The following is a 139,083-nucleotide window of genomic DNA, read 5'->3' as shown; positions in this document are numbered from 1 at the left end:
ACCACTGAGTCCGCGATGAAGCTGCAGCCCACGATCTCCATGCTGTCCACGATGTTGCTGATGGGTTTGCACTGGGCCACCTCTGCCGTCAGCTGCCGGGCACAGGCGAGACATAAAAGGTGTAAATAATGTAGTACGTCACACGGCGGTAATTCTGCGGCATGGCTGACGAGGTTTTGGGGAGAAAGACAAGTCAATACGCACAGAGTTGTGAACCCAGTCCGTGTACTGTTTGAAGTAGCCCACCAAGCCCTGGACGTAGTTTTTGGTCTCCTGGATACACACAAGAAAGCAAAACAAATGAGTTACATTTTCCATTCCATTTGCAGTTGATCTATCCATCTATCTATCTATCTATCTATCTATCTATCTATCTATCTATCTATCTATCTATCTATCTATCTATCTATCTATCTATCTATCTATCTATCTATCTATCTATCTATCTATCTATCTATCTATCTATCTATCTATCTATCTATCTATCTATCTATATTCATCCATCTCATATTAATTGCAGTTGATCTATCTCTCTATTGAAGAACTTTTAAGCATTGGTATTGGCCTCCCATTCCTTCTTCCTGCCTTCCTTCCTTCCTTCCTTCCTCCATCCATTTTTTCCAGATTCATTCATTTTCATTTACCTTCCGTTCTGCCTGTCCTCGTTTCAAAATTTTGAAACAAATATTGTTATCGTGAGCGTCTTTTGCAATCACACAAAATAGTCAATCGGCCTTATGATAAAGATCCATCCAATCAATTTCTTTGCCGCTTATCCTCACGAGGGTCGCGAGGGAGTGCTGGAGCCTATCCCAGGCGTCAGCAGGCACCCTGAACTGGTTGCCACTCAATCACAGGGTACATAGAGACAAACAGCCCCACCTAGGGGCAATTTAGAGTGTCCAATTAATGTCGCTTGTTTTTGGAATGTGGGGGGGGGGAACCAGAGTGCCCGGAGAAAAGCCACGCAGGCACGGGGAGAACATGCAAACTCCGGGATTGAACCCGGGACCTCAGAACTGCGAGGCCAACGCTTTACCAGCTGATCCTCCGTGCCGCCGAGTTACATTTGTATGTTCTTAAAATAGTAACGTGACAATATTTTCCCAAAAATCTGACACCAAAAAAAATAACTTGATTGCTTTTTAAAAAAAAATTAATTAACTGATGGGGTTTTTTTTGTTATTTTTTTTTTTACAAATTCTAATAAGCTGGCAGGCACATATCACGTTTCTGCTTGGAGAGAAAAATTCACTCCCAATCAAAAGATGGGGTCAAAATCACATGCCTGTTTTGCTTTTTTTTTTTTTTTTTTTTTCTTCAATCAAACACATTTTAATCATACCAAACAAATAAAAATCATACACTTGTTATGATATTCACATTTTTCATACCTGCTGCACCAGATGTGAGGCGTTGTTACTGATGAGGTACTCCGCCGCGTCGATGGCGCTCAGGATGTTTGTCACCTTCACCTAATGACCATTCCAATTAAAAAATAATAATAAAGTGTGCTAAAAATAAAAGCAAAATTAAAATAAGGTAAATAAATAAAACAAAATGAAAATGAACTGCCGAAAATAAAATACAAATTTAAATAATCACAAGTAAAAAAGTGGAGCACCAAAAAGTTATAAACAAAAAAAAAAAAAAAAACAGTGAGGTAAATTTAAAATATAATGTAAATTATAATTGTTAATACCCATCATTTTATTCAAAATAAAAAAGAAACACATTTGAAATAGTACACGGAAAATGTATTGTAAAATGAAAATAGAATATAAATCTGAAAAAAAAAGGAACGTAAAATTCAAAAGACACAACAAACATAAATAAAAAGGTATTAAAAAATGAAAACCCAATAGTAAAATTAAATAAATAATGAAATCGATTTTGTGGTTGTGTCTCACCGGGAGGTCACTGGAGGTTTTCTGCAGCTGCTTTATACTTTGACTCATGGTGCTCTGCGCAATAACACAAAAACGGCGTTTATACAAACGTAACAAATAGTTCATCAACGTTCGCGAACGAGTCCACGGGCCACACGCCACGTCGCCATGGCGCCGCTACAACAACAAATAAACACAACAACCACTTCCACGACAGCAGCTTACCCTGGCGCGGACATATTTCTGTCGCCGTGAATGAGAGAGGAGAGAGGAAGCGGAAAATGTACTTCTCGCACAATACCGGTAATAAATACGCGCGTGTTGTATGGGTGCGGGTTGCAGGGACTACCATGGCCTGCTCCATGGGGACCACCAGTTCTCTGTGAATCTGCCGGATGCTGCTGGCGTGACCTTTCAGCGCGTTCTCCAGGGCGCCGCGTGGCTGCAAACACGCACAAATAAATACGGACGAAAGTCAAACAACCGGGAGCCGAGGAGGTAACAAAAACTTGACGAGTTTAGAGGAGCTGACGAGAAAAAAGAAAAAAAGACCGGCAATAATTAAATAATATAAAATATAAATATATATATAAATAAATATAAACAGGATGCATAAATAATAATAAATACTTATTAAGCTAAAAAAGCAGGAACCAAATCCCGATCATTTGCAAGAACGGTGCTAAACCACTACCGCAATATTTTTTTTTGACCACTCCATCTGTTTGTGGCAGTGCAATCTACCGGGGTCAAACTCAAGGCCCAGGGGCCAAATCTGGCCCGCAGAATCATTTTATGTGGCCCGTGAAAGCAAATAATTTGTGCCAAGTTCCATGATTCTTGCTGAGTCATTGGACAGTATTTACACTTTGTCGCTGTGTCAACTCACAAGCTGATCGGCCTGCCCCTCCAGGTCGGTAGAGAAAGTCAGAAGGTCCACAAGGGTGACTCCCTTATTCACCTTGAAAATACAAACCATATTTTTATCTTTTTTATTCATCACAACAAAAACAGCGGAACTGCTCAAGTTGATATGTCATCGAATAAACTTAACGAGAAGCTGAAAGGCTGACTAATAGATGAACTATTATGTTTCAAAATATTTCTTTCATCCTCTAGTGCTAAAAATGCAACACAAAACCTGTGATTTATCAGACAAATTTATTTTATAATTATTTTTACAAAGTACTGATTTTTCTTTTGTGTTCTAAATTGTGCAGCAAAAAAAGGAAGTATTGCTGCCCCAAATAAATCGATGAAAAAAAATTTACTTATGAGCTGAAACAAATGGTAATTTAAATAAACTTCCAAGAATTAAAAAAACCCTGAAAAATTATTTTATATTATATATATATATATATATATATATATATATAAATCTATGACACCAAAGAATCAAAAAATATAGTAAAAAAATACATTTTTTTAAATCTTTGGACTCACCATAAGTAACTGACTGACAAACAAAAGGACCAATCTGCTCACTAAATGACTGACATAACTGAGCAACCAATCGACTGACTGACATTAACCGACTAACCAATCAATCGACTAACTAGTAACTAATGGACTTACTTAATGACAAACTGACCAACGGATTGAGTGACCTGCTGACCAACGATCGTAATTCTTGGCCTCCAGAGCGCACCCGGTTATAAGCCTCGGTACGCAGAAAGAGCCAGGCTAGCGTTAGCGTAGCGAGAGCGTTAAACTCTTTCTGTGTACCGAGGCTTATAACCAGGTGCGCTAACACTAGCGCCGCATAACCGCATAAACCGCAGGGTTGACAGCATGAGAAAAAAGTTGCGGCTTGTAGGCCGGAAATTATGGTAATTAATTCACGAACTAAATGAAAGGCCAACTAAGACTAATTGACGAACTGACCGATCGACTAAATGACAACATAACTGATCGACTGACGGTTGCCTTTGGAAACGTCTTAAATCGCTGACCTAACGTACTTTTTTTTTTTTATTCACTCGATAACGTGACCGCAAACTGTATACAAAAAAAAGTTTCGCCACCTCCGCCAAATACGCTTCGTAGTCAATGATCCCGATGCCCGCGTTGGCGAAGTTGATGAGGTTGTCCCTGCCCGCGTGCTCCAGCAGCGTGACGTCCTGCAGGTCCACCTGCACGCTCTCGAATACTTTGGCCAGGTCCTTATTGTACTGATGACGCACAAAACGTAGAGTTACGGTTAGAGAACACGTTTTGTGGTCGAGTCCCATTTTGCCGCGGGAACACTTGCCACCGTCCTGTTGAGGAAAGAGTTGATGTTGAACATGGTCTCGAGCTGCAGGGCGTGATACAGGCCGTTGTTGTCGTAGCACTCCCTTTTTAATAAAAAAAAAAAAACATCAAGATGACAACCGCAAGTAGATAACAAAATATATATTTTTTCTTTCTTTCTTTACCTGTACATGCTTCCCAGTGTTAAGTCAATGTTTGGGTTCTGAAACAGCATCCCGGGAAGGAAGTTCTTCTTGGCCGGATGGACAAGGAAAGGCGTGTCTATGATCTAAATACAAACATTTATACTTAAAGGTCCACTGTCATTAAATGCCCGATTTTTAGTTATGATGTTCTAAATGAAAAAAAAAAATAAAGGCAGCCGGAATGGACCCATCCGTTTTTTTTCCACCACACAACGTGATTTTGATGTATACGACTTTTTGTCAGTCCCGTCATGAAAATCCTCTCGAGGGATTTGTGTTTTCGAGAAGAAGCAGGAAGTGACGTTTGTTGCAGACGCCCACTCAGGTGGTCTCGTCTGTTTCTACCAGTTTTACCTGCTGCAATGTAGCTCTTTGTTCCTTCCCGTTAGCCGAAATGTCGGCTCGTTGTACAGCTGGACGATTGTTTGAACACTCGGGAAGATGGATTCGCTCTTCATACTTTTCAAAAAGACCCGGTTCGTCGTGAAAAAAATGGATGCAAAGGACGAGACCTTGGTGGGTTCCAAAATGACAGATAGGTGTGTATACAGCTACTAAAAAATTGCCTCAGAATGTAACAAAAGATCCAATTTCGTAAGTCAGGGGTGCTAAATGTCTCGATGTACCTGTCGGCGCCGAGCTTCATACATACTGTCTGGGAGACTGTTGTTAGTTAGAATTGAGCCGCATATCATCTAAACACGGCTCGAAACGATAGGGTAATATTGGCCCGGTCACTTCACTCAATTGTGAGATGTTCTCTTGAGACAAACACTCACAATCACACCTAGGGGCAATTTAGAGTGTCCGATTAATGTACGTGAAATGCATTTTTTGTTACAATATCTATTTTAGAAAGTTTATAGCCATGACACTTGACCTTTGATGACAGTTAAACAATGTATATTACGTTCATCGACTCTCGCCGCACGAAGGAACCAATGAACGGCGACACGCCCGGACGGGGGAGCGCTCGCGGCCTTGCACCTGGAACAGCTGCCGGCTGGCCAGCGGCTCGCACAGCATCTTCTCCACGTTGCCGCCGACGACGAACAGCGCGGTGACGATGGCCATCAGCACCCAGGCGAAGATGAAGGAGAAGCCCACCCCGCTGTCATGGACCCAAAGACACAGAGAAAGTCACGTACTACAAGTTTCAAACCAAGTCCCAAAATACGGTGGCGAAAACCAAACGAGCCAGGCTGGTCCAGTCAAGTCGTGACTCGGTCTTAGCAAGTTCCAAAGTCATGCGATCCATTCTGCTTCAGTCGCAACTTTGGACTCAATATCTGGACTTGCCTCAGTTGACGACGGCAGTTTTTACAACGGTTCCAGATCAAGTCTTCGGACTGCCCATTTCTTGAAGACATTCCGTATGGAATGAAGCTCGGTTTCTGTTAAACCTCCAACCAGACTCAATTGTGACGTCGAAGTAGCTCACCTGGCTTTGTGGGTTTTTGGACTCTAGATGTACTGGTCGACTAACCCCTTCGCGCGGTCCTACTGTCAACAATTAGCTTCCGATCGGGGACTCTGCGTCGCCCTCCCCACTCCCGATGTGGTTCTGATCGGAAAACTCATTCGCCATCGCTCAAGAACGGGCAAAACCCGCATGCAGTTTGTCATCTACTGTATGTTGAAAAACTGTTGCGGCAAACCCAGTAAATGTCCGCTTTCTTCATACGTACGCCATCAGCAGGTTCCCGCCCGTGTTGGACAGGCAGCCGCGGGTCGTCGGCGTGGCCTGCCTGTCGTAGCCGCACGTGCCGCACAACAGGCCCAGGATGTTGAAGGACAGGATGAGGACCACCATGCAAAGCACCGCCACACATCCAATCCACCTGCAGAAAAATGACAAATTGCCAAAATTTGGCGTTAACGGGGTAGACTAGTCCAGATCAGGGCGATAAAACGGACTGCGGCCCCGGATCGAAACCCACCCTTGGGACATCAAAATGGCCGCGTCTCCCGAAATGTCACCCGGGTTACCTGTAGAAGTCGATCTGGTCAATCTGGCCGTAGTAGGACTCGATGTTTTTCTGCCCCTGGCTGAGGAAGACGGTGAAGTTGGCCAGCGACGCCTCCACCGGAAACATCTTGGCAAAGCTGTTGATCTCCGAGCCGATTTTATCCAGCATTCCTTTCACTCCTAAACACACCAAAACCATGCAAAACGCATGCAAATAATACGCAAAAACAAGCAACACTCGTGTTTTTTTTTTAGGAACACTCACGTGGTAACGCTGCATTGCGGTCGTCCCAAATGAAGATAAAAGAAAACAAATGTGAGAAACGTGACAAATATTCATATTTGCGAACACTCAGTTTATCGCAGATTTTTCATGAGTTTTGTACAGTGCAACACTTGTGGGTGTTGTTGTGGTGCAATTCGCATCAAGAAGAAGAGACAGAGAAGGTCCCCAACTAAACTCCAGTAACACTCCTTCGCACAAACCATAGAGAAGATGCAAATGATGTGTCATAAATTATAATATATACCGTAATTTTTTCCACACGCTTTCAACCCTGCGGTTTATGCGGCGATGCGGCTAATTTGTGGATTTTTGCTTTTTTCGCAAGGGGGCACACGAGCGGAAAAGGTAAGAGTGAGACCGGTGGAATGTATGTGCCGAGGAAGCGACGTGTTACTGCCATGTCTCAGTGATTTTTACCGGTATGTTTTTAACCGGACATGTTATCGCGGCGCTATCGTTAGCGCCGCAGTGCTAGCGTTAGCGTGGCGGCGCTAGCGTTAAACTCCGTGTACCGTCTTTCTTTGTAAATAATTCGTATTTCAATGTGGCCACTTGGCGGCTTTTACACGGCTGCGGCCCATGTATGTACCAAATGGTATTTCCTTTACAAATGTACTGGCTGAGGCTTAGAACCAGTTGCGCTCTGTAGCCCGGGATTTACGCTACATAAGAAGTTCGCAACAAGTTAGAGGACTTTCATTTCGTGAAATTATATGGTTTGGTTGTGTTTAAAGTGTGTGGGAGAGGTACGACAATTTAAAAATGTTGTTTTATTTTTCCATAAGACTAATTTTCCACAATTTTGAGAGGGTCTACTTCGATGCATCCCCAGCAATAAGCTGGGGTTTGCTGTGGACACAAACACACACGTTCGTGTACCTGCCGCAATGTTTTTGGTTTGTTCTTTGACCAGCTTCGGCGTGTCATTGAAGGACAAGTAGCCCTGAAAATGGAGAGAGGAAAAAAAATAGCGTGAAAAACAAAGAAAGGGTAGACAAAGTTCACTGAACACTAAATGAATCAGTAAATCGTGTCCTGAGATTGACTGGCAACCACAGCTGGGATGGGCTCCGGCGCTCCCGCGACCCCCGTGAGGATAAGCGGCTCGGAAAATTGACAACCAAATCGTTTTTGATGCTTACTGACAATACAGTATTCATTTTGAATTGAATTGTTAGGATTTGATTTTTCAAAGACAGCTGCATCGGGGTCTGAAAATGATTTTGTTTATCTACGTTTTACATAATCTCATATTAGGTTTATTGACTACTCAAAATCTGCATCTGATTGTCAAAATAACACAAAATTGGGTGGACCAAAGGCTCAAAATTATGTTTGCTATTTACAAAAAAAACCTGAAAACTTGAACTCGTCTTCTATGTACGTATACATAAAACTATGTTAGGTTTCCCGTAGACATGGAAAAAAAATGCACATGTTCGGTGAGTTGAAGGCTCTAAATCGCAGGTGTCAAACTCAAGGCCCGGGGGCCAGATCCGGCCCGCCACGTGATTTTATGTGGCCGGCGAAGCCAAATCTCGAGTCTCCATGATTCTTGTAAAAATCTGTACCAAAATTTCAAGTCGTCATATATCATAAATGATCAAGTTGAGATATTACAAGCATTTTTGTCTTACCAAACATGAATCGTTGAAAAAATTTTTACCCTTGATTTCTGATTCCGGTCATGAATTATGTAAACATGATAAGACGATTAAACATTTTTTATCGTTTCACAGTCACAAAACGTCCCTCTGAGGGAAACACGGACTACAACGTGGCCCGCAAGAGAAATGAGTTCAGTTCTAAATTGACTTTCAAAAAATATGTATGCTACGTCTTTTAAATACTCCAAATAGTGCTCGATGTCGAGGAAAACACCGAGCTATGCGGCTAAAACTTTGGCCTGCGGTTTAAATATTTAACCGCCGCAAAACCAGCGGCAGACCGCTCGGCCACCCGACACTAAATTGTCACAAACCTTCTGTATAATGTTGCTGAGGTCCGTCTTCAGGACAGTCTGGACGTTCTCCAAGGCATAATCCACATCTGGCAGCTGCAACCCACAACAACAACAACAACAACAAAATATTCATCCACTGACGGCGCCTTTGTTTATTTTCAAAACGTTGCTCCGGGGGCAACCTTTGAGAAGTCGGCGTTGATGCCCAGCTGGAAGAGCGTGGAGCGAATGGCGTTGCAGCTGGCCGACACGGCGCCGTTGGTGCAGGCCGGGTCCGACAAAGTGTTGGACAGCGACGCTCGCTCCGTCGACAGACTTTCCCTGAGCTTGTTCGTGCCCTCTTGGAGGACCTGCAGCGAAGAGCTGACGTTCTCCAGGGCCTCTTTAGTCTCGCGCATGGCTGCAAATCAACACATTTTCATCTGAGAAACAACATTTTATACACCCCCCGCCCCCACAAAAATTAACACAAAACAGATTAAAATTGATTGAAACAACCACAAGGAGCACAAAGGTGACATGGATAATACGGTACTAGACGCACAGACACCAAAGAACCGGTCGCTAACACTTCCACTGACACTTTGTGTCACACGCACAAAATGCAGAACGTTGCTCTTTACCTTTGATTGCGTTCTCAACTTTAACTTTAGAGGAAAGAACATGTGAGGTGAAAAATAGATTAAAAAAAGCAGGAGTATGATCAGGTTTGAGTGACAGAATAAAGCAGGGGTTCTGAAAATGTGGTCCGATATTCTACACAGTACCTGATCAAATCGTATCATTGGTTGAGGTGAACAGTTAGTTACTACATATCGGAACGTTTCTGGAAATTTTGTTTGAGGAAGCATAGTGGCGGCACAGTGGCTCAGCTGGTAAAGCATTGGCCTCACAGTTCCGAGGTGCCGGGTTCGATCCCGGACCCGCCAGTGTGGACTTTGGATGTTCTTCCCCTGCCTGCGTGGGTTTTCTCCGGGCACTCCGGTTTCCTCCCACGTCCCAAAAACATGCAACATTAACTGGACACTCTAAATTGCCCCCAGGTCTGATTGCGAGCGCGATTGTTTGTCTCGATTGGGCCGGCGAACAGTTCAGGGTGTGCCCCGCCTCCTGCCCGTAGACAGCTGGGATGGGCCTCCAGCGCTCCCCGCGACCCTTGTGAGGATAAGCGGCTGAGAAAATGGATGGATGCATATTTCTGGAAAATGAGTTGCAGCAAGCATACTAGAATTCAGTAAGTTAAAATTTTGTATTATGTAACGTATGTATGTAGTACATACAGTAATTTGCCGTGTTGTGTTGCATCATATCATAGCAGGGCAGCTCATAATACACTAAATTGCGTAATAACATTGGATCAAATGATATTGTATCGTATCATTCTGGAATTAATTAGAGACTCTAAATTGCCCGTAGGTGCGCTTGTCAGGGCGACTGGTCGTTCGGTTCTACGTGCCCCGTGATTGGCTGGCAACCAGTTCGGGGCGTGCCCCGCCTCCTTCCCGAAGATAGCTGGGATAGGCGCCAGCACTCCCGCGACCCTTGTGAGCATAAGCGGATGACATGACTGGAATGCAATGTATTTGAGGTATCAAAAAGGAAGCATCGTATCCAATTAAATGTCACATTGCAATGCATCGGCAAATCAACTCAAACGAGATGACATCAAATCCGATTGTTTTGCGCCGTACTTGCGCGTACGCAATCTCTGAGCGGCACGATATCCTTCAAACGAAAGCCAAATTTGAAAAGAGGATTACGTTACCTCCCGCCATGCGGAGGGCCGTGTCCAGGGACGGAACCACCTCCTTCTCCAGCTGACTGTGAATCCTCCCGCCCAGCAAAGGTCCGATGTCTATGACAGTTAATACAGTTAAGGGTACGTTTGCGGAATATTTAATAACTGCACAGTAAACGGACTTACTGTCAAGTTCGGACAGGACTTTATTCTTGGCTGTTGTGTATTGTGCTGTCATGTATTCGATTTGCTGCAAAAAAAAGAAAAAAAAAGTTCATTTCGGCTTTTATTTTGGTTTGTTTGTAGTAAAGAAGGGAGCGAATAAATGCTCACCGCGGGCGTGTTGTTGGCGAAGGTCTTCAAGTCTCGGATGTTGGTGTTGATGAACCGCCGGGTGCTCTTGATGTGAGAGCTCATGTTGTGGTTCGCCGCGTAAGCCACGATCACCCCCAAGCTGAATTTATTTCAATAAAAAGATAATGACAGCAAACACGGAGATGTTAAGTTAAGTCATGTTCCGGTGTTACTATTAATGACATTTCAATGTAAAAATGAAATTAACTCCACGTGGTGGGGCAGTTATGATTGAGCCCCATGAATTGTCGCTGGCCGATCAGGATGATGCCCTTTAAATTCTGCCTAGCAACAAGCATCTGAACACGTATCATTGAGTTCATTCATTCGCTGTCAGGCGTCCATCTTTTAATTCTGCCCAACAAAAACAGGAAAGGACAGTTCTAAACGAGACTCGGAAATTCCACCAATCGACAAGCGGCGGTGCAGATATTGTCGAGTCCTCCGGATTCCGCCAAGCAACAAATGGTGGCGGAATCACAATTGCACCTCATGAATGTTGCCAGGCAACAACCATCCAAAAAGTTATAATAGAGCAAGGGTGTCAAATTTATTTTTTTGGCAGGCCACATTGTCAAGTCAGAGGGGCGTTCAAAACTTGAATCGCCGCAGCATATTTATGAACTGTTTTTGCAATCAGAAATCACGGGTTGTTATATCGTAGTTATCATTTATGACATATGACGATTTGATATTTTGGTACAGATTTTCACAAGAATCACGGAAGGTGGCACACACGATTCGCCTTCGCGGGCCACATAAAACCATGTGGCGGGCCGGATTTGGCCCCCCCGCCCTTGTGTTTCACACCAGTGTAATAGAGCCCTTATAAATTCAGCCTGCCAACGTGTAACGGGGCAGTTACAATTGCGCCCCACGAACTGTTCCCGGGAACAAGCCAAGCTAATCATGACGACGATAAATATATATATATATATTTTTTTTTTAATTTTTTTTTTTTTTTTAAATCTAGTGCCCGTTACTCTGAGTTATCCGGCTCAAACCGGGTCCCGGGTCCCTCACACAATGAAAACGGTGGTGGCGATGAGCGTGGCAGTGAAGAAGCCCCGTCGGCAGTCGGCGTTCTTCCTCTGCCTCTGGTGCATCTCCCCGCCGCAGTTCTCGCAGCAACGACAGATGCAGAAGCACAGGCCCAGCACGGGGACCAGAACCACGAACAGGACGCCGATGGCCGCGCACACCAGGAAGCCCAGCTCATAGTAGAACGCCTGCCGAGGGGGTGGAGAAATTTAAAAGGAAAAAAAAAAAAAAAAAAAACATCCATCAGTCAAACTTGTCAAACAATTGGGTTTCCTGACCCTAAAGTTACGAGGGGGCTTACCTCGAGCAGCAGGACGACGTTGTCTGGCTGCGTCACGAGACGTACGAAAATATAAGCAATAACTAAAAAAGTGTGACATGATCTCGCGCATCTCCACAAAACGAAAGCGAGGACAAACCTTTCTCCATTCTTCAAGTATGATCCCTCCCATATTTTGCTGGATTACTTTAACAATCAGATCTGAAAACAAACCAAAAATGATTCGGGGTGATTTTTCGAACTTGCAGTACGTCACTGTATCCACTAGATGGCGTTGCCATTTACGGTCCACCTCAAATTTTCTATTAGATGCAGATTATTGTTTTGTTTGTTAAAAAAAAAAAAAAAAAAAAAGTTTTCATAATTTGGCGGCTTTTAACAATGTCAAATTTGGCACAGTGGGTCAGCTGGTAAAGCCTTGGCCCAACAGTTCTGAGGTCCCGGGTTCAATCCCAGACCTGCCTGTGTGGAGTTCGCATGTTCACCCCGTGCCTGCGTGGGGTACTCCGGTTCCCTCCCACATCCCAAAAACATGCAACATTAATTGGAGACTGTAAATTGCCCCTAGGTGTGATTGTGGGTGCGGCTGTTTGTCCCGTTGTGACCTGCGATTGGGTGCCAACCAGTTCAGGGTGTACCCCACCTCCTGCCCAATGACAGCTGGGATAGGCTCTAGCACTCCCGTGACCTTGTGAGGATAAGCGGCTAAGAAAATGGATGGATGGATGGCACCGGAAGCTGACTGGTTAGAAGATCTCCCTCACAGTTCTTCCAAGCTAACATGCTAACTGAAAACTCTAAATTGACCATAAGTGTGAACAGAAGCGTGAATGTGTAATAAACTAGTTATACACATTCCTTAGTACCTAAGAAATATTATCATTTTGTGACCTTAGTGTGGCTGAGCGGCAAAGAGAATGGATGGATGGATGTTTTCATAATTTTTCAGGTGTGGATATGACTTCCCTAGCTGCAGAAGAATCTTGCTTGAATGAGCATGACAATAATATGTCATTTTTTTTCTAGATTTCGTACTTGAGGCACAAATGAATCCACCGTATGAAGTCTGCTTAGCAAAACTGGAATATGTCTTGGACTTGGGGGCGCAGTTGAACTGGTCCCACAAACTCTCCCTAGCAACGGGTTGAAAACGGCTTGGGCCCAGTGAATTTTGCAGAGCAGCAAGCGTCGGACTCGGGAGGACGACTGAACGAGGGCCTGTAAAATCTGTCGAACAAATGTCAAAAAGTCATCCGTGGGGGCACAACTGGACCGACGCCAGAAATTCTGCCTAGCAACAAGTGGAAAACGTGTCTGCTCAGCAACAAGTGGAAAACATGTTCGACCTGGAGAGACATCTGATTGTGACCCGCAAATTTTCCTGAGAAACGAGTGGAAAACGTGCTGGACCTCGGGGCACAATTGAATGTGCCCCATGAACTCCGCCTAGCAACCAATAGAAAATGTGTCAGAGTTCAAGCCACAATTGGACAAACCCCACAAAGTTCACCTAACAAATGGCGTCATTGAACACAACCCACAAACTCTGCCAAGCAACTCGTGAAACACACGCACAGACACATACAAGTCAAAATAATACAAATAACTTTTTGAATTTAATCATTTAAGGTGATGGTGTAGCGGTACACACGCCTGACTTTGGTCTCCCTGCAACTGACTGGCCACCACTTCACGGTGTAGCCTGCCCGGGCTCCGGCTCTCCCGTGAGTGACCCTTGTGAGGATAAGCGGCTCGGATAATAAATGGATGGAGAACAAGGATGTTGTTCCAGTCCAGCTGTTAGCATGCTTATGTAGGTCACCAAAGTGTTAAGCTTACCTGCGTTGGGACTCTACCCCTCCCAGTAGGTAAACGCACACATACTAGTATAAAGACTCACTGGTTACTTTATAATTTCACTGATATTCACCCAAAAATTCAACTGACAGCAATAATAATCCTTGTTTTTGTGTATTATTAGTGGGATAAGATTCCACCCGCAGTGTATTCATTTAAAAATATACCAATTATCGTGGTTATAGTGTCCAGTGGTACCTTGCCAACAATTTAGGTTACAGGTTGTATGCTTATTGCATTTTTAAATCGTTTGATAGCGGCACAGATATTAAACAGTAGAAAATCACATGCAGTACGGCGGACGACTCAATGAGCAAATCCACCTCACAGTCAGAAGGTTGTGGGTTCAAATACAGTGGTACCTCTACGTATGAAGTTAATCCGTTCTGGAAGCAATTTTGTAACTTGAATTTTTCTTCAGTAAAACCGCATTTTATATGTAAATAGCCTAATCCGTTCCAAGCCCCCCGCCAAAACTAAGCATTCAAAGTAGTCTTCTTTCCTTTTTGGATGATTGAGACATTTTGGTGCATTGTTTTGTGCATTGTGTTATGATAGGAATGGCCACCCAATTCATGTTTCTATGTAAAATTAGTCTTTGTGGGGTAATTTTTTTGTCACTTTCCAGGCCCCCTTTTTTTTCATGGAATTCATCCTGCATCCAAATGGCTGCTTTTAAACGTGCAATTCTCAGGAATTTGGTTGTAAGAGAAATCCGCAGGTTCATCGCAAGTGAATCGCGTTGGTACCATCTGCTTTTTTTTTTTTTTTTTTGTCTTCACAGCTTCTTAGTTAGCATTAGCCGCACAGGGCAGCTAAGCTTAGACAGCTTAGTTCAGTGACCCAGTAGGGGGGGAGATACGGTAAACGAAAGGAGCGAGGGGGTGGGGGGTGAGAGGGATAAACAAAAGCATCGCAATTAGCGTGCACAAGTGCAAAATTAAAGTTGCAAGGCTGAAATTACAATTATGCAGATAATTAAATGTGAAAAAGCCATTCGCAATTTTGACTTTTTTTTTTTCTTTCAAAATGCAGAAACATGATAACGTAAAGAAACTGATCAGTGGGTCAAAAAATGTTAAGAATTTTTTTTAATTGTAATTGATGAGGAATTAATGAATATTATTATATTCAAGATATTTACATATTTTCCCAATAGTTTTAACATTATTGGCCAAAAAAACCTTTAGTGGGAGATAAAAGTTAAAAAAAAACAAAACCTAAGGTTATTTGTGTGTGTATTTTATATATATATATATATATATATATATATATATATATTATATATATATATATATATATATATATATATATATATATATATATATATATTATATATATATATATATATAAAGAGAGCAACAGAGGTGTGTTTATAATTTTAATAATTGATGAATTACAATTTTTAAAATTAATTTAAAATGTGGCTGAGTGTCAAAAATCTAATGACAGTTGAAATAAAAGGGTCAATTTCTATTTTTAATCTCAAATGAAGTGTAAAATTGTGCATGTAATAAATATGCATAAATAAAGTATAAAGAATCAGGGAGGCCAGCTGAGAATGTGAAACGTTCCCCAAAATTTTCCATTTTAAATATTTACCATGTTGGTCATACAATTATTGCTTTCTGGCAATTAACCTGTCCAAACGTATCAAAGAGTCTGCCGAAACGTTTTAGCGTGTGACTTCCTGTTCCTGCCAAACGTCCCCGTCCTCCCAGCAAAGCAACACGTCTCCTCACGATTAACGTCAATAAAAGGTCTTCCCCAGTGTCTTCCGGTCACGGGTAAATATAGCCTGGCACAATCCTCTGCGCTGACCCGCTCGGACAGATTAGCCAAAGACGCAGAGCGGCCCTTCTTTCAAGCCGCCGTTGAATCTTTGTGACCTCACATCCACCTCATCTTGAAAGGAGGCGACAAATTCGCAATGTTCATATTTCTGCTATCCAATTGAAATTAATATTTAAAGAAAAAACAAATAGTTTGCAATTGTCCACCAAGGAAATGTAGTCGCCCATCCGGAGTGTAGAAATTGTTGGACTTGTTACTTGTTATTATTTTCCTCATGAAGGGAAAGAAGGCACCTTATTTGTTCAGTTTTGTCCAATGATTGAGGCCTTTCATCCATTAAAGTTTTAATTTTTTTCTACGCAAATAAAATAATGCAAACTTTTTTACGTGTTGTTGTGAGTTTTATACAATATAATATAATAATATATAATACAAAACTGTGCCAAACAAATATGCGTTCATCTAAGATGACACGCTGCGGCAACTGCTAACAGGACAAGCCTAAAGGAAAAGAATAATATAATATAATATAATATAATATAATATAATAAATGTCAGTTTTTCTGTACATTATTTTCCCTTCTAAAATATATGCACTTCATATTATAATTATTGTAAAAGTATAGTATGTATGGGGCCATTATTTAGATACATTTATACAACAGAGAATATTGCAGATGAATAATCTATTATTGTATTAATATAGTATCATAACTTCAAAGTATTTATAGACTGAGGTTTAAGACTTGATCCCTTTTTTTTCCTCTTTTCTTTCCTCTTACCAATTTTGAAAATGCAAACTGACCCAAATGATGCCCGTGATTTATTTTTATAATTTTTATTTATTTCAGTTTTCATATGTCCAAAATTATTTTTTCTGTTTAAAAAAAAAATCAGAAAAATGTCCCTCATTTCATTTATGTTTGTTCAAAAATAACAATAAAACTAACAAGTTTTAGACAGAAAATAAATATTTTATCTTCTAAAAAGAAATATGAAACATGCGAATTTTCCCATTTTGTTTATTTTTCTCAACATGTTATTTTTTTCATTTTTGGATTTTTTTTCAAGTAAAAAATACCATCCATTTTTTTACAAGTACGACCTCTCCATGGTGACAACATGAAAATAAAATGGTGTAGTCCTGAAAATAAGCAATGGCAGCAATTTGCTTTGCAATAATCACAAATACATATTGCTCACTTTTCAGATTAAATGCAGAAATCATTTGTCCTAAAAAGGTAAATACAACTGAACGGTAACAAGGCTGTGATTCTTTGGCCTACCACTAGAGGAAGCCCCCGTACCACCAGTGGCACGACCAGTGGCACACTTCATTAATCACTCTTCGAAAATATATATGTATAAAATGCATAAAAATTTGGACTTGACGTTTTCAAATCATCACAGTCATGAAGTCGAATGAGAAAATAACAAGTGTGACCCACTTTGGCACGAGTGTGCGAGACGACGCCATCTGGACGGGTCGCCGTTTCAGCAGGTTAGCATTAGCTCAGTTTATGCTAATCCTCTAATCTATCCTGTGTGTGTGTGTGTGTGTTTATTAGTGGGATAAGATTCCACCCGCAAGCCTTAAAGAGCCCAAAATGCGTTTTCACTGCGAACCTAACGTTCCCACGGATTTAGAGGGAGGGGGTGATCTGACGGGCCGGAATACAGTGGCGCCTTGACATTTTGAGGTGAATTCCTTCCATGACCACACTCGTATCTCAAATCGGCTTTCCCCTTTGAGCGCTGGTGCCTATCCCGGGTATCTTCGGGCAGGAGGCGGGGGGTGGACCCTGAACTGGTGCCCAGCCAATCGCAGGGCACATCTACCGCTCACATCCGCACCTATGGGCAATTTAGAGTCTCCAATAATGGGAGGAAACCGGAATTCCCGGAGGAAACCCACGTAGGCACGGGGAGAACATGCAAACTCCACACAGGCGGGGCCGAGATTTGAACCCCGGTCGTCAGAACTGTGGGACGGAAGCTCTAACCAGTCGCCCACAAGACTAAAACGATAACCCTTTCTTCAAATTATGACTCCATTTTTATGATCCGTTTGGGGCCGCCGTTTTTGTCCTCGTCGTCCTTGGGCTTCCGGGTGAGCTCGACTTTGGGGGATGGGAATCGGTTGCCAACCAATCGCGGAGCACATCCTGTATAGTACAGACAAAATATTCTCGCTCATATCCAGAACTATGGTGCCCTGCGATAGGCTGGCAACCAGTTCGGGCTGCCTGTTGACAGCAGGGATGGGCTCTAGCAAGCTCCGCGACCCTTGTGAGGATAAGCGGCAAAGAAAAAAAGGACGGATGGATTCAGAACTATGCACAATGTAGACCAGGAGTGTAAAATAAGTTTTTGTCGCAGGCCACGTTGTAGTTACGGTTTCCCTTAGAAGGCCGTTACGACTGAAACCATAAAAATATTGAATTACCTCGTCGTATTTGCATTAATTTATGAACAACTTTTGGAATCAGAAAAATGCTTGTAATATCTCGCCGTTATCATTTACGGTGAATGACTTTGAAATTTACAGAGTTTCACAAGATTCATGGAAGTCGACACGCACATAAAAATCACATGGCGAGCTGGATCTGGACCCCCGGGCCTTGAGTTGGACACCAGTGATGTAGCCGTTTCAAATAAGCGAACGGGTGTTTTTGGAAGGCGGGAGCAAGATGGAGTACCAGGAGAAAACCCACACAAGCACTGATATTGATGACTGATCAATACCCGCGCCTGTACAGATACATTTGGATTGATCTTCCCAACTAACCCATCGGCGCGGACCGCCTGCGACGCCCTCCGAGCGACGCCGTCCCGGCCGCGGCAGCATATGGTTCTGCCGGATTAAGGTCTTACGAAGTGATGCAGGTGACTTGAGAAAGCCTCCCCTTAATCGCTGATCTGTTAATTGATTAGCCAGCCCCTCGGGCCTGGACCCCCCCTGCACCAAAAACGGCAGCGACTTAAAGGCCTCCAATCCTATTGCGCTGCGTCAACACGCCAACGTGACCAACCGCGCGGACACTAGCGCACGCGCGGGTGAGGGATTTGAACGAGGCGTCGCTAAGGTTTCATCTACGGGGGGGGGGGGGGGGGGGGGGGATTCTGCCTCGGGAGCCCGTTGTTGACTTTACGCCAGTCACGTGACAAAACAACAAGCGCAGGATTGATGGCCATTGATCTGCTGCTCGCATTAATCTCATCATAACATTGGTTTATGCCACAGCTGTCAAACTCAAGCCCCGGGGGCCGGATCTGGCCCGCCGCGTGATTTCATGCAAATCATGTGTATCAACTTCGGAGATTTTTTTTTTCAAATCTGTACCAAAATTTCAATTCGTCCTATCATAAATGATGACGTTGAGAAATTACAAGCATTTTTGTGTTACCAAACAAGATTAGTTGGTGAAACCCATTACCTTTGATTTCTGATTCCAAAACTAGTTCATGAATTTCATGTGTAACTATGATGAGGCGGCGGCACGTTGGCCTCATAGTTCTGAGATCCCGGGTTCAATCCTTGACTTGCGTGCGTGGAGTTTGCATGTTCTCCTCGTGCTTGTGTGGGTTTTCACCGGGCACTCCGGTTTCCTCCCACATCCCCAAAACATGCAACATTATTTGGACACTCTAAATTGCCCATAGGTGTGATTGCGAGTGCGGCTGTTTATCTCCATGTGCCCAGCGATTGGCTGGCAACAAATTCAGGGTGTACAACGCCTTCTGCCCGTTGACAGCTTGGATAGGCTCCAGCACTCCTTCGCGACCCTTGTGAGGATAAGCGGCCAAGAAAATGGATGGATATGATGAGACGGTGAAAGATTTTTTTTATGGTTTCACAGCCATAACGGCCCTCTGAGCGAAACCGCAAGTACAATGTGGGCCGCGACAAAAATGAGTTTGACACCCCTCCTTTATGGGATCATCATCACAAAAGCGCACAATTGTTACAACACTCATTCAGCAGAAACCCCCGGAAAGCCGGAATAAGCGCTCAGCGACCGACACCGGCTTCACCGATTAACAGGAAATTGGGTGGACACGTCGCTAGTGAGGATAAGCGGTACAGAAAATGGAGTATGAAAAAGTCACAAAGAAAGTGGAAATTGGGCAGGAAGTCAGACATTTTGCTTTGAAGCAGACATTTTGTGGGTGAATTTAATGAGCTAATTTCATTGCTGCCTTCATATTTATTTATTATCCATTGTCCAAAAACTCTCTGGGAATTGAAAGTATGTACTGTCGGGCCCGATTTTAATATATATACAATCATCTTAGTTCTACAACTGCACCCAGTGACATATTTTAAGATAATGTGCCATTAAAATGAAGCTAACGACTAGGACGCCAAGCATGTTATCGGCTTTTAGTCAAACGGTGTGCAAATAGCAGCAGCGTGTGTAAATACTAAATGGCGGACGCTCTTTGATGGCGCACATTTGGACTTTGTTGTTTAGCTAGCGACATGGGCCGCTTGAACTGAGTGCTAAGTCGTCCCCCCCCCCTCCAAAATGGCTACTACTACCGCTATTTATCGATTAAATAACAATTCAATCAAACAAAAACAAATATTAAAAAAATATTTTGACAAATCAACCACAGTCAATCGCCAAATGACTTGTTCAAAAGGCCCAAGACTGTATTATCAATAATGGTAAAGGATTTAGCATTGAGTTACGGTACTGTTTGTATTTCTATAACAACAACTCATATTGTAAATTATTGATGGACACACAAAAAAACATTAATTAATAGCACTTGTGGGCAAAAAACATCTCTGACCCCGATTGATGACTCGAGAAATTTATTGATGACCCCCCCCCCCCCAAAAAAACAAAAAATAATTACTTGAGAGCAATTTTAAGTTTTAACCCCAAATTCAGTGTTGGGAAAAAAAAGGCAAACCTTAACTTGCACATGAAGAGGAAAAAAAAAATTATATTCCATCCCACTTCTTAATTTAAAAAATATATTAAATTCAATAGTATGATATAATATTAAATGTAATTGTTTTAATTTTAAATTTCTTTTACATCAATTTTCACATTTGTGATCTTTTAAAGATGTACAATTCTATATATTATGAAGACATTTTAAAAAATGTGACCTTCGCGACAGGAATTGGACTTGATGACTGATCAATGAAATGGATTGACAAACCAATAAAAATTGACTTGGGAGTCACTTCGGGCCACAACCCGTAGTTTGGAGAACCCACGTTTAGCTTACATGCAATGTGGAAAAATGTAAAAAAAAAGAAAAGAATCACCATTTTTTTGTCTTTGTTTTAATTGGTTTTATATAAATAATCCATTTATAGATCAAAATAAATACAATTAAAAGGCGTATCATAAAACAAACACAATTTCTGAGAAGGAAAAGCATGTGAACGTTGAATGGAGATGCAGTGGCATCAATTGAAATTTAAAAAACTGAATTATATCAGTAATAAAGGAACTTTTTGTTGAAAAATTGTGAGTTTTAGTCTAGAGAAAATGTCATTTTAGGAATATTGGAATTCTTGGAATCTTTGAAACAGTTACAGGGATTTTCAAGGATGAGCTGAACATTTTCAATTTGAAAATTGGGATGATGGAGATTTTTTATTTTTTGTATGCCCAGTTTATTATGGGGCCTTACCTGTCTTGAATGTTTTGGAATCTCGGGAATTTTGAATGATTTGAAATGTGGAAGTAGTTGAAAGCTATACAAGAGGAGATAAATATTTTAATTTATCTGACCTTTGGGGAAGGAGTTGGGCTGGACCACGTAGAGAAAAGCGTGGACCATGTGGAAGAGTAGCCCCATCGTCCCGGGCTCGTAGTAGGCGTGGGTGTCGTACACCGCCGCCGGGACGAACCCAAAATCCAGCGGCTCCACCGGCGGTGCCGAGCGCTGCCGGTGGGGGTCCGCTCTCGAGTCGCCCTGGTTGGGTTGCTGATACTGGCCGCTCGCGGACCCCCACCAGCACAGGAGCAACGCGAGCCACCGTGTCCACAACATGGCTCCGGCGGGCGGTAAAAGAAAACAAAACAAAACAAAAAAAAATAATCCGTGAAGTTAGACGACCTGGAGTTCGAAAAAGATAAGACCGCTGCGGTCCGAGCTCCGGGACCACCTCACACGGTCACACCTGACCGGCGTACAACCAAAGCAGGCGAGGGGTGACTTTTTCCCCCACACTCTCCTTAGATCCAGCCAGCTCCGTGGGGACTCTCCACACGCATCTTCCCCGGGGTAGGTCGCTTCTCGGACGGGGTGGAATGAGCAGAAGAGGACGCGGGGGCTCACCGGTCGCCCAGCTGAGCTCTAAATCCCCGCTGGACAGAGGCGAGAGACCGTCAACAAACTCATGTGCACGAATACGACTGCGTAAAAATCGAACTAAAATCGATGTGAAACAAACGTGTATAAAATGGACTAAAGTGTCTCTCAAAGGTTTGTGGTACATTATATTAATAGCGACACGATGAGTAGAACGATATATATTTTGGGACGCCTCGAGACATTTGTGGACGGTGCCTTTGAATTTTTAGTGCACCTGAAAAATAAATTAAACATATTCCGAGTTTCCTCCCACGTCCAAAAATAAAAAACAAACAAACAAACAAAAAACACATATGGTAGGTTAATTTAAGACAAAATTGGTCGTTTGTGTCAATATGAGTGAGAATAGTCGTTTGCTTTTATTTGTCCTGCGATTGGCTGGCGACCAGTTAAGGGCGTGGCCAGCGCCCACGCGAACCCTCGTGAAGGTGGGCGGTATGGAAAATGAATGGATCGATTTTAATTCATACAGCATTCCAAATAAATAAAATGTTAGATCATGTCTCTTCTTGAAAAGCTGGACAGACTCATAATTAATTGTTCTCTAGGAATTGACTACTATATAAAAATGAGTTAATTTTTTTCCCCCCAAGCAATTTGTTTTACCACTCCAAAATTATTAGAATATAATGCAGAGAACTTGCACATCATTTTACCTAAAATACAATCACATGACTAAACACATTATACTCCTCGGACTGGGTCGACGGAACATAAACACAATTCTGTTTGTCGAGTCCATTAAGAAGCAACACCGCCAGAATGGATTACAAAACAAAATATTTTATTCTTCCGGGAAAATGGCATATCTCTTTCTCACACACACAAATTGAGAAAATGAAGAGGATGAAATTAAATCGAGGCCCAGTGGACATCAAAAGTCTACGTACACATCCCTGCTCTAAAACCAGGATTTTGTAATACTGTGTTGAAAAATGAGACCAAAAAAAGGTCATTTTAATTATTTAAAATTTTTTACACCATTAATTGTACTTTATAATCTGTACCACACAATTGAAAAAATACTTTGATTTTTGAAACTTAAAAGAAAAACCTACTACAGTTGTACATCAGAACTTTATTTGGGTTCATCAGAGGCACTTTAAACCGTGGCAGGTGTGTGCTGAGTCTTATTTAACATTTTTTAAACGTGACTGGATTATTCATAGCCACTAGTTATGAAATGGTGTCAACTGCACACTTTTGCAAAAAAAATTTTCAGATGTCATGCAATCCAGGGGTCGCATTAATGATGGATTTTTTTTTTTTAATGATTTATCTTAGTCTTGTTTTTTTACATCTCAAAAACCTGCCATTTGAACAGAGGTGTGTAGACTTTTTATACCCACTGCGGATAATATCAAACAAGTGTGGGTGAACGTCAGTCATTTCCTATTCAAAAATGTCACTTGGAATTCAATTCAGTTGCAATTAAAATATAGATGACAGTGGCATTTATGTATGCTCTCATCTTATTATTATCTAAGTCAGTATAAAACAATATAAGTGTGACGTCCTGCCTGTCAATGTCAGCAAACCTGTGGAAAAATATTTAATACCTGACATGTAACACATGGCGAAAGAATATTTCATGTATTACACGTAGAATGAGAGTTGGTATATTATCACGGCCAAGAAAAACACCAACAACTTATTTCAGTCAATTTACCAGCAAAAAGGTTGTTCTTGATTTACTGTTCTGAGATTGGTGAAAACATGTTCATGCACACGGAGCAAAAAGAGATTGAATTTGGTCATTTAAAAACAATTTTGGGCAGTCTTGGTAAAATTCACGCTGCCACTATAATGTCAAAAGATTTCCCAAAAAATCTTTTGGTCTTGTATTCAAAGAAAAGGGGTGGGCAATCTGTGGCCTGCAGACCATAATGTGGCCCTAAAAACCTGACAAGAACCTGTATAAAAAGCCTGGCAAAATGCTTAGAAAATATATAACATTTGATCGCATTATGTTTTTACATCATTTATGATGGCTCCTCGGAGGACTTTAAAATAACTTCCTTAGATAGGAAAAATGGTTCCCCGTGCCTGGTGTAAAATTGTTCAGCTATTGTTATGTCATTAGCCTCTTTCACGCACGCACACACGCACGCACGCACGCACACACACACACACACCACACACACACACACACACACCACACACACACACACGCGCGCGCACACACACACGTGCGCGCACACACACGCGCACACACACACACACACACAAAAACAAAACAGAAATCTGCCGCTAAAGAGTAATTGCATTTCCCACTGCAACACAACAGGGTGGGAAAAGTTAGTGTCAGCTGTTAAATGATAAATATGTAAAAATAACTTTTTTTTAATCCACTAGCATGAGCCCCACACAAGGATCCGCTCCACAAATTTGGTCTAAACTGGAATCTTGGTGATGAAATATTGCTTACTGCCTTTGCCTGGGGACAACGCAGTTGTCGAGGTGGTGGGTGGTCTGCCTTCGCCGACAAGTGCCCAAGTGTGATTTGGCAGCTCGGCGATGAAATGCTGCTTCCACCAATTAAACATAACACATTTTTATGTTCATATATCGTAACTGTGATATTACTAACTCTGGTGTCGTCGTCAGTCTTCATGAGAATGAAACTTGTTCTGTGCCTTGGTTCCGGGGCACAAGAGTGTGGGGTGAACAGTGGCTTGTGTAATTCTTTATCCGCTGTGTATTTTGACCAAATAACTGTGCTGGTCTTGCGTCCCTACACGAACCACTGCACCTCAACGCACCCAGCTGTCAAAGTCCTGAAGTTTTCAGACACCACAGTCATCGGCCGCATCACAGACAGCGATAAGTCTGCGTATTGACAGGAATGTCAGCGGCTGGAGCTGAACAGGCTTAAGGCTTTAGAAATTATTGTGGACATCCATCACCACATCCTCCCCTCACGCTCTCAAGCTGCCGTGTCAACCCTTGAGACTTCAAGTTCCTGGGAATTACGGTCTCTCAGGACCTGAAATGGGAGACAAACATCAATTCCATCCTCAAAAGGCCCAGCAGAGGATGTACTTCCTGTGGCTTCTGTGGAACCACCGTCTGTCACAAGAGCTGATGAGGCAGTTCTACACAGCAGTACTTGAATCAGTCCTGTGTTCATCCATCACAGTCCGGTTTGGTGCTGCCACCAAAAAGGACAAAGTCCGACTGCAACGGACAAAAAACTGCCGGTCCCTCCCTCCCTATTCTAGAGAACTTGCACGACGCCAGAAGTAAAACAATCCTTTTGGACCTGCCACATCCTCGTAACCACTCAACTAGGGAGTGTCAAACAATGCTAATTAAAACTAGCTAACATTGGAACAGCTGCTTCCCCTCGTCATGAACTTTTTAAACACTTATTCGCATACCTGTTGTTGACCAATACTGGTGCTTGAGAGGTATCGGCACCATTTGCACAATTGACACTGTTCCAGATTATTGCACTACTAGTCCCTTTTAACTGCTTACATTTCTTGTAGTATTCACAAATGCTCTATGAGTCATTTCAAATTGCTGGAGGATTCTGGATTATTTTCCAATTGTCCTCCCCGCAAAATGTATCAACATTACCAAATTCCTTGTGTGTGTTTTGACATACTTGCCAAATAAAGATGATTCTGATTCTAATAATGTTATCAACACACTTGCATACGGTTTTAAAATGTGTAAAAGATGCATAATGTGAAAACTTTAAAATGAGTAAAAACAATCATTATTTATAAGTGCCTTTTGAGGGGGAGAGGGTTGATGATGAGCAACCGCGGGGTACGTTTGTCTTGACTGGGGAGGGGTCAGATGTGAAGGACTTCAAGCTAAATAAATTCATATGTGACTGTATATGATTCTTTGCATAAGCCCTGTGATTGGCCGGCGACCGGTCATGAGTCTGCACCGCTTCTCTCGGCCAAAGTTAATCACGTGCAAACGTCTTGAGGCTATTGAAAATGTCTCCTTGAAACTTCGCACCCCTTATCCCGCATATTCATGGGTCACTATTTCCTGCTTTTCCAGGCAGTCTGAAACGGGTTAATGACTCAGAAACACGTTACAAAAATCAACAAAACGCCTCAAGATTCCAGCTTGTTACTGCGAGTCTGCCGCTGCAGATAAAAACATAAAATTTTCCACTCAAAGTTTAAAAAAAAAAAAAAAAAAAAGTTTCTTCCTAAAGTAACAACCGACTGCGGATTGTGCTTTTGAGAGAGAAAAAAAAAAAAAAACACAGTTCAGTTGTCACCATCACAGCAACTTTCACATCTCCCATTTCTATGTGACTCCTGTGTCCACGCCGTCCTGGGCAGGTCACGCAGCAACCGGGAGGGGGTCCGGTGAGTCCCAGTGAACTCCTCGCGCCGGCGCGTAGTAACAGCTTAAAGCCTCTGCTGGTTTGTGTCAGTAATAAATTAATAAATACTCATCGGTTGCTGCCGCCGTCGTGGCGTTCAGTCGATGCGGTTGCCACAGATAGTGAAGCGGTCGATCTCCAGCAGGTCTTTCTTGGGGGTCCGGCGCACCAGGACCTCTTCGTCTAGGCCCGTCTCTGTGTTGATGATCTGAATGACGTCATCCTCCTCATCGGGCGTGGTGAGGAAGGCATCCGAGTCGGTCTTTGGGAGCGCGTCAGCGGGGAGGGCCGCGCTCTCGGGCGTGCAGGCAGGCTGTGGGCTGATCGATGTCAAAGGTATTCCGTCATGGTCCGTCGTCGGATCTGTGGGAAGAATTATTGGGTTTCGGAACAACGGCTGTGATTAGAATGACTTAACATCTACTGTATCAGCAATTGACGCAGCCTCTGTACACAAACGTGTCCCGGTAGTGACTGTTGTTTTTCTTTTTAATCGAGGACCACCGTATGAACCCCCAATCATGGCTCCAAAGAAGGGAAGTTGCTTGTTTAAAGTTATTTTGCACTTTTGTTCATAAAAAAAGTTTACAAGGCTGGGGGCCGAGTCGCTACAGATACGGCAATGCACTCCCAGCCTAGCGTACTCTACTAATAAAGCAGACATTTTAAGCAAAAAATAAATATATTTCTTAAATTATTTTATTGTGTAAAGTATTTAAACTATACATGTATTTCTACTATGCAGTTTATTTTCAGGAAAAGCTGAAAAAAATGCTTTAATTTTTAATTTGAGGACTATTAAACCCCAATCATGGCTCCAAAGAAGTGACACTTGATGAGTTCTTTGGGAAAAGAACTTCCGGGTGTTTAAGTCACCCCCACCGAAGAGATTTGATACAGTTGTGAACTTTCATAATGCTCTGTTCCATTAGAATTTCCGCATTTTTGTTTTGTTTCCAAGATTTTGTTTACTCGAGTTGCGAGTTTATGTTTTTGTATGTTACTTTTTGTAAAAAATTTTTTTTTTTGCTTTTTTTCTCTCGTTATTGCTGTTTAAAGTTATTCTGCACGTTGGTTAATTAAAAAAAAAGTTTATAAGGCTGGGGGCCGAGTCACTACAGATACGCAACGCACTCCCAGCCTAACCTACTCTAATACTAAAGTGTATATTTTAAGCAAAAAATAAATATATTTCTTAAATTATTTTATTATATAAAGTATTTAAACTATACATGTATTTCTACTGTGCAGGTTATTATCAGGAAAAACTTTTAAAAATGCCTTTAAAAGCCTAATTTTTTCAAGACTTGGAACGCATTATTTCTTTTTCCATTCATTGTAATGGGAAACATCGATTCGGTTTTCGAACAAATCACTTCTCGAACCGTTTTCTGGAACGGATTGTGGTCGAGAACCGAGGCATCACTGTACCAAACATAATGCATGAGTTTATATACAAGGCCCACTAAATGCAGATGATGCATCGCGCTCACCTGGCTGCGTCGCGGCAGCGTGGGGCGGCTTGGCGCGGTGAGCCCGGGAGTTGATGCGGCTGGAGACGGCCGAGGGCGGCGGGTCAAAGAGCTTCTCCTCCATGTTTGCGTCCTTTACGAACGCGCACGACGTGCCCAGCAGGATGATGCTGTTGAGCACCTTCAGCGTGATCAACCTGCTCACAAACAAAAGACATACTAGTGAACGTGGCCATTCTTGGACTACAAAACAAAAAAAGGAGCACAATGGTGGACTATTACCCAAAATAGAAGAGCAGCACACACATAAAGGAGAGCGAGCCTTGGATCTTAACTGAGCTGCTCACTACGCGGATGAGCTGGGTAAATAAAGGGATACATTGAAACATACACCGTACAGGACAAGAATTACACTTGTATGCGTCAGGCGACTGACCAGCAATGCGAGAGGAAGAGGAATGAAACCCATTCTTCTGGAAACAGAGTCGCTGTAGTCTGTGTAAGCCTACACACACACACACACACACACACAACTCGCGTTATCAACCAACAACCAGCTTCTTTATCAGTCACTCACATTTGAAAAATATGCGGGTGTGGTCAGTCATGCCCGCGGATATAATGTCGCGGGTGTGATTAGGGATGGAATCGCAAGACCTTAAAATAACTGGTATGTACTTGTTACCTAATACCATAATCATAATTTATTGACACTGCACAGACTGAGACAGACATTTTTAAAGCGGTCAATAAGACATTCAATTTCAAAACCAAATATTCATATAATCAAATCATTTGATTTCATCATGATGTATTGTTATAACTTAGCGTAATTTACGGTGCTATCCATTGTCAATCCATTGACGAAAGCTAGCAGCAGATGAATTATATCTTCCAAAAGCATGGAGGGGGGAAATTTTTTCAATTTCATGATAATACGCTACCACGGACGTTTATGAAATAAACCCGTAAATGAATGTCAAGACCAACGTTCCCTCTAATTTTTGACGTGTCTGAGCAAACACACTACGCCCGTGAGCGCCCCCTTTGACCAATGTGAGCATCATCAGACATATGCACTGTGGTCAGATCAGTGTTACATGGCTCATTCAAAGATTTCCTCGCATTGAAGTCCATAGTTGGGATCCACGGGGAGGGCAAAGCAAGAATTTCATTGTACAGGGGGAACATGTTTCTCTACATTTTTCATGATAAACACTTTCAATCTTGAATCATGAAGAATACTTACTAGTTAAACACGCACACACGCAGACACAAAACAATATGTTGCGATATCTCACGTTTTTCTGTCGACTGCTGACCAGGTCGAAAGCGAGACTGGCCCGGTACTCCCCGTAAACCTGTGCCGCAAGTATAACAAGGACAAAATATCAAAGGAGTGCTTTGCCCCCAGCCCAAGATGAAAACGGCATGTGAAACAATGAGAACATCATACAGTATAATGTAATACAGTCGTGCCTTGCCACACAAAACACTTCCCAAGTGATGTTTTCCAGTTATGAATGGAAATGCCGTTAATTAACTTGCGTTATGCGTATTTTGATTTAAAAAACCAGCACTTCATAATATTGAAGATCATAAAAACATAGCACTATTGAAAATGGGCAGCTGGATCATACCTTATTGCATCGGAGTAGCTACACAATTGACCAAGAACACATTAAATTGAAAATGGCACGTATGACTATTCCATTTGTATATTCCAGTTCCTGCTCTCTATTTACAAATGTAGGGTAATTTCCGGCCTATAAGCCGCGACTCTTTTCACACGCTTTCAACCCTGCGGTTTATGCGCTGACGTGGTTAATTTGTGCATTTTTTCCTAGCGGCCGCAAGGAGGCACTCGAGCGGAAAAGGTAAGAGTGAGACCGGTGGAATATATGCGTCGAGGAAGTGACTTTTACCCGGTCCAGCCCTGTTAGCACTGCGCTAGCGTGTTACTGCCGCGCCTCGGTGATTTTTACCAGTATGTTTTTTTTTTCCCAACCGGCCCTGTTAGCGTGGGGGCGCTAGCGTTAGTATTAGTGTGGAAGTGCTAGTGTTAAACTCTGTGTACCGTGTTTGTAAATATCTCATGTTTCAATGTGGGCACTTGCGGCTTTCACATAGCTGCGGAGTATGTATGTACCAAATGGTATTTCCTTTACAAATGTACTGGCTGAGGCTTATAACCAGGTGCGCTCTCCAGGCCGGGAATGACGGTAATTTTTTTCTGTCCATGATGATAGTTGGAACTTCAAGGTGTATTTTCTACATTTTTGGTCAACTCCAAATTGTGCAACAGTAAAATTAAACCAAAAACCTTCTTCGTCGCTGGACTGACTGAGAACAGATTTCATTGTGAGGGAGTGACTACAGGTTTTATAGTCAGGGAGATTTTAGTGATTAGCTTTGACAGTGTCGGAAAGGGGCTAATCGCTTCCTGAGTCAACGGCTCCCAGTGCATACCTGCCATCCCTCAAACATGCAGAAAGAGTGAAAGGAGTTGTCGGTATCGGCACTTCTCCCGCCCTGCTGTGCTCACAACAATTGTCTGACAACTATTTCATACGGCACAACTATTGCACGTGGGACAACAGACACTGATGATGTGATAACATCCATCCATCCATCCATTTTCTTAGCCGCTTATCCTCACAAGGGTCGCGAGGAGTACTGGAGCATTATCCCAGCTGTCAACGAGCAGGAGGCGGGTTACACCCTGAACTGGTTGCCAGGCAATCGCAGGGCACATGGAGACAGACAACAGTTACACCTAGGGGCAATTTAGAGTGTCCAATTAATGTTGCGTGCTTTTGGGATGTGGGAGGGAGAAAACCCACGCAGGCACGGGCAGAACATGCAAAATCCACACAGGCGGGGCCGGGATCGAACCCGGGTCCTCAGAACTGCGAGGCCAACGCTTTACCAGTTGACCCACCGTGCCGCATGTGATAACACTTATCACAAAATGTTTGCCTTGGTTGGGTTTCACGAATAGCGAAGTCGGAGAGGGACTCACGTCGGCACTGATGTCGTTGAATTTGGTGATGAAAGCGTGCTTGACCACGTCCACCGCCACCTCGGAGGCAATCACCATGGCCACGTCGGGCAACAGCACCCACAAGTGGTCTGGGGGAGAAAAAAGACAGTTGTGAATCACAAATGTATTATTAATTAAGGATAAATAAGACTTTAATTTTGAAAAATCTACTTTCAAGAAACTCCAGGTAAATGGCAAAATTGGGTGTTGGTCTCTATTTTGTCCATAAAGTGTACGTTCCCATGACGTTTTTATGATCCAAAAGGGCAGAAAACTATTTGACTTCATGACACTTTCAGCACCTTCAGACGTTACATTCCACAGATTAGGGATAATATTTTCCATTCGTTGTATATTTATGCATGGGGTTACCGGGGTTCCAGGAGAACTGTTCCATGTTTCTCAGACAGACAATGAGCAGGAGGATGTAGTTGGTGAACCTCTCTTTTATGTCTATGGGCAACAAACAAAATCAATCCTGGATTAACCTACATTGCGCACACTGCGTCTGCGGGCTGCAACTCCTCGGTTTCATATTTAAATTCAATCATCGTGTGCATTGATCCACTTACCGCTGTTTGACATCTGGAAAAGGTTATTCTTCTCAAACTTCTTAAACACGCTTCCTTTGATTTCCACAAACTGCGAGCAGAGAAAAATGGATGAGTATTTGCTTTATAATCACTGGCCAAAAAAGTCGGATCAGATTTTTAAAAAAATTGCCGATAAAAAAATTATCCGAAAGTCCGCGCCATCGGACTCGCAAATCTGCACAGTCGAGCGCAAAAGTTGGTAAAATTTGTTATGAGTAGAAATACATAGATATTGAAAGACGTCGCTTATTTTGAGTAGTCTTGACCAATGTTCCGCCTAAGCTGCGCCACTGTGCAATTGTGCACTTGTCGCACACTCAATGTACGTGAAAACCGATCCAGCGCAGTGAACCACAGCCTGGCGTCTTTTTTTTTTTTTTTCAACACGGAAGCACACGGTGTCTGACAATTGCTCCTGCTCAGCCTACTTCTACTTTCTACTTCACCTGACACCGGCCCCCTCCACTCTTAAAGGGGTACATCCCTAATTACAAACAGAACAAACACCCACAACTTTATATCTACAGGCATGACTGACCACACCCGTACATTTTTCAAATGTGAGTGACTGCAATGCCAACTTAACTTGGGAATGATCCACTGTAATGAGTATTTTGCAATACGAGCCATCGCCTGGGTGATATTTATGTCTTGAGTTTTGAGAGAAAATGTGAGTTAAAAGTGCAAAATAGTAGCGGTGACCTTCACAACAAGCATCAGTTTGGAAGACGGCGTACAATTCTTCAAAAAAAAGAGGCTAAATACTTGCTGTTTATTGTCCCTCCCACTTCAGGCTTTACTGGAAAACTATCCATCCATCCATTTTCTTAGCCGCTTATCCTCACAAGAGTCAGGAAGTGATGGAGCCTATCCCAGCTGTCAACAGGCAGGAAGCGGGGTACATCCTGAACTGGTTGCCAGCCAATCGCAGGACACGTCGAGACAAACAGCCGCACTCACAATCACACCTAGGGGCAATTTAGAGTGTCCAATTAATGTTGCATGTTTTTGGGATGTGGGGAGGAAACCGGAGTGACCGGCGGAAACCTACGCAAGCACGGCGAGAACAAATTGGAAATTGGGCCTGATCACATGATATTTAGGTATTGTTAGCATCTGGAAATGTCCACGCTTCAACCTCCATGCACAATATTGGACAGACGTGACATGTTGTTGGATTATGACCCGTCTCCATAGGCGGATTTCTCTGATTTAAACTATTTGAGTTTCATCGGGCCAAAGAATCCGACTATGACGACATTTTGAGTATTGTACTGCAGACAATCAAATGCCATCGTCTATTAATTAAAGCTGAAAGTAAGTTTCAGTTCAAATCCATAACAAGAGTGTTTAAGGGGGGGGGGGGGAGACAACCACTAAAGTGAACTGATACGTGGTACTACTCACATTGTTGGACATCATGATGGTAAGCAGTGACTTGTTGTGCGAGTTGAAGGCGACGTTGAGCGTGGTGGCCTGGACCATGATGAGGATGGCGTGGAGAACTGTGATCAAGCACGTCGAGGAGGAAATAGAGTACACTTTTAGAGACAGTATGCATTTCTTTCGGCTTGTCCCGTTAGGGGTCGCCACAGCGCGCCATCTCAGATGAACCCTCGCATTTGTTTGGCACAGTTTTTACGCCGGATGCCCTTCCTGACGCAAGCCCTCTGCATTTTTGCAGGGAGAGGGAGCTGGAGCCTATCCCAGCTAACTTCAGGTGAAGGCAGACTACACTCCACTACACCATCGACGAGAGGGAATCGATCCCACGCTGCCTGCGCCAAAGGCAGGGGTGTGTACTACTACACCATCAGTGACTCACACTATTGGAGACAGTAATGGACCTAAATGTTAGACATGTATAATAAATGACAATAATGTAATAAATCCCCCAAATTCTAATTTTACAGCGATTATGAACACTGTGATATGTTGGCAGATAAGACTCATAATCATCTTTATTTGCCAAATATGTCATAAACACAAGAAATTTGTCTCTAGTAGTAGTTGTTGCCACTGTAGTACGAAAACAGATTGGAACTGTGAAAAAATTTTGTTTTGGAACATAAAAAAAAAAAAAGACACAATCGCAATGAACGGTTACCAATAATGTGATCATGCTGATAGGATTGTGAATAATAATCATAGTATTCTGTCCAGGAGAGCCTATACGGTCAAGGAGGCGTATGGCAAAGGATACAGACGTAGAGCACCGCCATGAGGAAGTGAGGGATGACGCCGATGTGCGCCCGCTTCTTCTCTTTGGGCTCCGTGGCCGTCCAGTACAGCGCGTCCAGGATGTCCTGGCCGAACGACGAGAAGAGGCGGTCAGCCACCTGTCCAAAAAAAAAAAAAAAAAAAAACAGCGGGACGGAGACAATGAGAGGAGGCTAGCCGCCACCAAAATCCTCATCCTCAACGTTCAGAGCACCTCCAGCATGTTGTAGATGATGTAGAGCTTGATGACGGACTGGCCTCGGATGAGGTGGTACATCATGGCGTAGTCCACGTAGCTTATCATGCAGTAGCACAGGACCATGATGAAGCCTTTCAGGACATCACACACCTGAGCCGGTTGCAGGAGGTGCCCACCGCTATTAGAACAAGATGATTTATTACATTACAAGATTACTTACTGCCCTCTAGAGGCAAATAAATATAATGCGTTGCATGTGATGATGTGGCGATGTCCACGCTTTTCAGTTGTTTACTGGCCAAAATTGATGTCTGCGCTTCTATGTTATCAGTAATTTATTATCACCTGTGCTGATAATCTGGTACAGTCTTGAAAAAAAATTGGAATTTTTGATTCATTCATGCATGAGTAGTGAAGGATTAAGGGAGTGTTATGACAGTCTGCCACCCTGAAACTGAAATTGGGAGCTTTCTCCTTAATAATTCAACACTGCCTAAATTATCCAAAAGATAAAAAAAAAAATTCCACCCAGATTTTCTAGACTCTGTTTTTGTTTTTAGAGGTTTATTTGATATACGATGGCTACCGTTGTGGCAATATGCGTTTGAAAACTAAGGCTAGAGTGCACGATTCGTATGGGTGGAATATACAAATTTGAACGCTAGATTGGAGATAAGTGCTGAAAACATAACTATGGCGCACTCAGTGATGGCAATATGGCATTAAAGCTCTTTTTTAATCATTTCAATTTTCCGGCTGGAAGAATGTGTAGACATAAGAAATATGTGTACTATTTGAAAGACATTTTATAGTTCACTGGTGCGTATTTACAATGGAATCAGTGGATATGGCAAACTATTGATTAATTTTTAAAACTGACAAAGATGGGCTAGTCCATTTACAAATGAGATAAGAAGAAAAAAAAGTTGACATTTCATTAGCAAATCTATATTTAAAATGTGCAAAATTTTTTATTTTAGTAGTATAAATTCATTTTTTGTATTTGTTTGAACATTAAATTAATGATCATTGATTAAACTATCTTAACCCATTCATGGGCGGCGTCCGATTTTTGGGACATCATGATTTTCATCCATTATATCCTTCAGTATATCGAAATATTTAAGTGTTTTAATCTGATTCTGGTTCAGCGTCCCATTTTTGGGACGAGATTATAAATTGGTAAAGTTATCATATAGCTTAACCATAAACGAAAAAGAAGTGTTATTTCCTTGATTGTGGCCTGTTAGGAGACTTTTATCTCAATAAGGCAAAAAATTGCCACCCTGCCTGTGAATAGGTAAAAATGTGAAAATGTGTTTATTTTGGTAATATACATTCATTTTTTTGATTTGTTTTCAGTATCATTAAATTAATGATTAATTAAACTATCTTAAGTATTGGTTCATGTATTTTTCATTTACTTGTATTTAGTATTTTAGATTTGCAATAAAGCAATTAACCAATTCAGAGATGAATGAATATGATTGAAATGCTAAACAACAAAGTCATGGATCCATTTTTTTTTTTCCTTACCCGAGACCGCAACACGGCAGTGTGAGAAGCTGCACGAGGGCCAGCAGCACTCTGAGGGGCAACAGCGTGAAGACGTAGAGGAAGGCATCCAGGCACAGGAAGAAGCCAAATGTCATCAACTGAATAAAAAGAGACAAAGCGCAACAATCATAAACGTGGAACAAACTCCAACGGTCCGGTGCCAGACCACAGAGGCTGGCTCACAACACTGTCACACTGCCAGTCTGAAGAAGCCCCAAGTGGTCTTCATGAAGGTGCACTTAATGGGCAGGCCTAAAATTCCCCCTGATGTTGCCATGCTACGAGAATCAAATATAAACGTCCCCGCCCCCCCCCCCTTTTTTTTTTTTTTAGCTGCTGCTCGTCTCCTCATTATAACCAAAGCCAATGAAGCAGTGACAAATCCATATTGCTGAATTGTGGCCTAATTTATGTCCAAACCAGCGGAAAAAAGGCGGCAGCCTACTTCGGGTTCAGTCGCTTAGCAACGCCCTTGCGCCATGCTACCGTTGTCCCTGCGGCGTCCTGCACGCGACGCAGCAACGATCGCCGCGCAAAGCGAGTGCAGCGTGTAAGCGCCTTAAAACTGAATAATATTTACAATCCCACAACACAATTTGTTTGCGACTCTGTGGTGGTCGAGTGACATTAAACTTTACTCCGCGTCACGACCGTGTACGATATATTTGAACCCAAAAGCTAGTTTATAGTCAGATTTTTGATGTACTGTAAATTTCTGGCAGCCAATAAAGTTATAAAAGGGGGGGGGTACATGTAAGGCCTGGAACAGAGAGAAAATGGGTCTTTCGTGACTTGCACTATGACAAACTACTGAAATTAAAGGCAGGGATATCATTGTGGATTTAAAAAAAATGAAATAAATTTGGAAGCGGCCTTTCAAATTTGTAGTTCATTGTTTTTAGTTGACTTAGCTTGGTTAGTAATATTTTTTGTGTTAAAAGAACATAAGTTTGTTGACATTTTCAATTTAAGTTTGTGAAAACACAAATAAAATTGTTCTTAAAAGCGTTGTGATGGAATGTAAATGCTGTCATCTTGATTCTTATTAATAAGCCATGTAACTTCAATGGATGACCCAGACCGGACAGACCACGTTGCACATGTCTGATGTTGCTCGCATTGGACAAAAGAAGCGCTCAGGTGCTTAATGTGTCAAAAAATTACAGGGAACTGGTCACCAGCATGATTGAAATTAGTTAATGAGGAACCCCTTTTTATGTTAAAAATCGGTAATGTAATACTTGTTGCAGAATAGAGTGGTCAGCCACAAAGCTTAGTAAGGCTGTGTGCAATTTATTACCACTTTGTACACAGGTTAAAAATCCGCTATTACACCGTTATTACACCAGCCATGGCTCTAACAACTTTAACAGTTTTGCAGAAGATGATTTGGCGGCACGCTGGCTCAGCTGGTAAAGCATCCGCCTCGCCTATGTGGAGTTTACATGTTCTCCCAGTGCCTATGTGGGTTTCCTCCCACATCCCAAAAACATGCAACATTAATTGGACACTCTAATTTGCCCATAGGTGTGATTGTGAGTGCGGCCATTTGTCTCAGCGTGCCCTGCGATTGGCCGGCGACCAGTTCAGGGTGTACCCCGCCTCCTGCCCGGTGACAGCCAGGATGGGCTCCAGCACTCCCCGCGACCCTCGTGAGGATAAGCGGCAAAGAAAAAAGATGGATTTAACAAATGTTTGTGAAGCACTGAAACCTTGTCAACCTTGTAGGAAAACTTGTTATTTTGGAGATGTGAGGATTCCACCCAACAGCCATCATATGAACAAATGAATATGTCCACTAGTACTTTACACAAGCTGTATAAAACACTAATCGCATTTTTTTTTAAATGCCACAATAAAAATATACAAATTAGCACATGCAGAGATGTTGCGTCAGTAAGGGCATCCGGCGTAAAACTGCGCCAAACAAATATGCATTCATCTGAGATGACACGCTGTGGCGACCCCTAACGGGACAAACCGAAAGGAAAAGAAGAAGAAGCTGGGGATGCGAGCTTCCCGGAGAGCTTTGGGCGCTCGCTTACCTTCTCCAGCTCCTTGGGGATGCGGAGGCAGGTGTAGACCTTCTCCCTGCCCTCGGCGTACTTGGCCTCGTTGTGCTCCAGGAAGTAGCCCCTGGTGAGCTCAGTGGTTACAAACCTGACCAGGGACAGATCTTCACAGAAACAACATGCACCATGGAAGCAATTCAATTTCAAGGGTTACACTTTTGGGGGGGTGGTTACACTTTTTTTTTTTTTTTTTTTGGGCACAACGAGCTAGCGAGAACACTGCTAACTACAACTACCGCAATGAACCATCGGTAAATCAATAGAGTACAGTGTCCAAAATGTCATGCAGTTGACGGTCATGGTCGCCGCATATCTTAACCGGACGGGAAGCTAACGTGACGTTTGAAGAATTATGTCCGCATTTCAAAAAGGACGTTCCCTGCTAAGCGTGTACAACCGTGTCATTGACACCCCGGGATAACCACCTCATCGTCCGCGACAGTAACAGTTTGCTATCGCTGTCAAACTAAGGAGGCACCGTTTGTATCTCCACTAGTAGCCACTAGCCGGGGCTTGTTGACCCACCTGACAGGTTGCGCTTCTTCCGCTTCCCGCTGCCATTTTTGTCGCTAAACCGCAGACTCTCCGTTCCGCCGTCCTTGCCCTTGGCCGTGGCCGTCCTCGACGTCCGCCCGCCGCTCTCCCTGTCCTCCTTCTCGGCATCGTCCGCCAACCCCGTCGACTGCGAGTCCGCCATCTTTTCAGCGACACTCAGCGCTGCTTGGGAGACTGGCGTGGCGCGTCGCGCCGTGACGTCACGCGTACGTGGGGTACGGACTGCGGTCACCCGGAAGTTCTGTACCGTGTACACCGTACACTGTACAATATCGTATGCACAATTAGTGAACTTTGATGACTTTATTTTTTAATATTGTAACCCAGCCCCAAGTGTGAATGTTTTCAAATCCAGGTTGAAAACTCTTCTTTTTTCTCATGCTTTTTAGAATATATCCACTTTTTGATCATATTACTTGTACTGTGTGGGGTTTTAATTGTCTTTTATTTCATGTTTTGTTTGTAATTTTTATTGGTTTTATCCCGTTTTAAATGTTTTGTCTGTTTGTTTTTCAAATGCCTTTAATTATGTAAAGCACATTGAGTTACCTCGTGTATGAAATGGGCTATACAAATAAATTTGCTTTGCTTTGCTTCCCCCCCCCATTGATATTGTAGTTCTTTAAGAACTTTATGAAATTACATGTCTACGAATAATAATCATCAGCATGATAATAAGGACGGTTTGTTTTTTATTTGATTGCTAAAGACGCTAACGATAACGATCTTTGTTTTAAAATTTTGAAGTGAGGACAAGCAGAACGGAAGATGAATGAAAATGAATGAATCTGAAAAAATAGACGGAAGGAAGGAAGAATGGGAAGACCAATACCAATGCTTTAAGTTCTTCGATAGATAGATAGATAGATAGATAGATAGATAGATAGATAGATAGATAGATAGATAGATAGATAGATAGATAGATAGATAGATAGAGATAGATAGATAGATGATAGATAGATAGATAGATAGATAGATAGTAAAATAGTTTTTTTTAATCTGAAGACACAATGCTAAATAATGCAAATGAAAAATTTAATGGGGCCGCCATACTTTGCGTATTCGTGTTACTGTAAAAACAATCTTATAAATCAGGGGTCTCAAACTCGCGGTCCGTGGGTCATTTGCAGCCCCCCAAGATTATATTTTGTGGCCCCCACCTTACTACGAAAGTTAAAGGATAGTGCGGCGCTGAAATTTTATACAAATGGCGTTTTATACAGTATTGTATGCCGAGCTGAAGAATCTACCAATCACGGTGTGGTTGTGGCTCTCGGGGGCGTGTCAGCGACCAGGCTTGATGCAGGCAGAGAAACATTTTTTTCATTGAGTGAAAGTTACAGTCGTGTTGCCATGGAGAGTTTCATGAATAGTTTTGCACACATCTTGTTTACACCAGCTTCATTGCTTATCTTATTTTGTGCTAAAAAAAAAAAAAAAAACATTTTAAAAAGACAGTTTTTTAAATTTCTCAATTAAATTGCGTGCATGTGAACCGAGGCTCCGGTCTCAGCTAGAATGGCCCCCGAAGTGAATTGAGTTTAAGACCACTGTTATAAATGGAGGCGGGGGGGCATTATAGAGTTGTAACCTTTGCTATTGAAGTGCACGCAATTAACCACGCGTGTGTGATTTTTATCCGGGCGCCAAGCCTAAAGGTCACCAATTGGACGCCTCCCGAAGGCAATTTGGTATTTATCGCAGCGGCCGGGGCCGGCAGGATAGAATTTCCCCCAGTAAAGGATCCCTTTGACCGCCATAGATTCGGTTTCTCCCTCCCTTAGTTACGAGCGCCGTGTCAACGCCTCTCATTGCTTCTGCGAATTAAGACTGCTGGCGATTACGCCGATGGTGGTGGCCGAGGCCGTACGGCTGCGGTCGCTGCCCGGCGTGGTGTTCGCTCTCCCGGGGCGACATGCAGGGCCGGTCGCCGTAGGATGCCTTCGCTGTGGAAGCGCGTAAGCTACTCGCTGGCCTCGGCGCTGTGCGCGGGATCCGTGGCCCTCCTGCTGGTGGCCCTGTCCACAGAGCGCTGGGTCACCGGGCGCATCCTTTGCAAAACCGGCGTGGAGCTCGTCAACGCCTCCCACCCGGAGCTGGACCTGTTCACCGGACAAGTCTACTACGGTCTGTTCCGCGGAGGGAAGACCAAGAAGTGCGGGCTTGGGACCAGGCGCTCCAAAATCCACAGTAGGCATCTTTAAAAATTATAAATTAAAACAGGCAGCATGTTTGTTCTCTTCGTATGTGTGTGTGTGTGTGTGTGTCTGCGCAGTCTTCCCAAAACTGGTCCGGACATTGAACGGTGGTCTCCACGTGATGGTGATCCTCTTCCTGCTGACGGCCGTGTCCTTTGCGCTGGTCAGCCTCTCCTTCAGCATTTATAATGCACGTAAAGTCCCCTACCAGAGCATCAAGGGTCACAAGGGACTCTACCTGTGGAATCTCATCGCCGGTACGTGGCGCTCGCGTACGGTTTTCCTAGTCACGTGACAGCAGTTTTGCGTGCTCATTTATTGGCAAGTCGAATTTTTAAAGCACAATCATACAGACAGGAACGAGGGCCACCATACTTACAGTTTGTTTTCTGCATCTGTCCATTGTCCATTTACGGTTCGCATAAATGTTGGGAATTTGCTTAGACAAAAGCCTTATCTCATAAAAATAAAATAGTTTGGGCTGGTGCCAGGTTGAAGTGAGTTGAGGAGCGTAGTGAGTGATATTTTGCTGCCATTTTGGGGTTCTTTTTTGATGAAAGCTCATATGTGTTTGGGACAGTTTTACGCCGGATGCCCTTCCTGACGCAACCCAGGCTTGGGACCGGCCTACAGATTGCACTAGCTTGTGCTCCCCATAGGGCGGGAGATAGTCGAATAAAGACAATCAAATAAACAAAGTCAACACACAAAGTACACAATTCACATACTACCTATGCTAAATTAAATTAAGGGTCCGAACCCATGTGAAGATAGAAGAAAACGAGAGATAAAACAGATTCAAACCACCCGGCAGGAGTGGAACAAGTTCGAAGTTGAGGGTTGTGTCCATTTGTCCAGCGTCCTCAAAATCCTCACGGTCATCGTTGTAGTCTTCTTCTTTGTGGTCCAATGTAGACTTTGCGAGCGTTAGCTCGTCGCTAGCATTAGCTCGTTGCTACAGTTAGCTCGCGACAGGGTATTTATGGCCATTTATTTACAATTTTGTTGGAAGGTATCAGTAACTGATTTTCTAAATCCTCACGGTCATCTTTGTAGTCTTCTTCTTTGTGGTCCAATGGAGGCCTCGCTAGCGTTAGCTCGTCGCTAGGGGTATTTATCTATCATGTTGTTGGAAGGTATCAGTGACTGATTTTCACTATTTGCGGGCAAGACTCATCCGTTTACATCTTGACCTACTGCTGTTTATTCATGTAATGTGTGTCTAATATTTTTAAAATCGATTTGTTGAATGATTGAGTAATAATCAACCTCTCACCCCCACTACCATTTTGTTCTTTTTACTACAAACATGTAATTTATTGTCATTTATGAGGGATGGTCTTTGATCTTACACTGCATATGTCAGTACTGAGTGTATGATACAAATTTGTCTTCCAGAAATGGATCCGGCAAAATGCTAACTATAAAAACGTTAGCATCAGGGCGCTACCAATTATCATTTGACAAAAAATTCTAAACTACTATTCAGCTCATTCATCGTCATATGTACAGTACAGTACATTACACATCGAAGAGTATTTTTTAAAATAACTTTTAGATGCTCCTCTGTCATTTTTGGCAAAGTGTATCAGTGCCCCAACATTGCGTCCGTCTCCAATAAATATCCGGCGCAAACATGGTTCCAGGTGGAACTGAGTTTTTCTTTTTTTGGTGCCTCTAGAACTTTGAGGCAGAAATGATGCGTTGACTTATTTTTTAAGTTCAGTTACCAGAGATATTTGATGTTTATCCCCCTTCAACCCTAGAATGAACAGATAAGGTGAAAAAAATAAGAATGTGTCATGAAAAGCATCTGTATTTTTAATAGCGCATATAAAAAAACAAAAAAAATCCTCCTCCTCTGCACTTACGCCTCCAGCTATGTTCGGCACACTGGCAGCACTCTGCTTCGTGGCAGCCGTGAGGCGTCACGGCCTCACCGAGCGCGTGGTCAACTACCGGGAGAGCCTCTTCGCTCTGGTGGTCCTGGAGGACTCGCTGGACTGGTCCTTCTGGCTGAGCGTGGCCAGCGTGGCCACCCACTTGGCCGTGTGCGGAGTGGTCGCCGTGAGCCGCGTCAAGCTGCCCAAAGCAGAAGTTAAGATCCCCGAGGAGCCCACCGTGTCCTCTCTGGACTTGCTCTACTGACAGTGATATTAAATATTTTGCCAGTGATTGTGTGCATTATGGAAAGATGCCAAGTAGATGTGACGTTTTGTAATGTAGTTTTGTTGAGATGGACTTGCACTCACAATCCGAAGACTGCAACATGAACATAACGGCCAATATTAATGTTGATGATGACAGAAATACCATGGAGAATAGAACATATGAAAGAATTTGTTGTCTTATTTTGCATATTGTTCGTAGATTGATGTTCGTAATTGCCCGCGTGTATCAGATGAAAGAAATACTGCATGTCCATTGTTTTTTTTTTTTTTTTTTTTTTTTTGTGGATAGATAACCATCTGTTGTGACTTAAGATGTTGTTTGAATAATTCATAGATTTCTAGATTTTCTTTTATCATGTTCTGTGTCATAATTGAACTGGCACTACATTGTGAGTGTTTTGCACATCTGCCACGAGTTTCTGAGCTTTGGCGTGCGCATTTTAGGCCGAGTCTTTTTAAATGTTCTCCCCATGCTTACACAGTTTTTCTACCGATTCTCTTGACTTTCTCCCACATTACAAAAATATGCAAATTAGGATAATGGGAGATTCTAAACTGTCCATATGTGTGAATGGTTTGATGAGAATCATATGTGCCAAAGTCAGCTGTGATTTTTTTCAGCTCACCTGTGATCCTAATGTGCTTAAGCGTTAAATAAAAAGTGTTTCACGTTTTAATCATTTTGTGAATGTTTTTTTATTATTACTATTATTATTATTATTATCATCATTATTATTATTACATGAAGGTTAAGTAACTGTTACAGCTTCTCCCATTAAGGGTGCAATATTTATATTATTTGCCTGAGTTTTTACAATTATGCCCTTGCAAACCTCATCCATCCATTTTTAAAAATTTCTTCTCGCGTGGAGAAAAATTTTAATATTGAAATAAAAAAGAAAAACACAGACTTACCCCAGCATGTAAAGCCAAGTCATTTAAATTAAAATCAGATAATAATTTATATTTTAACTTAAAATGATTTCGTAGATGAAATATCAAACAAAATATTAAATTTATAATTTTGTTTTAATAAATACATTATTCGTGGGGGGTATTTTATTTTTGATACTTTTACTTTGATAGCGTCGCTCGTTGATGACGTCACAAAAAGCGCCTTCTTTCTGGTATCTTTCCAGCTCGTGCGACCTTTATAACTTTGTACTTTGCCCACACATGATTGCGAGATATCGAAAATGTTCCTTATGAGGAGAACTACCGTTCTGGCACTCTCGCGTACCAACTTCTGTCGGACATTTTGTTCCTCGCAAAGACTCCAAATGGAAAGAAAAGTGAGAGACCGGAGGAGTCCCGACAGGCTCAGAATTACATTCAATCAATTAATTCTTAATGTTTCCCCCCCCCTCCCTCTGTGTCCCAAATTTAAACGTAAGCTTTGAATCAGTTTTACTGACTTTTTCTTTTTTTTTTCCCCCCACTGCAGGGTTTGGTGCTGGGCGTGTTCGAGCGGAAAGAAAAGGAGGGCATCTTTCGTTTGACAGATGCAGCAGAAGGTTTTGATCGCAAAGTATCCGGCAAGCTCTCCGAACTGCTGAAAATGTAAAAAAAAATTTCCCCCACACACTCGATAAATCACAATATTAGTTAAATATTCTTTTGTAACACTGCCCGGTCATACTTTCTCTTTGCATGTTAATATTGAAACATTTGTGGTACATAAGTGATTCAAAAATGTCTATGTTGTTTGATTTCTTTCCTCGATTAACATCGATTAATTTGATTTGACAAAGTTTTGTCTGCGCCAAATGGTTAGCACATCTGCCTCACAGTTTCCTAGTCACGGGTTTGAACCCTGCTCTCCTTTTTGGAGTTTGTACATTTTCCGCGTGCACCTGTGAGTTTTCGCCAGGTACTCAAACTTTCTCCCACATTAAGGCTCCCATATTTATTCCCTAATTTAATATTGGAGATTCACAGATACCGGTACTGATCCTGTTACTGCACCGTAAAGAACTTGGTACTGTACATCTAAAAATTCTTTGCAAGTACTCATCAATACTTTTAAGGACCTGCAAATTATTCTCTGTAAAGTGGAGGATTGAGTGGTGACTGCTGCAGTAACACAATTATTATCACAATTCCGAGACATAATTACATCAAAGTATGGGATCTTTATATCGCCGATTACACCAATGTAAGAACGTCCTTAGTCTGGGGTAAAAAAAAAAGTGCTATCGGCGCCACTAAATGGGTTTCTTGCTTCTATATGTGAATACTCCAACCACACAATGTGTCTTTGCAGTTCTGGAGTTCTCAAGAAGGGCAAAAGCAGAGTGTTTTATGGGGTCCACAAGGTGGGGAATTGCACGTTTGTAGAGGAAAAACAGGCATATAATAGCAACAAGAGTAATCACTTGTCGAGTAATTTCCCCCCCCCCCCCACCCCCAACCACCCCCCAGGACTTCCCGTGCGTAGCGGTGGTCGGTCTGGATGACGTCACGGCGGGCGTGTGCCGGGCGGAGAACTGGGACGCTGCCAAGGAGAACATCCGACAGGCTGTGTCGGCCGGCTGCAGGGTTCTTCAGGACCTGGAGGTCAACCTCGTGGAGGTGGATGGCTGCGGTGACCCTCAAGCGGCAGCAGAGGGCGCCTTGCTGGGCCTGTTCCAGTACGACCAGCTGAAATCCAAGAAAAAGCCCAAAGTGACCGTGCAGCCTCATGCCAGGTGTGACCAGACACGGACGAGTATTATTTATTCAGTACTACTCTATTTACTCATATTCATAATAAACGTCGGTCTTTATATGCTCATGTACCGTAATTCCTGGCCGACAAAGAACACCTGGTTCTAAGGCTCACGTAGTACATTTGTAAAGGAAATACCATTTGGTACATACATACGCTGAAGCTGTGTAAAAGTTGCAAGTGCCCACATTAAAACCCACGTTGAAACACGAGGCATAGTATTTACAAAGAAAGACGGTACACAGTTTAACGCTAGCACTGCTGCGTTAATGCTAACGCTAACGTTGCCGCGCTAACAAGGCCGGTAAAAAAAAAAAAAAACATACCGATAAAAATCACTGCCATACAGCGGTAACACGATAGCGTGGCGCTAACAGGGCCAGACTGGTAAAAGTCACTTCCTCGGGACATATGACATATATACGGTTAAAATAAAACTTGCACGCCACTAACACAGCTGCAACATGCTAGCACAGCGCTAAGGCTAGCGCCGCACGAACAGGGCCAGTAAAAGTCACTTCCTCGGCACATATATTCCATCAGTCTCACTATTACCTTTTCCGCCCGAGTGCCCCCTTGCGACCGTTAGAAAAAGTGCACAAATTAGCTGCATCACCGCATAAACCGCAGGGTTGAAAACGTGTGGGAAAAAAGTCGCGGCTTATAGGCCAGAAATTACGGTACATCATTTTTTTTATGTGTGTATTCGGGGTAATCTTCCACTGTATTTTCCTCATAGAGTGGCTCAACTGCAGAGGATACAGGCACTTGTATTAAATGCACGTGTGTGTACATGGTTGCGTTTAGTGCCGAAGCGACTGCATGGGAGAAAGGAGTCCTGTACGCTGATGGCCAAAACCTGGCCCGACTCCTCATGGAAGCCCCGGCCAATCACATCACTCCCACCGCTTTCGCCGAGACCGTTGAAGAGAGGCTGGCGCAGTACGGCGACCGGGTTGTTGTACATAAGAGGTAGATTTTGTTATTAGTAGTAGTTGTGTACGTGAGTAATTTTAGATGAAAAATAGCAAAATGCAGTAATTGTTGGTGATATGGGGGGAAAAAATGGAAGCAATCGACGGTGATGCAAAAAGTTTTATAATTCCGCATCGTTGCCACCAGATGGTGCCAAAATACTACTTTTCAACTTGCATTTCTGAAGTCCACGAGCTTAATGCTAACACACAAGGCAAAACACCACAGACGGGCTAAAAATATATTAATCAATGTTGCGGTCGTTTAAGCGCTGTATATTTGAACAGAAGTGGAGCAGAAGCACACGTAGACTGACGATATAAAAATAACAGCGAAAATTACTTATTACTTCTATATGATAGATGATACGATATAATGATATTACTATATTACTTCAGCTGACTCATCGGCTGTGACTATCTTGACATATTTATTATGCATGCATGTATGTTACTAATAAGTGGTGGCCAAGGCGCACATAGGAGGAGGACCCGCACAATGAATGCATGTGATCATGATGCAGAAATGAATTTTATTTTTTATTTTATTTTTTAATTTTATAATTTCATCCCAGTTCATAAGGGGAAGATGATTTGAGATGGAAGTGTTTTGAAGTATGAGCATGGTCCCAGAATGAATTCAACTTTCAAATCATGTCTGGAATATCTGTTTGTCGGACCACTCGTTGCTAGGCAGAATTCCCAGATTGGTTTCTCTCCACTCAGATCGCAGGCGTGGATCGAGGAGCAAGGGATGGGCGCGTTTCTCAGCGTGTCCAAAGGCTCAGAGGAGCCCCCCGTCTTCCTGGAGCTGCACTACAACGGCGCGCCCGACGGCGCCCAGGACCCGCTGCTTTTGGTCGGGAAGGGCGTCACCTTCGACAGGTAGACCGCGACAAACGCACCCGGATGCCCGCGTGCATTTTGCGTATGATTTCGTCTCCTTTTCCCAAGCGGCGGCATCTCTCTGAAGCCGTCCGCCTCCATGGATATGATGCGAGCCGACATGGGCGGGGCCGCCACAGTGTGCGCCGCGGTCGTCACGGCGGCGGCCCTCAACCTGCCCATCAACATCATCGGTGAGCCTCTCTCGCTCTCACACACGTTTGAGGAATACCGTCATTCCCGGCCTACACAGCGCACCTGGTTACAGCCTCAGCGAGTACATTTGTCAAGGAAATACCATTTGGTACATACATACACCGCAGCTGTGTAAAAGCCGCAAGTGCCCACATTGAAGCCCGCATTCAAATACGAGATATTTGCAAAGAAAGATGGTACGCAGAAAAAGTTTAACGCTAGCGCTGCGCTAAAGCTAACACTAACGCTAGCACTACGGTAGTGCTAACGCTAACTGGGCCGGTTAAAATAAAACTTACACAGCAGCAACACGCTAGCACAGCACTAACGCCAGCGCCGCACGAACAAGGGGGGTAAAAGTCCCTTCCTCGGCAAACGTATTCCACCGGCGTCACTCTCACCTTTTCCGCTCGAGTGCCCCCTTGCGGCCGTTAGGAAAAATGTACAAATTAGCCGCATCGCTGCATAAATCCCAGGGTCGGAAGCGTGTGGGGGGGAAAAAAGTCACGGTTTGCAGGCCGGAAATTACAGTAATTCATATTTTTACAATGTTAAACAGTTCCCAGATGTTTTTAAAAAAAAATACCAAAAGTTGCCAGAAATTAATCGTTGCATTATTTATTAGGGTGTGACCAGATAAAGGGCTGTCAAATTAAAAAAAAAAAAAAAAAAAAATATATATATATATATATATATATAATATATATATATATATATATTTGTTAATCACAATACATTTCAGGATTAGACAAAGGTAATGCATTTTGAATAAACATTTGATTTTTTGGGGGTATGAAAATTCCCCAAAAATGGGCATTTCCTTTCCTTTAATTTATTTTTATTTTGTTTTGGTTTTTGGGGGCTAATATCAAGCGTTCTGCCTGTGATTCGTATATTTACTGTTTCAAGCCTCACAGGATCAAAAATGAAGTTGTTTTTGCCATTACATATTTTTTTATCAATCATCCCATACGTCGGTGATCAGAATTTTGTTCAACCGAATATCAAAATCGTCCCCAAAAAAAGTCCATATCCAGTGGACAGTTATGCATTTGTTTGTTTTTAACAGTATACCATTGAAAAAATGTAAAATATCAATAAGTGATACTTTTAAGAGGTACAGGCATTGTATTTTTTTAAAACCTGAAGTGTGGACAGACTTTATCTATATATAGTTTATTTTCCGTAATAAGCCTCCTTTTATTGTTATTCTGAAATTGTTGTTATGACGATATAAATGTTATTATCCAGGCCTGGCTCCACTGTGTGAGAACATGCCCAGCGGCAAGGCCACCAAACCGGGCGATGTTGTCACGGCAAAGAACGGGAAAACCATCCAGGTCAGGTGACCGTTGAAACGTACAGGAAGTGGGTTCATAAATGTTCATTTTGTGAAAGGCTTTCATATTTCTTTGTGCGCACAGGTGGACAACACGGACGCAGAAGGGAGGCTAATCCTCGCCGATGCGCTCTGTTATGCTCACACCTTCAACCCCAGGGCTGTCGTCAACGTCGCAACGCTAACAGGTGGGATTTGAAATGGCCCCCGACGCAATCGGTCTGAAAAAAAAATGTGCTTTAGTGGTGGACTCGAGTAATATCGTTCACAAAAATGAGTTATTTTAGCGCTACAAGGATTGCAACCTGACAAACGCTACACCCCCCCGTTGACCACACGTTTGTGTGTTTTCTAAGGCGCCATGGACGTCGCGCTGGGCTCGGCGGCGACCGGAGTCTTCACCAACTCTGATTGGCTGTGGGAGCGGCTGCACAAGGTCCGTGCGTTGCGTTACACCAGGGGTGCTCAATGCGTCGATCGCGGGACGGCGTGCCCAAAAAAAAAATAAGAAAAATGTCAGCCAATGTTCCCTCGAAACTACGTGCGTCCGTTTAAAAAAAAAAAAAAAAAAAAAGTATAACATCCAGCTATTCAGTTTGTGGCATTTTGCAATATGATTCAACGAGTGAGGAATGACTGCATGTTACAGCCAATGGCACAATTTACATACATACTGTAAAAAATCGAAAAGAAGAAGCCACTGTTTTCTTTTAGGCAGCGCGCGGAATTTTCTCTAACAACGACCGCTGCTCCGCCACACACTCCTTTTCTTAGTTTACCTTATCCCAATCAAATGTTGCAGTACTTACGCGTGTTTTATAATGACTGTTAGTTAGCAACACATTCTGGGCAACGTAGAGCAAAGACAAACTAGACTTGCTGCTTGTGTTTATTTTTTAGTATTAATGGAGAACGTTAAAAAAGAAATGTTGTTTTAAGATGCAATGATTGTCGGAGTATGTGAATAATCGAAGAAAAAGTAGTTAAACTGGATGAGATTTTCTCTTTTGCGAGTGGGAAAGGTCTGGTCTGAAGCTAACGTAGAAAGTGCAGGATGAGACGGTGTGTAAATTTTTAAAATTCCACCTTGGTACATCATCTGATCCATAATGAAAGCACAGACAATACAGTGCACAAAAAGCTAATTCTGTATTTTAGATATAGGAGGCAACATAACATTAACCTTAAAACGTCGTCGGTAGCTCGCGAGAGCCTGGCTGCTTGAGAAGTAGATCTTGGGGTAAAAAAAAAAAAAAGGATGGGCACCCCTGCTTTACACACTCTCACACGCATATCTCGAAGCTGGGATATTGACATAAAATGGGTGTGCAGGCCGGTACGGTGACAGGCGACCGAGTTTGGCGCATGCCTCTGTTCCAGCACTACACCAGACAGGTGACGGACAGCCAGCTGGCCGACCTCAACAACGTCGGCAAGTACAGCCGGTACGTATCTCGACGAGCTGCTAACCCCCCCGAAAAAAAGGAACCTCAGGTCCTCAAAACGGCGCCCGCTTTAACTTCCCGCTAGGTCGGGCGGCGCTTGCACGGCGGCGGCGTTCCTGAAGGAGTTCGTCACCTCGCCGCGCTGGGCTCACCTGGACATCGCGGGAGTGATGAGCAACAAGGACGAAATTCCGTACTTGAGGAAGGGCATGTCGGGGAGGCCCACGCGCACCCTGGTGGAGTTCGCGGCCGCGCTGGCACGCGACGAATAAACGGCTTTGCAAATGCGCCGCTGACTTGATGTAGGGGTTCAATTTGTCCCGTCAGCACGCTTGGAGCTCAAATCGCTTGACTCGGAAGTCATCGTTGCTCTTTGAAATGAATGGAAATGACCATCCATTCCAACCGCTGCAAAAAATAACCAAACACTTTTTTTACAATGTTTTTTAGTGGAAAAAAAATACGATACAATTGTACTCTATGATAATGTAATGTCACGTCGTTATCCAAGCCGCTTATCCTCACAAGGGTTGTGGGAAAGCAGGCGTCTATTCCAGCTAGCTTCAGGCGAAAGGCGGGCTACATCCTGAACTGGTCGCAGGGCAGAGATCGATCCCACGCTGCCAGCACTAAAGGCAGGCGTGTGTGCCACTACACCATCGGTGACACATACAGTAATGGTGTAAAAAAAATGGAAATAGCTTCTGTCACATTTTGGATCCATTGTTGCTGCCCATTTCGGCCGCCTGGGGACAGTATAAAACGAACAGGTGGACGTTATGACAGGACAGTTGAATGTCTCGATGTGTTGCTGCACCATTTGTGTTGAAATGGTTTCAGACTATGTCTTAGCATTAGCATTCAGCTAGAGGCTAAGCTACGGAGTTATTTTATCTACACGTAATTCTCGTTCTTTTTGATGGCAAAAACTGCTACTTATTGTGAAGTGAGTTGAGTTAACTCCCACCGTAGGGCGCTCACGTCTCAGGTTTACGCTCTCATGTCATAACAATAAAAAAATTAAATAGCCCAAATGGTTGCTCATGACTCCATGTGTCAAGATTCAGTGCAAATGTTAACACAATTATGTCATGAAAATTGTCAGTATATAATATTCTAGTACTATGCATAGTATTTCATTTTTTGAACTACCTAACTAAATTAACCTTCAGACTATTCTAATTGATCCATCCATTTTCTTAGCCGCTTATCCTCACGAGGGTCACGGGGAGTGCCGGAGCCTTTCGCAGCTGTCATCGGGCAGGAGGCGGGGTACACCCTGAACTGGTCGCCGGCCAATCGCAGGGCACGTAGAGACAAATAGCCTACGGGCAATTTAGGGTCTCCAATAAATTCCTCATTTTGGGATGTGGGAGGAAACCCACGTCGGCACGGGGAGATCACGCAAACGCAACACAGGCGAGGCCGGGATCGAACCCGGGACCTCAGAATTGTGAGGCCAACGCTTTCCAGCTGAGCCCACCGTGCCGCCTATTCTTAATTCATGCACAAAATCTAACAAAACGTCCCCAAAGCACAGATGATGACAACACAAACATGGTTTTATTGTTGAATCAGTTGCATTCTTGTACTGTCCTGTCTACACGTCCGTTTCCAACAACGATACATTCATCAATTCTTCCACGCGTGTGCAATATGATATACAATATTTTGCGTCCATCCAATTTCGTGTCAAGCAATGTGAAAATGGAACAAAACGAGCTTTCACGGTTCCTTACTGAGCGACGCACCGACAAAGGAATGGCTTTGGGTTTGCCCGTTAAATGTTACAAAACACACATCAACATTTTTCGCTATACTTGAGTCGATAAATACAGTCCAATATATATGTATATAAATATTATTAATAAGAATTAAAAACAAATCCTGTGCTCAAAGCCAAGCTGTTGCTGTAACCATTCATGATGACGATAATAGTGCTTTTAATTTTTTTCATGTATTTATTTTTACTTTAGTGTTTTACCCTTCACCGCTGGTCCCGTTATTATTAAATTGAATTTTATGTGCGTGTCTGCAGCTTTCATTGATTACAGGGATGGTTGCTGTCTTTACCAATCACAAGAAACAAAACGACACATCCAAAACATAAATAAAAATGAGAATTGCTCTGCCTTAGTGTGTGTAGGATATTAAAACACGAAGGGACAACGGAAAAAGGGGTGAAAGACGTGCCGAGCCGGCGTTGGGTGCTCGGGCGCCGCCGTCTTCGTTTAGAAGTTGAGCGTCTCCGACATCATCTTCCACCAGTCCATGAGCTCCTCCCTCTCCTCCTCCTTGCGCTCCACGAGGGACTCCAGCTCAAAGTCCACCTGCGCACACACACACACACACACACAAATGTCATTGCATCGTTATTATATTTTTTAAATACATATCGACATGAATTGGACACTCTAAATTGTCCGTAGGTGTGATTGTGAGTGCGGCAGTTTGTCCCGATGCGCCCTGCGATTGGCTGGCGACCGGTTCAGGGTGTACCCCCGCCTCCTGCCCGATGACAGCCCGGAAAGGCACTGGCACTCCCCGCGACCCTCGTGAGGATAAGCGGCAAAGAAAACGGATGGATGGATAAAAAGTATAATTACACTGGAACAAAATAATTGGATTAAAGTTTTTCCTAAACTAAGAAAATTACATTTAAAAAAAAAAAATGCATTGAAAATAAAAAATATTTGACTTAATTGAATTAAAGAAAACAAAAGTACAAAAAAATAACACAATTATGTTGTGAAAATTGTCAGTATATAATATTCTAGTACTATGTGTAGTATTTCAGTTTTTCAACGACCAAACTGAATTGAGCTTTGGACTATTCTAATTCATCCATCCATTTTCTCAGCCGCTTATCCTCACGAGGGTCGCGGGGAGCGCTGGAGGCCTATCCCAGCTGTCTACGGGCAGGAGGCGGGGCACACCCTGAACTGTTCGCCGGCCAATCGCAGGGCACATCGAGACAAACAGCCGCACTCACAGCCACACCTACGGCCAATTTAGAGTGTCCAATTAATGTTGCGTGTTTTTGGGATGTGGGAAGAAACCGGAGTGCCCGAAGAAAACCCGCGCAGGCACAGGGAGAACATGCAAACTCCACACAGGCGGGGTCCGGGATCGAACCCGGGGGTCCTCAGAACTGTGAGGCCAATGCTTTACCAGCTGTTTCACCACGGTGCCTGTATAATTTAATATTGAGGCAAAAAAAAAAAATTAAAACTTGTACACTACATTAGTTAAGTAAAATTCAACCGTATTTCACTTTTCAAAGCCTTTTGATTTATTATTTTTATATTTTTCCCAATTATTTATTTCATATTTATTTATTTATTTGCGGAGGTGATGTTTTGCTTTTCCGACTGTTCGTACCCTGGTGGCGGGGCTGTGCGCGACTGCCACCTTCTTGATGACGCTCAAGTATCCCGGAGCCGACGCTGCCACCTTGTAGTTGCCAGCAGTCAACAGGCGCCAGTAGTCGCCATCTTTCGCTGGGGGGGGTGGACGATAAAAAACATTTGCATCATAAAAATTATCAAATGTAATTTAAGAATACCAAATATGTCCACAAGAAGGTCAACAATGGTTAGCATGAAGCATGTTGGCGGGCATCGAACGTGACGCCTTGTGGGCACAGGCCGCAAATTTTAACCGCTTTTCTGAAGCCGAACAAGCGAGATGTGGATACGGAATAGAAAAATGTTAAAATATTTGTCTTTAATCGTGATATATGTTCACTAAAGCACATTTATTTTTAAATGTCGATATTCCTCTTAGGAGTTTGGTGTTCGTTCCGCGTACACTTTCTAAAAATGAGAATAGATTGGCTTGTGTCATTTATTTATTCATTTTTTGTTGTTTTTTTTTTTTTTTGCACCTGTGGTGATGTCGTGCTCGATGCCCTCCACAGAGATGGTGGCGTTGCTAATGGCGTTGCCCTGCAGGTCTCGCACGAAGCCCTTCACGCCACGGTGCACCTATACGCACACGTACGGAAAAAAAACACAAATTAAAAATGAAATGTAAAAAAAAAATCACACCGCGTCATTTTGTGACCGCGACGTGGCATTTAGCAGAAGTCCGCCCGCCCACCTGCTGGATGTAGCTGACCAGCGAGTCGCGGTTCTGCTCCCAGTAGCTCTTGAGCGAGTCCTCGGGGGGGAATTTGTCACAGCTCAGCTCCAGCGTGATCTCGAAGCAGTTGCTGCTCAGGTAGTTGAAGTCCTGCATCCCTGCAGCACAACGACGCTCTCAGCAGACATCTTAAGCCAGCCACCGTGCTAACGCTAACCTTGTTTCGATAGATAAAGCGTTGGCCTCACAGTTCTGAGGACCCGGGTTCGATCCCGGACCCGCCTGCGTGGAGTTTGCGTGTTCTCCCCGTGCTTGCGTGGGTTTTCTCCGGGCACTCCCGTATCCTCCCGCATCCCAAAAACACGCAACATTAATTGGACCCTCGAAATTGCCCGTAGGTGTGATTGCGAGTGCAGCTGTTTGTCTCTGTGTGCCCTGCGATTGGCTGGCGACCAGTTAAGGGTGTACACCGCCTCCTGCTCGTTGACGGCTGAGATAGGCGCCAGCATTCCCCGCGACCCTCGTGAGGTTAAGCGGCAGAGAAAATGGATGGATAAAAAGTATAATTACACTAGAGCAAAAATAATTGGATTAAAAGTTTTTTTAAAAAGTTTTTACTCAACTGAAAAATTTCATTTTTTAATTAAATTTAAATAGAAAAATTTTTATTGAAAAAATATTTTATTTAATTGAATTCAAGAAAAAAATTATTCATCAATGACAAAATATTTACATTTTTAATTAAATCTTCATTAAAAATACATTGAAACACATTTTAAATTAAATAAAAATAAATCTAAATATTATATTGTAATTATTATTTTTTTAATATGAAGAACATTTACAGTGGACGCCCACTATTTATGGAAGTTCTGGACTATGGGAGGAAACGAAAATACCCGAAGAAAAGCCACACAGCCACGGGGACAACATGCAAACTCCACACAGGAAGGTCAGATTCGAACCTACGACCTCACACGTGTGAGGCGGATGTCATCTGCCATGACGCCACGCAAAGAACGATTATATCAAATGAAACTGAAATACCAAAAACACACAAAATTCTGGTATTAGATTCGGATAATTATTGCGATTTCACAGTAACATATTATTTATATATTATATACATATGTTTCATATTAACATCTCTTAAATGTGTACTTGTGAAATCTTGGGTGAATTTTTAAAAAAACATCAGTTTCATTGACTGTTCACAGTAACGTTGAGCAGGGGTGAGACATGTCAATTCGACCACCCCCTCCAAAAAAAACAAACAAACAACAACAACAACAAACTTTGATGGGTTTTGTGTAAGCGATTCTTAAAAACGCGGCCGACCATCGAACCGAGAACCGCCGCTCGTGTTTCTTACCCCCCGGCACGTTGTACCAGGCCCCCCCGTTGGTGATCCCGTCCTTGAAGCTGGAGTCGTCGTCGTTCTTGCGGCAGGGCTCGCGCAGCGGGTCGGACATGACGGGGTTTTTGGCGGAGTAGGCCTTGGCCAGCGACTTGAAGATCGGGTCGTCGGGGCTGGCGCTGTACTCGTGGGTCGAGCCTGCGGCGACAAACGGACATTATCGGCCATGAAAAGGGAAAAATATAGAATATTTATTTACCACTGCGGGTTTCGTCGTAGGGATAGTTGGCCACCACGTCGCCGCCATGCAGGTTAGCAGACAGGACGAAGGGGATGTCCATGATCCAGTGGATCACCGCCTTGGTCTCCGGAGCCAACTACAAATACAGACCGACAAACTACTCCGGTTTCCTCTCAATCAGCGGTACGGCAAACGCTCGGTTCTCGAACGTCCCCGTTCTCCGACAAATCAGTTTTTCGGACGGAGATTTCGAGATTTTTTTTTTTTTTTTGCTTCCGTTTTCAAACGAAAATCGGGACTCGAACGCCCCCCGACAAAACCCGACCAGCTTTGTTATTGTGTGTAACGCAGCCTCTGTACGCAAACGTGTCCCAGTAGCTCCATTTACCGACTGTTAACCCCCAATCGGTGACACGCGATAAGTCCTTTGGGAAACGAAAAAAAAAAAACCTTCCAGGGTGGGGGGGGTCGAGTCACCCCCACCGAAGAGATTTGATAGTTGATAGTTTTGCATTGCTTTTTTTCTTGTAACTTGAATAATGCTCTGCATTTTTGTTTTGTTTCAAAGATTTCGTTCACTCGGGTTACGAGTTAATGTTTTTATATTTTTACTTTTTGTGAAAAAAATTGTTTTTGTCCCCCCCCCTCCCACCCCTCATTAATGTTGTTTAAAATTATTCTGCGCTTTTGTTAATAAAAAAAAAATACGGATACGGCAATGCATTCCCAGCTGAGCCGTCTTTACTTCTAAAGTGTACATTTTAAGCAAAAAATAAATATATTTCTTAAATAATTTTATTGTATAAAGTATTCAAACTATTCATGTATTTTTACTGTGCAGTTTATTTTCAGGAAAAGCTTTAAAAAATGCCTTTAAAAGCCTCGTTTTTTTAAGACTTGGAACACATTATTTTGTTTTCCATTAATTGTAATGGGAAATATCGATTTGGTTTTCGAACAAATCACTTCTCGAACCGTTTTCTGGAACGGGTTGTGGTCGAGAACCGAGGTTGTACTCTATCTATACTCTGTGTTGGTGAGTACTCAAGAATGAATACTCGTGGGTGTGACAAAAGGTCCCTTGTTTGCATCAAGGAGAGGATGAAAGTACTTAAACCCACCTTCGTATTTTCATCCACAGACTTTTTCATGTTTTGCAGAAGATGGCCGTTGGCTCCTCCCTCCCGCTCGTTGAGATAGATGATTCTGTCCAGGTCGGGGAAGTTGCGGTTCAAGTCCACCCCCTGAGCGTTGGTGCGGCCCACGAACCAGTCCTTGATCTCTCCGGACTGAACACAAGACGGCGGCTTAGCACGCTGTCGCGCCGTCGCTCGTGGGCACCGTCGGCCCGGCCGAGGTCACCTGTGAGGCGGCCTTCTCGAACCCGTCCGGGTTCATGGAGGGCATGAGGTGTATGCGCGTGCTGTGGATCAGGTCCACGATGGTCTCGTCGCCCAGCTGGTACTGGTTGCACAGGTACTGCGCCAGGTAGACCAGAAGTTCCCGGCCCACCGCCTCGTTGCCGTGCATGTTGGCGACGTACTTGAACTCGGGCTCGCCTGCGTGCACAAAACTTGCCGTCAGTCGCATCTCTAACACGCGTTCTGTCACAAATCCAGAACTTGAAATTTTTTTTTAACATTTGATTGTGGAAAAAAAAAAAAGGATGAACTCCGAAAAACACAAAAAGGTCAGGCAAAAGGTTTCGTTTGTCACGTTATTTAGTCAGTTAGTCACTCCATCAGTTGCTTGGTTGCTTAGATTAGTCAGTCAGTTAAATCAGATCGACCCTTATGAGGATAAGCAGCTCAGAAAATGGACGGATGGATGTTTGGTTTGCTAGTGATTAGTTCAGCCAGTTGATTGGTAGACAAGTTAGTAAGTTGGTTAGTCAGGAAATCAATCAGTTAGGCAATGAGTAGAACGGTTGGTTAGATGGTTAGTTTCATAATTACCGTAATTTACGGCCTACAAGGCACGACTTTTTTCACACGCTTTCAACCCTGCGGTTTATGCGGCGATGCAGGGCTAGCGTTACAGCGGCGCTATCATTACCGTGGTGCTAGCGTTGGCACAGCTCTAGCGTTACCACGGCGCTAGCGTTAGCGTGGTGCTTGTGTTAGCACGGCGCTAGCGTTAGCGTAGTGCTAGCGTTAGCGCCCATGGTTATAAGCTTCGGTACACAGAATGAGTTTAACGCTAGCGTGGTGCTAGGTACGCAGAAAGAGTTAAATGCTAGCGCAGCGCTAACGCTTGCACCACGCTAGCGTTAACATCTTTCTGTGTACCGAGGCTTATAAACAGGTGCGCTCTGTAGGTCGGGAATTACGGTAGTGAGTTAGTCGGTCATCAGTCAGTCGATCGGTCAGGTCGTCAGTCAATTTGTTGGGTCCTTAGTTTCCCTATTAGTTGTTTGGTTATTTCGTTGGTTATTTGCTCGGTCAGTCAGTCGGTTAGTTCGCAAGATTACACAAATAACACGCGGCCCAAAGGACAAACCGACACGTTTCCGACGCAAAATGAATAAATGAGGATCGTCGCAACGGAAGATGAATGAACAAACGTTGCGTCGTCCATCAGGGAACCGCAGAAGGTCCCGTACACGCACAAACGGGCTGGACGCTCGGCGGCAGTGACCCAGTGACTAATCGCCAGAAAAGGTCAAATGAGGGTTGAGCGCTGCAGACCGGAAATCCGTTGGGAAAGTCGGGATCTCACACACAGAGATCAGGAGACTGGACTTGTGGACGTGGAGAAATACAATTTCCGCTTTCCGTGTGAGTGTTTGAGAGTGAAGGGAAGCCCATTTCACGCCGTGAAGAAAAGATGGCACCGGAAAGAAATGGGGGGGGGAGGAATCCAACCGGGTGATTGCAGCCGACCGAGGCCCCTTTGACGATGCCCGTTCAGGTTTTCGTCAATTAAACAGAACAGCGACTCGGAAGGGACGTGTGGAAATATTGTACCGTCTTTTTCAGGCGGCGTGAAAGGGGCCCTCCGTTGACTGCGTTTTCTGAGTTTGCATCAGAAAGAGAGAAGTCTGGGGTGTGAAGTCCAACACACGGTAATAATGCGACAACGTTACAATCTCTTTGTAAAAAAAAAAAAAAAAAAAAAAAAAAAGGCAGACAGCCCCTTTCACGCGTCCTGGAAAAATGGCAGTTTGGCACAACTTGGAACTGAAGTGGACCCAGTGATGCAGTATTTTGCTTTCAGAAATATCATCAGAGGTGTAACGGAGCCCCCTTATAGAGGCCTGTAACATTCTTACCATTTATATACAAAAAAGGAAAAAGTTAGAATAGTTCTGGATTTTCCAGACAACATAAAAGGGGCTTCTGTTGCGGGTTCTGCTTTCTGAGGTACTTTGAAAGATGCAACAGAAGCTTGACAAGGTGTCATTTTGGCACATTTTCACCTTCTATGTTACCATTTTGTAAGAATGACTTTTCCCCCTCAGAAGTTCCATCAGAGCTTTAGCCGAAGCCCCTTTCACACTGTAAGATGGTATTTGTTCCGTCTTTTTCCCCCCCCTGTGTCTGCGTTATTCAGACGTCACACTGACACAGAAAACAAAAGACTATCAGACAACTATTTGACACCTCACGCCACAGGCTGAGGATTGTGATGGTGGGATGCAGTGTTGCTGTGTGAAAGGCAAAGACGGATAAATGCTGGACCTTCCCTTACAGGTTTTCTGCGTCAACGAGGCCAACGAGAGCTGTGCTGGTTTTGGTCTTTTCACAGCTAATAAGTACGTAAGTCCCAGCGGCTTCTTGGGTGAGTAACACACGCATCCACCCCCCCCCCCTCCATCCCCCTTTACACACACACAGAGCACATCTGGTACTCGGGTTATTTTTAAAGCCTTCAATCTGGCTTTCCGTTTGACTCGTTACTAATGATTTCAAGGCTGCAGTTAACTCTCGTCTAATGTCCTTGTGTGGGTTGAATGGTTTAAACAGGCTTCGGAGGGCCTAAAATAGAGTGTTTTTTAATAAGTCTACACACCCTTGTTGAAATGCCAAGGTTTTATTAAAAAAAAAAAAAAACGGAGTTGTGGTTGCACAAGTGTACACACCCTCTTAATAAAGGATGTAGCTGTTTGTAGAATTTGCCAATCACATTCAAACTCGTGTGAAATTAGCGGCAGCACGCACTGACCACCATTTATTGCACCTCCGATAAACCCCAAAAGAAGTTCAGCCGTTGAAATGTTTTTCAAGTCGTGGTGATAGAACAGACCTCGTAACCTGCTAGCGCACACCCACTGTGGCTCAGGACTTAGTCATCGAGGTTCTGACTCTAAAGTATCTCTTTACAGATAATTTTAGCTTTTAATAGCTCGCTAGCATTTTATAGAAAGTATAAAAGGGGGTTTATTTTCAGCTCTAAACGTACCTCTGAAGATGGAAATTTTGTTCTGTCCTTTAGCAAATTCCCCGATATAATAATGATAATGTATGTGTATAAGGTATGAAACTATAATACATGTATTGTTTACTAGATGTCTCGTATACAGTTGAGTCACCTCTTTACCGATGTGTCATTTTGCACACGGCACCTCGGCATTATGGTTTCCGACGCGACCCCATAATGACGTCGCCGGGGAGGGTAAGAACAGGGTGGCTGCGCAAAGTCGCCGTGGCAACCGTGAATGGGCAGAGAGCGTCGTTAGGCGCCCGAGCGACCGTTAGCATACGCAAACACAAACACATTTCCTGCAGTCGTATTGGAACTGTAATAAAAGCCCCTCTCACGCGGCTTTTAAGATGGAATTTTCCCACCGCTCTTTAGAAACGGCACGGGCGGGAAATGGGGCGGACAAAGTCGAGCTGTTAATTTTACACCTTAGCGGTAGTACCAGATTTATGATATCATCCCCTTACACACTATTTTTTTTTTTCAGAATAGAGATGCTTTTGCCTGTTTCGGAAGCTTCCGCGGCGACGATGTAGACGCTGCAATTTTCCGTCTTCAGAGGTAGTATCACAGCCCCGACAAAAGGATTTTTCACGCCGACGATATTTTTCCTACTGTTGTTTATAAACGGCAGTGATAAAACTCTCAATTTGACACCTTCTGATAAAGAATGGACCAGGCAATTAAAGGCAATTTTCCATGTTTGGAGGTCGTGTGAGAACCATAACAGAAGCCCCTTTAACACGGAAGATGGTATTTTCCTTTTCTTCATTTTTTTTTTTTTTTTAGAAACCCCTTCCACCACTGCCTGTAAAAAATCTGTTCTGTCCAAATATCACTGACGCGGAAAGAAGAGGAAAAAGCTGACAACGAGTCCATTTTCCGCTCTCAGAGGTAGTACCATGGCGAAAATATAATCTCCTTCCATTCTACCTGTAAAATGGTACGTTCCTGCTTTTTTCCCCCCACCTTTCTTTGTCAATTTCCGTGACACCAAACAGGAGACGAAAACAGATCCTGGACTTTTCCACCACGGTAGGAAGTATCCGCCCCATAAGGGGAGGTCTTTTCACACTGCTTGGAAAAGCGGGACGGTACCATCTAATGATCTGATAGCGGGGTACCACGTGCGCTGTGAAACTGCACAAGGTCAAACCGTGCCTCGGGTGAGTTGCGCGTAAAAGGCAAAGGCTACCGTTCCGGTTACGATGCAGGAACTGTGCGAGATCCTTACGTGAAAGCGACTCCGACTTGGAGCGAAGGCCGATGCGTACGGCCGTGCATGAATAATTAATAAGTGCTGCCTACCCGCTTGTCATCTTTCATCCTCTCCCTTATTAGAAGGCGCTTTTGTAATTTATGACTATGATTTCCCACATGTCATTTGATACCAACCGATTGCACATCTGCGTTTATGCTCATATTTAGTTTGCGTTCTTATGTCGGCCATTGTTTAAAAAGCTCAGTCCAGTCACAAGGGAGACCCTCTCATAGACCACAACGAATCCGATCTGACATCTTCTGGTAATGTAGTAAATTATTGGAGTATACAATGTGATTATTATTAATTATTGTTATTAATCTACCCCAGGTGGATCAGCTGGTAAAGCGTTGGCCTCACAGTTCTGAGGTCCCGGGTTCCATTCCGGACCCGCCTGCGTGGAGTTCACCTGTTCTCCCCATGCCTGGTTGGGATAGGTTTCGGCGCTCCCTGCGACCCTCGTGGGGATAAGCAGCTAAGAAAATGGATGGATGGATGATCCACCTCAATTAATCAATGGTGGAATTGATGTCAAATTTCCTGAATGCCACTTTTACTTGGCGACATGACATTTTGTTGCCATGGGTATCATTAAAAGACCTCCCAAAAAAGACAGGAAGTTGGCCATTTTGCTTCCGGGTGATGATTTTAGGCTCATTTGCTGCGACCGTCGTGAGGATAAGCAGTGAAGAAAACGGATGGATGTTTTTGGGATGTGGGAGGAAACCGGAATGCCCGGCGAAAACCCACACAGGTATGGGGGAGAACATGCAAACTCCAAACAGGCGGGGCCAGAATCAAACCCGGGACCTCAGAAATGTGAGGCCAACGCTTTACCAGCGTGCCGCCGCAGTCTACTTCAGTAAGGTCGAAACTGCCACATTGGTTCAAAACGGCCATTTTGAAGTCATTTCGGACATTTCATGATGATTTCAAAATGAAGCCTTCGAAAACTGTTTTCAGCGAGTCGATCACGAATACCACCAACCAAAAAAAAAGTCTCACGAGGCACCTGAAAAGAAATGAATTATGGCTATTTTAGTATTTATATTAATACGACCTATTTTTAGAGACGCTTCCAAGACAGATTTTATGACTGCGACCAAAACTATGGCCACATACACGAAGCCGATATTCGGAAGCAGTGAGCCATTCGTCACTACTTGTCACACGCGACGGTCCAGCAGAAACATCCCGGCCAGGACCACATTCCGTCGGGTTGTCACGTAACCGAACGCAGATGAAACCGCCGACAGATGGCGGCTTACTAACCGATGCAGTAACGGGTGGATGACAAGGGGAGGGAGGGGGGCGCAGAGATTCCGTTCTCTCCCGAGACGGCCCCGGGCTCACCGCGAGCCTGACGGTCGGCACGGTGCAGCTAAGCCGATCTGTTGCCATGACAACCGCTATTTCCGCCCCGCCTTAAGAACGGCGCTAGGCAAGGCGCCCTGGGGGGAGCTTCAAAAAATATGGCTTCACATTTTTCCTTTTTTTTTTTTGCAGCCTTGTTAGGGGAAAGTCATCTGGTAGCGGGGGGAGGGGGGGGGGTGTGTGCTTATTTGTACACAAGCATGTGCAAATGCACACACTAGACACAAACTCTATGTGTGTACATGCGAAAGTCATATTTTAGTTTGATTTTTTGCTCTTTTCTTGTATTTTTTAGCGGCATTCTGCAGCTATCGGGGGTCATTCGTGCATTGCAAAACTGCTATTCCGATGACTTTGCAACAACTTTGTTAAAATGTTTTTTTTTAAAGCTACAATTTTTTTAAATACAAATTTACAAATGGTCGGATTGAATATTATTTTAATTGATTGATAAATGTTTTTTTAAAGATGTTACTCGATAATAGCAACAAAAATAATAATATGTATAATATCATATCTATTGGAGTGATTGCCTGGTTAATACTATATTACTGTATTAGTCAAGCATACTTTAAATATTAATTTAAAATATAGAAATTACAATTTAAAGAGCAAAATAATCGTTTTACAAGATTCAAAGATGGATGGAGTCATTATTATGAGTATTATTGGAACAAAATGAGTTGTCTAATTTGTATGACCCCCCCCCCCAAAAAAAAAAAAAAAAAAAAAACAAAAAACAAAACGGCAGTTTTGCCCCTTTTTGTGGGGCAAAAGCCTGTTAAAGAACATTTCAGCGCGATTGTCGTCTTGGCAATGGCTGCAGCTTGTTTGAACTGCACGATCACGACCGCGGATCAGCATCGAACTGCAAAATGGCGTCTGAATGGTTCTGCTCCCTCCCCATTTTTTTTTTTGGGGGGGGGGGTTATGGTGGTGCTGGTACCTTGGGTAAAAATGCGTTTTTTTTTTTTTTTTTAATTATTATTATTTTACGGCACGGTTCCAAGAACGCGCAACACCTGCAGAGCGACGTCGCTAAAACGACACCCGATCGTTCAGAAATATAAATCACAGGCAGAAACTATTAAAGAAGCTGAAACGGATGGAATGGACCGACCCGGTTCGTGGGCGCCGGGGTTGTCGGACATCTCCAGGACGAAGAGCTCGCGGCCCTCGAAGCTCTCCCCGACGGTGTAGATGCGCGCGATGGCGGGACACTGCAGCCACACCGACACCAGCGCCTTCCGCAGCTCGTCGTAGCGGTGGTACTCGAACGAGATCTCGGCGTCCGCACACAGCGCGCACGACGTCGCGCCCACGAGCAACAGGAGCAGCGGCTTCGTGATGGCCATCATGGTGACGGCTGCGTCCCTCCCCAGGAACAACAACAAAAAAGATGCTGGGGTTCCCTTCGGCTGACTGGATGGATGGACGGACGGGAAACAACCGCGCAGGCTTCCTCGCTCTCCTCTTTTGGCCCCGACGAGGATGCGTACCTGAGTAAGAAAGCGGCAAGTCAAGCCAAGCCGAGGGAGGAGTCGCACTTCCTTTGTCTGCCTTCAAAATAAAAGACAGAGCCCCACATCCCGCTATAGCGTTCCATCGGCTCAACTGAATTGCCTTACCCGGATAAATAAATGGGAGGAACAGTGGGTCAGCAGGCCTCAGAGTTCTGAGGGTCCGGGTTCAATCCCAGAGCCGCCTGTGTGGAGTTTCCATTTTCTCCCCGTGCCTGCGTGGCTTTTCTCCGGGCACTCCGGTTTCCTCCCACATCCCCCAAAACACGCAACATTATTTGGACACTCTAAATTGCCCCTAGGTGTGATTGTTTGTCTCGATGTGCCCTGCGATTGGCTGGCGACCAGCTCAGGGTCTACCCCACCTCCTGCCGGTTGACAGCTGGAATTGTCTCCAGCACTCCCCGCGACCCTTGTGAGGATAAGTGGCTAAGAAAATGGATGGATATTTTTTTGGATGTTTTATATATTTTTCTGTAAATCCTTTTAATACCAACACGACACAACTTATTTATATCATAACCTGTGCATTTGAACACTTCAAAAGTTTAGATTTTTTTTACAATTGGAGAAAAGAAATGTAACATTTCCATATCCAGCACTCCCAACGATCCTTGTGCGGATAAGTGGTTAGGAAAGTCTGAAAAATCCACAAAAACTTCCCAATATATTATAAATATTATAATATTTCATTATTCGAGATTATCATCATCCCAGCTATTGAACTATTAAAAAAATAGGGTGCGATTATTAAAGGGGTTCCGACCAGATAACCAAGTTTTGTTTCTTAAAACGTTAAATATGTTTGAAGCGGGCAGCACGGTGGACGATTGGTTAGAGCATTAGCCTCACAGTTCTGAGTACCGAAGTTCAAATCCCGGCCCCGCCTATGTGGCGTTTGCACGTTCTCCCCGTGCCTGCGTGGGTTTTCTCCGGACACTCGTGTTTCCTCCCACATCACCCCCAAAAAAACATATTAATTGGAGACTGTAAATTGCCCGTAGATGTGATTGTGAGTGCAAATGGTTGTTTGTTTCTACGTGCCCTGCGATTGGCTGACGACCAGTTCAGGGTGTACCCCGCCTCCTGCCCGTTGACAGCTGGGATAGCCTCAAGCACTCCCGTGACCTTGTGAGGATAAGCGGCTAAGAAAATAGATGGATGGATGGCAACGGAAGCTGACTGGTTAGAAGATCTCCCTCACAGTTCTTCCAAGCTAACGCGCTAACTGAAAACACTAAACTGACCATAAGTGTGAACAGAAGCGTGAATGTGTAATAAACTAGTTATACATATTCCTTAGTCCCTAAGAAATACTTTTTCAGCCGCAAATAGGCTGAGTTCTGGTCTATATTGTCCAAATGAGTTCCCGTAGCGTTGGTAACATTGAGAACTGTAATAGTATCCGTCGGCTCATTTGTCATTATTATTATTATATTCTTAGTTGTTATTATAATTGCACATGTACTTTTCAAAATAAAAGGGAGTCAGCTCATCCTCACTTCCTGTCTGATAGCTGCTGCCGCACGCTGACCTGATGCAGCGGCGAGTTTATCCGCTGCGTGTGTGTCGGATGTGGCTGCAGGGGTGTGTCCTCAGTGCAGCAGTGGGCTTATGGAGCGTAACCTATAATATATACACATGCGGGGAGGGGGAAGAGAACATCGTCAGACGCGCTCATATTTTTATTCCAATACGAACATAAAAATATTCCAGGGCTTCTTTGTGGGATAGGTATAAAAAATATAACGTGGGTTACTGTTTAACGTACAATTACAAGCGCTCGGTCGAGACGGAAACGCCTCGAAAACGGCGTTTTCTCAAATAGCGGACACCCCGCTAGTTATGACTAATAAACATTTGCCTCAAATACATGCCTGCCTTTATACATCTCACACAAACAAATAAATCTGGAGGTATGTTTAAAAAAAAAAAAGACAATTTTTGACACGCTGAGGTGTTAACTTTGGAGCTCACTTTGATGCTGTTGCTAAAAAAAACAGCTGCACCGATCGAGGGACACATAAGTCGATCTAACGTGTTCCACCATGTTTTTTTTTTCTTTATACAAATATTTCACTTACATATTTCCATCTCAGTATTTTGCACATTCTCTGATTGTTGGGGCAAACCTTTTCTCACACACACACCGTATAAAAGTACAAACACTGTGGCACTCAGGTGGCAAATTGGTGCCCGGGAACTATGTTGACGTCGGGGGAGGAGTTTCATTTACTCTGATTATCGCTTTGCCAACACATTAATTATGTCACGGATCCGTTTGTATTAACAAGTGCATATTTTCAACCACAGTGCCTGGCCCGTATGCAGTTGAGTCGACAAACGGTGCTATCATATTTAAAAACCAAACAACACAAAACAAGAGAATATTGATGGTTGTATTTCTGCACCAACCGAAAACCACTTTAGGCACAAACCCGCCAATCCGGATTCAATCCAGGTCAGATTCCAGACATTGTGCCGTTTTTCTTTTCTTTTTTTTCGTTTACTGCGCCTTCTTGTCGCTCCCTTGTTTGTGCATGTAATTGTTGTACTGGCTGTCGGTGCTGAACAGCTTGTCCCACCAGGTGAAGGTGGAGGAGTAGTTGCCGACGAAGTTCATGTGGTGGAAGTCGTGGAAGCGGGCGCCGGCGTAGAACGGCAGCAGGTGCAGAGGGTTGGCCGGGATGTCGTACCCGCTGGGGACGGTAAAACAATTTGAATGTGGTACAACGTTAAAAAAAAAAACAAAACAAAAAAACTACCGTTTCTGGGGTTAAAACATCCATCCATCTTCCTTTGCCGCTTATCCTCACAAGTGTCACGGGGAGTGCCGGAGTCTATCCCAGGCGTCAAACGGGCCGGAGGCGGGGTACACCCCGAAGCGGTTGCCAGCTAATCGCAGGGCACATAGAGACCAACCAGTCGCCCTCACAATCACACCTTGGGGCAATTTAGAGTGTCCAATTAATGTGTTTTTTTGGGATGTGGGAGGAAACTGGAGTGCCAAGAGGAAACCCACACAGGTACGGGGGAGAACACGCAAATTCCAAACAGGCGGGGCCAGGATCGAACCCGGGTCCTCAGAACTGCGAGGCCAACATTTTACCAGCTGAACAACTGTGTCACCAGGTTATAACATCACATTTCATTCAGTCTTGTGTTCTCTGCTGCCCCCTGGCTGGTTAACGCTACTCACTCCACAGCATGCTGGGGCCTGGGACCCCCCCCCCCCCCCATAAAAAAAAAAACAGGACATACATACACATTCTGTCCTCAGAGTCCACTGTAGTTTATTTCAGACATTGTGATTAATACAAAAATACTGAGATTTTTTTTTTTTTATAACAAAACTTTCAAGCACCTTAATTATGTAATTACTGTCAGGGTAACAGTTTTTTTTTTTTTTTTTTAATATTCAACTTCACTATTAGGCGACTGGTAAAGCAGAGTTCACAGACTCACAGTTTTAAGGATCTGGGTTCGATCCCAGCCCCACCTGTGTGGAGTTTGCATGTTCTCCCCGTACCTGCGTGGGTTTTCTCCAGGTGGGCACTCCGGTTTCCTCCCACATCCCAAAAAACACGCGACATTGTTTGGACACTCTAAATTGCCCGTAGGTGTGATTGTGAGTGCGGCTGTTTGTCTCTATGTGCCCTGCGATTGGCTGGCAACCGCTTCAGGGTGTACACCCCCTCCTGCCCGTTGACGGCTGGGATAGGCTCCAGCACTCCCCGCGACCCTCGTGAGGATCAGCGGCAAAGAAAACGAATGGCTGGAACTTCACTATTAATGCATTTTTCGAAAGTTGCCTCACTGTACAAAATTGTTTCATAATATGGGAAAATACGATGGCTCACCTGTGCACGTCGATGGTCTCCAGCAGCCGCACGGCCACCCAGGCCCACAGGAAGAAGACGTGGTTGCAGAAGATCATGATGCCGATGAAAAAGCCGGCCCCCAGGATGATGGTCTCGGCGGGGTGGGCGTACTCGGCCTGCATGCCGAACGGCGCCTGACCAGGTGGGAAAAAAGAACCGTCAGCACGGGTGTCAAACTCAAGGCCCCGGGGCCAGATCCGGCCCGCTACATGGTTTTATGTGGCCCTCGAATGGCGACTCACATGTGTCAACTCCCAAGATTTTTGTTGAAATTTGTACAAAAATTTCAAATTGTCATATCATAAATGATAACACGGAGATATTGCAAGCATTTTTGGCTGAACAAAGTAGTAGTACTAGTTCATAAATTTCACGTGTAAATATGATGAGGCGATTAAAGGTTTTTATGGTTTGAGTGATGATGACCCTCTGAGGGAAACCGTAACTACTGTAATTTCCGGCCTACCTGGAAAGAGTTTTCAGAGTTTTAATACCTTAGCTTAGCTTAACATAGCAACAACACGGTAGAACGAACAGGGCTGGTTAAAAAAAACATTATCGGCCGGAAATTACGGTAAAACGTGGCCCGTGACAAAAATGAGTTTTATACTGTACATTTTACAGTATATGTTTTTGTCTGCCAAGGGTAGGGGTGTCAAACTCATTTTTGTCGTTGTCCACATTGTAGTTACGGTTTCCTTCAGAGGGTCTTTAATCACCTCATCATATTTACACATGAAATTTCTGAACTTGTTTTGGTATCAGAAATCAAGGCTAACGGGTGTTGCCAATACTGTGGCCTTTTGGGAACTAAACATTATCATTCATGATATGAGAATTTGAAAGTTTGGTACAGATTTGAACAAAAAACATGGACGTTGACAAACGTGATTGACCTCCGTGGGCCACATACAATCCCGTGGCGGGCCTGATCTGGCCCCCGGGCCTCGACTTTGACACCTGTGGCTTAGTACGATTGTAAGACTCACCGTGAACTCGTGGTGGACTTTGTGGATGTACTTATAGATCCTGCGGTGGTGGAGAAGCCGGTGGAGGAAGTAGTGCCACGCGTCTTCCACCACGGCGCAGCCGAAGCACTGAGCCAGGATGCGCGGCCTGCAGTCCGCGTAATGTAAATATTAGTACCGTAATAACATAAACCGTAATCTGTCCACTGACCATCGCGGCATGGAGTCCCAGTCGTAGGGGATGTTGAAGAACTCGGTGAAGTAGTACGTGCCGCAGATGAGGGGCAGCTGAATGAAGAAGTGGTTGAACAGCAGCATCTTGAAGCAGCGCCACTGCTTCTCCCAAGTCTCCGGTTTATCCTGCACGCATGCACACCGTCATTTCCGGCCTACAAGACGTGACTTTTTTCGCACGCTTCCAACCCTGCGCCTTATGCGGTGATGCAGCTAATTTGGGCATTTTTTTTTTCTAACGGCCGCCAGGGGGCACTCAAGCAGAAAAGGTAAGACGAAAACCGGTGGAATATATGTGCCGAGGAAGTGACTTTTACCGGTATGTTGTTGTTTTTAACCGGCCCTGTTAGCGCCTTGCTAGCGTTTTGCTGCTGTGTTACTGCCACGTCTCAGTGACTTTTAGCAGTATGTTTTTTTTTTTAACAGCCCGTTAGCGCTGTGCTAGCGTGTTGCTGCTGTGTTACTGCCACATCTGAGTGATTTTTACCTGAATGTTTCTTTTTAACTGGCCCTGTAAGTGCTAGCGCTGGCATGTTACTGCCGTGTTTCAGTGATTTAAGTATGTTTTTTTTCCTTTTAACCGTCTCTGTTAGTGCTGTGCTACCGTGCTGCTACTGTGTAGCTGCCGTGGCTGTTAATTTTTTTACCGGTATTTTATTTTATTTTTTAAACCAGCCCTGTTCGTGCTACCGTGTTGTTGCTATGTTAAACTAAGATAAGGTATTAAAACTTTGAAAACCCTTTTTGTGTACTGTCTTTCTTTGTAAATATCTCGTGTTTCAATGTGGGCATTTGCAGCTTTTACACAGGTGCGGCTTGTGTCTGTACGAAATAGTATTTCCTTTACAAATCTACTGGGTGAGGTTTATAATCCGGTGCGCTCTGTAGGCCAGAAATTACGGGATATTAATCTGTGATGTCATCGCACTTCACAATTTGTAAATACACCTATTTGTCCCCTAGGAAAAAAAATGATTTGCCGCCATCTTGTGGCATGTGTGATGCACATCAGTTTATGATAATATGTCATTTAAGATAATATATCAATCATACTGAACCTCATATGAAGGGAGTTTGTGTTGAATAATTTAACTACTGCATATACTTGTTTATGCAACATGAATTCACGATTGTGTACATGCTTTAAGAGCGTTTTTGTTTCACGTCCTTTTTTGTAGTCAATTTGTGGCATCTATAGTGTATACTACAGGTGTCAAAGTCAAGGCCCGGGGGCCAGATCTGGCTCGCAACATGATTTTATGTGGCCCGTGAAGGCAAATCACGTGTCAACTCCCGTGACAAAAATTTCAAATTGTCATATCATAAATGATAACATTGAGATATTGCAACTGTTTTTGACTTACCAAACATCAACAGTAGTTGAAAAACACATTAACCTTGACTTCTGATTCCAAAACTATCCATCCATCCATCCATTTTCTTTGCCGCTTATCCTCACGAGGGTCACGGGGCGTGCCGGAGCCAAACCCAGCTGTCAACGGGCAGGAGGCGGGGTACACCCTGAACTGGTTGCCTGCCAATCGCAGGGCACAACGAGACAAACAGCCGCACTCACAATCACACCTAGGGGCAATTTAGAGTGTCCAATGAATGTTGCATGTTTTTGGTGATGTGGGAGGAAACCGCAGCGCCTACCCGGAGAAAACCGACGCAGGCACGGGGAAAACATGCAAACGCCACACAGGCGGGTTCGGGATTGAACCCGGGACCTCAGAACTGTGAGGCCAACGCTTCACCGGCTGCCCCACCGTGCCGCCGATTCTAAAACGAGCTCATAAATTTTATGTGTAAATATGATGAGGGGATTACAGATTTTTATGGTTTCGGTCATAAGCTTAATTTCTCATTGATTTTTGCTATTCATGGGAGGGTTCAATTCCTGCCCCCCTGTGACTAGTATGAGCCTTGCACGAGAAAGAGAAGAAACTCCCATCCACTCACTGACCTGCTGGATCTTGTACTTCTGCATGAAGGGCAGGAACTGGAAGAGGAAACCGGGCAGGCAGAAGAGGAAGTAGATGAATTCGTGCACGATGAGCGAGCCCCAGGTGGCGATCTGGAACTTGGTGTAGTTGTCCAGCATGTAGCCCCACGCGTGCTTGAGCGGGGGCTGCAAGGGGTTCCGGGGCAAGACCGCGTCCACGTACTCCGCCGCCAGGTAGGCCGAGCTCAAGATGGTCGCCGTGCTGTTGAGCTCCATGATGGACGACGGGGATGACTGCGTTGCAGACAGACAGGCTACATTATTTAAAATGGTACGATCCAGGGTCCACGAGCTGTAGTTTGGGGATACGCAAAAAAAAAAAAAAAATCTGCAAAAGATGATGATGTTGCATCATTTTAAAAAGTGCAGAAACATGCAAAAGGGTATCAATAACACACAAAGTCAATGAATGACAACGAATCAAAACTATTTTCACATTAACTGAATGCAGCATACAGTACACAAAATGATCACGACAAGTATTCTAAAAAACAATTCAGCACAATACTGTACAGTGTACATACATACTACATCTTAGTATGACTATATAGCATGTCCACAAAGTTGATCAGTTGAACAAATAGCGAAAGCAAATGAATAATAAGGAAAAATAAAAACGAAATGATTTAAAAAATTTTTTTTTCGTTTACATTGCAATGTTTTAATATCAAAACAAAATGCTAATGTGAGAAGACAAACATTGTTTTAAAATAGGAGAAAAAAAATCTTTCTGAAAACGAAGTCAATGACGTCACATTATGCTCTGACAAAATTTTACTGTTTCGTCAAATAAATAACAATTGTAATAATGAAATGTACATTTATGTCACAGACGTATAATGAACCGTTTCATTTTAACATCTACCATAAACTGAACGTCTCTTCTTTTAGGCTTGTCAACACTTGTAAACGACCAGTTTGACATTTTTTTCAAATCGCTTATATTTAACTTTTAATGACAAATTAGGGCTAGAATGGGTGCCTTGCAGTTCAACGAACCGGGTTCGTATTACTGTACATTTGTTCCCAACGTTGCCAATTCACGAGTTCAACCTTCGCTTTAGTCTTTAAAAAACAAATAAATGTTTAAAAGTTAAGCTAACTGTCTGCTTGTTAGCATTATTAGCACTCACCTTAACAAGGACTTGAGTAGTGTGTGTACCTGGTAGCCTCGCGCGTCAAGTACTCAAGAGGACGACCTTCTCATTGGACGGCAGGAAAAGCAGACTGACGTCACGGGGCCGAGCGGCTTTTCTGATTGGCCGGCTACATGGAGCGATGATAGTGAGACTGAAGGTCTCCGTGGCGACAGCCAATCAGAATTATAGCATGGCTTTCATAAGGTTTTCATAAATGGGGATGTTCCGCCTTAATAAATACGAGGATAGAAGTTCTGATATAGGTATACCTGTTTAAAAAAAATGAAGATGAAAATATCGATGAAAACGTCTTGTTTGCTTGTATCCACAGGAAAAATAATGACTTTCATTACAGACATGGCAAAAAATATTTTGTTTAAAGTCCTTTTTGTTTCAACTTACTTTGTCATACATTAAAAAAAATATTATTTTTTTTTCCAAGAAAAATACTACTTTTCAGTGGTATTTAAAAAAAAGGCTTTGTAAGAAAAAAAACAGGCTTAGTTTTTATCCTAAATTTTTGGGTAAATATTTCGTCAGGAAGATTAGTTTTTTTTGGGGGAGGGTTAATTATTGTGGGTGAAAAAGTTATCTTACAAAAATTACAGAGAAAAAATATTGTGCTAAACAGATATACATTATTGTTTTAAGGAAATAAATCACTTTGAGAACAAAATATATTTTTGTAAACAAAACTGAGCATATTTTGTAGTAAAAAACTAATTCTTGGGAAGAAAGGAAATCCCTTTAATTTTACTTTTATTTATAATTTTCTTGGAAAAAATATTTTAGAGGAAAAAAAGTGCCCAATTTATATATATATAAAAAAATTGCAATAGTTTTCAGAGAAAAAGTAATACAGTATTTTCTATTGGGTATGCCCAAACATATTCCTCTTTAGGAAAAAAACACATTTCAATGTTTTGTCACTGTGTCCATGAACAGTCCTGTCATTCAGTTACTCTCAAACGCTCTTAAATATCAGGAGCAAAGTCAGCTTTTTAAAAGAAGCAAACTTTTTTTTTTTTTTTTTTTAGATTTTCTTCAATTGAGTTGTACAGGTTATAGACCTCTTCCTTCGTGGAAAAAAAAATCTAAAAAAATGGTCATAGTTTTTTTCCTATTACACCAAACTGAATTTGAAAAGGCGTCTGGCAGTGTTTTACAGAAATTAAAAAAAAAAAAAAAAAAAAAGAAGTATAAGACAATCCATTTAAATAAGTTTACTGATTTGGCAAAATTTTTAAAAACAGATCACTGTATGTCATTTCACAGCTTTTTTTTGTTTTTTAAATACAAGCATATGTTTTATTAATAATGCTCTACAAAACATGTAGTGTGAAACATATCCAAAGTCATTAAGCCTACGTGACAATCCTCGATATACAGCTGACGAAACGTATGCGGCGAAAGCGGTTACGAGAAAGGGAGGAAGGGGGGGGGGGTATCCCAAGAGTTTGGTCACTTTTTGGAATGAAAGAAGATGCTGTAAAATTGGCACATTCAGAACACGTCAGTTTATAGGGTTAGTCCGGTCATGCAGGGGGGGCAAACTTGGCAACAGTAAAGTATGTGCGATACTGTACGACCGCTCGGAGGACCTACCACCCACTTTCAGGCTGGCATGCGTTTGGCGATGCTCTTCACTAAGGCTTCTCTTCTCCATATTTTCTCCAGAATTTTTTTTTTTTTTTTTTATAAAAAAAAATAAAAATTATTTAGTGTAAGTTTGAGGAAAAAAGCCAACTAAAAAAGAAACATGGAATATATATACTGTATATTTTTTTAAACGTCACAATTGGAGAAAATGCAACAAAAATGTTTAAAAACAAAGTTAGATTTATGGTATTTTTTTTCTCTCATTAAAAGGGTTGCATTTTTAGACAATTTTGGGGGTGAGAAAATTCAATTTTTTCTCCTTTTCATATTGTTTCTAGATTTTTAAAAAAAATATTTTGAGTAAGTTTGAGGAGGAAAAAAAGCCAATTAAAAAAAAACACACAGAATATATGTACTGTATTTTTTTTTAACATCACATTCAGAGAAAATGCAAATTTTTAGATTTTAAACAAAAATGTTTAAATACAAAGTTAGATTTATGGGATTTTTTTTCTCAGTAAAAGCGTTGCATTTTTAAGACGGATTTGGGGAAGAGAAAATTCAATTTAGGAGATATTTTTTGAGTGAAAAAAAATTGTTATAGAAAAGTCAAATTTTCAAGAAAAAGGTCATACTTCAATTTGCCACAACAAAAAATGTCTTAAAAAAAAAGTTTTTTCAAGAAAAGGTCAGCGTTAAAGAAGAACATTTTATTTTTCAAGAAAAACTCTTCTGGGGGAAAACAAATGAAGGAAAAAGTGTCATTTCCTGTCAGGTACAGCTAACCTAAAATTGTTCCTCTTTATCCACTGTTATGTTTCGTCGCTGTGTCCACGGAGGACGCTAAAGGCATCATGAAGAGGAAGAATTGGGGGGAGGAAGGAAGGAGGAAGTGGCCAGCCGTTTAACATTCGGGCGCTCTTGGACGCTCTAAAAAGGATCAGAGGCCAAGCGCAGTGCATCCATGCGGCGGTCGACTCAAAATGCACACACACATACGCACAGGCTCACAAGCAATGGAGAACCCTTGAAGGCAAGCGCATAAATACATACACGCAGACACAACTCCAGCGATGAGAAGATTTTCATAGTCCCACTTCTAGAGCAGCAGCCTCCCCTCTAGCAAATGTTAGCACGTTTAGTAGCTTCATGTCAGTAGTCATTGGGGAGCAACGCCTGGCTGCCCCACCCTACCACACCTTGACGACGGCCAGGCCGGGATTGCCTCTCCACCCGCCCGTGACGAGATTAAAACCGGTTCAAACCCTCCCTTACGCTCACGTTAAGTGCAAAAAAAAAAACCAAAAAAATCTTCACGATGGCCAACATCATCACCTTCGTCGTCGTCGTCGCCGCCGTCTTGGCACTCGTCGACATCGGTGACCAACGTGCAAACGTCGCGTTAAGACGACGACAGATACCGCCCGGGAGAATTCAGCAGGAAACTGCAACTTCCACTTCTAATCAGCGTCGGGGCTCGCCGGCAGTCATAAGGGCTTGTCGATCACGGTCACACCTACCAACAAATTAAAAAAAAAAAAAAAAAATGTAAGAAGTCATATTTTGGGCCACGCTAAAGCTAGCACTAACACTAGCACCGCGCTAACACTAACGGGGCCGGTTAAAATGAAACTGACCGGTAAATATCACTGAGACACGCCAGTAACACAGCAGCAACACGCTAGCACAGCGTGAACGCCAGCGCAGCGCTCACAGGGCCGGTAAAAGTCACTTCCACGGCACATATATTCCAACGGTCTCATTTTTGCCTTTTCCGCTTGAGTGCACAAATTAGCTAAAAAAAAAAAAAAGGCATTTTATTTACCCCACCAAAAAATGTCTTTGTGACAGTCTTTCCTTGTTTGTGACAAAGTGTTTCCTCCTTTTTTTGTCTGAGATTTTTTCCTTTTAATTTCAAGTAATAAATTTTATTGAAAAAACATAATGATTGAGCCTTTTCCACGAAATAACTTTCTTCGGGATTGGCTAAAACGCCTTAGGGTCAGAATCCGCCATATAAAGAATGTCTTTAATCCTGCTGTAAAAATTCTTATTTATTTTGTCCAACGTACCCGCGTAACTGCGTCCCGTGCTCATGCAGCTGGGCAGCACCGTCCACTTGTCCGAGTTGGGGTTGTAGAACTCCACCGACGCCAAATTACAGCTGCCGTCGTCGCCGCCCACCACGTACAGCAGGTTGTTCACGGCGCACACGCCTGCGACACACCACACATCATGCGGCCGCCGTGCGAGACTCCGTCTTATCAGCGTGTTATGGAAAGATGTTTGAGAATCGATTATTTACTTCACATCCGTGCATTATTACGTACCCTCTTTGTCCTCACTAGTCAGACAACTTAGCACTAATAGAATGACTCCTACTTTTAACACAACATCCACGCCAGTGGTGCCTCTACTTACAAAATTAATCTGTTCCGGAAGTCATTTCGTAACATGAAACGTCCGTAAATAGAAACACATTTCACATGCAAATAGCCTAATCCGTTCCGTTGTACTTTGACAATTCTGAGCACCAGCAGAACGACAAGGCCCATTGGTAGAGCAAGGACATGTGACTAGTGAGGCAAAACTGAGTACTAGTACACAACTGTGTGTTACTAGTAAGACTAGTGACATTTTAAAATTAAACGAATTAAGCTCTAGGGCAGGGGTGCCCACGGTGGATCAGCTAGCCTCACAGTTCTGAGGTGCGGGGTTCAATCCCGGAGCCGCCTGTGTGGAGTTTGCATGTTCTCCCAGTGCCTGCGTGGGTTCCCTCCGGGCACTCCGGTTTCCTCCCACATTCCAAAAACATGCAACATTAATTGGACACTTTAAATTGCCCCTGGGTGTGATTGTGAGTGCGACTGTTGTCTCAATGTGCCCTGCGATTGGCCGGCAACCAGTTCAGGGTGTACCTCGCCTCCTGCTTGTTGACAGCAGGGATAGGCTCCAGCACTCCCTGCGACCTTTGTGAGGATAAGCGGTGAAGAAAATAGATGGATGGATGGCAGGGGTGTCAAACTCATTTATGTCGCGGGCCAGATTTTAGTAATGGTTTCTCTCAGAGGGCCACTATGACTATGAAACCATAAAATGGTTTAATCCCCTCATCATATTTAGACATGAAATTTATTAACTAGTTTTGGAATCAGAAAGTTTTTCAAATACTGGTTATATTTTTTGTGTTAAAAGAATTTGAAATTTTGTACAGATTTAGCATAAATCAGGGAAGACGACACACATGATTTGCCTTCGCGGACCACATATAATCATGCGGCGGTTTGTCACGTGACGTTCCGCATACAGTGGATTTGTCTTACTACTGAGGACAAAGAGTGGACTGGTACGCAGACCTAAAGCTGGATATCAAGGGACCGTTTGAAAGGTCTTGCCATTGAGGGGGCGCTCCCTCCCCAGCCGGCCTCACCTGCATTACGGCGACACATGTTCATGTCGGCTACCTGCCGCCAGCTGTTGGAGGCCGGGTCGTACACCTCGCAGCTCTTCCTCACCAAGGGGCCGTCATGGCCGCCCACGGCGTAGAGCAAACCCTTCAATACGCCCACGCCTAGCACAGAAAAAAAAAAATTATAAAAAAGAATTTTAGAAGAAGGTGAAGAAGAAAAAGATCACCTGCACCGCTGCGTCGCGTGCCCATCTCGGCGATGTAGCTCCACGCGTTGCTTTTGGGGTTGTAGGCTTCCACGGTGCTCAGACATTGCCTGGTGGCGCCGTCGTAACCACCGACGGCGTACAGGATCCCTGACAAATGCACGAAAGGACTCGATTTATAGATTAAATCCCTTCGGTGACAACGATTTGAACGTAAAACATCTGTCACAAATCACCTTTCCCCATTAAAATGAACGGAAATACCTTTAATCTTTTCCAGCATTCCGTACAAACAATTCTTTTTGTAACGTTCATTGATAAGAAAAATATCAATTTACACTTATTTCATTTAAAAAAAAAAAAAACCTTCAGTAATAACGATTAAATAGAACACGGGCGCCCAAACTTCTTCTTCTATTAAGCAGCCAACCTTCCGCGATCTACCTTTTTTGTGGCGTGTGGCGGTGACGACCGTGTCTCCAGTTTGGGAGTGCAGAGAACTACCATCATCTTCACGTGGGAAAAGGCTGACCAACATAAATAAGTGCAGCTAAATAATTCAGTCAATAATGTAGTACATTTCCTCACATTGGGGGGAACTTTAGCTCTGTGAATACGTTCCAAAACTGCGGTGAGAAAAACTCACAATCTCTGATATCCTTTCACATGAAATCATCAGCCATGGCTTCACAGTGCTGTGTAACTGTAATTCTCGACAGCTGGAGAGCTTTGATTGAAGATCATATTTTTAAAAATGCGTCAGCTGCTTCACCGATTGTCCCTTTTACCATCTCTGCGTGTTGGAAGGACTTCTCGTTCTTAACAATGACGTGGCTCGACCGCCAACGACGCTTTGGAAGTATGTTGTGTGAAAAGTAACTGCTGTCCGGACAACTGGGATTTCAGTTCCTTCACCTTTCTCTCTCTCAGCTCCCTTTTTGGCAGGAAGCCAGCGACGTATTTTCCGTGTAGGGTCCTAAAGTGCCGCTCGACATTTCCCTTCTTTGGTAATGCGATGACAGACTGGAAGAGGAGGCATACGCATTTCGAAAAAGGTTATCGGGAAAAAATATTCCTCCCATTCTGTATGAAAGTGCTAAGTTTTTATCTTCTTATTTGGTCCAGATCCCCCACTCATTTTTATACCCTTTCTTAAGTCTAAGAGAAAACGTCGAGAGATGAAAATTGGAGGTAATTACTGACTAGCTTGTTAGGTCTGACATACTTAGTGCATGTACATGACCCAAGTGTCAGAAAAATTGAGTTGTCATCGATTATTTATCTATATCTATCAAGCTGCAGGATGGATGAGAGGCTGACAATTTCTTTTTCGTCAGGCGATGTGCCGTGATTTACCAATAGTACCTATCGATCGCGATCGATGCAAGGAGCACCCCTGAAATAGAATGTAAAAATGAAAGCTTGTGCGTCATGAGTTCAAGCTTCAATATCAATTGCTCCTTCTGACTTGGGCACTTGGGAGCAATATTTATCATCATTTATGCAATAAACCCTTGATGACATCATCCATCTCTTGTAACTATTTTTGTATTTTTTTTGCTTGCAAGTCAAAGCAAAAATAAATAATAGTTGAGGCGGCACGGTGGAGAAGCTGGTAAAGCGTTGGCTTCACAGTTCCGAGAACCCGGGTTCGATCCCGGCCACGCCTGTATGGAGTTTGCATGTTCTCCCCGTGCCTGCGTGGGTTTCCTCCCACATCCCAAAAACACGCAACATTAATACGACACTCTAAATTGCCCCTCGGTGTGATTGTGAGTGCGGCTGTTTGTCTCTATGCGCCCCATGATTGGCTGGCAACCAGTTCAGGATATGCCCCGCCTCCTGCCCGTTGACAGCTGGGCTAGGCTCCAGCATTGCTCGCGACTCTTGTGAGGATAAGTGGCAAAGAAAATGGATGGATGGATATTGTTCTGTTCACGGGTTGGATGTGGAGGAGGAGCTGGAGTCAGGTCAGCCGCGTTAGTTTGCGTGAGTGTCTACGTTTGACATGTGGCCCACAACAGCTTCTTGCGTGTGTTCTAATTTTGTATTTATGTTTTTGTACTAATTTAAAAAGAGCTGAAAGCATTTGCACTACTTGACCACATGCAAGGACATTACCTGCACTTCAAATGCTAAACTTTCCATTGAAAAAGTCAAAACTCGTCCACATCTCAAATTATGACTTGAAACACAAAACAAAAAATAAATAGGAAAAAAAATGTTGGGGCACTGGCAAGTGAGCACTCACCATTGACAACACCGACTCCCACGCTGCTACGCCGCGTGCTCATGGGCAAGACGTGGAACCACTCGTCTGTCTTGGCGTTGTACGCCTCGACGGTGGACAGACCTACCGAGATGCACGGCGACAAGTTTGAACAACAGAAGCCGCTGCCAAAGCTAACGATAGCGGGAGATTGCGCTATCCAGCTACATTATTGATGCTTCATGCTTGACTAGCTATATTTCCCTAGATACGACATAATATGGCAAGATGCTAAGAACTCATATGTTTTAATTTAATATTGTTTTAAGTTGAGTAAGTGCAACGGTTTTCAAACTGGGGCTGTCGCGACCCCACGAGCTGCTACCTGTGCTTCCGTCAAAGCCGCCCACAGCGTACAAGAGCCCGTTGAGCACGGCGGCCCCGAGTGTCGATCGGCGGTCTTGCATGCTGCTGACGCTGGTCCAGCGGTCCATCGTGGGGTCGTAGCAGTCCACCGTACGCACGCGCAGGGAACCGTTGAAGCCCCCGACGGCATACACGCAGGTGCCCACGTACACGACGCCTGAACGCAACACGGCAAATACAAATATTCCTTTAAACATCAAACAACTAAAATATTGTTTTCAATACATTTCATATTGAACACAGATCATTATATTTTTTAATAAGCAGCATATGTGCGCTATAAATACTGCCTTGCAACAAGGGACCATGCAATTGTGCCTGATCTAAAAAAGGGAAACCAGGTATCATAATAAATTATTTGCTTTGAATCAAAACTTATGAAGCACGCAACCTTTGGATCCCTTGTCATCAGTAAGCAAGCTATTATTAATATTTATTAGCTCATTACCTGCTCTACACCTGCGGGTGGGCAGCTCGGCCACCTGGTACCAGCGCTGCTCCTCAAAGTCGTAACATTCCACACTGCGGATGGCCTTGGGCGCCTGGCCGCCGACCACCACCATGACCTGAACCCAAGCGGCAGGCGGAGTGAGGATGTTTTACTTTCCCCAAATATGACGATTATTAACGTGGTACGATCGATACCTTAGGGCAGCAGGCAGGGGTCCGCATGCGCGTGCGCGCCGTCTTCATGAGCGCTCGCTGGTCGGCGGGCAGCAGGTGGTACTTCATAGCCTCGATCAAGTAGTCCTTACACGCGCTGCTGTTCTTGATGAGGGACTCCTCCTCCACGCGCTGACGCCATAAATAGAGTGTCCAATCAGATGATAGAATGTATTTTCAGGAGTTGATCAATTTCAGTATTGTTGATTTATGCGCCAACGTTTTTTTTTTTTTTTTAAAGCTTTGTGTCACAAAGCTCTTTAGTTCTGACTGGATAATCATAAAAAATTGGATTGAGCGAACAGGACTCTTATCATAATTTTTATTTTTTTGGCCAAATTATGCTACAAATTTCATGAAATAGCCAAAAACTCACACGGAGCAGCACCAACTCTCTGTGGTACGTTTCTTAAAGGCATACATCTAATACAAAATTGTACATTACGTATGGTCAGTACACTTAATGAAACCAATTTATTATTTTAAATTGTCCTTTATTATATATTATTTTTTATAGACTACATTACTATTTCAAATTACCAAACTAACAGGCCACTTAAAATATGGTGGTGTTTTTTGTTTTTTTTTTGGGGGGGGATGGGACAGATTTATGGTATTCATATAAATTTCAACATGGAAAATTGCTTTGATACACGACGAATAAACTGAGCTTTTGTGCGAGCACACAAACACACACAACACACAAAAACGTAAACACTTCCACAGAAGAATAAACATATTCAGACGCCAAAAGAAAAAAAAAAGTTCCACAAAATCACACGGAAAAAAAAAGTGCAAAAATAAAGCACAAATACAAAAACAGTATTTAGCACTCTTGACTGTTATACTAGTGTCATAAGTTATTAATGCTTTTAGTGCACTATAAAAGCAATCACTTCATATATTTTTCATGGTGCAGAAATATAAAAAGAAGTAGTATGTAATATCTGTAAATATGTAAAAAAAAAAAAAAGACTGTGGTTGTCTTTTTCATTGGAATAAGGGCTGCAAAAAGCCTTTGAAAAAGATAACCCGAGTTAATCCTTATACGATGGTTGAATAGAGGTCTCGTGGCAGTTTTTTGCCAAATAGCATCTTGACGTCACAGTTGAAAACCGTTCATAACAAACAACTTTAATCACGCAGGCGAAATATCGCAAGTTGTTTGCCAAGTGGAAAAACAAACAAAAGAAAGAAATAGTTCAAAACTGTGTAGCTACCTGGACCAGGTATTCTCTGGTGAGCAGGGGCAGGCGCACGTGCTCCATGAGGTGGGCCAAGTGCTCCTGGCGCACGTCTTTGTCATGGTTGACCCAGGCGATGACCGATTCAAAGACCTACACGTTCACAGCAACATCAGGTGTGTTCACGTTGCCACATGCGTTGCGCGTGCGTACCTTCTCCTCTGTGGGGATGGCCAGTTTGTCGCTGGCGATGAGGCTGGAAACCTGCTCCATGCCCAAATTGAGGAACTCTTCGCTGCCGACCACCTCGGTGAAGTGTTGCTCTAGTGCGACGACAATAACCTTTCATTACACACCACGTGCGGCAAATTAAAAAAAAAAAAAAAATTCTGCCAAAAATAGATGCCCCTTTTCTCCCGTACGCCAAAAAATGAGTACCCGTAATTTCCGGCCAATAAGCCGCGACTTTTTTCCACACCCATTCTACCCTGCGGCTTATGCTGTGATGCGGCTAATTTGTGCATTTTTGTGCAAGGGGGCAATCAGCGGAAAAGGTAGAAGTGAAACCGATGGAATACATGTGCCGAGGAAGTGACTTAGTCCTGCGCTACCGTTAGCGCTGTGCTGCTGCTATAGCTCAGTGATTTTTACCGGTATGTTGTTCTTTAACCAGCCCTGTTAGCGCTGTGCTAATGTTAGCGCTGCGCTTGCGTTAGCACTGTGCTAGTGTGTTGCTGCTATGTCTCAGTGATTTTTACTGGTATATTTTTTCTTTAACCGGCCCTGTTGCGCTGCACTAGCGTTAGCACTGTGCTAGTGTGTTGCTGCTATGTCTCAGTGATTTTTACTGGTATCTTTTTTCTTTAACCGGCCCTGCTAGCGCCATGCTAGCGTTAGCGCTGCGCTAGCATGTTGCTGCTGTGTTACTGCCGCGTCTCAGTGATTTTTACCGGTAATGTTTTTTTAACTGGCCGTATTAGTGCTGTGCTACCGTGTTGCTAGTGTGTGGCTGTTTTTTTTTTTTTTTTTAACAGTATGTTTTTTTTTTTTTTTTTTTACCAGGCCTGTTCGTGCTACCGTGTCGTTGCTATGTTAAGCTAAGCTAAAGTATTAAAACTTTGAAAACTCTTTCAGAGCATCGTCTTTGTAAATATCTCGTGTTTCAATGTGGGCACTTGCGGCTTTTACAAAAGTGCGGCTATTGTATGTACCAAATGGTATTTCCTTTACAAATGTATTGTGTGAGGCTTATAATGAGGTGCACTCTGTAGGCCGGAATTTACGGTACGTGTAAACATCTCACGTCATAGACGCGACTGTTTCACAGTTAAATGCTAAGCCCGTTTCAAGTTAGTTGCTCCCAACACAGCAACAAAAACACCATGCAAAAAAATACACAAACAAAAACTGAACCCAGACTAGACAGCCAAAGCACCTGCGTAGCAGTTGGCCTGCGTGAGTAGTTGCGAGCAGGCGTGCAGGTCAGCGAACGCTCGTATGCCCAAGCAGTTGGACGGGTGCAGCTGAGAGCTGAGGAAGTCGCAGCACGCCTTCTTCACCTCGTTCAGCTGCAGGAGACCCGCGGCCGGCAGCAGAGCCTAACACGGACACCCAAACAGAGAGAGAGAGACACACACACACACAGTCTTGTCAGTTTTCCAGTAATCTTCAGACGGGACTCACAAATGAAAACCTCGAAACAAACATGCTCTGCCTTTTATATGGAGAACTGTTCAAGAGTCTTCTTTTTGAGTCATCAAAGTGATGTTATATGATATTTTATGACAGCGAGAGAGTGATGACAGCTGCTAAGGAATACCTTAAAAAGTATCTTTTAATAAGTTTCTGTATGTTTTAATGGGTTTAAAGTGTGTATGAAAGGTAAAATTACACTTTTTAGAGGTAAAATTAGATGTTTTTTCCCCCCGTTTATAATTGATGCGCTGAATCAGGCGGCATGGTGGAACAGCTGGTAAAATGTTGGCCTCACAGTTCTGAGGACCCGGGTTCGATACCGGCCCCACCTGTGTGGAGTTTGCATGTTCTCCCCGTGCTTGCGTGGGTTTCCTCCGGGCACTCCGGTTTCCTCCCACGTCCCAAAAAGATTAATTCATTGGAGACAGTAAATTGCCCGTAGGTGTGATTGTGAGGGCGGCTGTTTGTCTCTATGTGCCCTGCGATTGGCTGGCAACCACTACAGGGTGTACCCCGCCTCCTGCCTGTTGACAGGTTGATAGGCTGCAACACTCCCCGCGACGCTCGTGAGGATAAGCGGTGAAGAAAATGGATGGATGGATGTTTTAATGGGTTACTGATAGTGAAGTGATACACACGCCTGCCTTTGGTGCGGGCAGCGTGGGTTCGATTCCCCTCAATGATGGTGTCGACATATGCCCTGTGACTGACTGGCAACCAGTTCAAGGTGTAGTCGGCCTTTTGCCTGAAGCTAGCTGGGATAGGCTCCAGCTTTCCCGCAACTTTTGTGAGGATAAGCAGCTTGAATAATGACTTGACATGACATGTTTTAATGGGTTTAAAGTTTGTATGAAAGGTAAAATTACACTTTATAGAGGTAAAATTGTATTTTTTTTTTCGCTTTTAATCGTTGCTCTTAAAGATTTTCACCAGGCTCTGAAACATGTCACCTGCGATAAACAGGCTCACTTTGTTCAATTGTGTGTCCTACCTGCACATTTTCCTCTGTGACTTGTATCTCTGCAGTGTAGATGTAGTCCACCAGGAGTCCCAGAGTCCACCCGTCCATCTCCTTTATCCTCACGCGCTTGGCTCGGCTCTCGGCCATCTCCCCTGTTGCACAAAAAACAGTTTTGTTTCCTCGTAGGGAACCTAGGAAAAAAGGAGTCAAAGGAATGGAAGCGCACCTGTGAACATGGCGTGGAAGTACGGGCTCCCGGCAGCAAGGACCACGCGGTGAGCAGCGATCTCCACGTCCTCCGCTACGATTGTGACGTCACACAATGAGCTTTGACTGCGGGTGAAGGACACAGAGTAGATAGAAATTCAACACACCCCAGATTTTTGACAGGAAAAAAAAAACATTCAAATAATTTCTAACATATTATGAAAGTAGTTTTTAATATACAGTGACGCCTCGGTTCTCGAACATAATCCGTTCCAGAAAACGGTTCGAAAAGTGAATTGTTTGAAAACCGAATCGATGTTTCCAATTACAATGAATGGAAAAAGAAATAATGCGTTCCAATGCAAAAAAATTAGGCTTCGTAAAGCTTTTTTTTTTTTTTTTTTTTTTACAAAAAGCACTTGGGACAAACAACAGTCACTACCAGGGCACGTCTCTGTAGAGATGCTGCACTATACAGAATGACAAAAGTGATTGCGTCGTAGGCGTTATGTCATTTCCGTTTTTTTTTTTTTTTTTTCCGGGGGGCGTTCGAATAGACAATAACAAAACGCGTCGTGGGTGGGTCAACTGCTTGTGCCGCGCGGAATGTTATTTCCGGGTTTTTTCAGCGGCGTGGGATTTCATAACAAGGCGCGTCGTGGGTCAGATGGTCTGTCCGCGCGCAGTATGTCATTTCCGGGTTTTTTTTCCAGAGGCGTTCCAGTACCGATTTTCATTTGAAAACAGAAGCAAAAAAATCTTAAAATTTTCTTTCGAAAAAACTATTTGCTCGAAAACGGGGACATTCTCAAACCGAGGCTTTACTGTGTTGTTTTTTTTAAGTCCTTTGATGACAAATTTAAGAATAAATTATCAGTGTAAAAAAGCAGATGTCGACCAAAATTATTTTAAAATTGAGATTTAGTGTTGGACGGATGCTACAGTGCTTTCTCAGAAACAAGCTAAACGGAAAAAAAGACCAGCGTAGAGTGACTTATTAGTACCTGCGCAGCTCGTTCATGACTTTGAAGGCCTTCCTCATGTGTCTCGGGTTGAGCGTGAGCGCGCCTTGTCGCTCCACTCCGTCCTCTTTTTCCAGCGCGTGTGAACAAAGCCTTGTGCACCTGTGACACGTCCACACACGCATTGCAAGACAACAGTGATGAAGTCAAAATCTGAATCGCACATTACGAAATGAATCGATGTTCCTAACCAAATCAGCAGCAGTGACGCGCATAATCTTTTAGACAATTTAAAGTAGTATCTTATTATTTACGAGATCCCTTCACAGTACTAAAGCTGATGTGGAGACTCTTGAGGGAGGCAGTGGGAATTTTTTAAATCATTTTTGAGCAGAGAGGGAGACAGGTATTTAGAACCTCGTGTGTGCACTTGTGAATGCTGTGTTCCCGCCATCGATAGCCTCCGATGGGGAAACTCCAGCGTTCCCCCCAAAGTCACTGTATGAGGAAATAAAATAAACATGGACAGCTGATCACTTGAGTTTCCGCACAAGTATTGACAGTATTTCTTTATGCTGTAAATACACTTCTCACAAAGCGTTCAGGATATTGGGCTTGCGGGTGAAATTTCAGACAAAATGCACTTTAACCACGACCGGTGAACTTCATTTTGACCTGCTGTAAACTTTGAGCAAATGTCACATGTCCAACTGTTAAAGGTTTCAATACTTTTTGCACAACTTGCTATTGTCTAAAAGGGAGCTGAGCGGCAAAATTTCCAACAAGTGTTTCGTCCCTGATAAATTCCGAGGACGTCCACTTCTATACCTTTCTGTGACTCCTCCAGCCTTCCTCTATCGATATTGCAACCTGCTGACGTAATTATTCCCCAAATGAACTGATACATTTTCAAAGGCAACCACTTCTATGTATTCTGATGAATCTTCAAGTTACGGTGTATCTCAGCCCCAACGGTGTCAAACTCATTTTTGTCGTGGGACAAGTACAGCAATTATTGTTTCCCTCAAAGGACAGTTTTTACTGAAGAATCACATAAATGTGTACACTGAATTATGAGATTAGGTGTTTTATGAGGGCGTGTGTGCTGGGAATACATCTGTATGCATGCCACTATAAAACGGAATCATTGCCTCATCGTCTTATTTCATATACAGTGGAACCTCAGCTTTTGTGTGCCCTAGTTTTCATAATTTTTTGGGACAAAATGTTGCCCCTTTTCCTTGGTTTACAGAGTTTAAATGCTCCAAATGGCAAATCCTTAACTGTACGCTTAACTTTGAGATTCATAAATTCTTACCATTTGCCAGTGATATTAAAAATGAAGACAATTTGGATTTTGACACAAAAGAACATGAATTACTTTCAAGGGCTATATGAAGTAATGTGGTACCCCATATGAGGCCCATGGGCCTTGAGTTTGACACCCGAGCAAGTCTCAACTTTAATCTAAATTTACTACGCACTACAAACAGGTCCTCTGATGACATAAATACGTGCAACAAAGTGGGATTAATGGTATAATAGTGGTAGAAAATATAAATATAAATAGATTTGTGCAACAAAACAAAACAATTACAAAGCAACGGAGGCCACGTGAAAGGCAAATAAGTACTTAAAATGCTCAGGAAGCGCGCCTGTTATTACGTTGCCTTCAGTTAAACCACATGGCACACCCACAACAAAGGGTGGTGAAAATAAATTGCCAAATAACAAGAAAACATCTCATCAAGAACATGCTAACGCGTGTTTCCAACCGCCAGCACCTCTTCCACCACCTCCCCCACGCCGCCTCTAAAATGCGGCTCCATCTGTCACACGTCAAAGCCAAACGTCAACGCACACGTTCGCGAGTTCCGACTTACAGTGGATGCGTGTCCATGATTCCGCTTGGATTCAACGGCTGCACACTCGGCCCAGCGGCATGCACCATTCCATACCCGCGCGGTGTTCTCGTCCTCCTAGTCCCGGGTCGCGGGTTGGGTTAGCTACACCGGAGAACCGACCGCGGTGACTCTGCGAGCTGACACGGAAGCTGAGGCGAGCCGGCTAGCCTTGGAAGAGAGGCGCGAGCTAGCTGGTAGCCGACCGATGAGCTAACAACTTCGGCCGAGGGGAGTGACTGGGAGACTGAAGGGGAGGTTTTTGAATGTGCCCCCCCGCGTGTCCCTCCTCGTTGCTGGGTGTGTTTGTGTGAGAGAGGACGGGCAAAGCTACATGTTTTTTTTTCTCTCCTCCATTCCACTCGCTGCTCCGAACGCACAAACAAGGAGGCGACGTGTCGGCAAAGAGGGTCCTGGAGACTCCTACAAGGAGTCGCTCATGGAAACCACAGCGACACACTGTGGTGGATATCCGTAAGTGCGTGGTCGCGGTGTTGTCATCCGACTTTTACTGGATGCAGTCTTGGGGATGGATATTTTTAATATCTATTTAATGTAGATAATGTGATTTTTTTCCCACCATACAAGACATTTTTTAATCTCAACAGAAGAGCGGCTATATAAAAGAATTAGGGAGGAAAAATGACAAGAATAATCCAATGATGACACAAAAACAGGAATATTGTGCAAAAAAAGGGGATTTTAACATTGTCACAATAACATTCATTAACCCATTCATGGGCGGGGTGGCAATTTTTGGCCTTATTGAGATAAAAGTCTCCTAACAGGCCACAATCAAGGAAATAACACTTCTTTTTCGCTTATGGTTAAGTTATATGATAAATTGACTAATTTATAATTTCGTCCCAAAAATGGGACGCTGCCCACGAGAGGGTAATTGAGTTTTCTTAGTAGATCATCCCAAAAACCAGAATCAGATTAAAACACTTCAATATTTTGATATACTGAAGGATATAATGCGTGACAATTATGATGTCCCAAAAATGGGACGCTGCACAGGAATGGGTTTAAAAAAAAATCAAAGAAAAGAAATCCAAAATGCAATCTTCAGAGGAGGAAGTAATTGAAAAAAGGGATGTTAGGAGGAAAAAAAGTAAAATGAAGATTTTTATGACCAAAAAAAATGGGATTTTACCGGAATAGTCGCAGTATTATGAGAAAGACATTTCAAATTTAAGAAAATAAAATCATTGAATGTGGAAAAAAATGTCATTTAATGAGATATAATTGATCAAATAAGACACAAAAAACAATATTTACGGTAAAAATGCTTGCAAATAAAATGAAAAACAATGTAGCAATTTATGTTAAAAACATGTCATTCTGTAAAGACAGAACATGAGCAAAAAAATCTTTCAGTATTTTTTTGGGATACAGCCAAGTGTATTGAGTAGAATTTATCCAAACACACGCATTCCGCTGAGATATAAAATTAAAAGAATTCAAAAGGTTGGTCTTATTGTCCCACACGCACACAATCACAGATAAAACAGTCATATTCCTGATACAAAATGGTGCCCTATGATGACTTAACGTGACGCGACAACTTATTCATACACATGCTCGAGTGAAGTCACTTCACACATCAAATGCTGTTGCCGTTTTAAGCGGTCAAACCCAGTTTGGTGGAGAGATGAGCTCATCAGAACCCCCCCCCCCATCCGCCGCCTCACATCCATCTGTGAAGAGTGCAAACTGAGACAGATGATAGCTGTGAAGACGGCGAGAACAAGTCTGTCATGGTGTGAAGTCACCCAGTGCATCTGAAATGAAATGGCAGAAAAAAACAAAAAACCATCCAGACACTCTTGTCAGTGTTGAACATAAACTCATTCGGACATAGCAGACATTTGGAGAAACTGGACTGGAAAACCCTTCAACATGGGAGGAGGGAGGGGTCCAAACTTTTTTTTTTCATTTTTTTTTTTTTTTTAATATCCAAGAGGCGCATACAGAAAAAAAAAAAATATATATATATATATATGGATCTAAGGGTCACTTTGAAAGACTCCCCATTATTAGATGTTGTTCTGTTTCTCTAATGAGAATTTCTTTTAAAAACATTGTAATTAGAAAGTCATAAGCTTATAAATGTAATTAAAAAATGTCACATTTTTCTTTTTTAATGTAACTAATCTTTTATATATTATATAACCCAAGAGCAGAGAATGAGAAAACAAGTAATCCTCTATGAGAAAGACCCAATTTTAGGAGATAAAATGTTTTGCTTTACCAAATCAATGATGAAAAAGTTTAAATTATTGAAATATTAAAACAGTTGCAATTGTAGTATAAAGATTATGCAGTAATTACTATGTAGAAAAAAAGATGCTGTATTAGGAGAAAAATACAGGAGACCAGAGTTACAATAATACAGAACAAGTAATGTAATTAAATCAAAACATTGAAGGAAAAAATAAATAATTTTTATGAAAATAAATTGATTAGGAGAAAAAATGAATTTTAAGAAAGGGAAAAAGAGATCTTTTTGACAAAAATTGTAACATTACAAAATGTGTACTGTATTTGTGGAAAAAAAATAACATAATGAGTACAGTATTCTGCAAAAAATATCAGGAATACAGGCGACACAGTGGAGCAACTGGTTAGAGTGTTGGCCTCACAATTCTGAGGACAGGGGTTCAAATCCCAGCCCCCGCCTGTGTGGAGTTTGCATCTTCTCCCCGTGCCTGTGCGGGTTTTCTCCAGGCATTTGGTTTCCTCCCATAAACCCCCCAAAATGCATTAATTGGACACCCTAAATTGCCCCAAGGTGTGATTCCGATTGCGACTGTTGTCTGTCTCCATGTGCCCTGCGATTGGCTGGCAACCAGGTCAGGGTGTAACCCCGCTTCCTGCCCGTTGACAGCTGGGATGGGCTCCAGCGCTCCCGTGACCCTCGTGAGGACGAGCGGCTCGGAAAAATCAATGAAACGGGAATACATTTGAATATTATGTGGAAAGAATATATTTTTTAAAAAAGTTACAATTTTATGAGTAAAAAATGTGAAAGGGGGGGGGAGACAGGAGAAATATTTTTATACAATGAAATTGAGGGGAAAAAATAAGGCCAATTTTTTGACTGCATAAAATCCTGATCTAACAAGAGTAACATTGTAATTTACATCCTGTCTTACAATATCCGCCATTTTTTTCTTCCGACGTAATCCTCCATTAGTCCACTGAGCGGTCAATGCTGTTGTGCTCCGATCCAAAAGCCCCCCCCTCCACCGGATCAGGTGGGTTGCTGCCCCACCGGGCCTCAAGCCATGCAGCCGAAATTCAACCCGCACTGTCACATATATTTTCCATTTTTCTCACGTTTATGGATTGTCCTCGGCGGAGTTAAACCACATACACAAATCTCAATTTCAGTGCATTTCACCACCCCTGGATTTTGTTTTGACTTTTGCGCGTGGCCCAAAAGGACCCCCGCTAGTTTGGCTTTAGAGGGGCGGGAGGCAGGCTAGCGGACGCCTGCTCCAAGAACGCCAGGGGTCCGGGGGGCGGGAGGTCGCTGGGCTTGCGGTGCTGCATGCTGACGTCCTCCAGCACCTGCTGCCAGTGGTGCAGCTTTGACAGGTGCTTCTGCACCAGCATCTCCTTCCTTTGGAGCTCATTGCGCAACTCGGACACGTCCTGGAAGGCAAAGCGAGAGACCGTGAAGACGCAAGATTGGGCCGCCAAAGTCGAGTCTTGACGCAACGGAGTCGACTCCGGCGGTACCTTGACACACAAGGCTGCAGCTATCGAATATTTTACCCATTGGATAATAAATAAAAGATTTTAAGTTGTTAAACAGCAAAAGGACAGGATAGCGCATACACATCGAGCGGTATGTCGATTGGTTGAAGCCAGTTGGCCGCCATCTTGGTACTCTCAAATTGTGTGGAAGTCATGGCTTACAGCACTGATTTCTAACCTTTAGAGAGCCAAGGCACATATTTTACAATTGAAAAATCCCACAGCACACCAACAAAAGTAAATGTTACCAAAAATGGATCGATTAATTACTGTATGTACTTCCTGCCATCTAATAGATAACTTCCCACGGCACAACTGAAGAGCGCTCACGGCACACTGTTTGGGAATCACTGGTTTACAGCGGGGTTTTTCCTCAAAGTTTGGCATGTAGAATTCAAACTGGTCGTGCGAGCTTGACATTTTTTCAGTTCTGGTAACATGAAGGATTTTTAATTTGACTTGGTAAGCTAAAAAAGACTAAGTGCAAAGGAAAGACATAACACCGTGACTAGCAAGAAACCTTGCATATGACCTAGGGCCCGATTTCCATGACATGTTATCTTTTACCAAAATATGCTGTGAAGCACTATCACCATAACGGCAAAAAACAAAGCATTTTTTGTCATAAAACAAAATTTAAGTCAGTTCAATATATTTTTGGAAATAAGGACTCGCAATGGGAAAGTTCATGCTAAACCCATTGTTCATTTTTTGTGTCTGCAATGTACTATTTCAGACAGAAAATTTAAACTTGCTTCCTCGCATTTAAAAATCAAATTGTTTGAAGAGTTCTGTATTACGAAAATCATAAAAAAAAAAATAAAATCGCTTTTTCACAAAAAAAAAAAAAAAACACCAAAACGTCAGCTTATAAATGTGAAGCATAGTGACCAGTGAACAACAACAACCGTCAACAAAACTTTGTTCAGGTGAATTAAGCTCATCAGAAAAAAAATAAAAACCTTTACAAACAAACTTTAACAGTGTCAAAGTAAATCTTTCCAACTTACCTGTGGAATGTTTGTTTTGGGAGTATCAAATGGCGGATGGCGATTTGAGTTTGGGTGGCCAATGAGCCATCTAGTCTTTTTTTTTTTTTTTTTTTTAGATCAGTGATAGGGGTCATGCACAACCAACTTTCGCATTTTGCAAAACAAGATGAATCACTGCCTTCCAATCAAGTCAATAATATTAGTAATAATAATATAAAACATTACCTCCTTAACCACCTGCTCCGGCTTCTGCACAGACAACTGAAGTCTCTTTTGCAGGAAGAAGCACTCCGTCTGCCGGGCTACGTCCAGGAACTTTTGAATGCACTGGTCCACGCCTGGAACAATCAAACTCCGAAGTTAAAAATCAAAATATTCACAAAGAGGTCGCATGATGAAAGATGCGTCCCCCTGACCGGTTCGGATCTCCTCCTGGTCAGTTCCGTTCACGTAGTCTTGGCTTACCAACGATGCGAAACATGCCTGAAAAAAACAAGTTATTTTTAAAAATTCAATTGAACTAAATTAAGCTAATTAATCATTCGGTGAGGTTGTTGGGATAGAGGAAAGTTGGCATATTAAAGAAGAGAGACAGCAATGCTAAAACCAGTTAGCACTAGCTGCTAGCTAGTTTGAACGACTTACCTCGAACGAGGCTTCCAGTTCATCCACTAGCGTGTTGCCTCCTTGGCTTCGGGTCGCCGGACCGGGGAATCCGGGCTGGCCCGGACCACCCGCACCGGGGACATTGTGCGCGGTCGGCGGCTGCTGACCGGGGAACATACCGCTCATGGAAGACGCCATTAGTTACAGGTGGTCGGAAAATGCGTAAAACAGAATTCCGGATTCGGTTTAAGCACGGGGAAAGTACGCTGATAAATTCAACATGCCTACGCGGCGGCCATTTTGGTCAGGGCAACATCCCCTTCAAAGAAATGGGTAAAACAGCAACCTGAACATCGGTACATTAATTTACAATTTGTACCAGTAGGTGACAGTGTTGGTGTAATTGTTATTTTACCCTCTGCCTGCGTGGGTTTTCTCCGGGCACCCGGGTTTCCTCCCACGTCCCCTTGCAAACCTATTCCGTGAACCTTCTCGCGTTCATGGAAATAATTACGTTTTCTAATTTCTATTTTTGTTGACGTATTAATGTTTCATTGGAATAAAAACCTTTTAGGAAGCTCTTTTGATGATAATTTTTGGATAAGAATGGAGGAGGGAAATGTTGGAATAATGTAAATATGTGAAGTAAATTTCCACTTAGGTGCAAAACACACATAGTCAAACAAGAACACGATACCCCCCCCCGCCCCCCTATTTAGGACCTCGACGCAAATAATAAGAGATGGCTTGGAGGAACTGCTTTAGAGCGTAGTGAAGAATTGCATGGTGCAGTTCTTCTCCGTTCTCCTTGCACATTTGAATCTGGTAATGACTGTTTTCATCTCCTTCTTGCGTGGTTTTCATAAATGTCTTCCTGGTGAACCTGACATTTAAATCCCTCCATTCCCATACTGGAGTCAGCGGTTCACCAAGGGGGACTATACTGACTTCCCACTGAACAGGGTGAGTATTACTTTCTGTTTCAGGGTGACTATTACTTTCTGTTTGAGGTCATTGTCAAGCTTCTACCACAAGCGGTGGAGAATTCTTGCTTCTGCTTCCCCAAGCAGTTGTCACTTTAATTTCCAGTTCAAATGAGTTGGCGAACCTCCACTCAAAATTTTACACGTGCACACTTTTCGTAGAGTTTGTTTCACAGAGTTCAAGTACTTACATGACACTGTCGCCCTTTTTTTTTTCAGTTTTATGGTCTACGCTGTCTCTGTCACTTGACAGGGACTAGTATGCTCAAGGTTTTATTCCTGCCACAGTCACCTTGATGCACATTTCACTCATTCCTCATGAGCGTGTGAGTTTCCTACTCATCCGAGAAGATGTCTTCATTCCTTCGGCTTCCCGTCAACCCTCAGTCTCCAGACGCAGAGCCGAGGCTCAGTCCCGGAATGGGTCTCAAATGCCGTGGCCACGGTGTTTTGCCTGGATGTCGACTCAGGTCCTGGAAGCTTCCGGTATCTTGGGATCCAGCTCGAAGGACCAATTTAAATGTCAGGTTCACCAGGTGTGTGTGTGTGTGTGTGTGTGTGGGGGGGGGGGGTACTGTGTTCTTTTTTTGACTACGTGTTTTTCACGTAAGTGGAAATTTACTTCGTACATGTGTATTGAGACATTTTAGCAATCATAAGTGTGGCAGGACATTTCTGCGATCATCAGCAGGTGCCTTCCATCAGACCTGCTCCTTCTGGTCTTCTGCATTTAGTTGCTTTCTTCTTTGGGTCCGGACTTGTTTCCTGTTCATTAGCTACTGAGTACGGGTGTATGGCAAAGCATAATTACAATTATTCCAACATCCAGCAAATTTTTCATGACTATTTAATTTTCTGAAAAAGTGGATACAAGCTCAAAAGTCAGTATTTTGATATTTACAAAACATTACACATAAAAAAATGAATATTGCACATACACACATGATTATTAGCAAAATCAATATTTAAAATGTAACGAACATAACGCTTCAAAGCTGCAAGACCAAAAATGGAAATATGAAGTGGGAAAATATCTGTTTCTATTTATTGTTGCTCAAGTACAAAAATAGTAAAAAAAAAAACAAAACAAAAATTTAAAAAAACAAAAAAAGAGAACATAGCCAGCTATCTCTCAAATTTGGATCAAGAACACATTAGGATTACAAAAATAGCCAACATTAATTTGCATTTTCAACAATAATGTCCTCTCGCCCCTTTTCTAAATGTTTGCTACGCAATTTATTAATTACTTTGATTTGTTAGTTGAGTGAATTCAGGCCTTCTGCCAAGTCCAAAGTTTTTTTTTTTCAGAATTTTGCTAGTAGTGGAACTCTGAAGCACAAGCAGACCAACAATCTAGAATTTTACATTAAGCTGAAAGAGCAAAAATACAATTTCAAGAAAATTTAGCAAGAATTTAGTGGGGAAAGAAGAAATTTAACCTAGGATTTGAAGGAAATAATGGTCAGAAAATGGAACCAAACTCTTGCTCAAAAATCAAGAATTTGGTAAAATTTGATTCAGAATTTAAAACAAATTGTGGTCCTATTTCACACAATAATTGCATGAAAATTAAAAAGGAAGTTTGTATGAACAATTTTGAATTTTTTTCTAGGCTAAGGAAACAGTTGTCCTGAAGTCACACAACTTATTTTGAAATTGGCACTCAAATTTAAAGGAAGTCTCGCCTGAAATGTGAAAATTTCGAGCAAACGTTTCAAGACAATTACAGTCAGAAAATTTTATAAAAAAATCAGTTCGCTAGAAAGACATCAAATTTCAAGAAAATCATAGGTGGAAAATTGGCCAGTGATATAGCACAAACAAAGATGCATCAACCGGATTTTTTCCCCCTTTTTTTTTAAATTGGAAAATTTGACCACAAGCAAAATTTTGCACAAGATTCAGGAATTCTGAATAATTTGAAATAGTGTCTTACCTTTTCATGTTTTGACTACCATTTTATTTCATTCTACACGAACTTGACATTATTCAATGACAACATGCTATTTAAATATTTTAAAAAAGGTAAAAATTTTCTTTTTTTTTTTTTCATTTTTCACTAAAACCATATAGTACTGCATGTAGACCACTTGGAATTTTACCTCAAATTTCTGACTTTTGGGCATAATTGTTGTACAAATTTCAGAAATTCCCAATTGTTGAAGCTAGCTACATTAAAAAAAAAAAAGTTTGGCATTTTACAAATTTTATGAATCTCCTATATATGACTATACTTGTGATCTGAAAAGTATTTAAAAGATTTAATGGGGCAAAAGTTTGTTTTTCAATCGGAATTGTATATACAGCAGTATGAAGACATGAAATTTAAGATGAAATTTCTGATGTTTGAACAAAATTGAATTCAGATTTTTCCGATGGACAATGGACGTCTTTTTACACGAACGTGATACCACTTAATTACTACGAAAATGTAACATTTAGATTAAAAAGTGTGAAAATTTGCATGTATTTATTTGCATGATTAGCATGTAACACGTGGACCACTTAAAATTCAATATCAAATTTCTCATGTCCAAGCGGAATCGTCGTAGAAATTGTCCAAGCTAGCAAAATATTCAAGATGAATTTTTGATGGTGGACACATTTTTCTGGAAATCCTTTCATACCAACACGACACAACTCACTTATATCATGACCTGTACATTTAAACACTTCAAAAAGTTTAGATTTTTTTTTTTTTTTTTTTACAATTGGAGAAAAGAAATGTGACACTTCTGGGTTTTTTTTTTTTTGTTTTTTTTTTTTTGTTTTTTTGCCGTCGTCCTATTTTTCTCAGCACTGCAGCTTGCGCACGCTGCGCGAAATCCTCTTAAAGTCGCGGCGTCCCTTCTGCCAACGCTTGAGCGAGGTGACCACCAGGCGCCCGTCGTCCATCTTCCGGCCCAGCACCAGGTAGGCGGCGTCGATGTCGTTGATCTCGTCGCAGACGCAGCGCAGGCCGTCTTTGAGCCACAGCGCCGTCTTTCGCAGGTCGCGCTCGCTCACGCCGTGCAGCTTGTAGATGGTCTTGCTCTTGTTCTCCGGCACGATCCTGGTGTCGCCGTCCATGTACGAGATCTCCTTCACTTTAATTTTCAGGGCTCGAGTGGGGGAAAAAAAATGTCGACTTAGGTGCTAGCTGCTAGCTTTTTATTTCCGTAAAAACTACGTTCTGATCGACTTGTACGTCGGTACCTTTGTACGTTTCCAACAACAACGCCATTTGTACTTGAGCACCGTCAACCGAAAATGAAACGAATGTTTGGAGCGGTTGCTTACCAAAGTCGTTTTTACACAAGTTGTCCACGATGTCGTTGTCATTTTCGTCGCGTTCCTTGCAGGCGTCACACACTCTGGGCACTGAAACACAAACAAACGCAAACAAAACGGGAGTTGAGGTGACAATGGAGCGCAGTGCCCCGCTGCAGCCAGCAGAGGCGCTGTCGTTGCACTCGCAACGAGTTTTGAAAATGTGGCAAATGTCTGTTACGATTTTACTCAGCTGGACTTTTCTTTTACGATAAAGTTGCAATATGACTGCAATTTTTGGGCCAAAAAAATGTGAATATTTTTAATTTTTTTTCTGTAAAATTATTAGAATAATTTGTAGTGTTCCTCTTTTTAAAAAAAAAAAATTAATTCTTGTCAGAATTTTTTTTTTCTAGCAAAACAGCATTTTCCCTAAAAAAAAAAATCTGCTTTTCTCGTGTGTAACTTTTTTTCTTGGGGAAAAAAAAGAGAGAAGCATCTTCCTCCAAAGTAGTATTATTTAAAAAATATATATTTTTATTGCCCTAAGGGGGGGAAAAAAACAACCCACATCTTCTGGAAAGGTGACTTGTTTTGTGAAAAGAAAAAAAAAACAAAAAACTTTGACTATTGTTCGAAAATATAATAATTTATTATTTATAAAAAACAACAACATAGAAACAAACTCTTTACACCCTATTTTTGTCGAATTAACATTTTGTCTTGTAAAAGACATTTCATTCTTGTCTGTTTGTTTTTCTTCTAAAAATAAGACTTTATTTTCAGAAGTACATGATAACTATTCCAGTTAGTTATGATCTGTTGAAACAACTTTGTTTTTTTGGGTTATAACCACATGTAATTTGTCTTCTAAAAAAGTACTGGGAATTTAAAAAGGTTTGTTCTCAAAACATTGTTTTTTCACGATTCTCATTTTTTTTTCCATTTTATTTGACTTTTTTATCGGGGGAAAACAATTTTGTCAAACCTCCCCTATATTTTATCAGATTATGGCGGTGATGTAATTTTTTTTTTCTACCAAAGCGCTTTTTTCTTTACTTTTTTCTTTTAAAAAATTGAATATACTCCAATGAACGTTCATCTTTTTCTCTTCTTTTCCTCAAAAACAGTATGAAATGTATTGTAGTTTTTTCTTTCTTGCATTGCCTCTTCATAAAAACGATTTGTGATTTTTCATCTTGAAAAAATAGATGAAAATTTTTGTCAGATTATGAATAATTTTTTTTCAAAAATTATTTTTTCCCCCAGTGCAAATATATATTTTACTAAAAACTATTTTTGATATAAAAAATGAATTTAAAAAATTCTCCTAAAACTTAAAAAAAATATTATTCTTAAAAAAAGTAAACACATTGTGATTGTAATCACACATGATTAATTTTTTTTTTACTTTTTTCTCCTGATTCCCTGATTTTATATATATATATATATATATATATATATATATATATATATATATATATATATATATGATATATACTTAATAATCTTATTTTCATCAGAACATGAAATATTTTTCTAAAAAGGCAATTATTTTATCAAAACATTGTATTTTGACCTCGAAAAGAAGTGTTTATTTTTTCAAGAAAAATATTATTCTCCTCAAAAACTCATTTTGATCAAATTTATTTTTTTCTTTAATTTTTCCTGAAACTAAAATCTTTTTCCCCCCTTCTCCAAAAAAGATGAGATTAACAATTAAAACACCTCATAGTATAACTTTTGTTTCTTTTCTTGTGTGGCCTTCATATTACTCATTTAACAATAATGCATTACACTTATTTAGCACTTTTAATATGATATCAATAAAATATAGCTTTGATACAAGAATCAAAGGAGGGAAGTAAAGTAAACCCCCCTCCACCGCGAGCATTTACGTTCCTGATGCCTCCGCGATAAGCGAAATCAGTGAAATATAAACACCCCATTTAAACACATCCTAACGATGTTTTAATAACATTTGTGGCATATTTTTCTATAACATTCTTATAAAACAATCCAAACATGTATATTGAGGGAGAACAAGTGGCTTGGGTGAGACAAAAACATTTATAAGTGTTGAAAGAAAGAGAGTAAATACTGTAATAAGTGACTTTCCAAAAAAGCAAGAAGTGTGAAAACTGCCCGGCGATCTAGACGGGGTTTACCCAACCTTCTTTGGTGACGGGCACCATGTTGCGGTGGTCGGCGGGCGGGATGCAGAGGTCGTTGTCGTCGTCGGCGGGGAAGGCCCGGCAGTCCAGCATGGGGGGCCACGGGAAGCCAAAGGCGGCCATGATTGGCGCGCAACCTCGTTTGACGCCCTCGCACAACGAGCGGCAAGGCCGGACGGCCTCGTCCAGGTCGGGCAGGCAGACGGGCGCGAAGAGCGAGCACAGGAACTTGCGGGTGTCCGGGTGGCAGCGCTTGTGCGCCAGCGGGATCCACGAGGACGCCTGCTGCACAGCCTCGCTCATGCTTTCGTGGCCCAGCAGGTTGGGCAGGCGCATGTCGCTGTACTCCATGTCCCGGCACAGCTGCAGCGAGGGCGGGATGGACTTGCACTGGCTGCGCTTGAACGGACGCTCCTCCTCCCGCGGGGGCCCGCCGAAGTCGAACGGGCCCTGAGCCGCCGCCGACGCCAGCAGCAGAGCCAGAGCCAAAGCCGGCATCATCGTGCGTAACGCGTGTGTCAGTGGACTGGGAGTGTGCGGCCAGCTGGCGAGAGTTTAAATCCGGCCAAACCTCTGGGAGGAGTCCAAACGCGTTCTGCAGGGGGAACCAGGGGCGTCGTTAAGACAGTAGCTAAGAAGGACAACATTTTCAATGTCAATTTGTTGGTTATTATCATTTGCGGGGGATTTTGAAATAAGACAGACATCTGAAAACAAAGCTTTCCTATTCATTTTTTTATTATTATTTTTTTCAATGTCAATCCAGTTATACCTTGGTTGCCACGGGGATTAGACGCCAGAAGCCGTAGAAGAAATCAGCAAAAGATCGACCCCATATTGATTTCATTACTTTTCTTTTCTCGCTGTTTGACATGAAATGACAGTATCAGATGCTGCTGTTTTCTGTCAATTGGAATTACCAAAATTATTCAATTTGGTAAATTTGGGCGTAATAAGAGAAGGAATCAAAAAAAAAAATTCTCATTACTTCTTTAAAGTCAAAGGTTTATGTAGATTTCATTAGTATTTGGTAGCATTTGCCTTCAAATGGCATCATACGGGTAAAACGCCATCATCTTTGTCTCACAGTAGTTTGCAGGAATTAATAATTGTGCCAAGTTTGGAGGGCACCTTGCTTGAACACGCCTTTTTCAGCTCTTCTCATACGTTTTCAATATTTACCCCAATAGGGTTGAGATCAGGCTTTTGCTATGGCAACTCCAAACATTGACACCAGCAGTAAAATATCCATCCACCATCCATCCATCCATCCATCTTTGAAACCTTTTCTTCAATAAAAAAATCTTAATCCCCCCTCCAAAAAAACCCATTGAGCATCAGAAAAAGTACTGCTCTCTCTCTCTCTCTCTCTCTCTCTCTCTCTCTCTCTCTCTCTCTCTCTCTCTCTCTCGCTCTCTCTCTCTCTCTCTCTCTCTATATATATATATATATATATATAGACTGATTCCCTGATATATATATATATATATATGATATACTTAATAATCTTATTTTCATCAGAACATGAAATATTAGACTATGGACTTTTAGTTCTTGTATATATATATAAATTTAAGAAAGTGGAAAATTCTTCTGAGCAAATTACCACTTGTCATTTTTTTTGTAAAGAAAAAAAGACTTTCATCCATTTTTAGAACTTTCTTTTAAACAACTTTATCCTCCAGCCCCCTTTTTTTTACTATTGGGAAAATCACCAATGCTTTTTTGTATTTAACATACAAGGTGTTCACATTTTTATATTTCTAAAATAAAATATGATTTTATTCTTCTAACATTCCTGTTACAATAGAACTCAATCAAATTTAAAAATGTGAAATTCCCCTCCTTGCTCAAAGCCATTATCCACCTTATGATTGTACTCACCCATTACAGTATTTAAAAAAAAACAACTTTTCATATGTACTGCAAAAGAGGCTGCTTTCAATGTCATTATGCAATTTTGACAATAAATGGCATATTATTCTATTCTTCAAATTTTCTATTCCTGAAAAATAAACATGACTCAATGCAAAACAAACCTTGCACAGTAAAAAAAAAAAAAAAAAAAAAAAGATGCTTTTGCTCCAGAAACGTGACTTTTTCTAAATTGTTTACAACTTTCTTCTACAACTATTTGTCAACCACCCCCAAATATGAATTTAACTTCATGAGTGACAGCTAATGTTGTCCTATTTTTATCCCAATCTCCCCTCCTGACCTTCACGGTGGAAATCATAACAAAGCTCGCTTGACGCGTTCGCTTCACTGCTGTCAAATTAGCGAAGCCGTCCGTCTCTCTCGGACCGTTTTTTTTTTTTTTTTTTTTAATAGAGGCGCGCTGAAAATAGTCGGGAAATGTCAACGGGGGCGTTTAAGTCCGCTCAATGGAGCGTTCATTTTCCATCATTAGGAGTATTGTGGTGCACCTCGGCGCGCCCGGTGGTGGGCGCGGGAGGTGCTGGGCGGTGGGGAGGTGAAACCCAATCTGGGCTGCACACTTCTGCTTTTTCTCAGGCTCCAACTCCTCGTTTCCCCTCTGGTGGCCAAAGAAACAAACACACACACACACACGTACACAAAACCTGGCAACAGTTCTTCGGTTTGTGCGTGCCGCTTGTCGGAATTTGTCGCTAAATGCTTTCTTGGGTCTAAAAACAAGCAAACAGTGCATCCATGTTTGTGTCGTGACCATGCGTGTTGCTGGTTTTTGCTTTCTTACGCTGTGGGGAATGCTCAATATAAGACATTTGCACAAAAATGTGTGATTTTTATTTTTTTCCCCAGAAAAAAATACTATATTTCTATGATTTGTTCTGGAAAATACTTATAATAATAATACTAATAGTACAACAATCTATGAAAAACGATTACTTTCCACACCAAGTAATAATTTCCTTTTTTCAAAGGTACTGTATATTAATTGGAAAATACAATTCCATTTTTAAAAAGGAAGTCTTTCATTTTTTTCCTAAAACAAACAAATGCTTATGTATGGCCAAAATGTATTGATTTAAAAAAAAAATAAAAAATCCCTTTGAATTCTCCTCAAAATTAATGAATTAATGAACTTTTTTAATTCCCTAAATAGCAACTTTTCTTTCTATTCAGATGATGATTATGTGTATCTATACCTATATTATATTTCTAAAAAAATGGACTTTTAGTTCTTGTCACACAAAGCCTTTTTTGTTTAAATATTTGAACGAGTCCTCAAATAATTAAATTATGTATGACATTATTGTATAAATGACTTTCTACTAAAACCAATGCAACTACTCCAGAAACCCCCCCCCCCCCCCCAAAAAAATGCAACTTTTTAAAAAGCATTACCTATTTTTTTAAGGTCGTTTTTCTTAAAAAAAATGTTGGAAAATATTGATGTTTCTTGAAATAATACACTACGATTGGCTGGTACCCCGCCTCCTCCACGATGATAGCTGGGATAGGCTCCGGCACTCCCCTGACCCTTGTGAGGATAAGTGGCTTGGATAACAGCTGGATGAAATAATACATTTTTTGTCTCTTCTTTCTTCTTCAATCAAAAAGCAAACTCAGTGTTGTTTTCAACCTCTTTTCATTCTAGAATTAAGGACAAGAAATGATCTGCACGAGGCGCAACTGAAACGTGAACCTTTCTCCGTTGTTGAGGGTAAGACCGAATATTTGTTCTTTTTTGGATTTTAAGACTACCGGTGCTTAACTTCATTTTATACTTGGAAAAGACCAAGAGAAGACTTTGTGTTAACAACGAACAGGCCGTCGAAGGTTTGTTGTAAACTGATCCGAGGCCTGCGTTTAGAGGCTCGCCAGAGGGTTCTCATTACTACTCTGTGTTTCTGGTTGTGTGTACAACATCGAATCCCCCCCCTTCCTGCAACTTCTCTCTGAATTCGAGAGGTTAAATGACTGAAAAAAATAAAATAATACTCCATCTTTTTTTGAAAGCCAACAAAAATTCACCATTTCTGCTGCAGGAAATAATGTAAATGTGTCATAAACTTCATGAACGAGACAAATAATATTTCAAAGTTTATGTCCAGAATTGCTTGATAAGAACCTGTCAGACAAAATGATGACGGGCGAAAGATCTCAAGAAGATCCAACGAAATGGCACAGGCCAAAGAAATTCAAGAACAAACGAGAGACAAAGTAATTGCCAGCTATCAGTCGGGAAAAAGGATACAAAGCACTTTGCAAGGATTTCAGGCTTCCAGCAAACCACGGTGAGAGCCATGATACCAAGACTTTTTGGAGAATATTCAATGAAATGAAAACTAATTTTTTGGGGAGCTGTGTGGCAACACCGCATTTAAAAAAATCATACCAACAGCCAAACGTGTAAAAAAAAAAAAAAAAACACAATGTATATCAGCTACAAAAACGGAGATAGATGCTCGTTTGTTGGACTTTAAATACAAACTAAACGCAGTTCAGTTCGGTTCAGATTCAAATGCCCACCAGGACCTGGTGTGACAAGCACCCTTAAATCAGGGATTAGGTCTTTTGAACCTTGACCCTCACTTAAAGTGGCTGCTGACCTTTACGATGTGAAGGTTCTTAAATCTACGTGACTATGTTATACGACCAAAGTACGCACTCATTCTCACGAGGGCTCTTTAGGGAATCATCGCCGGCTGGTCTGCAAGCCCACCGACAGCCCCCTTCAGATTCAAACATTCCACAAAAATGTTTCATTTCTGGAACGACATGTCTGTGCCTTTTTATGCAAATTAGTCTCGTGCAAACTTCGCAATCAGTTTTGGAAAACTATTTAGTCTTTGAACTTGACATACTGTCCGTGGATTCAATATGGAACCTTCAATGAACTTTCAAATTCAGAGTCTGTGATTGTCAAGACTTCTTCAAAACTGATATATGCGTTTTCGACAATTCAAAAGACAAACTCTTTGACTGATGTCACGTACATTTTTGCAAACGTCACAATTTAGTCTCCAAAGGAACCGAACTTCAGTTTTATGCAAACATCAGAGATATTTTTGTCTTTCATGATCCTGACCTTCAGTACTTTGTGCTTTAGCGGTTCCAGTTTTTGAAAAAGATGCGATGCTAACAGTTTGTGTCACTGAGGTCGCCGTGAAGCTCCAAGAGCCAAATTTATTTATTCATTTTTTGCATTATGACTGCTAACAAGATTCGACATGCGGTTCAGAGACTAAACACGATTCGACATTACCGCCTTTCTGGCGTAATCATTTCTAAAACACATTCATTGTTAGGCCCGATCACGCTGACGAGCAGATCAAAAACACCAAAACGTCAGCCACAAGCCGCATAAGTCCCATCCCAAATTTCGTACATCCCAAACGCGGTCGTTTCTGGAATCCGCATCTGGTGATTACGACTTTGAGAGTTGAAACGGAAAAGTGACGAACTCGCTTTGCGCCAAACGCAGAATAGCAGAAGACTTTGTTGGCCCGCCTTCAGCTTCTGTTCTTCTGCCAACAGAGCGCAAGAGTGAAATCGAGACCTTGTTTTTACTTTTTTTCTCGCCCCCCCCGGTACGATCTAGTCCAGATGGACTGAGGTGAGAGGCTGACTGATCAGCTGTCAATCACACGCCCAGACACGCAAACATCCACACTTGTAAACGCTTTGGTCTGCGGTGACTCTAAATGTGTGCGTTTGTCTCGACATCAAAGACAATTTCATAATTTTTCAATCGATGTCAAAGTTTTCGTAAATATCGAAGACCATTTGGTCTCTGATACACGTGCGTACGCGTTTTTGTAAAACTCAAAGAGAATATAGACATCGACAAATCTCGTCGATACATCAAAAGCACTTTTCAGTCTTAGAACTCGATGTGTAAAACATGGACACCAACCTACTGTACTGTTTTTTTTTTTTAAAACAACAAAGACAATACTGGATATCAAGGCTCAGCAAACTTTTTGAGACTGAGCGCTACGTCGAAAGCGCCGATCGTACGTATGAAGGGCTACGTGACCTGTTTGCGGCTAATTTCACACTCAGTTCATTACACCTACAGAAAATATTTTCATTTTAATTTATTGTAGTAAATGACATTACAGGTATTTTCAAATTTTAATACACGTAAGCAAGTCAGATTCAGAATTTAAAGCACAAATAATAGTAACAATTTGTGGCCTATGGTATTTTTAGAACATACATTGCGTGCGCCTTATATGGTCCTCGCGGGCTACCATTCGCCCTCGGGCACCGTGTTGGTGACCCCTGCTGTATATTGTTCAATGAAAATGTAGTGTTTTGCTGTCTTGGAAAAAAAAACTTTACATTTCTTAACAATACAGTAATACCTCTGTAGTTCGCGGATCACCTATAGCGGATTCAGTGCATCGCAAATTTCTGACCCCCCCCCCTGAAAAGAAAAAAAGATGGATCACTACGTACTGATGCGCCATCCCCGGCGCGACGACATGACCAATGAAGCAATTAAGAAAAACACCATTTACCCCTACTTCACTGTTTTTCACTTTTCGCGTGTGGGTCTGGTACCAATTAACAGCGAAAAACGAGGGATTCCCGTATTTATCATCTTCTTTGAACCATTGGTGTGTTTTGTAAACATCAAGGACAATTTCCTTCAGTGCTTGTTTCAAGAACAACAAAGACACTTTGGAATCTTGCGTGAATCTGACGTAGTTCTACTAACATCAAAGTCAAACTACAGCGTTCAGTGAACCTAATGTGGTTTTTGTGAACATCAAAGAACATTTCAAGCACTTAGCGAACCGAATGTACATTTTTGGTAAACATCAAAGACAACAGTCCTAGAACGAACCTTACACGTGTTTTTGAACACGAAATGTTAGCGTTTCCTGAGCCTAATGTACACATTTTACAAACATCTGAGAGATTTTAGTCTTCAACGAACCTGACGTACGCATCTTGTCAGCATCAAAGACAACTAGGAGTGTTCACCGGACTTTAGTTTCGTTAACACGAATGACAATTTAGAGCACTCCGGAAACCTAACGGCGCCTCGCATCAAATGAGCTCAACATGAGGTCCGAATTGGGTCCTGTTTAATGCCTCTTAATCTGCCTGTCCCAAAAACAGTCGGGGTTCAGTTATTCTCAAAAGCCGTTTTTAGACAGGGGTGGTTTGGAGTCAGGGACACATAGCAAGGGTCTCGAGGTCTGCTTAGGTGGTTGGTAGCCGGGGGGGGGGGGTTGGGAAAACTTGACCCTGAATTTGTTTGGCCCACCCCTTTTGGTTCCCGACCTGTCGTCAAAAGTACGTCAAGCCTGAGTTTGTGAGGGGCATCCATCTTCTACGGTGACCGGGGTTAAGGGTTGTCGGGGGGACATCCTTACAGACCCCATCCATCACTGAAGGATTGTCAGAGTGGAAGAGGAGGAGGGGGCAGTGGGGAGGGTCACCTGCCCCTCTGTTTCCAGCCCCCAACCAACCCCCGGTGCCTTCCGCGAGGGTACAGAGGTCACCTGACGTGGTCGTCAACGACACTCTGTTGAAGGGACTTGAGGCCTTATGTTATTTATTTATTATTATTTCATTAAAAAAATGTGTGTAAAAATAATAAATATCTCTAGATATTTTGTAAATATACATTTTAATCATATGTTCCAGTTTAAGTAATTCATTTGAAAATAAACACCCTTTTTTTATTCTCTTTTATTTTTTGTTTTACATGACAAATCTACATACTGGCAGTATATTCAACATATATCAAATATATAATTAAATATGTGTAAAGATTACACATGAGCATTTCTATTTTGTACTAATATATAACTGACAAAAATGGATGGATGGATGGATGGTTTTTGTTCCCTTTTTTACTATTTTGAACACGTAATTATTATGAAATGCATTATACTGTATGAATATTAAAATATTAAATGTGTATAATACTATAATAATAAGAAGATAACCTTTTAACCTTTTTAAATATTATAATATATCTTATTCATACAATAAATACATTGCACTTTTTCAGAATTAAATTTAAATTCCGAAAAGGTGCAATGTTTTTATTGTATAAATAAGATATATTATAATGTTTAAAAAATACAAACAATTTTATTTAATAACTGGCAACCTTTCTGCTCCCTTTGGTTCTTGTTCATGTAAATTCCACACAGGCGGTGCTGGGATTTGAACCCCAGTCCTCAGAACTTTGAGGCAGATGCTCTAACCAGTCGCCTCACTATGCCATCAGCAACAAAACATATAAAAATATCTCTATAAATATTCTAAATATAAAAATAACGTTTCTGGCATGAAAAAGTGTATGAAATGCATTTACATATATTAATGTTGTTTTATATGATTGTATTTGTGTATACATTGTTTATGTGAATGATCATATATTTATATCAATCCAAGAATACATTTTCATCTTATTTAGACTTTTTCATAAAGTTGAAAAATATGCGAAAAGACAAATAAAGGGAGCAAAAACAGATACGCGGCCGTGCCACATTCGGACCATCTGTTTTATATCATGTAGCAGCAGAAGCACAAAAAAACCCCAAAAAAAACCCGACATGAGATATTTGATTGGATCCAAATGTGACGCTTGAGGCTGCTCCGCGTATCCAACTTTGACCCGCTTTCTCCTGAACGCCTGCCTCCATCTTAACTTCCAATGCGCCCCCCCCCCCCCCCACCCGCACCGAAAACCCCCCCCCCCCCACCCCATCCAGTGGCCTTGGCCCAGGAGAACTAAAACGTGCTCTCAGGTTCTACTCCGACAGCTAAAGTTTCGAACTAAATCTAACAATAACCCTTTGCTGGGTTCGAACTCTGAATAAAAGAATCAGAATAAAATAAAAATAATAAAAATACAAAATAAACATAATTCCTCTTTATTGTCCAAAAGCTGCCGCACATCTCCTTAAAGTTGCAAAATTTTAGGTAGGTGTCGTCTAATATATTAGTAGTAGACAGACTTAACATACATCTGATATGTGTAAATACTGAAAACAAATTTTCTTTCACAAACCTAACATTCATATTTTTGTAAATAAATACCAAATCATCAGATTAAGTCTTTTTCAAATGTAATATACTGCCATCGGCCACAAGGAAGTATTGTAATACGTACAGAAGAACTCCACAAGGAAGGCGGTCTCAACAACTCTGAAAGCTGAAATAATATTAATCTTTTTTTATGTACCTGAATATGAATTATTATTACTGAGAATTGTTGTAACCTCTATTTGTGTTAAATTATCCAGCCATTTTCCTTGCCGCTTATTCTCACCAGGGTCGCGGGGAGTGCTGGAGCCTATCCCAGCTGTCAAAGGCCAGAAAGTGGGGTAAACCCGGAACTGGTTGCCAGACAATCGCAGGGCACATTGAGACAAACAGCCGCACTCACAATCACACCTAGGGGCAATTTAGAGTGTCCCATTAATGGTGCATGTTTTTGGGATGTGCGAGGAAGAAACCGGAGTACCTGGAGAAAACCCAGGCACAGGAGGATGTGCACACTCCTCACAGGCGGGTCCGGGATTGAGCCCTGGACCTCAGAACTGTAAGGCCAACGCTTTTCAGCTGAGGCACCGTGCTGCCCTTGGTTTAGAGTGTTTGAACCTAAATATCTAAGATAATTTGGCATCTTAAATGAACGTACTCAAACAGTTTTCATTAACATTCAGGACCGTTTAAAGCAGGGGTCTCAAACTGGCAGCTCCCGGGCCACTTATGGCCTTCGAGGCGATATTTTTTGGGTCCCCACCTTAATGTGAAAGTTTAATGTTAGTGTGGCCGTTGAGTTTTATATGAATGGCATATGGCGACCGGGCTAGGTGCAAGCAGACAAAACATTTTTCGATGAGTGATAGACAGTAGCGTTGCCATGGAGAGTTTTATTAATAGTTTTACACACAATTTGTTTACACTAGCATCCTTGTTTATCTTTTTTTGTTTTAAAGACTAAAATAGACATATGAGAAGCTTGGATTTTTTTTTTCTCTATTTGTCCCCAAGGAAAATTGTGTTTGAGATCCTTGATTTAAAGCATTCACATCTAATCTACGTATTTTAGTAAATACCCAACTACAGCGTGAACTCTTCAATGGATGAAAGTCCTTGAACAACATAATGTGTTTTTGGTACAGGAACACAATAGATGTTATGAGGTTGGAATATGGGCTGTTCTGTAAGCACTTTCATAATGACAGATGATAATGATAACGAGCATCCTTCTCATGGGGTCCATCAGGAGCATGCGGAAAGCATCTAGGCCGATGTTCCACGTGGTTTTCATCAGAGGCAGGCCCGAGGAACGCTGTGATTAATTACCTCCACCGAGGAGGTCATGCGTGCTATCCGTGCTATTTGTTTGTTTGCGTGCCCGTCAGCGGGATTGCACAAACGCCCCGGGGGGGGGGGGGGGTCCCGCACGTACAAAGTGTACTCATATTGACCTTCAACTCTTTAAAATGTACGGCATCGCCGTTGTACTCCCTGCGAAGACATCGCTCACAATTTCATTGTTAATGTGCGATAAATACAATAACGCGACCAGCGCAGGGTGTACCTCGCCTCCTGCTTGTTGACAGCTGGGATAGGGTCCAGCACTCCCCGTGACCCTTGTAAGGATAAGTGCCAAAAAAATGGATGTATTATTGAAGCCCCATCGAGCCAATATTACATCCTACATCAACATTAAAACACATACATTATGCTACACTATTTCAGTTTTCACCATTTTATTTTCAAAATACAACCAAGCGCTTTTCCTGAACCTTGCCCGCCGACCGACCGTGTGTGATAGCGATCCACTTCAGGCTAGCTGTGTACCCCTCCCGACTCGAAAAGGATTTTACGAATTGACCAGATCACCCGATACAGCGGGAGAACTCCTCCATTTGAACTCCAAATAGAAGAGAAAGAGCGAATCCGCGCACCGACGGGAGCCAATAAATAACGGCGTACCTCAGGGTGATTACATGGAAAGTCACAGCTGCAGTGTTTATTGTCGCTGCTCAGATGTCTGGTCGAGATTTCAGCAGCCTCAATGTTTGCTTGGCCGGTGAAATAGGGGACGCACACCGGATGAACTTCCACCAATTAGTATTACAGTATTCTTTAATCCTATGTAGATATCCGTATTGCATAGTTTCGGGACATTTGTGTGAAATAAAATCTTTTATGTACACATTCATCCCCATTTAGTTCAAGTTCCCTATTAGTGGGGCCTACAAGCGAACGCCTGGTGAATTGTACTGTACTTCTCTGAATGCTTATGCTTGACTACCCCGAGCCACGACTAGATCCTGGATATTGCCAAGGACCAATCTGTGGAAAGCTGTTTTTCCAAATTTAAATTAGAATAATTATCTAATCAGGACAAAATCTGGCAATCTTAAATGGCAGGCGAAGCTTGAAAAAGGACATTCTGGGCAAATATTCTCGCCGTTGCTGTTGACAAGGTCTCTAAATGTGGAAGTCGATTCAGCGATCTACAGGATAGAGATCGTGCACCTACGTCACCGAAATCACGTGACTGGCCATATTGCCAGTCTAGCAAAGCATTGTTCAATGCTAAGTCCATTGAGACGACACAAAAATATCTTTTATGGCATGACGCCCAGAGTCTGGTCTGATACTGTTAGACATTTCAAAGGTGAAAATAAACAAAGGTATGTGGAAAAAATTAGATAAACTCAGCAGAGAGGACCCGTATTTAATGCCGAAGTCGATGTTTTCGCCGATAAGAAATTGGACTGTTAATTCGCTTCCGCTTGTCTTGGACAACTGGATCTACACATGGATCTGATGAGTAAGTCGTCGAGATTTACAAAGAAAAGTTTGAAAGCGTATAAAAGTCTGGATGCATACAAATACTTTGTTCGTGGATCCGTTCTCATCACGAATAAATCCCACATACTGACGGCTCGTGAACACGGAAGCGTGATTGGCGACACGTTAACTTGTGCTGAAATCCATCGATCTTTTCAGCTAGTACACGTAGCAATATTAAATAAATGAGCCCTGGTTTTACACAAACTCACATTTATTAACTGTGATTGGAAAAAAAAATAAAAGAGGACGCAGTCCTCTACACGGAACGTACACGGAAGTGATTGCAGCCACACTTAACCTCCGTAAACCTCTGTGACAACTTGGCATTATAAATACTTGTTGGTAATTTGAGATTGTGAAGAATATTTCCTACCTGAAATGTAGCTATCGCGACACAGTTGTGCGTATTTTGGTTGGGCACCATCCATCATGTTTAATTGCCGTATTCCATAGAACGATCTCTTTGAATATCGATCTCGTCTGTTGTAACAACCAACAGCACAACAAGTCTCGGGTACTGTAAATATTCTCCTCCGGTTCTACGTCTCCCACAATGTTGAGCAGCTCTGACTGGCAATATGGCGCCGCGAAAAAGGTGACGTCACGTGCACGAGCCGAGCTCTGTATTTGACCCGAGTATTGAACGTTTACAGTCTACAATACAGAATGAGCTGGTGAAAAATCGCTGGCAATTTAAACATGTCAGCAGACAACACTGATCTATATCACCTCCAATGATGTTTGGAAGAGGCAAACATCCCAGCGAGTGTTGCGCTCACTCGAAACTCAAGATACGCCATCGTTTGCGTACCAGTGCGCATTGCGACCCAATGATCGTCTCCTTCATCACCTTTAAATAATGAGTGTTATGTGCAAGGCTGGACCACGGCCTAGACGGGCGTGGCCCGGCCACCGCTCCGAGCGGTTTCATCTACGAGACATGCGCCGGTCTCAGCTGTTTCACATGAGGAACTGTGATTAGACCATGTGTTTGAGTTGCAGTTTTGTCTCTGGCATTTGCCAGTTCGTTGAGTATCTTTTACTGCATCCTGGGTTACTCCGCAATTGCGCCATTATAGTACAGTCATGCTTTTGTTACGCTCTTTAGTTGACTCGTAGTTATCGGACCTTGTTTCTTGTTTTGTGGATCCCGCCTTCTTGGACAGTGTTGTCGTGCACAACTTAGTTTATAATAAAACCCATTGAACATCATGCCTTTGCCTGGGAGTCCTGTATTTGGCTCCGTCCCTGCACCGTTGGTTCGTGACAATGAGTCCTTTATTCAAAATAATATTGTCATGTTTTTTTTCATTAATTAATGATATAACATGACAAGAATGCCTGAATGTCGGGATTGTATGAACAATGATTTGGTGATAAAAGTGAAAAAAATAAGACCAAGTTTGTTTACACCTGTACTGTCATGTAAACGTATTTTGCTGTTCTTTTAATCCATGTTTGGATGATGACAATCAGTAGAACAAAAACCACCAAGACAAGGTCTTTGTTAGATAGCAGACGTCATCCTTGTTCATGGAAAATGACTGAAAGAATCACTTTCCATGTCCATAACCCTCTTTGGAATAGCTTTTTCCCTGATAACAACAACGTTTTACAAATTGAATACCGTAAAGCTAATCACTTGTTCATACTTGGATTTCTGCCTCCAGAAGGCTTGCGGCGAAGGGCCCTGATTCTAGTCTGATACCCCGCACCCTGCCGTCAGTTATGACTGGAGACGCGCTGGGGCTCCTGGAAGTGAGTGACGACAGCGAAGGGGAGAATGTAGGAGTCATGGCTGTTGGCGTGAGTCCCGTGTTCCTGGTTAAAGGTGGGTAGGCATACCTAGGGTAGGAGGGCCGCCGCCCCAGGCTGTGTGCCCGGGAGGGTTTGCGGGGCGGCACGGTCTGCAACCCCGGCTGGGCCACGGATGTTATGAGCGGAGGTGGGTGTGACAGGTCATCGCGGCTCCCATGGAGCTCCTGGTTCGGAAGCATCTCAATGTCCCTGAAAACCGACGCCAGGGTCTGGAAGCATGGCTCCCAGTCCACCAGGTAGTCCCATGCGTGGCCCCCATGCAGATGCTCCAGAGCGGACAGAGTATCTCCAGATTCCCCCTCTATCTCCCTTTCTCTAATTCTTACTAGTAGACTCTTGCCCCCTCCTTCTTCTTTGAAGTGGTCCAGACTATCTGCACTGGCCATCTCTGGAAGAAAACACCTACTGACTGATAAAAACTGGTCTAGCCCCACATCCACAGAGTGACAGGATGAGGCATCCCCATCTGGGTTTTCCGAGGTCCTGTTCACGCCTTGTTCATGGCAGGGATACTCATTGATCCACTTGATCTCCTGATCCTCAGCCGTCTCGCCTTCCGCCGAGCCGCGGCCACTCCAGTCGGACGGCGTGTGGCAATGGGACGCATCGCAGTTTTTCATTAAGATTGTAGGTTTCATGCCCTGCAGAGAAATGGCACAATGTAGTTTGTGGTAGACCTACTGAGGGTATCCTCTTTACACTACTTATTTGGTCATCATCAACATTAAAACACTTACATGAAGTACTGGGCTATCATAAACATTAAAGCACTTACACAGTTTTTCATTAAGATGCCAGGTTTCGTGCGCTGTAGAGAGAAGGCACAGTCTGGTTGCTTAAGGGTGGTGTTTCTCTTCTTGAAGGTGGCCTCTTTGAGTTTTAATCTGAGCACCAGCCCAACAAAGACAACAAGGAAGAGCAGGACTATGGCAAACGAGATGCTCAGACTAAGCATGTGGTCGCTGAGAGGCAGCCTGACAAGTGCCTTGGCTGAGCTGGACACTTTGACAAAAACCTGACAAGAAGTTGTCCTGGACCCCTGACGTGGACTCCTGGCGGACACGGCCAGCTCTAGCGCATCCTCGTCGCTCCGTCTGCGGAACAGGGGTGGCGATGCATAGATGGCTCCAAGTGTTTTGTTGATAGAGAAGAAAGGTGGCGGGTCAAGGAGGGAGTACTCCACTACACCGTCCACACCTCTGTCCTGGTCAAGAGCCATCACAAAGCCGACGGTGTTTCCCGGCTCGATTTTTGCTGGCAGGAGGAAGCGGTACTGGTTCTGGGTAAAGATGGGGCTGTACTCATCCACTCCCTTGACGAAAATGTGCACTTGGACCGTCGCCACCTTCGCACCAATGTCTCGGGCTTCCACCATCAAGCAGTATTTGCTCTCATGTTCATAGTCTAACGCCTGCCTGGTGTGAATGTCACCACTGTGGGGGTCGACGGCAAAGGGGGACTCTGTCCTCTGCACCCCATCAAAATCTGTGAAACAGGAGGACAGTACAGAGTAGGTCAGTTGTCCATAGATACCCATGTCTTTGTCGACACCCCGGATGGAGCAGACATGGGTGAGCGCTGGGAGGTTCTCCAGCACAGAGCAGTTAAACTTGGGGAACAGGAAGTAGGGACTGTTGTCATTCTCGTCCAAAACCGTGACGAATACCATGGTGAATGCCTCTTTCCGATCACCCGGAGAGTCGCTGCTATCAGACACTCGGATGGTGAGGGTGTATTCGGAGTCTTCCTCATAATCCAAGGAGGTGTTGACCACCAGAAGTCCAGACTCAGGGTCCAACTTGAGGTGTCCTCCTCTGTTCCCAGAGATGATGTCATAGTGCAGCAGACCGTTGACTCCCAAATCGGGATCACTCGCATTGACCTGAGCCAGACTGGTACCCACGTGGCTGTTTTCACTGACTTCTATGTGATACTCTTTACTCGCAAAAAATGGTGCGTTGTCATTACAATCCAAGACAGTCACCACGACGACGGCTGAGCTGTTTAGTCGTGGCACCCCTCGATCAGAAACACTCATTGTGAGCGCATAACTCTCTACGGTCTCGCGGTCCAGCGAGCCACATATGACCAGCTGGCCGACATTTTTCATCTGATTCTCCACCCGTGTTGGTTTGACTTCCAAACAAAAACGCTTCTCCTCATTTCCTGCCACGAGGGCATAGTCCAGATGTGTGTTTTCAGGGCTCCAGTCTTGGTCGGATGCAAAAAGGGTCAAGAGCGTGGTGGCGAAGGGCGCATCCTCGGAGACGGTTACAGTGTAGACGTCCTGGCTGAAGAGTGGTGTGTGGTCGTTGGTGTCCAGGATTACCACATCGATTGAGGTAACGGTAGAGAGAACAGGTTCTCCTCCATCTTGGGCTTCGATGATTAGACGTATGTGGTTGTTGCTGGCGGTGGCCTTGATGGGTTTATTGGTGTAAATTGATCCTGAAAGACAAGTTAAAGGGTTAGCATGATAAACTAGGTGGAATGGTCACTAGCTTGGCAATCATAATAGTGTTTGTTATTTTTGTGTGACCCCCCCCCCCCCCACCCTCCGGAGTGGTGCAGCCAAGTGGAGACTCCAGTCCAGTCACAGCAACATGCTAGGTTAACATTAGCCGTATACAAATCTGCGCAATCAACAGTGGCTTTTGTCCTCTGCATGGTGTACTTGGATTCCCGTTTGTCATGTCCCACAAATAGTACGTGTTTTAGTACCCTGGACTGGAAAAGGGGCATGCCCAAATGTGAAAAAAACGATCACATTCTACAAAAATATCTTTGTATATAAAGTATTATGACCACTAATATGATTCCTATAACACATGAGCCGTTAAGTTATCCTTTCTCTTGTTAGTCTTACTAATGTAACTCGTCTCATTTTAACCAAAACCACGTGGAGCTCATTACAACACGCTCGAGTGGCAGTAACGTATCACCCCGCCAACCGATTTATTATCCGGCTCCAATGCCCCCCCGCTCTGCCGAATTTTCGACATGTTGACTTGATTAATTTTCGAGTGGATGGAAGGACCTCATTTTACCGAGGGAAGTCGCGTATCGCATGGCGGTATTAGTTACACTTTTTGCACTCCTCAACAGGAAGCTTAGCAAATGCATATTGCTCATATTCAATGTTCAGGTTTTTGAGGCAATGAATTACTTTTTTTGTGTGTGGGTTAGATTTAGGTACTAAAGCATTGTCTGGACGACAAGCTGCTACTTTTTTCAGACGCTGTGAACCCTGTGGCATATTTAACGATGCGGCTAAAATTTTGATTGATAGCGGCTATGAGTTTAAATGCACAAACAAAAACGTGTCTGAATGAAATAGTTAAAACGGACTGTCGGCGCCACCCCACCCACCTTTGAAGTCTTGCACGCCACATAACAAAATAAAAAAATAAAATAAAATTGAGAGCGACAGAGAGAGACTGAAATGGTGTGTGATGGAGACTTCCTGAGGCTCGTCAACTCCAATACTAAAGATGAGGACTTTAGTGGTTTCAGTGAACAGGGGGATGATGAATAAAAAGTATTTTTCCGTTATGTTTAAGCCGTTACACTGCCGTGTTACTCTCACGTTTTGGGGACAAGGTATGTAAATATACATTTACATAAACCTTCTGTGTGAAGTTCCAATTTCACAACATACCAGTACATTCAGTATATATCTGCAGCATATCGTCAGGAGCGGATATGCATGGGAAAATTAATGCTACAACAGTGCGCGCAGCTTATGATCCAGTGAGCGCTGTCGTCCGGAAAATAAAGTACATGGACAGAATTACTTGGACATGAATGAAAACTAACATCCAAGGCTAGCTAGGTGGTGATTCTTTACCAAAGTGACATTGCTACCATTGGCCTGACACGTGCATCCCAGAAATTTCCGTTGATTTTGCAGGTCTGTGTGTTTTGGCAATTTTCCTAAAACTCAGAGAACCCGGGATCCGCCCACAGACCAAAGAATTATCAATCACTTGTTGAAACTAGCAAACGAATTCACTGCCGGAACTGGCATACGAGCTCATTGCCATTGTTGACAATGGGGTTCATTGTCATAAGTGACTAGGTTTTATTGTTGTCATCTCCATATTGTTTCATTTACTGAAACTCCCGCAGCGGTTTGTTGTTTAACTTGCGCGGGGTGCTTTGTAGCAACTGGCATAGCCATTCTGGCATAGGGCTGAATATCCCCATAAGTAAGCCTCGTTAATGTTCTTACCAGTGTGCGCTTGGACGTAAAAACCTTGCAAAGCAGATGAGAGCAGCCTGTAGGTGATCTTGCCGTTGAGTCCAGAGTCTTTGTCCGCGGCGGACACATTCAAGACAAATGTATCGGCCTGAGCGAGTTCGGACAGCTCCACCTTAAACGAAGAAGGAATAACCAAACACGTGACATGCACTTACAGACACTGTACCCCAAAGAAGTGCTGAATTGTGCCTCATTCACTCGAATGAACGTCACACCTCAAATTATGCCGCATTTCCTTAAAGTGAGGCTTAAGCTATTTTTGATGCCATGTCTCGGCAGTCATCCATCGTCCAGTAGAATAATAAAATAATAATAAAAAAAAAAAAACATGCCACCACGTCTCTTTAAAGCGTGGTCTTCACTGTTACAGACACTGTGCACCACGTAAAAACATATATCCATCATAAATTTGAAAATTTTTTGCACAAACCTGGTATGAGACCTGGTTGAAGACTGGGCTGTTGTCATTGACATCCAAGACCTGGACTTTCAACTCTCCAGAGGTCTGGTGGAGAGAGTCCGATGCCCAGACGGTCAGCGTAAACTCGGCCTCTTCCTCAAAATCCAAAGCTCGGGTCAGCGTGACCACCCCTGTGTAACGGTCCACAGAGAAGGCACCTTCGACAGCAGCATTCCCCGCAAAGCTGTAGGTGATGGCCGGGCTTAGGTCCACGTCATTTGCCGTCAACTGTGTCACCATGTACCCCGCAGGTAGATCTATAGGATGCAGTCGGAGGCATGATGATATTCTCTTTTTTAAGGTCCTGTCAGTGGGCGGTGGTCTTACTCTCGGATATGAGCACAGACTCCATGGGGGGGATGGTGGGATTGTTGTCATTGACATCCACCACTTGGAGCCAGATGATAGCGGTGCTGCTGAGTGGAGGGTTCCCCTTGTCTGACGCCTGCACCACCAGCCTGGAAAGTGATGTGAAATCATACCATTCGTGTCTCCCAGCTGACTTTGGGTCAAACAAGTCAGGAACTCCATGGAATTATTGATGAGCAATGGCATATAAAGCGTCCATCTAATTTCTATACTGCTTGCCCTCAATAAGGTTGCGGATTATTGGAGCCTATACAAGCTAACTTTTGTTGAGAGGAGCAAACTGAAATACTGGACCGGTCATCGGTAAATTGTAAATTAAGTTACACCATCATCTTATCCTAATGAAAGTGTCAGGTATCTTATTCTATCTCATTTTTAGTGAGCGAAGTGCGGTACAGGTCTTTTAGAAATAGCTAACATCAACATTCACACCTATGAATTTATTTAAAGTCTTCACAAATGATTCACACCCTGGTCTTCGACCAATCATATGATTTTCTGGGTTGTGTTATCGCACTTGTACGAAGACGCGATCTCACGATCCAGCATCGCGTTGGTGGCGAGGATCCCATGAACCGACTCCAGGATGAAATCCCCGTTATGGTTTCCAGAGATGATGGAAAACTCGATTTGGCCGTTTGTCCCGCTGTCAGCATCGAAGGCGAAAACCTACACGGAATGTGACAAGATTGGAGGTTCACCTGCCAGCATGCATGCAAAACACTGTCGGAATGTTAAAGGTGCTCGAAAAAACGTTTAGGACAGATTGAGCACAGATCTTGAGGGAAATTGAGCCATCCACCCATGTTTGATACAACTTATCCTCCTCAGGGTTGAGGGGAGCTGGAGCTTGTCGTAGCTAAGTCAGTGCATAAGGCGGACTACACCCGAGAGTGGTCTCCAATCAGTTGCAGAACACATCTAGAGTCAGACACTGAACCCATGCCCTTGCACCAAAGTCGGATGAACATACCACTACAGGGACGTCAAACCCTTCAGGATTTTGTTTATATTGTTTATATCAATTTTGGGCATGTGGTTTAGGGAAATTTTCGGGTGTCCTTTTATGATTAGCATGTCAACTCAATTTCATGTCTATCATTGAAACTGCTGGCAGGAGCTGGGGGAACTTGGGTGGAACCAGTTGCGAACCCCAATCTAGAGTCCAATTTAAGAGCTGAGGGAACACTTTAGTGGGATACATCTGCAGATTGCATCGGTGGACTGTATGTAAACCCAGTTCTTGTTCTTACCAGGTCATAAAAACGATACCATCATCTGTCCATTTTACTGCAGCCCACCTACCTGCATGACGTACGTGTTGCTGACTTGACCCTCCCACACTGCGGTCCGGTAGGCATCACGTTCAAAGACCGGGGCATTATCGTTTTCGTCCCGCAGGGTGACGTCCACCCTGCAGTGGGCCGTCTGCCGCCCATTCTCCGCCAGGACCATGAGCTTCACTCGGGGGCTCGTCTCAAAGTCCAACGCGTTGTCCTTTTCTACTTGAATCTCGCCTGACACAATGACAACCCAGTTCAGTGAACATACTGTTTCCGGGAAGTAGCAAAATAAAGAGTATGTCATATGTGCAAAATATTAGCGGTGGGGACTGGGTGAAGCTTCTTCAGGGTAGGGGGTATCTATCCAGAATAGCATAGAATAAAACTTTATTGTCACTGTCACAGGAGCAGTGAAAATCAGTTAGCCATGTCACAATCTGCAGTGTTGAGGTAGAAAATATATAAGTACTGTACACAATTATCAAAATTATACCAGTTACAGGACATAGTTGTTCACATTGGGAAGAATGTTCTTAATGTGATATGGTAGGAGAGTCGTTATTTACATTTCTAACAAATTCCACGCAACTATGTGAATGTAATATTTTGGAGATGAATTCTTTTATCAACTCTGGAGGGCAGTACTGAGCCAAAGGGAGTGCGTTGAACCAAGATAGCAGACTTCCAGTACACTTTCAAGTATGGCTTCTTCAGACTTTCTTGTTGGTCTTCTCATGACAGACATCTCTACCAAATTCCATGGCGCTAAATGAAAGTGGCCTTTATTCACTTATCCATCCATCCATCCATCCATCCATCCATCCATCCATCCATCCATCCATCCATCCATTTTCTTCACCGCTTATCCTCACGAGGGTCGCAGGGAATGCTGGAGCCTATCCCAGCTGTCAACGGGCAGGAGGCGGTGTACACCCTGAACTGCTTGCCAGCCAATTGCATTGATACAAACAGCTGCACTCGCAAGCACACCTAGGGGCAATTTAGAGAGTCCAATTAGTGTTGCGTGTTTTGGGGATGTGGGAGGAAACTGGAGTGCCCACACAGGCACGGGGAGAACATGCAAACTCCACACAGGCGGGTCCGAGATCGAACCCGAGACCTCAGAACTGAGGCCAAAGATTGTCAAGTCATGAAGATGAACGAAGTCAAGAGTCATGGATGGCAATCAAAGTCAATTCAAGTCTTTCATAAATTCCGCCCAGCAAGTCCCAAGACCTACAATTGCCGACTAAGTTTCACTTGAGTCAAATCATGTGACGTGAGCCTCTCACCTGTGGGAAGCAGTACAATAACCACAAAGAACACGAGTATCTCATTATTCTCTCATATCAAAAATATGTCACGGAGGGCTGGAACCCGATCCCCAAATGTGAAGGCTGGAAACAATTTAGAGATAAAGTGGATAATTTAATTTTGGCAAAGAAAGACAGCAGAGATTTTTTTTTTCTTTTTTTGTGTGTGTGGCAAAGATGGTTTTGTGGATGGCGTTGTGGAAAATAAAAAGGCTGATTAGAAGAGAATGTGAAATTTGCATTTTGGCAGTGAGATGAGGAAGGCTACAGTTGCTACTACTGCTGTGTGTTGTTTACCTGTGTGAGGTTCAATGGAAAATATGCCACTGTCGTCCCTGGAGAATATGGAATATGAGATTCTTTCAAATTGGGGATCTAATTGTCCGCGGGCATCAACCGTCGCAATCCGAGTTCCTGGAAAACATCATCAGACAAAAGATGTTTCATCAAAACAAAATGGCAGACTTCCTGTGCATTTTTGGATACGGTTTATTGAAAATGTTTGTTGGATTACTCATGATCTAGTGACCCCCATATGTTATGTTGATGAATTATATTGTCTTTGGGGGAGGAATTATTTTTATATTCTGGATTGCACTACTGAATCAAAATAGTCACTTCAAACCAAAATGGTAAACTTCGTTTCTTTTCAGGTATAGCTCTTTTTTTGTTACTTTTTTTTGTGGGCCCACTCCTGATCGACATACCACTCAAATTTCATGTGGTAAATTGAAACTGGCTTTCGTAATTATGAAAGCCGTTAACAACCGAAAAGTCCAGCTTGAAACCAAAATGGCAGACTTTCTGTGTCTCTGGGGATGAGTTGTTGAGACGTTTTTGTGGCTCCACTCATGATCAACTGTACCAAATTTGATGTTAGTGGAGCTGGCTTCGAGGATGAAATTGTGTTTAAGTCTGAAGAGTGCTACTGTGCCAAAATCGTAGGGGTCAATGCATTTTCAATCATGGCTTCTTGAGACTTTAGTGCGGGTACCGAGCTCGTGCACCTACGTCATCAAATCACCTCACTGGCCGGAAGTGTCGGTCAAGCAAAGCTTTGCTCAATGCTAAGTCGGTCGGAGACGACACGGAAATATGTCTTGTAGCACGACACCCAGAGTCTTGTCCGATAAAATCAGACATTTAGAAGGTGAAAATAAACGACGGTACGTGGAAAAAATTGATAAACTCAGCATAGAGGACCCTTATTTAATGCCGAAGTTGGACCGTTAATTCGCTTCCACTTGTCTTGGACAACTGGATTTACACATGGATCTGGTCAGTAAGTCGTCAAGGTTTACCCGGAAAAGTTTGAAAGCGTATAAAAGTCTGGACGCGTATGAAAACTTTGTTGCTGGATCTGTTCTCATCAGAAATAAATCCCACATAGTGACGGCTTTGACGGCTCGTGAACGCGGAAGTGTGCTCGGCGACACGTTAACCTTTGCCGGAATCCTTCGATCTTTTTAGCTAGTATTCTTTCAAATACCAATATTTAAATCAGTGACCCCTGGTTTTACATAAACTCGCATTCGTTAACTGGGATTGAAAAAAAGACGGCAAACAACAGCAGAACAGGTCTCGGATTCTCCTCTAGTTCAATGTCTGCTACAATGTCGAGCAGCTCTGTTTGACCGGCAATATGGCGCCGCGAAAATGGTGACGTCACGTGCACGAGCTCTATACTCATGATAAATATGTACCCGTCACCCCAAAAAAAGGAATATGTTATCTGATACAGTTGCCTTTTCAAAATTCTTCATACCTTCCACAGAGAACAGCGATAGGTTCATCCATTAACAGATGCAAAATTTGTCAAGAAAACAGGACAATCTTAAAAGTAAAAAAATTTTCTGGGATCTTCCCCAAAATGTCTTCATGCAAAATCCAAAACTGAAACCAGGAAAATAAAGGTTCCACTTACCCGCCTTGCTGTTTTCTGGGATGGTGGCGTTGTAGACCTCGTGCGTGAACTTCAAGCGTTCGATTTCCCCTTTGAGGTGAACAAACACCAGGCAGCTGGAAGTCTGTGCGGGATTTCCCAGATCGGACACCGCCACCCGAAGCTTCCTGCCGGAGAATCCTGATCTCACCCGCCGCCTCACTGAGATTTCCCCTGTCTCTTCGTTGATGTCAAAGAGGTTGTCGTTGTTGTCAGGCAGGAAAAAGCGTATAGTCCCATTGGGGCCCCGGTCGGCGTCTCTCGCCTTCACTGTGGCAAACACTCCATTCGGAAGCGTCTCAGTGGAGACAATTGCAGTGACGGGACTACTCTCGCACACAGGAGCGTTGTCGTTGACGTCGTCTACATGGACACTCACGGAAGCCACTGAGCTCAATGGGCCTTCAGTTCCGCAGTCTGTCGCTAGCACCTTGAGGAAGAACTGGGCCTTGGTTTCCCGGTCCAGGTTCCTGGTAGTGCGGATGGCACCGGTGGAGGAATCAACAAAAAAGGTGCCACGGCTGTCATCGTCCATCAGCGAGTATGTAACTTCCCCGTTGGGCCCATGGTCAGGGTCCAGGGCGGTGACGCTAAGGACCACTGCTCCGGCTGGTAGATCCTCACTGATGGAGGCATTGTAGCTGTCTTGGGTGAAGGCTGGGGCATTGTCGTTCTGGTCCAGGAGAAGCACTTGTAGCTGAGTGGTGGAGCTGAGCTGCGCAGGGCCGCCATCGTGGGCTTGAATGGTCAGCAGGTAGTTCTGATGGCCCTCACGGTTCAGAATCTGAAGGGTTTTGATGGCCCCTGAATGGCCGCTGATCGCGAAAACACCGTAGTCCTCGCCTGAAGACAATCACACGGGGTACAAAGAGTGTGTGTGAATAAGATTCTCGCAAAAGACTACAAAAAGAAATACTTTATTTAGTAGCTATAACTTTTTTCACATGGAGGGTGGGAAAAATGTAACAATTTCAAAACGCGGTTTTGCCACCTTTCTGCTGTGATGTGTAAAAAGTAGCTGACATTTGCTTGTGGTACTTCAGAGCAGGAGACGCGAGTGTCAGGTGGTAAACTTCAAATTTCTCCCAGATTTTGACACAGCGGCACTGAATCTGTCTTTGGTCCTTACCTAGGATGGAGTAGCGAATAGTGGCGTTCTCGCCAACATCTGGGTCGAAAGCCTGGGCGGTGTGCACGACGCCGGGTGGCAGGTTCTCCGAAAGACTGATCTGGAAGGACGACTGCGAGAAGCCCGGCGGGTTGTCGTTATCGTCCAGCACTGAACACAACACCGTGGCCGTGCTCGAAAGGGGCCGCGGGCCGCTGTCACGGGCCTGGACTGAGGACAGGAAACGGCATGCAAACGGAATCTTTATTTCCTGTCTTGATGTACTGTTGATCTTTACCTTTACACTTGGCTTTGTGAAAATATCCATCATTATTTTGGTGCGCTTTCACGTCTTTTGACCTTTTGTGTTATTTTTGCTTGCTGTTATTAGGTCCACAGTGGACAAAAGTATTGGGACACACTCCCAATTGTTGTTTTCTATTTATTTATCTATTTACTTCTGTCCTTGGCAGCCGAACCTCATCTGCCTTCACCTTTTTCTCCGCATTTTTAAACGTCTTGCAGTGGGGAAATGGGCCGAAATGATTCTCTCAGGTTTTCACTCCATTTGGTCATAATTACAAATGTATTAGGACATATTCCTAATTCTGAGCTTCCAATTCATTTTTCTTATCAGCTAAACGCCTTGACTTTTTGACACATTCTGTCTTTGCTTCCACTTTCCATCCTTCCATCCATTTTCAGAGCCGCTTATCCTCACAGGGGTCGCGGGAGAGGCGTAGCCTATCCCAGCTATCTTCGGGTAGGAAGCGGGGTACACCTTGAACTGGTTGCCAGCCAATCGCGGCGCATGTAGAAACGAACAAGCATTCGCACTCACAATTAGACCAAAGGGGAATTTAGACTCTTCAATTAACTTACCGTGCATGTTTTTGGGATGTGGGAACCGGAAAAACCCACACAGGTATGGAGAAAACATGCAAACCTCTCAGAAGCGGGGGCCAGATTTGAACCCCAGTTCTCAGAACTTTGAGGCAAACGCTCTAACAAGTCGGTCATCGTGCCGCTGATTTGATTTTTTCCTCTACATTTTTGTCTACTTTTTTCTGATAAAAACTTGATCTGATTCTGGAACACCTTTACACGAACCTGTCTTGCCTGTTATTATATTTCATTGTCACTTCTGCTGTGGAGGGAAAAAAATGCTGGCTTCAAGTTTTGTTTTTATTAGCAGCTGAACCTCATTTACTTTTTGGCATATTTCATCTTTGCATTCACCTCTCCTCCAGATATTTGAGTATTTTGTTATAGCAAGGAGCCCGGCGTGATTCTGGCCCTCCTTCACGGGATTCAGCCTTTCCTGTTATTACATTTCACGATCTGGTCTAAATGTTCACCATGCTGAGTGATAGCCCATCTGAAAAGAGTTTGTCGCTGCAAGGGCGATATGGATGTAATGGGAGGAGTGAGTATTGGTTTCCCACCTCGCAGGGTAAACTGCGGCTGCTGCTCTCGGTCCAGGAAAGCTGATGTGGTGATCAGGCCGGTGGAAGGGTTAATGCTGAAGAGCTCGGAGCCAGGACCCGGTAACAGACTGTACCACACCACAGCGTTCTCCTCTGGGGAACACAATAATCAAGTGTGAAGCATCCTTCACGGACAACAAAATGTCACATATGCTAGCTAACATAGAGATGACATGATTTTTCACTTTGGTTCAAGAAATGTATCTTACGAATTGATATAATTCATAACCCTACTCTCTGGAGAATGGTCGCGTCCTTTTAGCCTAATGTCAACATTTTGATAGTCTTTTTTTCGTCAAGTTCCTTTGATGAAAAAGTTCTATTTTTGACCAAATAAGTTGTATTTTTGAGGACTTTTTTTCAAAAATACAACTTAATAAATTTTCGAGAACTTTTTCTCAAAAATACAACTTAGCATATATTTTAAAAATAAATGTATAATTGATATCGAATCTAATAAATAATTTAAATGATCTTGAATTTTTTTTTTTTTTTTTTTACGTTACGAAACAGAGAAACAGTATTTTGAGTGTTTTGGGGGTCTTGAGTCATACTCCATATATGTTGACACAAACATATGGGGCGGCGGTACGGTGACACAACTGGTTAGGGCGTTGGACCCTCAGTTCTGAGGACCGGGGTTCAAATCCTGGCCCAGCCTGTGTAGAGTTTGAATATTCTCCCGGTGCCTGTGTGGCTTTTCTCTGGGTGCTCCTGTTTCCTCCCACATCCCCAAAACATGCATGAATTGCAGATTGTAAATTGCCCGTAGGTGTGATTGTGAGTGCGACTGTTGTCTGTCGCCACGTGCCCTGTGATTGGCTGGAAACCGGTTCAGGGTGTACCCCACCTCTTGCCCGATGACAGCTGGGATAGGCTCCAGTACTTTTGCCCTCCTTGTCAGAAAATGGATGGATTTTTTTTTTCGTTTTTATTTTTCCCTTGACAAATTCAACAACTTTTGCAATAAAAGACATTTTTTTTCAATTAAAAAAAATGTTATTTTTTTTTTTTTACAAAAAGCCTTTTTTTCCCAATTGAAAAGGTTTTCTAGTAGTTATTTCGACAAAATAATCTAAATTGTATTTTTACCCAACTTTTTTTTTTCAAATAAATAACTTTCGATGACAAAATGTGTCTGTTAAAAGAAATACTTTTTGGTAAAAAAAAAAAGTTCATCTAATCCTAACATTTTAGGTGAATAATCGCAGATGACGACCACAGTCGTTTATTGGCACAGATGGCTCGGATTATCGACATCATCACCAGAGGAGACCTTTGAGCGCCCCCAGCCCTGAGGTGTAGCCCCTGCTTGCTGTTTTAGGACTCCACTCACTCCCAAGAATGTTTGTATGAAACCCCCTGGTGACCCCCCCCTCCCCCCCGCAACCCCTACACACACACACACACACATCAGCACCCCCACTCCTGTCTAAATAGCAACAGCTTTTAAACAGAGCTCCACTGTCGGTGGCAACAGGTTAAATAAATGGGATTGGGGGGGGCCCCCCCCATGTTAAAATAAACGCCTGTGATTAGGGGTTGGGCTCGTGACATTATTTCTAGCCATTCTGTTTATTTCTAGTGAGCAGTGTTTCGGTTTTCCATGAATAGCTGGCAAGGAACCACTGCATTACTCTAAATGTATTTACACGTCGATTCAACTGCATGTACTGGACCTTTTTTTATTGCGATGGATTTTAATTTTTTTATAGAAGTTCATCTATACTGTACAACTATTGATTTCAAATGTGCGAGGTGGTATGTGATAATTATGACTTGCAGATGCATTGCAGTGTTATGGATGTTTTTGACTATGAAACTTTTATGTACTTGATGGATTATTTCAAGTCAGTGTATTTATTTCTATTGTGCGAGGTGGTGGCGGTTTTCATGACTAACTGGAGAGAGGTCAGAGTGTGGTAATCATAGTATCATAATCTCATGATCAACTATGAATGTAATGCCCTGCGTGTAATTGACTTTTTTGACTCTGGTTTATCTCAAGTCATTTTGTTGATCTCAGTTGTGTAAGGTGCAGGTCATCATGAATCCCTGGCAAGGAAAGCTCTCGTTATGGTGATTCGAAGTGAAAACGTGTCTTAAAAGTACCTGAATCCTCATCGGTGGTGGACACTTGGACCACCAACTCCCCGGGCTGCCTGTTCTCTGCCACGCCGGCGGCGTAGATGTCCCGACTGAAGGCAGGTGAACAGTCGTTGACATCGATCACCTCTACCGTCAGCGTCTGGCTGGATGAAAGCGGAGGGAGGCCGGAGTCTACCGCGCCCACGCTCAGCCGGTGGAAACGCGCCGTCTCGAAATCCAGCCGTCCCGAGAGCGACAAGAGTCCTGGACAGTGCGTTTACTGATGTCAGCTTTGAGTTGAGTACTCTCAAGCGGTTCAGTATCTTGGGAGAATGGGTTTTCAATTCAGTTCAGTTAAACTTTACTTAGAAAGACCCTTTAATAAACATAAAACACTAAATATTATAATCAATAATAATCACATGATTGATGTTGACATTGACCACTGACGAGGTTGATGTCATGCAAGTTGTCATTTGCGACGCAGTCCTGCCAGCAGAAGTTTAAATGTAAACAAACAACTGCAGTTTTGTTACAGCCATTAAATTGTCCATTGGTAAGTAACACATACATAGAAAATCCTTTTAGGTTTGTTGTTAATTAGGTAACAGGAAGGTAGTATGTATCAGGCAGGTGGGTCAGTAGTTAATCAATTGTACCTGTTTTCTCCTCCAGAGTGAATAACCCTCTCTGGTTTCCTGCCAGGATGACATAGGACACCGTCCCGTTTTCCCGCTCGTCCGGATCCGCTGCCACAAAACGGTGGACCGGACTCCCTTCTGCTGCGTCTTCTGCCAGCTGCACCACACCCGGCGACTCAAATGCAGGACGATTATCGTTGACATCCAGTAGAACGACCCTCGCCGTCATCGACACGTGCCTGCGCTCTACCCGCTTCTCGGCTTGGTCGCTGGCAGTTACGTCGAAGGTGTAGGTGGGGTTCGCCTCCCGGTCCAGGGTGGCAGCTACAGTCAATCTACCACTCCGAGGGTTAATGTGGAAGGGCAAGCCCGGGGGTGAGGTGATGGAGTACCGCAGGGCGCTGTTGGGATATGTCCCATCCCCGTCTCTGGCATCAAAAGCAAAGGCCTGGGTTCCGAGGGCGGCGTCCTCCCTCAATGCGAACACTACAATTTTGTCAGGGAACCACGGTGGGTGGTCGTTCACGTCCTCTACAGTCACAAATACCCTCATTGTTATGTTTCCACCGGCGTCGTCCTCGGCGAGCGCAGTGAGCGAGTATTGGGCAGCGTCCTCGTAGTCCAGAGCGCGGTAGATGTAGATGTCTCCCGACTGGGAGTTGACACCAAAGTGGCAGTCTCCATCGTCTTCCATGATGGAGTAGCCCACTTTCTTTCCAGGAGACACAATGCTAACAGAACCAATCACGGTGGCCAGAGGAGCATCCTCTCTGACCCACAAATGTCTCTCAACTGGAGCAGAGCTTTGTCCGGACTGGGCCTCGGACCCATACACCTGAAAGGGATGTCTTACTGTGAGATTCATGAGTTAATTGGTCGGTGGTAAGCGGGTAACCTTAACCATTAACCTCCCCAAACCATTGGATGCTATGCAATAGGGGTGACCATCGGGGTGACCGAGTTTAAGTCTAGGGTGGCTGTGGTTATCTCTGACAACACTCTGGTTCTGGCCCTTGGTATAGTTGTTACCATAAAGGTGGGTAAATTGGTAGTAACTGCTTGTTGTTACGTCGGTAGGAGGGAGTAAGTCAATCTAGTAAGTAACTAGGTAGTCAGTAGGTAGATAAGCAGCAGCTAAAAGAGCTAGTTTGTAGGTAGGTAGGTAGAAAACCAAGTAGAAGGCTAGTGAGATGAAGGTACACGTATGTAGCTGCAGGGAACAAGCGTGTAGCTATTAAGTGAGTAGGTATGTATCGAGGTAGTAAGTTACGAGGTAAGTCAAAAATAGGTAGAAGGGAGGAAGGTTAAATACACATTGATGAATAGCGAGTAGGTAGACAAATAGGTAATTATTAGATAAGGTATTGGTTTGGTATAGCTTGATTGTAGGTAACTGGTAAGGTAAATAGTTGTAGTTAGTTGGTCGGAAGATAATTGATGGGCGTTTAGTTGTTAGGTATGCGATAGGTTGTATGTAAGTTTGTGGGTAGTAGGAATGTTCTAGGTAGGGTGGTAGATAGTTGGCAATTAGTGGGTTAGTAGAACTGTTCAGTATAAACATGTACATGCTCTACAAGGTCTTCCCATCCTTCCATCCCGTATCTCTAGTACTCATCCTGTTTAGGTTCTCAAGAAGCTGGAGCCTATCCTAGCTGACTACACCCAGGAACAGTCGCCATCAGTGGAAGACCACATGGAGATGTAGACAACCATTCACTCACACATTGACACCGAATGGAACGGAACCAGGAGTGCGAGGGGTAAACGTGTCAGATGTTACCCTCTGGTGGTGAAACTGTGCAATTGGTTGACGTGCAGTTCAATGTAGTAAGTGTACCTGCAGGTGAACGAGTGCAGTATTCTCCAGTGGCGGCGATCCGCCGTCCCTGGCCGTCACTTTGAGGATATAAGTTGTTTCCGCGTTCCGCTTGAAGAGCGACGTCGTCCTGATGTCGCCGCTCTTTCCGTCGATCTCGAAATGTCTCAAACGTTGACCTTCTGCGCCGACTGACAGATGCACATGCAAATGTTCAAGAAATGTTCGACGCCCACGTTTAATAGCGACAACTTAGATTCACTAAGGAGGAGTTACCGGTCAGCAATGTGAAAGTAACTGTTCCATTTTCTGCCACATCCAAATCTTTGGCAAAAACATTTGTCACAAAGGCGCCTGTTGGTAATGCGGAAGATATCTAAAAAAAGAACGGAGAAAAACCCGCCATTTAAATGTAAAATAATTCTCTGTCCATTCGCATACACACGATGCTCACCTGGAAATTGCGCTCCTTGCTAGCTGACAGGTGCTTGAACTGTGGCACGTTGTCGTTAACGTCAGTGACCAGGATGTGGATGCTGGCGGTGGCGTTGCGTCGTGGGTTGCCCTGGTCTGCAACCATTACCTCCAAGGTGTGCTGGCTGTTCTGTTCCCTATCCAACTCCACCCAGTTGACAATCTCCCCTGCATAAGACAGGAAATTGAGACTATAAGACAGGAAGCTCAGGACGTGCCAGTTCTTAGGTAAGTAGGTTGTAGGTAGGGAGTAGTCAGGAAGGGTAGTAGCTAGAGAGCAAAAGGTATGTGGCGTGTACTAGGAAGTAGAAGATGAACCCACTCCTCATCAGGAACTGCAATAAGTGGCTTAAAAGGTGGGTGGGTTTTTCGGCAGACCATTGGAATTTACCCGTTTCGGCATTGATACGGAAGAACTTCCCGTCCGAGAGCAGGATGTACGACAGCTGTGCGTTTTCCCCAGAGTCCTGGTCAGTGGCTGTGACCTGTCCCACCAGACCCTGTGGCGACGGCCCCTCTGGCAGGACAAAGTAGTATGTGGCACTGCTGAAAACCGGCGAGTTATCATTGACGTCCCGCACCAGAACCACCACCGCCGCTGTAGTGTTGGCCTCGCCCGCTGTAGCGACCACTCTGAAGCGATAGGCCGATTCCTGCTCGTAGTCCAAATTGTCAGAGAGGAACAACCAACCGGTTCTGGGATGGATCCGAAACGGAACCCGACGGAAGCCCGGTTCTTCCAGGGAGTAAACCAGGCCTGCATTATTGGAGGAGGCCCTGCGGACGTGGTGCGCCCTGACCTGGATCATCCTAGATTCCCTGCGGTGGGCCTCTCCTATCTCCACCTGGTAGACCAGTGTCTCAAAGGCCAGGCTGTCACTCAGCGAGGCATGGTCCACGTTCACAGCGAGTGTCATGGTAGCGTTTTGTGGGGGATCGCCACCGTCTTCGGCCATAATTTCCAATAGAATCGGTCTTAAAAGAAACAAACAAAAACAAAAAAACAACAACAATAGAAATAATGTAAACGTCTTATGGAGTACAGAATGGGTCACCTCAACACACAGGATTTCCTTGATACCAATTACTACTTCCAAATTAGCCTGGACTTTGGCGACATCTTATGACATCTTAAATAAAAATGTCCAAGTGACGATGGTAACTCATAAAAATCATAAATTAGGGCACTCATAAGTCAAGGCACCACTGTATTTATTGTTTCTTGAATTTCAGTCAGAGCAAAAAATTCCTACCTCTCCCGAGGGTCTGCCATCAGGCTTTGGTTCAGCGTCACCGTTCCGAGGTTTGCATCCATCAGGAAGACCCCACCGTAGCGACTACCTCTGAAGTTATAGGTCACCGCCCCGTTGGCACCACTATCATCGTCGTGGGCGTGTGCCCTGTAGACCGTGGTCCCCGGCCTGGTGTTTTCTGACACAAAGACGGCGTCCCGGACTTTGTGGAAGACGGGCGCCACGTCGTTGACGTCGGCCACGGTGACGTTGACCCGTGTCTCCCCATACACCGTGGAGGACTGGGTGTAGGCCTGGAGGAAGAGCAGGGCGTACGGTCGGGTCTCGTGGTCCAGAGGATCCACTGTGCTGATCAGGCCCGACTTGCCGTCCACGGAGAACAGACCCCGTGGGTCACCGGACGAGATGCGGTAGGAAACGGATGCCGCTGAATCTGTGAGGAAGAGGGTGACTGAATACAATGGGACACGCCCAAACCAATTTGGAGCCTCTCGGATTGTTTTTGCCCATTTTTGTCCTTGGCCGTCTTCGGCCATGTCGAGTATAGACAATGAATCTAATAAATCTCACCAAGTCACAGAAAAGATTCACATAAATGATCAAGTAAACAGTGTGATTATTCCACACTAAACTACGAGTAATTACAGCGGAATGAATCCCTTGAATTAAGTGTTTGTCGGATCACGCATTTAACAGATTACAGACCAGTTTAACGACGCCTCGGACAAACGTTTCTGGTGTAAACTTTAAGACAATAATCCGTTAATTAATGAAATGGCCTCGCTCGACTGGTTGACTTGTCACTAAGCTTCGACTTCGCACGCCGCCGGGTTTGTCTTTTCTATCTCACACTTATAGGCAGGCATACATTTGTTGGCAACCCGCATGGTCGCCTAACGTTTGTCATCTGTTGAGCTACTTAAAGCGGATTAGAGATTAAAGGGCAGCCTTCTTGTTTGCCTCTTCATGTCTGGAAAAAGACACTGGCACTTTTTAAACAATACAAATGTATACACTGTGTCCCATTTTTATGAAAATTATTCCTCAGATGATTCCGTTTGATATCTACGTGTACATCAAAGACTTTTCATTGCTCTCCATGTTCAGAAAAACATAATAAGAGATAATCAAAGACTCAATGTCTTTGTTAAGAAAAACGTGTAGATACATTTAAGACTAAATTGCATTTTATGTTAAAAAATGCATACGCACATCAAAGACTTCATTGTCATTGATGAAAAAACGTGTTGGCTCGTTGTCGGCTAAATATTCTGATGTTTCAAAAAATGTCTGTTAGGTCGTACATAATTGGTTTTCGAAGTTTACAAGAATGTATACTTCAGGGTTCATTGAAGTCTACTGTAGTTGTCGATGTTCAAACAAACGTATGTAGGGACATCAAAGTCTTTCAATTGTATTCATCCATGCATCCATTTTCTTTTGCCGCCTATCCTCACCAGGGCTGCAGGGAGTGCTGGAGCCTATCCCAGCTGTCAACGGGCTGGAGGCGGGGTACACCCTGAACTGGTCGCCAGCCAATCGCAGGGCACATAGACACAAACAGCCGCACTCACAATCACACCTACGGGCAATTGTGTGTCCAATGAATGTCGCATGGTTTTGGGATGTCAGAAACCGGAGTGCCCAGAAAAAAACCCACACAGGCACGGACGGGGAGAACATGCAAACTCCACACAGGTGGGGCCGGGATCGAACCCAGGTCCTCAGAACTGTGAGGCCAACGCTTTACCAGCTGCTCCACCGTGCCGCCCAATTGTATTCAATACTTTTTTTTTTTCATTTAATAAATGCGAAAGTCCACATTTTCTTTGATTTTTTTCCGCGGTCACGTAATAAAACGTACCCGATGGGTTTGTGGCACGCACGATGCCCACCCTGGTGCCCGGTGGGGCGTCCTCAGGCACGGTGAAGGCGTAACGTGCCGTCTGGAACACGGGCGGAGCGCGGGTGCTCGCCAAGACGTGAACGGTCACCTGGGCCGGTCGGGGCGACGACACGCCCCCGCCGTCCCGCGCGGCGATGCCCAGCTTGACGCTGCCGCCACCAAGGTGGGTCAAAGAGGACGTGAGGGAGAGCAGTCCTGTAGGGAACATCAAAGACAATTTAGTATTCGTCAAAACCTATATTTGCATTTTGTTATAAAAATCTTGGGGCAACAGTCTAAGCTATCCGGTTTGTCACATTACATTATCGCAGATGGATAAACAGGCTAAAGACCGGTGCAGCCGCCTGGTGCAATACCCCCCAGCCGCCACGAACTTTTGAAATGATACTGTCATAAAATGTGGTCATTTGAAATGTTTTGAGCAATCTTTATTCTCGAGTCAGAACTGCTGCTACCGTGAATGCTAATCTGCTAAATAAAAATCATTTTAAATCCGGACACGCCTACTCGGGTTCCTGCTGTCAGTAGGATTTAAGCACACTAAGTCGTCAGGTTTATCCTGCTGTTTTGTTCACCTGTTTGTTGATCGAGGGCAAACAGAGCAGACCGGTCGGCGGGCAGGATGTGGTAGGTGACGGAGCCGAAGCGACCCGCGTCGGCATCGGCGGCGACCACTCCGAGGAGCTCCGTGCCGGGCGGGGCGTGACTGCCGATGGTTGTGGCGTATCGCTCGGGGTTGAATACCGGCGGGTTGTCGTTGAGGTCTTGGATCTCAATGTGCACGTTTGCGTGGGCGCTGAGGCCTCCCTAGCGAGCCAACAGACAAAAATTCACAACGATAATATAAAAGGTTTTAGTTAGAAGTCATCTGTTTTCTAAAACATCACAGATGGTGTTCATGTATATTATTTCATAAATATCAAAGGCAATTTTGATTTGACCAAGAATCTGTGTCTGACATATACTGACCGGATCCTCTGCCCTGACCAGGATGTCGTGGTCAGTCTGTCCAGCGTCTCTATCGATGTCCCGATAGACGCAGAGCTCTCCAGTCTGAGAGTTGATGTAGAACAGGTTCTGGTCCTGGTCTGACCCGTCAAAATTATCCGGCAGGGAGTAAACTAAACCACTAAATTCTGGACCATCTGCGTCATTGGCCACAACCTACAAAATTAAATTAAAAATACTGTAAATGCTTCTAGTTTGGTGTCCATTTTCGAAGATTTTTTAATCTTAAATGAACTGCGCAGATGTCCTTGCGTAAACGTAAAAAAAACAACGGCGTCTTCAACGTGAGTAAACCTCATGTATGATGTTTGTAAACATAAAAGAGAATTTTGTGTGTGAGCTTCCAGTACATACTTGTAAAAAACAGGTTCCAGGGGTGCTGTGTTCTGTCACGTTGCCATTGTAGAGTTTCTTCTGGAACACCGGCTCATTGTCATTGACGTCATCCATCACCAGGGTGACGGTGGCGGTGGTCGACCTGACCGGTTCCCCTCGGTCTTCCGCCACCACCAAGAACAAACACACCTCAGCCTGCCGCTCCCGGTCCAGGTCTCCGGTTGTGACGACCAGGCCGGATTCTGCATCAACACTGACCAGACAGTCCCAGTTGGACTTGAGGACTGAGTAGGTGATATCAGCGTTGACTCCCTGGTCCAAGTCCTGGGCCTCCATCTGGATGACTGAAGTCCCTTTCGGGGCATCCTCAGGGATGTGGATAACAAACATGTCCTTCTCAAAGACTGGGGCAAAATCGTTGGCGTCGGACAGCTTCACGAGAAGAACCGCCTCGCTGCTCAAAGGGGGGCTCCCGAGATCCGACGCTAGGACCCTCAACTTGTAAAAATCCTTCTCTTCCCGGTCGAGTTGGGCGCAGACACACAATGCATAAAGGAAGTCATCTGTTTGCTTTAGGTTGAACTTGCCATCACCGCCTTCGAGGTGGACTGACAGGGTCTCCTTTTGGCCATCCGGGTCCGACACGGAAATCCGAGCCACATAGTCTCCGATCTCAGCGGCCTCGGAGACCACCGCATCCCCAGTCTCACTTAGGAATAGCACGCTAATAGCGGGGCTGTTGTCGTTGACGTTCAGGACTTTCACAACCACCAGGGTGCTGCTGGACTCCGGTTGTGCTCCGTTGTCTCTGGCGGTGATGATCAACTCGTGGAAAGCCTACATAAATCCAGAGTAACATACAGTAAGGGTTTCTGTGAGTTGAGGAGTTTCATATACAGTAAAAGTAAGTAGTGCCTGGCTGTCATTTTGTGTCGTGTACAGGCAATCACGTACCTTTTTGATGGGGAGTCTAAGACTCGTGGAGTCATGGCATGGCAATGTCTCTATTCACTGTAATAAAAAGGGCTAAGGGTTCCGTTTTTGTAGATGGCACAGCTGTGCTTGAGTTTAGAAATTGCTGCATCTTGATTTGTGTCAGCTAGATCTAAGTTTTGGCACAGGTGATCATATGCGATTATGATTCATTTGATGCAGGCAGAAAGACAAATGAGTTCTGCGGTCGTGCATGGTGGTGACAGAGTTATTTCAACAACGGAAATCCAAGCCTCTTACTCGTTGGTACGAGAGAAATCATTGAATTGAATTAATTATCATTATCGTGATCAGATTTTGAAAATCATCCCATTGGCAGCGGCACAGCTATGGGAGCCACAAGGACACAAATGATCGGTGTTGGGGCCGGTCTTTAAGTGCCCCCACTTCAAGGCACAGATCTGCCCTCTCAAGGCAACATTACATCATGTCATGTCATTATCCAAGCTGCTTATCCTCACAAGGGTTGCAGGAAAGCTGGAGCTAGCTTCGGGCGAAAGGCAGGCTACACCCTGAACTGGGCACCAGTCAGTCGTAGGGCAGATATCGAGACCATCACTGAGCGGGAATCGATCCCACGTTGGCTGCACCAAAGGCAGGCGTGTGGACCGCTACACCATCAGTGACTGAGACATTACATCATCTGCCCGCAAACGTCTGCTCACAGACTCATCCAAATAAGTTTCTTCTTTTGCCAAGTCCAAGACTGTCAGTGCACAACTCACGCGCTGCATTTAAAGGGAATGAGAGGAGTCGCTTTAACTGGACAGGAAAGATTGAAGATGGCTGTGATGATGCCCGTTCCAGTGGAGACGAGCCACTTTTAAACGTGCTGGGGCCGATTCACGAAATGACCAACATCAGGTTGAACTCGCCTGCTTGCAGAGTTACGCCAAATGCAAGGCTGGCTTTATATAAAATAGAACCCTTTTCGTTAACCCTGCTATTAATTGAGGGTGAATTTGCCATCGCCGCCTTTGAGGCGGACTGACAGGGTCTCCTTGAGTCCATCCAGGTCTAACTCAGAAATCCAAGTCGCGTAGTCTCTGATCTCAGGTGCCTCTAAACCTGTGCAGTGTTGCCAAGAACAAAATGACTGCTTTTCCAATTCATTTGATTTGAGATGTGTGATTTGGGTGAGAAGCTCTGTCATCAGGGAGGGGCTCAAAGTAGAGCTGCTCCTCCTCCATATTGCGAGGAGCCAGATGAGGTGGCTGGGGAATCTCATTTAGATGCCTCGCGGACGCCTACCTGGTGAGGTGTTCTGGGCACTTCTCACCAGGAGGAGACCTGCGACATACTGGAAAGACTACATCTCTCGGCTGGCCTGGGAACACCTTGGGATCCCTCCAGATGAGCTGGATGAAGTACCTGGGGAAAGGGAAGTCTGGGCGTCCCTGCTAAAGCTAGTACGACTTCTGGAAAGTCCTTGCGACCCGACCTCGGATAACCGGTAGAAGATGGATGGATGAGTGATTTGGTCAGAGAATGAATTCAACTTCAAACATAAATTGATTATGATTCAGTCATTTTTCTCTGGCAAAAGTTTTTGATTATTTTTATCCAAAGTGAAAGCAGATGTTTGCAAATTTCTTGTTTTGATTAACCTCAATATTGATCAGTCTGCTTTCATGAATGGCTATAGAAATCTGCAAAAATTTAATGAGAGGCTGAAAATACAGAGGATAATGATCAATTAATTATCAGAATAGTTGTCGATTGATGTTATTGATTAGTTGTTGATTAATTGATTATGTGATATGTATACTCCACCTGTGCTTCAAAATCCAGTGGCTTGTTGAGGAAAACCATACCGGTGGTCACCTCAACAGAGAAGAGATCGTCGGGGTTGCTTTGTCGCCGGTTGATCTCGTAGCTGACCTTGGCGTTGTCGCCACGGTCCCTGTCCGTGGCATGAACTTGGCATACGGAAGACCCGACTGGAGCATTTTCCACAATGGATGTTTGGTACTCGGTCCGGTTAAACACAGGCGGGTTGTCATTCTCATCCAGGACCCAGATGTTGACCTGTAGAATCCCGATTCGGGCGGGGATGCCGCCGTCGAAGGCCTCCACGGTTAGAGTGTAAAAGTCCTGAACTTCTCTGTCCAATTTCTTAGTCAAAATCAGATCCAGGCTCAGGTGATTTCTGGCACTGTGCTGCTCCACCCCGAAGAGCTCCCCCATGTGGGCCTCTCGGATCCGGTATCCCTGGATGCCAAACTCCCCCTCATCATGGTCCAGCGCTCCTTCTATTCGGAAGCGGCTCCCGGGCGGGCTCAACTCGGATACTCTTAGGTCCATGTCTTCCGAGGGGAACGCCGGCGAATTGTCGTTGACATCCTCCACGTTTATGCGCACTCTGACCACCTCCCCCGCCAGGGTGGCTGCCACAAAGTCGTAGCTCCCGCGGGTCTCCCGATCGAGAACCGTCGCTGTGGAGATGATACCGGTGTCGGGGTCTATCTCCAGGTCACGGTAGACGTGCGAGTCGCGGCTCTCTGAGATGAAGAAGCCGAGAGTCGGCCGGCTCAGACTGGTCGCCAGGTCGCCAACCACGGTGTGTGGCGGGAGCCCCTCCGGGACGGAGAGCGTCAGGTTGAAGACGTTGGCTTGCAACGGGGCGCACAGGAGCGCCAGAACCAGCACCGTATATGCATTTTGCAGGTACATTTTTCAATTTTCGGTGTAGACCAGGGGTGCCCAAACTTGTTTTTTCCAACAGCCATACAGAAAAATCCAGTAATCAAAAGAGCTCTTTGACATTCTTCAGCTGTGATTTATTTAACACGCTAAGACCGATCCGTTAGCGTTGATAAAGGTTTTCAAAGTTTTACAGAAAATGCCACCCCCCCCCAAAAAAAAATAAAACTTGGCTCTCCAAGCACCACCATCACGACTACGACCATTTAAATTCAGTAGCGTGGTAACCCCAAGTGTTCATCTAAAATGAAATTTTTTAGTCCTAAAAAAACACATTTAATTTTATTGTAGTCCAATGTATCTTAAGCATTAATAGGCCACTAAAATCTATAATTAAATAATCGCTCAATTATAATGTAATGCACAGTAAAAAAAAAAAAGTACCAGAATAAATGCGTAAAAAAACGTTCCTGTAGATGAAATGAAAA

At 43.3% G+C, this 139,083-nt stretch overlaps 10 protein-coding genes and 1 long non-coding RNA gene across 18 annotated transcripts in view; 3 read left to right on the top strand and 8 right to left on the bottom strand.

Moving 5' to 3' along the window:
* Positions 1-21,936, bottom strand: part of prom1b (prominin 1 b) — a 28,666-nt gene extending 6,730 nt beyond the window's left edge. The window contains exons 1-23 of the mRNA XM_061830870.1: positions 21,369-21,936; positions 12,098-12,159; positions 11,980-12,006; positions 11,661-11,866; positions 10,617-10,737; positions 10,470-10,533; positions 10,311-10,400; positions 8,728-8,945; positions 8,564-8,638; positions 7,462-7,525; positions 6,562-6,570; positions 6,317-6,476; positions 6,016-6,168; positions 5,315-5,438; positions 4,307-4,410; positions 4,141-4,225; positions 3,914-4,060; positions 2,779-2,850; positions 2,239-2,331; positions 1,911-1,964; positions 1,395-1,475; positions 205-273; positions 3-92 (exon numbers count right to left, since the gene is read on the bottom strand). Coding sequence (XP_061686854.1) covers positions 3-92; positions 205-273; positions 1,395-1,475; positions 1,911-1,964; positions 2,239-2,331; positions 2,779-2,850; positions 3,914-4,060; positions 4,141-4,225; positions 4,307-4,410; positions 5,315-5,438; positions 6,016-6,168; positions 6,317-6,476; positions 6,562-6,570; positions 7,462-7,525; positions 8,564-8,638; positions 8,728-8,945; positions 10,311-10,400; positions 10,470-10,533; positions 10,617-10,737; positions 11,661-11,866; positions 11,980-12,006; positions 12,098-12,159; positions 21,369-21,630 — 2,430 coding nt within the window. The 5' untranslated portion in view covers positions 21,631-21,936. The remainder of the gene's footprint in view (positions 1-2; positions 93-204; positions 274-1,394; positions 1,476-1,910; positions 1,965-2,238; positions 2,332-2,778; positions 2,851-3,913; positions 4,061-4,140; positions 4,226-4,306; positions 4,411-5,314; positions 5,439-6,015; positions 6,169-6,316; positions 6,477-6,561; positions 6,571-7,461; positions 7,526-8,563; positions 8,639-8,727; positions 8,946-10,310; positions 10,401-10,469; positions 10,534-10,616; positions 10,738-11,660; positions 11,867-11,979; positions 12,007-12,097; positions 12,160-21,368) is intronic.
* Positions 21,937-24,095: 2,159 nt separating this feature from the next.
* Positions 24,096-38,372, bottom strand: tapt1b (transmembrane anterior posterior transformation 1b). Of its 3 annotated transcripts, none has more exons than XM_061830670.1 (14): positions 37,993-38,372; positions 37,441-37,571; positions 35,375-35,493; positions 33,854-34,016; positions 33,623-33,758; positions 32,827-32,924; positions 31,399-31,468; positions 31,199-31,279; positions 30,806-30,915; positions 29,085-29,144; positions 28,220-28,288; positions 28,066-28,142; positions 27,805-27,980; positions 24,096-26,674 (listed from the first exon to the last, which is right to left on the bottom strand). In XM_061830670.1, exons 1-14 carry the CDS (start codon positions 38,162-38,164, stop codon positions 26,409-26,411), a joined length of 1,728 nt encoding a protein of 575 aa, XP_061686654.1. In that variant the 5' UTR covers positions 38,165-38,372; the 3' UTR covers positions 24,096-26,408. The 3 variants fall into 3 exon arrangements, with proteins under 3 accessions (XP_061686654.1, XP_061686656.1, XP_061686655.1); XM_061830672.1 differs by having other exon boundaries at positions 24,097-26,674; positions 37,441-37,531; positions 37,993-38,127; XM_061830671.1 differs by having other exon boundaries at positions 24,097-26,674; positions 37,441-37,555; positions 37,993-38,124.
* A 1,587-nt stretch (positions 38,373-39,959) lies between these two features.
* clrn2 (clarin 2) lies at positions 39,960-42,386 on the top strand. Its single transcript, XM_061831066.1, has 3 exons — positions 39,960-40,212; positions 40,298-40,477; positions 42,100-42,386. Exons 1-3 carry the CDS (start codon positions 39,960-39,962, stop codon positions 42,366-42,368), a joined length of 702 nt encoding a protein of 233 aa, XP_061687050.1. The 3' UTR covers positions 42,369-42,386.
* Positions 42,387-43,487: 1,101 nt separating this feature from the next.
* On the top strand, positions 43,488-50,232 carry lap3 (leucine aminopeptidase 3). 2 transcript variants are annotated; one of them, XM_061830064.1, is made up of 12 exons: positions 43,488-43,683; positions 43,836-43,951; positions 44,655-44,706; positions 44,813-45,078; positions 45,906-46,070; positions 46,799-46,957; positions 47,027-47,151; positions 48,404-48,492; positions 48,577-48,679; positions 48,848-48,927; positions 49,872-49,936; positions 50,022-50,232. In XM_061830064.1, exons 1-12 carry the CDS (start codon positions 43,588-43,590, stop codon positions 50,206-50,208), a joined length of 1,503 nt encoding a protein of 500 aa, XP_061686048.1. In that variant the 5' UTR covers positions 43,488-43,587; the 3' UTR covers positions 50,209-50,232. The 2 variants fall into 2 exon arrangements, with proteins under 2 accessions (XP_061686048.1, XP_061686047.1); XM_061830063.1 differs by having other exon boundaries at positions 49,824-49,936.
* Positions 50,233-51,093: 861 nt separating this feature from the next.
* Positions 51,094-64,140, bottom strand: cpe (carboxypeptidase E). Of its 2 annotated transcripts, none has more exons than XM_061830066.1 (9): positions 57,573-57,596; positions 56,980-57,176; positions 56,739-56,906; positions 55,636-55,753; positions 55,392-55,574; positions 54,038-54,177; positions 53,823-53,922; positions 53,318-53,436; positions 51,094-52,266 (listed from the first exon to the last, which is right to left on the bottom strand). In XM_061830066.1, the coding sequence occupies exons 2-9, from the start codon at positions 57,145-57,147 to the stop codon at positions 52,168-52,170; spliced, it is 1,095 nt and encodes a 364-aa protein (XP_061686050.1). In that variant the 5' UTR covers positions 57,148-57,176; positions 57,573-57,596; the 3' UTR covers positions 51,094-52,167. The 2 variants fall into 2 exon arrangements, with proteins under 2 accessions (XP_061686050.1, XP_061686049.1); XM_061830065.1 differs by lacking the exon at positions 57,573-57,596 and adding an exon at positions 63,795-64,140 and having other exon boundaries at positions 51,112-52,266.
* msmo1 (methylsterol monooxygenase 1) lies at positions 64,103-72,495 on the bottom strand. 3 transcript variants are annotated; one of them, XR_009796419.1, is made up of 8 exons: positions 72,282-72,302; positions 71,244-71,516; positions 69,255-69,403; positions 69,065-69,191; positions 68,055-68,209; positions 66,780-66,893; positions 65,697-65,820; positions 64,103-64,173 (listed from the first exon to the last, which is right to left on the bottom strand). XR_009796419.1 is itself a non-coding variant. In XM_061830069.1 (6 exons), exons 2-6 carry the CDS (start codon positions 71,496-71,498, stop codon positions 66,701-66,703), a joined length of 879 nt encoding a protein of 292 aa, XP_061686053.1. In that variant the 5' UTR covers positions 71,499-71,516; positions 72,416-72,495; the 3' UTR covers positions 66,116-66,700. The 3 variants fall into 3 exon arrangements, 2 of the variants coding, with proteins under 2 accessions (XP_061686053.1, XP_061686051.1); XM_061830069.1 differs by lacking the exons at positions 64,103-64,173; positions 65,697-65,820; positions 72,282-72,302 and adding an exon at positions 72,416-72,495 and having other exon boundaries at positions 66,116-66,893; XM_061830067.1 differs by lacking the exons at positions 64,103-64,173; positions 65,697-65,820 and having other exon boundaries at positions 66,116-66,893.
* A 1,210-nt stretch (positions 72,496-73,705) lies between these two features.
* klhl2 (kelch-like family member 2) lies at positions 73,706-88,277 on the bottom strand. Of its 2 annotated transcripts, XM_061830438.1 has the most exons (15): positions 87,826-88,275; positions 85,985-86,104; positions 85,000-85,106; positions 84,804-84,925; positions 83,553-83,715; positions 82,331-82,440; positions 82,154-82,270; positions 80,916-81,065; positions 80,719-80,836; positions 80,230-80,427; positions 79,887-79,988; positions 77,657-77,785; positions 77,451-77,591; positions 76,093-76,236; positions 73,712-75,536 (listed from the first exon to the last, which is right to left on the bottom strand). In XM_061830438.1, exons 1-15 carry the CDS (start codon positions 87,891-87,893, stop codon positions 75,508-75,510), a joined length of 1,818 nt encoding a protein of 605 aa, XP_061686422.1. In that variant the 5' UTR covers positions 87,894-88,275; the 3' UTR covers positions 73,712-75,507. The 2 variants fall into 2 exon arrangements, with proteins under 2 accessions (XP_061686424.1, XP_061686422.1); XM_061830440.1 differs by lacking the exon at positions 77,657-77,785 and having other exon boundaries at positions 73,706-75,536; positions 87,826-88,277.
* Positions 88,278-89,991: 1,714 nt separating this feature from the next.
* med28 (mediator complex subunit 28) lies at positions 89,992-93,546 on the bottom strand. The gene is made up of 4 exons (XM_061830873.1): positions 93,246-93,546; positions 93,017-93,083; positions 92,826-92,938; positions 89,992-91,503 (listed from the first exon to the last, which is right to left on the bottom strand). The coding sequence occupies exons 1-4, from the start codon at positions 93,402-93,404 to the stop codon at positions 91,300-91,302; spliced, it is 543 nt and encodes a 180-aa protein (XP_061686857.1). The 5' UTR covers positions 93,405-93,546; the 3' UTR covers positions 89,992-91,299.
* A 137-nt stretch (positions 93,547-93,683) lies between these two features.
* LOC133506595 (uncharacterized) lies at positions 93,684-103,227 on the top strand. Its single transcript, XR_009796544.1, has 4 exons — positions 93,684-94,169; positions 94,409-94,725; positions 96,990-97,105; positions 103,199-103,227. It is a non-coding gene; the product is annotated as an uncharacterized LOC133506595 (long non-coding RNA).
* Positions 96,704-100,440, bottom strand: sfrp2 (secreted frizzled-related protein 2). The gene is made up of 3 exons (XM_061830872.1): positions 99,615-100,440; positions 97,472-97,552; positions 96,704-97,293 (listed from the first exon to the last, which is right to left on the bottom strand). The coding sequence occupies exons 1-3, from the start codon at positions 100,114-100,116 to the stop codon at positions 96,986-96,988; spliced, it is 891 nt and encodes a 296-aa protein (XP_061686856.1). The 5' UTR covers positions 100,117-100,440; the 3' UTR covers positions 96,704-96,985.
* Positions 103,228-113,042: 9,815 nt separating the features above from the next.
* dchs2 (dachsous cadherin-related 2) lies at positions 113,043-138,625 on the bottom strand. Its single transcript, XM_061829406.1, has 23 exons — positions 137,726-138,625; positions 134,978-135,796; positions 134,585-134,779; positions 134,191-134,422; positions 133,574-133,810; positions 131,710-132,142; positions 130,848-131,431; positions 130,437-130,624; positions 130,259-130,358; positions 130,004-130,173; positions 128,185-129,001; positions 127,550-127,789; positions 125,396-125,530; positions 123,972-124,181; positions 122,825-123,685; positions 121,198-121,314; positions 119,610-119,821; positions 118,822-118,973; positions 118,263-118,393; positions 117,906-118,192; positions 117,446-117,587; positions 114,008-115,662; positions 113,043-113,882 (listed from the first exon to the last, which is right to left on the bottom strand). The coding sequence occupies exons 1-23, from the start codon at positions 138,623-138,625 to the stop codon at positions 113,043-113,045; spliced, it is 9,657 nt and encodes a 3,218-aa protein (XP_061685390.1).
* Between the last annotated feature and the right edge of the window lie 458 nt (positions 138,626-139,083).

The sequence above is a fragment of the Syngnathoides biaculeatus genome, chromosome 9 (genome assembly GCF_019802595.1).
Source record: "Syngnathoides biaculeatus isolate LvHL_M chromosome 9, ASM1980259v1, whole genome shotgun sequence".
NCBI lineage: Eukaryota > Metazoa > Chordata > Actinopteri > Syngnathiformes > Syngnathidae > Syngnathoides > Syngnathoides biaculeatus.
Note: the sequence above shows the minus strand (reverse complement) of the source record. Positions and strands in the feature narration are given on the sequence as shown.

Coding starts and splice junctions, on each gene's coding strand:
- tapt1b (XM_061830670.1), bottom strand. CDS start 38,164: ATGGCGGACTCGCAGTCGACGGGGTTGGCGGACGATGCCGAGAAGGAG. Junction 34,017..35,374: donor CTGCCGTGTTGCGGTCTCGG/GTAAGGAAAAAA, acceptor TTGTTCTAATAG/CGGTGGGCACCTCCTGCAAC. Junction 26,675..27,804: donor CGCTGCCGCGACGCAGCCAG/GTGAGCGCGATG, acceptor TTCTTCCCACAG/ATCCGACGACGGACCATGAC.
- clrn2 (XM_061831066.1), top strand. CDS start 39,960: ATGCCTTCGCTGTGGAAGCGCGTAAGCTACTCGCTGGCCTCGGCGCTG. Junction 40,213..40,297: donor CAGGCGCTCCAAAATCCACA/GTAGGCATCTTT, acceptor GTGTCTGCGCAG/TCTTCCCAAAACTGGTCCGG. Junction 40,478..42,099: donor CCTGTGGAATCTCATCGCCG/GTACGTGGCGCT, acceptor TTACGCCTCCAG/CTATGTTCGGCACACTGGCA.
- lap3 (XM_061830063.1), top strand. CDS start 43,588: ATGTTCCTTATGAGGAGAACTACCGTTCTGGCACTCTCGCGTACCAAC. Junction 44,707..44,812: donor TGTTTTATGGGGTCCACAAG/GTGGGGAATTGC, acceptor ACCACCCCCCAG/GACTTCCCGTGCGTAGCGGT. Junction 49,937..50,021: donor AACGTCGGCAAGTACAGCCG/GTACGTATCTCG, acceptor ACTTCCCGCTAG/GTCGGGCGGCGCTTGCACGG.
- cpe (XM_061830065.1), bottom strand. CDS start 64,032: ATGATGGCCATCACGAAGCCGCTGCTCCTGTTGCTCGTGGGCGCGACG. Junction 55,575..55,635: donor CTACGACGAAACCCGCAGTG/GTAAATAAATAT, acceptor TTGTCGCCGCAG/GCTCGACCCACGAGTACAGC. Junction 52,267..53,317: donor CGCACAGCCCCGCCACCAGG/GTACGAACAGTC, acceptor GTGTGTGCGCAG/GTGGACTTTGAGCTGGAGTC.
- msmo1 (XM_061830067.1), bottom strand. CDS start 72,302: ATGTACAGTAATACGAACCCG. Junction 69,404..71,243: donor AGAAGTACAAGATCCAGCAG/GTCAGTGAGTGG, acceptor GCATGCGTGCAG/GATAAACCGGAGACTTGGGA. Junction 66,894..68,054: donor GAGACCATCGACGTGCACAG/GTGAGCCATCGT, acceptor TACCGTCCCCAG/CGGGTACGACATCCCGGCCA.
- klhl2 (XM_061830438.1), bottom strand. CDS start 87,893: ATGGTGCATGCCGCTGGGCCGAGTGTGCAGCCGTTGAATCCAAGCGGA. Junction 86,105..87,825: donor ATCATGGACACGCATCCACT/GTAAGTCGGAAC, acceptor GACGTGTCACAG/GTGCACAAGGCTTTGTTCAC. Junction 82,441..83,552: donor GCAGGCCAACTGCTACGCAG/GTGCTTTGGCTG, acceptor TCGTCGCACTAG/AGCAACACTTCACCGAGGTG.
- med28 (XM_061830873.1), bottom strand. CDS start 93,404: ATGGCGTCTTCCATGAGCGGTATGTTCCCCGGTCAGCAGCCGCCGACC. Junction 93,084..93,245: donor AACTGGAAGCCTCGTTCGAG/GTAAGTCGTTCA, acceptor TGTTTTTTTCAG/GCATGTTTCGCATCGTTGGT. Junction 91,504..92,825: donor CGGAGCAGGTGGTTAAGGAG/GTAATGTTTTAT, acceptor TTTGCCTTCCAG/GACGTGTCCGAGTTGCGCAA.
- sfrp2 (XM_061830872.1), bottom strand. CDS start 100,116: ATGATGCCGGCTTTGGCTCTGGCTCTGCTGCTGGCGTCGGCGGCGGCT. Junction 97,553..99,614: donor GGTGCCCGTCACCAAAGAAG/GTTGGGTAAACC, acceptor TTTGTGTTTCAG/TGCCCAGAGTGTGTGACGCC. Junction 97,294..97,471: donor CTTGTGTAAAAACGACTTTG/GTAAGCAACCGC, acceptor CCCCCACTCGAG/CCCTGAAAATTAAAGTGAAG.
- dchs2 (XM_061829406.1), bottom strand. CDS start 138,625: ATGTACCTGCAAAATGCATATACGGTGCTGGTTCTGGCGCTCCTGTGC. Junction 135,797..137,725: donor CACTGGATTTTGAAGCACAG/GTGGAGTATACA, acceptor GGATTTATGTAG/GCTTTCCACGAGTTGATCAT. Junction 123,686..123,971: donor TATTCGCTACTCCATCCTAG/GTAAGGACCAAA, acceptor GATTGTCTTCAG/GCGAGGACTACGGTGTTTTC.